This window comes from Castor canadensis, chromosome 4, assembly GCF_047511655.1.
Source record: "Castor canadensis chromosome 4, mCasCan1.hap1v2, whole genome shotgun sequence".
NCBI lineage: Eukaryota > Metazoa > Chordata > Mammalia > Rodentia > Castoridae > Castor > Castor canadensis.
In genome coordinates, this window is record NC_133389.1 from 103,236,285 (window position 1) to 103,358,180 (window position 121,896).

Here is a 121,896-nt window from a genome sequence, read left to right on the forward strand (position 1 = left end):
GTTTCTTTTACTTGCTAAGTCTATAAATACAGATCCCTTCTTTGCAATCAAACACTTCTGTATCAGTTAGCTATCATGCCATCACAAGCCACCCCAATGCTCAAATCAGAGAAAGATTTGTAGGGATTCATGTTGTCACATGTCTACGGGTTAGCTGAAGTGTTCCTTGTTTCAGACTGGACTCGGACTTCTCTGCTTCACTGCTGAAGGGACAGTGCTAACTGAGGTATAGTCTTATCTTGGAGGAGAGAAAGAGCAAGAGAGAAAATGATAGTGTGGAAGCACATGCCAAACCTTTGCTCTCTTCACATTATCTAACATCCCACTGACCAAAGCAAGTTACATCACTAAGCTCAACATCAACAGGATCGGGAAATACATGTTTCCCATGGAGATCTTTGAAAGGGAAGACTAAATATTGTCTGAAGAATAATTTCCCACATTTCTCCAAATAAAGTATGAGAAGAGATCATCATACATTAAGCACATATCCATTTCTTCATCATTTTAGAAAATATTATGGAGCAGGTTCAATGTAGCAAGTGTTCTAGATTCTGAGATAGCAGCAATGAGCAATAGTTTAGTGGCAAAACAAATGTTATTTCCCTATGAATTCTAACAGCAATTCCATTGATAAATACACAATTCCTGCCTAGTCTTGGCAATTTAGTGGGACTGATATCTCACCAAAATCCCTAACACGAGAGAAGCAACTTCTTAAAAATTATAGGCAATCTGACCAGATTAAAGCGACTGGTGCCTAACTCAAATGTACTTTAAAATCAAAGAATTATAAGGTTTCTTTAATTGAGTAAGGGAGGATGTCAAAGCTTATGTTGTTATTCTTTTTCTTTTTTCTAGAAAGCATGTCCAGGGCATGAAGAAACACCTTTGTTAGTTCTCTGATAACAGAGAGAACATAGGGGGGAGAGTAGCACATATTGGCAATAAAATCTAATGCAATTTTCTGTGGATAGTACTGGCCTGCTACTATTCCAATTTAAGATACACTAAAAAACTGCCACCAGATGAACTTTATAACCAGAGTTAGCTTTGAGGGAATTAAAAGAAATCTAATGTCTAACAGATATCCTGTAATAGTTTTCTTTTGCTTGGAATTTTTATTAACAAATAATTGTGCATGCAGCTGTTATACACCGACTGCTCACGGTGCCTATTTTTATACGTCTCCCAAAAATGTGTATATATGAGTGGAGGGACTTCCTAATGGTGAGGAATACCTTCTAATTGTAATGGCTTTTTACTTTCAGGTAAATTGATAAAAGCTATTTTTTACAGCATGGTTAAAATTATTTTTCTTAATGGCCTTGTTCCCAGACAGAATGTGAATCTGCAAGGAACAACACTGAAATTGGCTCACTGCTAAAAGTACTAAAGGATTTATTGTTTCACTCTGTATTGAGAGCTACTATATGTCATGCACTAAGTTAAGCACCAGGGACACTAAAAAGAATAAGATCCAACCTTGCCTTGGATAAGCTCATAGTATAGCAATGGAAAATTCAAGAAACACAAAAAGTGCTACAGGCCACTAATGGCCAAACTGCTGTGGCATCACAGAGAAACAAACATTCAATTTTTTTTCCTGGGGAAATTGGCAAGGACTTTTAGATGAAGTTGTTGTTGATAGAGGAATTTTCTAATCAGAGTCTTAAAAAGGGGGGATTGCAGGGGGAAAGGTGGCATTCACAGTTACAGAGCTTTGAGGATTAACTGGATCACTGGCTGGACAAGGGACAGTACCCAGGATGAGGGGTGAAAGCAGATAGAAAGGGTTGGGAACAGCAGGTTGTGTCAAAGGGATTGGAAAAATAACTCTGGAAGTGGGGGAAAGAGTGAGTTATCAAAGGGAAAGGAAATGATAATACTGAGACCTTATAGGAGTTACAGAGAAAGATGACAGGAGGCCTAAACTAAGACTGTGGAAGTATACAGACACTTGTCAAAGTTGGAATGAAAATTAAGAAATGGGGTGAAGGAAGAGCTAAGGAGGAAGAAGGAATCAAAATACCTGTCATGTATCCAGTGTTAGAGACTTGTTAGATAGAGTTAGCATTAATGATATTGGACAAAATTAGAAGAAACAGACGGCAGGGCAGGAAAGCACTTGGAGAAAGAACAGAGCTGTGATTGCCTGTGCTACTAGGTCCTAATTTGGTGCAAACAGCTACATGAAAGAAGCAGTTTTACCTATAATACTTTATTCTTTGATATATTTTGATTAATGTCACTTATAAATGTATTCATTGTGTCAATACACAAGTTATTAATAGTATAGAACAAGTCATCTACATTTATATTCCCAAAACTTATTATATGAGTAGTATAACATTTTGAGTAAAAGTAATCTCATGTTGTATTTAGTATTCTACCTTTGTGAGCAGTATATTCATTGCAGATGCTTTTTGGGGAAAAAAATCTAATTTTTTTTTCTCTGACCTCATCTAATGATCTCTTTATTTAAGCTGAGAACCGAAATAATTCATATTTCCTATCTGCCATTTTTCATGTGGAAGTGTTTTAATTTGTAGAAGAATAATAAATGTTAAACCTTTTTAAATAGTGTCTTTTGGTTTAATTTGTGGAACTTGACATCTACAGATTCTGTTGGATTAGGATTAAGCTATTATTCACCAGAAACAATAATAGGTACTAATTGTCAAACATGTTTAACATTTTTTAATGGTGTTCTAAGAAACTTGCTTACCACTATAACTTTCATAGTTATCTTAGATAAGTCATTAAAAGGTGGATTTTTTTTTCTTGCTAGGTATGGGAGAGGGAGGCTAAGTGTCTAGTCTTATTTCATACTAAGTCTTTTTCACTTACTTTTCTTAATGCATTCAAAAGTTGTTAAAGTTTCTTATATAAAAATATGATTGATTGTTACAGTGACAGTAATTGCATTTTAGCAAAAGTAACCATTATAGTAATTTTCTTCAGGGAAGAGAAATCTAACTAACTAAAGTAGCTAGTTACTTCCTCATACATTTGCTTTGAAAAATTTTAACATAAAAAACACTTGATGAGGAAGTACAGATTGAAGAACATAAAATGGCATGCAATATTTATAAAACTACTTCCATTAGGAGGCTCACAATTTTATGTAGTTGTTAATCATAAATTAAATGAAACAAAATAGTGGGAAAAACTAAAATTTCTGCACTAGTGGATCAATGAAAGTAGGTCCTCAATTGAAGCCTTTTAAAAATGACTTTCAGATATCTTTTTTACATTTCTAAACTACAGAAAGTAATGATTTTTTAAAACCAAGATTTATTCATATCATGTCCTTTGAAGACTGAATCAAATGAATACATGAAGATATTATGATTGCAAAGAAAAGGGAAAATACAACAATTATACCTGTGCACAGACAGGTTAGTGCTGCATATAGTAACAATTTGTACATGTTAAATCACAAATGAAACAGCATTAGCATTTAATTTTATGTATTCTACTGCACACCTGAATACTAACTAGCAACTAAAAAAAGAAATGTGTCGTACTGCATGTATTGATAAAAATCTCAGTACAGTATTCAAACACCAGTGATTTAACATGAATTGCATACCAGGAAAAATCTAATTCATCTTTTTTACAGCTTCTTTTTTAAAATCCTTTCCTTTCCCCCTTTTATTGAAAGCAATGTACTGGTTTAAAAATGATCAAAAGTAATTGAAATGTTTGCCAAATCTGGAATTTTAAAAATATTTATTGTTAATGATGTATAGACAGTAACTGCCATCAGGAGTTTATAGCAGAAATCTTATACTCAGTATGCAAATCCATGAACAGTAATTCAAGATAACCTAAATGAATGGAGTCAACTCAAATTTTTCATTTTTACTGAGCCACAGAGAGCATTGGCACATTATTTTTGCCCTTCCTTAACCCTTCACAACTTCAAAAGAAATCCCCCCAAAACTTCAAAAGAAAGGTTTATTTTGTAGTCCAAGACAGAAGAAATAGTTAAACTTCAAGATTTTTCCCTTACTGTCTCTATTCATCTCTGTCCAACTCAATTCTTTGCTAGCCTCTGTATTTAAGTTGTCCTTACGTTACCATTTGATTGGGTTTTGGAGTTACTGTTATAGAAGACAATTCTATGTATAAACTCATATTTCTTTGAATTAATACCTTACTGTATTTTTCTACTATCTCTCACATATTACAGATCCTCTCTCATTTGTCTATAGTCTGGAGGAAACTCAGATGCAAATAATCAGTGTTCTTGGCCCATTTGGCTGCATTTATTTCAGTTCTTCGATTCTTTGTTTGTAGACTTTACCCTTAAGCTAGCTTTATTCCAAGTTGCAAAGTTTCAACTAGTAACAACCAAGGCAACTGGGGCCATGTTCTTTCTCATTCACATCTCCCATGAGAGGGCAGATCTTCCTCCAGCCAAAGAATAAAAGTCCTGAGCTTCATTCTGATTGGCCAAATTTGAGTTACTCATCATGATTCATTTGTAGTGGCAAGAAGGAAAGACCATCCAGAGCATGTACCTAATATACATTCAACCATTCTCATGGCTGTTTAAAATATTGAAATACTTCTAAACCAGGTCAAGTAGCTGATGCTCCAAGTTACACCTGTCAAACCCAAACAGTCTTCACTGCATCAACAAACTAGTCTGACTGCCCTTAACTTCTCAAATATTCAGCAACTGAAAAGTCAACATCTGAAAACCAAAAATCCATTCAGACCCTACTTCAGCAATGCAGCAAATATCTCTGTTTGGATGGAATATGTACTGGTTGTTAAACATTCTGTATACCATCCCAGCCTTCTGCTAAGGGTAGGATTAATTATACTATATTAGTTCCCTAGGGCTGCTATAAGAAAGAACTACAAACTGGGTTGCCAGAATGACAGAAATTTATTCTCTCATAATTCCCAAGGCTAGAAGTACAAATCCTGGGTGTTGGCTAACCATGATCCCTCTGAAGGCTTATTGAAGAACCTCTCCTTGACTCTTTTAAGTGTTTGATTACTGCCAAATAATCATATATCCTTTGGCTTTTGCAGCATCTCTCCAAATCTGCCTCTGTCTTCACATGACTGTTTTCCTTCTGTACATGTGTGCCTAAATTTCCCTTTTTGTAATGACACCAGTCATTGAATAAGGGCCCACTCTAATCCAATATATTCTCATCATAACTTGATTATGTCTGCAAAGTTCCTATTTCCAAATGAAGTCACATTCACAGATTTTGGCTAGACATGACATTTTTGGGGGGTGGAGGAGGCACTATTTAACCTAGTACACCTACTCTAGTGAAATGGCTTCTATGCAATGGAAAGGTGGAAAAGTAATGTTAACTGAGTTGTCACAATGTCCATTACAAACATTGAACCTACTGAGCTTTAACTCTTTTTGTTTCCCTAGTTATAGTCAACATCTTTATATTTAATTGGCATTTCAGATTTTATCTGCTGCTTAAGGCCTAAGTCCATGGACTTCAAAAAACAGTTTGGGGGAGGTTTATAGCAGAGTCCTTAAATCCACATGCCAATCCAAGTATTTTCAATTCAATGGACAACAATACCCCACCTATGCAAGTCCTATTATTTTTCAAATGTGTATAGGTGTTATTAATTAAATAACAATTCTTTTAAAAATCTTCCTGTATGTAAAATACCTCATTTTCATTGTGTCTTTTCTTTATCAACAGATAATAAAGTACAGCCACTATTATACTTTAACACTCTGGTCTCTATTAGAAGGGCTCTGAATACTTTGGGATATAAGTCTGGCTGCTGTCGTAAAGGCCAAAAAAACTGGATAAAACATATAGACATTAATTTCTTCTTTATGTAAGAGCTGGAGCATAAACTGTCCAGGGTCTATATTGTAGTCGCCATGTAGTCTTGAGGACCTAGCCATTTCCTTCTTCCATCTTCAAGACAAGGTTTTCCACCCCATGGTTTAAAATAGCTTTTATAGCTTTCACTATAAATTCTGCCTGTATAACATTGGACAGATTCTAAAAATACATGGCCAAACATAGCAGCAAGAATAGCTGGGAAATGTAGTCTTTATCTGGGAAGCCATATGCCCAGCTAATTGTAGAGATTCTATTCAAAAAGAATGAAGAGAAGAATTAATGTAGAGCATAGGCACAATTTTCAAGATAACATTTCACATCTTGAATATTGTAACTTTGTGATTTGTTTCCTTTAGTCTCTACCTCATCTTAGTAACTCTAATTACATAGTTGCCTAAATTTGCTCACTAGATGTCTATAATAAAAAGGCTCTAGACTCAGAAGGAGAATGGTTACTATTAAAGTCAGCAGGAAACTTTAACAGCATTTAGGGGGGAGAAAATACAATTGGAAAAGTAACTATTTTGCAAGAAAGAGACTTTTAGATACTTATCTTTGGTGACAAATTTTCCATTTATAACAAATAGGATTAAAAAGTCAAACTAGAGCCTCAATATTGCTAAGACTTAAAACTATTTGCACAGTGCTAGAATAAAATGAGGCTTTTATATAGTTTGAAAATCTGGTACCCTTATTCAAAGCAGATTCATCTCAAATAGGAAGAGTCCTATCAAGGTCTTTATAAATATTTAACAAAAATTTTAGCAGAACTTTGCATCCAAAATAAAACAATACATATAATAACAATAATGGCAAGGAAAAAAAGGAAGGGGAAAATTATGAAAGTTTTGTAAGTATAAACATTGGAAGATTAGGAATACACTCTAATTTATGATCAAAGTTCTTACTGGTGATTAAGTTCTCACAATTATCTCACTTCTCATGGAATATAATTATAAACTTTAATGGAGACAATAGGCTGAATCTGTCCCCTAAACCCCTTCTCCCTTTTTCCCAACTGCTCTGTGCCCCAGGAGGCTGACTAGTAAGCTTGTTTGTCCTGTTATTTCTTGCAGGATCCTACTAATGAGACTAGACACTAGACAATGGTTTAACCTTGCCTAGACCTTTGCAAACAGTTCCTTCATCAAATTCTCCTCAATTGCCCCTTTTGAGTGATCCATCTATTTCCTGCAGGGATCCTGATTGATATTATATGAAAGAAATGACTCACTCTCCAAAAAACTAGCCCTGCTTTTTCAGTGGCTAATAAGGCATTCTCAATTTTGAAATTCTCTCCTTCTACCAATCCATGTTTGTCTTCCTCTTAAAATTGAATTGATTCTCATCTCTTTCATAAGCCATTTTGAAGCCAGTCACATGGCTCTACTTACTAAAAACACTGACCGTTGCTTCTCAGCCCAGTCCATTACCCCACTTTCCTACTTTTGATGTATTTATAAGCCATTTCTAAATTTACTGCTACTTGCTAGCGGTTTTTTTTTTTTTTTTTTTTTTTTTTAGGGCTTTTAGTGTCTTCAGTACAGAGATGATATTTTTCTCTACTTTCTGTAGAAATTCCCTGAATGTTTCTATAGCTCTAACTTCTTAACCAATAGATATGCAATAGTTATTTCAAGGAAGCAAATATCTCACTTTCTTAGGCTTTGATTGGAAAGTGTGGTAAATATAGATACATTTCCTCAAAATGTATTCCCCGAACTACACTTTCACTGAAAGCAACATATTTGCAAATCAAATATGTTCCTCCTCATTTCCAACTCTTCTGAATGTTACTGGGCTGCAGGGTTTATTCTCTGGCCTATCAATACTTTTCTCCTGGTGGTCCTCATCCACTTTCATGGTTTAGAAGTCTAATGAACATTTCCACTTCTATAGCTAATAGGCATTTTAGTATCACATTTGACATATCCAAATTTCTGATCTCCCTCTTACTACTACTTCAATATGTTAATGTTCCAGTGTTCCTTGTTCAGCAACTCCATTTTCTTAGGCCACAAACTTTGGAGTCATACTCCCCCACACTTTTTTCCCCTCACCTACAAAAATCCTCCAGTCTTATATGCAAAAATATATCCAGATTTCAACCACTTGTTGCCACTTCTGCTACCTATTACTCTGGCCAGGCTACCATTGTTGTTTGTGTGGATCACTGTGATAACCTCCTCACTGGTCTCTGCTTCTGTCCTCGTTCTTCTAAAAGTCTTTTCTCAAGAGATCAGCCAATTTGCCTTCTTCTTAAACCTTAGTCAAATTGTGTCACTCCTCTGATCAAACCCCTCTATTGGCTTCACTTTCACTCAGAGTAACACCCAAAGTCTTTACATTGCCTCCATGTCCCACATGACATGGGCTCTGCTGTTTTTCTGGCTGCATCTCTTACTCTACTCCAGACAAACCAGACTCTGTCTTTCAGGATAACATACTTGTTGTTTCTTTTTCCCCCAGACATCCAAATCACTTATTCTTTCACTTCCTTCAAGTCTCTACTCAAATACAACCTGCTCCTGGCACATCTTGTTCCTTACAGTGGTGATCATCATTTTACAAATTACATATTTCACATGTTTATTTTGTTTACTATTTGTCTTCCTATAAGAAGACAAATTCTTACATAAACTTAATATTTGTTAAGTATTCTCAGTTTTACTCATTACCTATTCTTAGATCTTTAAAACTATAAGGAAGATACACCAGACATATTTAATGAATAAATGAAAAATGTATTAGAAGTTTTTTAAACATATTATTTTGCAAAAATAAATAGACATACAAGTATCTCAAATAAATTGAAAAGAAATTCATGTTGGGCTCTAATAGCAACTTACAAGTGTGATTTCAGGGGATTTTCATAGCAAGGCTGATGTGGTTGGTCTTATTATAAACAACTTACAGATGAGGTGTTATATAACTAGTATAAAAAGTGAAAAAAATCAGTATATGGGGAATACAGGTTCAAACCCTCACATGTCTGATTTCAGAATCCATTTTCTTCCTAATGTGACTGAAACATGTCTCTTTGAACTTAAAAAAAAATCATCATCAACAATAATTTTAAAACATAGTATAAAACCTTTGTTTTAAAAAGTACAGCTAAATGCCTGAGTAGGATTCCAAGTGTATGAAAATTAAGAATCTTAGCTTTAAAAAAAATTGAGAAACCCAGGCAAAAGACCGAGTACAGATTAGAATGGCAGATGTACACAATATCACAAACCAAGAAATTACAGCTACAGAAACTTCTTGAAAACCTCAACTTCTCTTCCCTTATTTGTAGTCATTGTTGAAGAAAAGGAGGCCAAAATAAAGTCCCTTTGTGGCTTCTGACCACAGCAAAAATCATAAAACACATTTCAAAGCATCTTCCCACATTCATAGGGATATTAAATCTTCCCCACTTTCCAAATAGCTGAGACAGAAATGCAACGTTCCATTATGTCCACCCAAAAAGATGATATGTCACAGGTTGTGTGAGGACACTATAATGGCCATCAAGTTGGCAAAATAGCCCTTGTTTAAAGAAAGAACTATGTTATCGACATTGGATGTGTACAACAGAAGGCTAGAGGCATAACCACTCATGTGCCAGTTCACCCCAGCATGGTGGTTATCACTAGGTTAAAACTGGACAAAGACTACAAAAAGATCCTTGAACATTCAGCCAAATGTCCCCTAGCTGGAAAGGAAAAGAAGAAAGATAAGGTAGAAACAATTCATGAGCTACAGCAATAAAGTTGTCATATCTATCTTTCATTAAGTACTGCTAAAATTAAACAACAGAAACAAAATAAAAATATATCCGCAGACCTAAAGATTTCTCCTGTCTTTGTCCTTCTGCTGACCATAACGAAGAAACCCAGGATTCAATCTACTTCTGCTCCTCTTAAGATCTTCTTTTCTTTGAAAGATGCACTTTATTTGAAAACCACTAAGTTTTTTAAATAATTCAAAAAAGTAAAATTAAGAGGGCAAAAGTCATAGAACACCGCAGATACAAGGAAATGTTCTTGGGAAACATTTGCAAGTAAGTACCTGAAACTTTTAAAAACACATTAATAAAAGGAGAGATTACATGAACGACTTTTGAATATTGAAACTTCAAGTATGTTGGCAAATAAGATCTATAAAATAAGATAATACCCTTTCTAACATCTCTTAAGGTCTTATCCCATAAACAGAGATTTTCAAGGAAACTTTATATAAGCAATTCCCATTTGGAGCCAACAGAAGCCTTCCATTGATGAAAGCTTCCAATTGCCAGTACCTCTTCAATAACAAGGAGAGAATACTAAGTCCCTTAAGATTTCAACTCTCCATGCTATTTGATCTGGCTGCATTAGTTTTATTTCAGAAATAATGTCTCAGAGAAAACTAAAATTCATATAAAGCTTTGGTATTTTAAAAGCATTTCATATCTTGACTTTCTTAAGAGAATTTTGTAGAAGAGAGGTATGATACAGAAATTAAAACACACCTGAAATAAAGCAATAAAATTGAATTTATTAGAGCAAAATCAGGATTTTAGTACCAACAGGTACAAATCAACATATTCACAACATTGGTTTCTCTATTTTATATTCATCAAACCAACTGCCCAATATTGTGTTTATATTTTTTTCTAACAACAGTACTCAGAGACTTGGATGTCAACAACAGCACTCCAGAAACCAGTGCTGAAAGGTGCTAATATTGTAGAAAGTGCTTAAAGGAGACAAGTTGTCCCCATCTAATTTAAGGTACATGGAAAAAATTGTACACAGAAAAAATGATGACAGACATTCAGCAACCAGAAATCTATGACTCCAAGAAAAAGACAATTGGACAACTCAACTAAAAGAAAGCAAAATATTACTCAAAAGTCAAACATCTGCTTTTCCATTTGCTAGGAAAAATTATATTTTTTCAAGTACAGTTTGGGTTATGTTAAAAATTACATGCCTATCACCCTAGTGGCTGAGTTCACCTACGTATTTGAGCTAACATACCAAAGAAAACAGGCTTGGCTGAAAAATCAATGAAAGTCAAATAAAAGGCCAATTTAAACAGATGAGATGTCATGCCCTGAAGATCAACAAGGGACATCACTGTTAGGTGAGGAGGGTTAGAAATTTCAGCAAGGAGGATTTGCTGTGCCTATCACAAACACAAAGCAATTCACTTAAGCTATTTAAATATACAATTGGATATTTTTTTACCATACTGTACTAAAGTGCTAAAACTCCATTGAGACTTACATGATTATATCAGAGATATTTTTAAAATTTTTGGTAATAATAGTGGAAGTAACAAGTAGATAACTTTGTATTAGTTATTTTTTAAAGAGAGAATTATATACAAACATAAACTCTGATGGCAAGTATGATGGCTGAGATTAATATAATAATTCAGTATTTCTGTTTTAATACATCCTTTCTATGTTTATCTTTGGATAAGCATCCCCAAAGGCCCATGTATCAAAGGATCAGTTCCTAGCCCATAGTGCCATTGGGAAGTGGTGGAAACTTTAAGAGGTGCAGTCTAGGACATTGTTATTGGAGGAATGCCCTTTAAAGTGCAGGGCATAGTATGACTTGCTTCTCTCTCTCTCTGGAATAATTCTCCTAAAGTGATTCTACAGTTTTGTACAATTGGTATCAGCTGGTCTGGTCTAGGGTACCAAACAATCTATAGTGTAAAAGATAAAATACACAGAAATAAGCTTAATAAAAAATATTAAAATACTACTGGTGGAAACATAAGAAAATGTGAACAAAGAGAATATCTGCATAGTTGGAAAAGTTAACATCAAAAAGATGTCAATTCTTTCTGAGCTAATTGATCATCTTAACATGAGCCCAATGAGAAAAATATAGATAATGGGTTTTATGAAACTAGACAAAATGATTATAAAGGTTATATGGAACCATCATTAACCAAAAATAGCCAGGAAAACTTAGGGGAACAAAAGGGCAATGAGGGGCAATTAACACTATCAGATATTATAATAAATTATAAAAACCTTCATACTTAAAACAGTGTGTTACTGGTTCATCAATAAACAACTAATCAATAGAAAGTCCTGAAATAATTCCAAAAGCATACTGTAGTTCAATATATTATGCATATGGCAGAGAAGTAGAAAGAAGAAAAACAAATAAATGAATAACTGAGGGAGGAGATCTCTTTTTTTCAACTTAAATGGATGCTTTCTTCTATTATGAATTTACATTTTTTGTTCAACTTTTATATATTAATTAATTTTATGCCCCAGCATTTCATTAAATAGATTTTTAGTTGAGTCTATTGAGGTCTCCAGGTACATAATCATAATGCCTGGTGGGAAGAGTCTTAATGGATGTTATGGGGGGCATACTCCAGTAAAACCAAGATAAATTTTAAATGAATCAAAGATTTACATGTAAGTGATGGAGGTTACATAAATATTAGAAAAAAAATGCAGTAATTTCTTTTAAACATTTCAATGGAGAAGGTCTTTATACTTATGGCTCAAAATCCAGTTTCCATAAAGTACAGGAATACATTTAATAATATGTAAAACTATAAACAAAGATAGATGAATGCTGGGCACTGGTGGTACATGTCTGTAATCCTAGCTACTCATGAGGCAGAGATCAGGAGGCTCACAATTTGAAGCCAGCTGGGGAAATAGTTTGTGAGACCCTATCTCAAAAATACCCAATATAAAAAAAGGTGGCCCAAGTGGTGGAGCACCTGCCTAGCAAGCGTGAGGCCCTGAGTTCAAAACCCAGTACTACAAAAAAAAAAGAAAAGATAAATGAGAGACATATTTTAGACAAATAATAATCTCCCTAATGTATAAGAACTACTAAAAATCAATAAAAGACCAACCACACAACAGAAAAATGGAAAAAAATATACATTCAAGTCATAGGAAGACAAATGATTTATAAACATAAGTAGATGATTAAGTACACTTAAAATAAGAACTATACATGTCAAAAGTACACTGATATAGCATTTTTCAGATTTGTAATGGTTTAAGAGTTTAACAACAGATTTTATTGTTTGTAGGAGAACAAGTCCTCTCATACATTAAGGGAGACTTGAGACTGTTAAGACTCTGATGGAAGGAAATTTTGCAACACTTATCAAAAGGGAAACTGCATATACTTGTTGGCTCACACTTGCACTTCTAAGAATTTAAGCATACTTGTCCACATGTGAAAAGATATTTAAAAACTGGATACAATCAAATGCCCATCAATAGGATAATAGTTAAACAGTTCTTGTACATTAACAATACCATACTGTGGTTAATTTAAAAAAAAAAGGAATGAGGAAGGTTGTTGGTACTGATCATCAAGATATTGTCAAGTGTGATGAAAAGCAATGTATAAAATAGTAGATTGTGTGCTACTTTAGGTAAAAAGAAAATAAATCTATGTATTCATATCTCCTGGTGATTATGCAATTTATACCTAACTCAGTTGCCCATGATTCTAATAATATGCTCTGAATTCTTTCATCAGGACATCCATAAAGATATGAAGAAAACTCTCTGTGGTAGTCAGCTTTTTGTCACTAAAACAAATGCCTGAGATAATCAGTTTATAAAAAGACAAGGTTTATTGTGACTCACTGCGGTTCCAGTCCATTGTCAGTTGGCCCCATTTCTTTAGGACCTGTGGTGAGGCAACACATTATGGCTGGAGTTTGAAGCAAAGCAAAATTGTTCACTTCTTGGCTAGGGAACAAAAGAGTAGAGGAAGGGACTGGGGTCCCACTTGTCCCCTTTGAGGACATCCCCTCCCAATGGCCTAAAGATCTCCCACTAGACTCCACCACCTCTATCAATGGTGCCACCCTGGGAACCAGAACTTTACCAAAGGAATCTTTTGAAGATACTTAAGATTCAAACTCTAGCACTATCCTCATTGCAGGTTTGCACTAACTACCATCTTACTCATCTGTTCCTGAAGCGCAGTGGTGGCTTAACTACCCTTTAGCAGCAATACTGCCAAATTGTTCAACTACCCAGAAGTGGGGTGAACCAGACTGTGATGTTTTCATCCTTCGAAAGTGTCTTTGCTCTTCTTGCAGCTGCTGCAGATCCTAATACTTCATCATAAATAGATATCCCCAGACCTTAACCTGCCTAGATTGAAACTGATCCAATCTTCTGGCCAGAGGTTTCACCAAAGAATACAATGTGGAGTAACTATGACAACAGTAGTAAGATGAAAGAAAAGTAAACTGCAATCATCTAGAATTCCCTTCAGCCATTGCTTCAAAGGAAAATTTATAACAAACTTGCGTTGCAACTTGGTTTGCATGGTAAGGATAACATGAATAAGTACTACCCCTGTGGTTAAAAGAACCGTATTCCTTTTATTTGTTTTTCTTTACCTCTCCTTCCTTTTTTCTAGTTATTTTAGTTTGTTTCTGAATTGGATTAAGAATAAAAACCAAATTGATCTTGGGGGGCTATTAAGTCTTGAGAAAGTAATTTTTTTTCATATTCCTTTGGATGATTAATCATTTTTCTCCAAGAATAACCTACTATAAGTCAACAACAGGTTACATTTACTATAATCTTTGAAAATTTAATAATACGGAAGTGTCTTTTACATTAGGTATTGTGTTAATACAATAGAGTAACCAAAAATATTTCTTTAAAAAATAAACATAAGCAGACTAATAATTGTAAAATCTTGGCAGTAGATACCTCTGGTTTTAAATGTTTAAGTTTTTCCATAACAAAAATAAAAATAAATAATAAACACTAATATACATCCTATCTGTTTTGCTGCAGTCTGGTCTTAGCCCCCAAGTGGATCTAAATCAAGAGTTAAAGATAAAACTATAATTGAGGTGTGAAGTGTTATTGTTTTGTTAATGTAATGATAGCAAATTGGTGATATTCCCTGAATGTTAGAAGCTGGGGTCACTCAGGTAGGCTGTTGATGTCTGTGTATGGTTGTAGGAAGGGAATTGGGAGCATGATATGGAGTTAAACAAGGTTGTTATGAGGAGACAAGGTTTTAGTGAAAAACACTACAAACAAAAGGGAAAAACAAACTGAGGAAGGACTAGTCATTAACGACTGAACTCTGAAGACTGCTGTGTATTTTTACATATCCAAGATAAAGAAAAGAAAGCTGATCATGGAATTTCTGTGAGTTCAACTCCTGGACAGGTGGGACACTCTGATAGCCAACAGAACTGAAGTTTCAACCTGAAGTTTATCCAGGCAGAAAAAGGGCCTTGCATCTTCAAAAATGAAGCTTTAAAAAATAGTTAAAGACTTGTCCTTGAGTTAATGGAAGTGGAGTGAGCTAGAAACAAAAGGCAGTGATTTCAAGGGAAGACTATTTCAAGAAAAGAACTGAAATAGCTTAGATGGACTGCTGGCAGACTGTCCTGAGCTAAGCAGCCACATATAAGAGTACTTCATAACATCCAGTATAGTTTGCTCCTGAAATTGCCCAAGACGATTATAGTAGTAGTTGGATTGGCTAGATTATGTGACCTGTATTTTGTTACTGTGATGGAAAGGGTGTGAGAAAAGAGGGTGTCAGGCTACAGAGAGGTATTTGTAAGAGAGGTCCCTCATCCTTTGAATCTTTACGTGATTGAGCAGGTAAGTTTTTTGTTTAAGATGAAGGACAGAGAAAACCCAACTAAAGTTGCTCTCTGGGGTCTAAGAGTGGTGTTTCATCAACCATTCAGAACTTAATTACAAAAGCATAAATAAACTTTCCAAGCCCCTTAGTCACTTTATCAATAGGACTTTCTCACTTGTTTGCTACTCTTCATTTGTCTGAAAAGTAAATTAAGCTTTCTAGTAGCTATCCACAAATATATAACAGCTTTGTGTGTTCTGCTTTATTTATTATTCTCATCTGTGATTTCAGAATTTATGTTGAAAATATACTTATTAAACTAGTCAAAGATGCAATGTTGGCTGACAAGTCTATTACTTAAGGAAATATGACTGAATGCAAAGTCATCATCACAAATCTGATGACTTTAAATGGGGATGGAATGCAGATTAAATCACTTAAAGAAAAGAAATGGCTGGATTTTATGATTTGAACATGAAATGTTCCCCACAGATTTATTGTTGAATACTGGTCCCTATCTAGTGGTTATTTTGGGAGGTTCTGCAAATCTTAGGAATCAATGGGCCTAGCTGGAGGAAGTGGGGCATTAGGGCAAGTCCTTGGGGTCTGTATCTTGTTCTGGGTCTCTTTTTTGCTCTGTGCTTCCCAGCTGGCCAAGAGGTGAGTAGCCTTTGCCACATGCTTTTGCATTATAATGTTCTGCCTCACCCTGTGCCCAGAATAAATGGAGCCAAGGACTATGGACTGGAACCACTGAAAGTGTGAATCAAAATAAATAATGCCTCTTTTTAAATTGCTTACATCAGGTATTTTCTCACAGATATGCAAAGTCTGAGTAATACACCAGGTTGGTTGGTGTATGCCTGTAATCCCAACACTTGGGAGGCTGAAGCAGAAGCATCAAGAGTTCAAGGCTACATGGGGCTACTACATAGGGAGACCTTGTCTCAGAAAAAAAAGAAAAAAGAAATAAATGTTAGAAATTTATATAAACATAAGCATGGAAGCATATGATCTAGTAGTCATGATGTATCAAAAATAATAAAACAGTAATAAAATCTTTATATTGATCATTGACCAAATCTTACTTAAGAGTACAGGTTAAATATCCCTTATATGGAATGCTGAGACCAGAAGTGTTTAAAATTTTGGATTTTTTTAGATTTTGGGATATTTGCCTATACATAATTAGATATCTTAGAGAAGGGATTTAAGTCTAAACATGAAATTCAGTTATACTTTATATACACCATATACACATAGTATGAAGTAATTTTATACAGTATTTTTTAGTGTGCCTGTGTTTTGATTGCAACTTATCACATGATGTCAAGTGTGGAATTTTTTCACCTGTGGTGTCATGTTGAGATCACTAAGGTAAGATAGTTCTAATAGTCCTCAAATACCTAGAAAGATGTGTTTAAGATGGATAACATATATGGTGACACTCAAAAGAGAGTTTCTACATTTTTTCAATCTCTGGAATCCTGAGATTTGTCTATATAATCAATGATTAATATCCTTTAAGAATTATTAGCAGAGAATGTAAAATCTTGGGAATCTATCTAATTTGGATAAGTTGGCAAATAGTAGTACTCTAAAGAAACTGAGACAGCAGTAAATGCTGTAGGAAAGCATAATAAGTATTAGACTGTCTTGACTCTGACATTCATAAGATCTGATCCTCTGGACATGAGTCTCCTCATTTGTAATATAATATTTGAAGTACAGCAGTTGTACAGGTAATAAGATAATGTTAAAGCCATTTAAAAACTATAAAGCATTGTAGATATATAACTTTTTATTATTAACAATAATACTATTAAAAACAAATTATGACAGTATCTCATATTGTAATAGTTCACAGATGTGTGAATCTCTTAACTATCAGCATGCAACTTTTTATTCCTTGAAAACTCTGCAAGGAATCTATTCAAAAATTAAAGAAGAACCTTGAGTTTAATCATTTATCTTCTTTTTTTTCTTTTTTGGCAGGACTGAGGTTTGAATTCAAGGCCTCATACTTGCTAGACAAGCACTCTACCACTTGAGCCATGCCTCCAGCCCTTTTTGCTTTAGTTATTTTTTAGATAGTTTCACACTTTTTGCCCAGGCCAGCCTTGGACTGCTATCCTGCTACCTATGCCTCCGACATAGCTGGGATTACAGGCAGGAATGCACCACCATGCCTGGCTTGTTCTATAAGATGGGATCTTGCTAACTTTTTTGGCTGAGCTGGGCTGGAACTAGATCCTTCCATCTCTGCCTCCCAAGTAGATGGGATTAAGCTATGATTCACCACAACAGGCCCTCATTTTTTGGGTCATTTTTGCTTTTTACAGGTGTATACACTCATATAATAAATTTCACTAAGTGTATTGCTCAAAGAGTTTTAATTAATGATCACCACTCAGGTTAAGATATAGAACATTACCAACATCTTAGAATATTCTCGCATGCTCTATCCAAATTAGAACCACATCCCCAAAGGTAACGACTATTCTGACTTTTATTTTAACTGCTTTAAGAGTTCACCTAAATGAAATCATACAGTATATATTCTTTTGTGTCTGACTTCTTTGGCTCAACATTATTTCTGTAAGATTCATCAGTACTGTTATAGGAAACAGTGGTTTATTATTTTTTATTGCCATAGAAGATTCCATTTTGTGAAAAATACTAAGAAATATTTCTAGAATGGCAGAGAAAGGACCTCTGAAAATCCCCACTTTTATAAAAAGAAAAAAAAGGAACAATACCAGTAAAAATGGTCAAAATTAACTTTTTCAGAAATCTGGAAACAAACCAAAGACTAGTAGCAATATAGAAACATTTATTAAAGAATAAAACTTTAATTTTGCTAAGAACAGTAAACTTTGGGACATTTCTCATAATCCTCTCCCCAGATCCATGGTAGCCTTGGAAATTAGTGGCCTCACATCATGGTGTATAAAGCCACCCTAGCAGACCCTTAAGGGGGCAGAATAAGCTTGGAGCTTCCACATACTCCTATGTGAATTGTTGCTATTTCACCTGTCTGGCAACAACCTGGAAAAACCCCATTCACAAAACATTTTACTTGACTCAGAGTTCACTCAGTAAGGACAGCTCTATCCCCAAGACATTTATTAAAAGCATTCAGTGGCAACTGTTTAACACAGCTATCTAAGGCAGAAATAGCATTTCAAACAAATAGGAAGCTTACTTAAAATCATGAAAGGAAAATCCAGAAAATAAGAAGTGCATATAGGCATAGAAAAGCTCCAAAATGTTCCAGGAAAACTGGGAACTAGAAGGCCATGTGCATGTTGCAGAAAGATCTGGCAAGGCCCTGTTCTCTGAACTCTAGCACAACTTGAGGCACTGTGTAAGCAGGAAGTAAAGGCAAAGGCAGGCTCATAAAATAACAGAGCATTGAAAGCATGCCCCAACACAAACATACATACATCCTATGGGTGAAATCTTGGAGACTTTTGTTTCAAGGAAATCTTCCTGCATTCATTAGCTGGCCCCTAAACTGATCACATACCATATATAATAAGAAATACAAAGTTTACAGAATTAGCCCAAGAAAGTCCCTAAGCAAAAAGAGCAACAACAACAACAACAAACAGAAACAATACTAAACTCCAAAGAGGAGGAGGGGCTCTGATTTCTGAAATTAACACATGTGCTACATAAAAAGTGTAGTTTTCAGCTACAATGAGAAATTTGCAAGACGTGCAAAAGCATGAAATATCGACCACACTTTGGGGGAAAGTCCTTAATGAAAATTGCCCTGAGGAAACTGAAATACTGAGCTTTCTAAGCAAACTCTTAAGTTAGCCTCTACAGAGGCATGTCCAAAAAAAAAAAAAAAAAAATCAGTGCTAAAGAATTAAAAGGAATGTATGAGAAAGATGTCTCCCCAAATAGAGAATATCAGTGAAAATAAGGAAGTTACTTCTTAAAAAAAAGAGCCAAATGTAAAATTTATAATTCACAAGTACAATAATGGAAATGAAAAATTTACCAAAGGGATTCAGGACCAGATTTGAACTGGTAGAAGAACTGACAAACTAGAAGAAAGGTCAACTGAAATTGTCCATTCTGAGAAATGGAATTTTTTAATGAAGTAAAGTAAAGAGAGCCTCAGGAGCATGTGGAATGCCATCAGGAGTATCAATACATGCATAATGAAAATCTCAAAAGCAGAAAAAAGGGAGAATGAGAGAGACAGAGACAGAAGAAATAATGGCCAATGACTTCCCACATTTGAAAAAAAATATTAAACTATAGATCTAGGAAGCTCAACAAATCCAAAGTATGATGAACATAAGGATATTCATCTCTAGACTGTAAAAAGGCAAAGAGTAAAAATGGATTTTTGTTTGTTAACACTTCTATATGACTTAATAGACAAGTGCATAAAACAATAATCATAAAACTCTGTTGATGGCCTCCCATGTATAAAAATATAATTTTTATGATAATAATAGCACAAAAGAGGCAAGGAAAGAGCTATAGTAGAGCAAAGTGTTTGTTCATTACTGAAATTAAGTTAGTATAAATCTGAAGCAGACTGTTTTAAATTATCATGTTAATTGCAATCTCCACAGCAACCATGTTTTAAAAAGTCCTCAAAATAATATAGAAGAAACAAGGGAATTCAATGGAACACTGAAAATATCTAATACAAAAGGAGACAGTGATTGAGGAACAAATAAAAATAAGACACACAGACCATGAATAGCAAAATGGCATATGTAAATCCTACCTTATCAAAATTCCATTAAATGTGAATGGATTAAGCATTTGAATCAAAAGACAGAGGTTGTAAAATGGATTTTAAATAATATGATCCAACTATATGCTGTCTATAAAAGATACACTTGATTCAAAGAAAAAAAGAGGCTTAAAGTAAAAGAACAGTAAAAATCTCTTTGGTTACAGTAACCAAAGAGACCAAGTAACTAAAAGAGACCAAGATTGGCTATACTAATATCAGACAAAATAGAATTTAAGACAGAAACAGCTACTAGAGACAAAAGGGGAGATTTTGTAACAATAAATGGGTAGATCCATCAGGATAGCCTGATTATTATAAACGTATACGCATCTAACAACAAAGTCAAAACTACATGAAGTAAAAGCTTACAGAATTGAAGAAGGAAACAGATTAAAGAATGATTGGAGACATCATTATATTCACTTTCAATAATGGCTTAAACAAAAGAGAGGTGATTGACAAGCAAACAGAAGACTAGAACAGCACAAGCCAACTAGATCTAACAGACTTCTAGCTGTGAAACACTCCACTCAAAATAGCAGAATTCACGTTTGTGAAGTGCACACGGAATAATTCTCCAGGACGTAGTATGTATTAGGTTTGCTTATAGTTTCACATTATAACTCTCATACTACTGCTTTCAACCTTAGAAGAGTCCTTATATTTATAAGGACTTACAAATAGCATATGGTTGAATATTTTCATATCGACTCTGACTTTTATGCCAGTTAATCAGAGCATTAATTTCACAAATTTAATGTAATTATTGCCATATTTGGATTCAAATTTGCCTTCTTGCTATGTCTTCTATTTTACTATGTAATCTAGTTCTGTCTTTCTATTGGATTAATCAAGTGTTCATTATTACATTTGTCCCATCTATTGAATTATCAGTTATATATTTGTTATTACATTTCTGATTACTCCAGAATAACAGATGTTAACACTAACTCTTTGCTTATTACAGACTATCTTGTCAATACATTTATCATTTCTTAAATAACACAAGAACTTCACAATATTTTAAATATTTTAACTTCATCTGCTCCCTGTTATGGACTGAATTGAGTCTCCCTGTCTTCAAGTTCAAGTTCATATATTGAAGTTTGTTTTGTTTTATTTTGTAGTACTGGGGCTTGAAATCAGGGCCCCACAATTGCTTGGCAGGAGCTCCACCACTTATGTCACACTCCCAGCCCTTTCTTCCTTTTTTTTTTTTAATTTTATGACTATTTATTTCATCCAGATGAAATATTTGGATGAAATACAAATACTTATATAAGAAAATTATTACATTGTATGTGGTATACAAGTATATCTTTTTGAAGTACATAAACAAAAACAAAACAAACAATTCTCCTGAAAATTGAAGAAGCGCCATGGAAGAAAACCTAGGAATTTTCTCTTCATTAGCAACCAATGTGGGAGAAGGCCAGAGCTGTAGGGAGGCAAGAGACAGTTCTACCAAAAAAAAGAGTTAAGTCATTTTTTTCAGTTAAGGTCTCGCATTTTTGCCCAGGGCTGGCTTTAGACCATGATTCTCTTACCTACAGCCTCTTGTGTAGCTGAGACCACAGGCACACATCACTACACCCAGATTATTGACTGAGATGGGGTCTCACTAACTTTTTTTTAACCTCAAAAACACAATCCTCCCTAGTACTTGGATTATAGGTGTGAGCAACTGTGCCCAGACACATACTAAGGCTCTAACTCCCAAAGATCCTTTCCACAGTAATTAGGTTTAGATGTGTACAATGGGGAGTTTCCCTGAGCTTTAGATAGGATTAGTGCCCTTATAAGGAGCAGGTCCTCAACCAGGAAATGAATTTTCTGTGACATTCGCCTTAGACTTCTTAACCTCTAGAGCTGTGAGAAATAAATGTTTCTCTAAGCTGTTCAGTCCATGTTATTTTGTTATAGCAGTCTAAACTAAGACATTCCCCTTTTACTTTTTGTAGTATTGTCATGTATTTTAGTCCTACATCTATTTAAAACCCTACAATATGTTATGACTATTGTTATTGTTTAGATTTACTCATATATTTACCCTTCCTTGTGTTCTTAATTTTTTCTTCAGTTCTGCATTTAAACCAGGGGGAAAATATCCCCTTATGCTCTTAGTGTAAGTTGGCTAGTAATATATTCTTGCTGCTTTTGTTTGTCTGGAAATGTATTTAATTAATATTCTTATTGTTTTTGGTGGTACCAGGATTTGAATTTAGGGCCTTGCATTGCTAGGCAGGTGCTCTACCACTTAATCCAAGTCCACAGACCTAATTAATATATATATATTTTTTTTCAGCAGAACGTTTCCACTTTATTGTCTTTAAACTATTCTTTGGTAAACAAGAAGACAGGAAACCCAAAAAGAAAAGGAGCACATGAGTAGAGAAGGCAAGGAGAGGGCAGGAGCCCTCCACAACAGGAACTCTGAGAACGCAGCTACAGCTACACGTTAGCAAGGTGGTGGGTGGAAACTGGAAGTTCGAGGTGGGAGATGTCTGAGGCTGGGGAGGAAGGCAGGAGACAGTGAGAGGGAGGATTCTACTCTGTTGGATGTAGAAGCCTAAATCATACAGCAAATGAGCTCATGCATCACAGCAAAGAGAACTAGGGAAGCTCCACCAATGCCCCCACCCACCTTCCACGCAGTTGGTGACCCACTGTGGGGAAAGCCTGTGCTTTGTCAGGGTTGTGTTGGAGCAGACTCAAAGGAGATCCATCAGCCGCTCACCCTCCATTTTCCTTTCCTGCTTAGTGGTCTGGTGTGTGTGGGTTGCAAGGATCGGGGAGGAGCTGTCATGATCTTTGGGTCTGGGGAGCAGTGTCAGGGCAGCAGGGGTGGGTTTGGGGGGGAAGTGAAGAAGCAGCTCCATGACCCCTTTCACGTGGGAGGCTCACTGCACAGCACACTCTCCAGGTCCTTTGGGTAGAGCTTCCCTGCCTCAGCCAAGGACATGGCACTCTTTCTGTAGTTGGTGAGCTGCTGGATGTTCATTTCCTTCTTGTTCTTTTCATACAGATCCTTCAGAAGGGCATCCAGTTCATTCTCATCAATGTAGCCCCTTCCGTCTTTGTCATAAAATGTGAAGATGGCATTAAACTCCTCCGAGGTCAGCTTCATGCCCTGAAATTTTAGCAGGAAGTTTTCTTGTACAGGCAAAAGTGGCGACATCTCTGAGAAGCCCAATTTGCCGTCTCCCTTCAAGTCAAACATTCGTAGTATAGTTTGGGTATATTCCTGCAGCTTGGGTTCATCATACGGCCGGTTGGCCTTCTTCAGCAGGTCTGACAAGAAGCCCTTGAGCTCATTGGCTTCAATGTAGCCACTTCTGTCTCTGTCATACTTCCTCTAAACCTCCATAATCTCCGCACTGGAGCCCACATGCTGCCTGAAGCACAGCAGGAAGTTCTCTTTAATCGGCAGAATCTGCGCCAGCTCTGCCATCTCAATTTTCCCATCTTGTCATACTTCTACATGAACTCCTTCATCTTCTCCCCAAAATTGTCACTCTTTGACATCTATGGACAGAGAAAGGAGGCTGAGTTTCCTGCAACAGCTCATGGGATCATGCAGCAGTGTTGGGAATTACTTTGTCTAATATTCTTTTTGATGGATATTTTAATGAGTACAATTTCTTGCTTGAAACAGTGATATTCTTTCAGAACTGTAAAGATGTTATTCCATTGTCTTTTGGATTCTATAGTTTCTACTGAAAAGTCAACCTTGTTTTACTTTTGTACTGTTGAAAGTAATGTGCATTTTTTCTGACTGCTCTTAATATTTTTATCATTGAGATGTTTGAATATAATTATCTGGGTATGATTTTTATGACATTTAGATTGCATGCAGTTTGTAGAACTTGAAATCATGAATTGCTTTCATCAGTTTTGTAAAATTAGTTACCAGCAGTTTTTCAAATGTTACTTTTGTTCAATTCATGCTCTCCTTTCCTTCTAGGATTCCAACTGCAGGTATATCTGAACTTTTAAACTCTGATCCACTCTCTCTTTTAGCTGTTTTAAATTCTTATTCTTCTGCATTTTCTATCTGCTTTACTTTATACTGAAATTTGAAGACATTCTACAACCCCCTCTCTTAATTCTTTTCTCTCTTGTGCCTAATTTATAAACCCATCTTTTATTTCATTTGAGTTTTCATAATTTCAGATCCTAGCATTTCCATTTGTGTATTTTTTAGATGCTTGGTAATTATTTAATTGAATGCTAGATATTTTGAAAAACTTTCAAAGATTATGAACAAAGTTATCTTTCTCTAGAGAGGATTTAATCTGCTTCAGCAGTCATATGATGTATGAACTTATATTGCTCCAGTCAGTGCTGGACTTCAGATTTTTTAAGCTCATTAACTTGTGATGGTTTGTCATAAATCTTAATGCTTAGCCTTTACTTTTTAAGAAGTGGCCATCTTAGGCTCTCATCTGAAATCCTGAAGTGTTTATTTGGGCTCTGTCTTCTTAGAGATCCCCAAATTTCCATCTTTTTCTCCCAGGTTCTTGAAGATTACTAAAATCTTGACTCAGCAAGTGAACTACCAATCTATTTCTTTATGCTTATTTTCTGTGCATCTTACTCCTGTATTTAAGGAATTAGACCATTCCTTGAGGGGAAATTGTGCAGAATTTTGGGCTCACTTCTCTTTTTCCAACTTAACTCCCAATTGCTTTGGCAGTTTCAAACTTCTACATCTCTCTCTACCTATCTTAGTGAAATAGTCGTAAGTCCAGAATGCTACTGCTTATCTATCACCCATGCTGTGAATATGCAAGTACCAAAGTGAAAAATATAGCAAAGGTGAACCTCAATTCATTAAATTTCTAATCTAAGATTTTTGTAACTTTAATACTGGGTTCTTTGGTTTCTCTCTAGTGGATTCACTTGTTGCATATATTATTTTAAAGTTGTTCTTAATAAGAGTGCTAATGTAACTATTCTATCAAAGCTACAAGTGGAAATAGAACCATTAACTTTTAATCAGTAATTTTCCTTAATCTCTATTTTCAATATAATCTTCTAATTTGTGATTTTAAAAGTACAGAGATAAAACTGAGTTTAAAAAATGTACCTGGCTGGACTTGAAATAAAAGAGATGAGTCAGGAAAGCAAAATATTAAGAATATTTATACAATTGCTATTTTTCTATGATTAGCCTAGATAACAAAAATTAAGTGGATTCCTGAGTTATCTAGGTGTTTACCTTAATACCACCATTGAAAAACAAAATCAAAACATTCTAATGGGTTTATGTTTAGGAAAATTAGTTTCATTTATGTAACATATTATTTTTCAAATATATAACATGCATTTCTTCTTTAACAAAAAGCCAAGTTTGATGATTTTGTTTGTAAATATTCTCTCTCCCTTCACCAGATCTTCCCCCCTCACCCCCAGTGAAAAAACTAGATCTCTTTCTCGTGTCACCCTGAACTTCTGGATGGGACATGCTCCATTTAGAGCCTTGTTTCCTGCTTGAAGGGACAATTAATATGCTTACTACTTGAGGAGAAGCATGGCTCATTGGACTAAGCTTTGAGTCACTAGTTTGGAGTTACCATCCCACTTTTGCTACTGATTCAATTTGTGCCCCTGGGCAAGCTGCTTAACCTTTGCATTTGTTCACCTGAAAAATGGGATAAAGTGATCACTTATTTATTTGCAAGAGTAGCTAGTAATAACTGCTCTTGAATATAAAGAAATACACACAATATATTTTGACTAGTTAAAATTACTACAATACTCCTACAATTCAGTTCCCTCTAAAGCTTCAGTAGTTCTTTGATTAAAATTCTTCTGATTTAGGTTAAAATGAAGCACAATAAAGTGCACTTAAGTGTTTTTGCTTAATTTGCATGCTTAAACAGGTAAGAAAATCCAGTGCAGTTAAGCTTGAGAAAACAAAAATCAAAAAAAATAGAGAGGAGAAAATAATTTCTCTCCCCCTCACATAACCCTCTTTACAAATAACCATAAAAGTATTATTTATTGTATGGACATATTATTCTTTTTCTATCACTAAAGTATAAAAGTTCACTTTACACACTTCTTTCTTTTTTCTTATTCATGGTTCTTTAAAAAGATTTTTAAATAATAATTATTCCTAAAATAATTTAATCTCAGCATAGCTTAAAAAAATGTTTTTTCCATGTTATAAAAGGAGCAAATATTCAAACAATTCCTTTTGTCTGGCACTTTGCCTTCCTTTGCACAATACATGCTTCTGAAAAAATACAAGAATTGACATTTTTAATCTAAAGAAGAATTTTTAATTTGCTCATACTTAGGAAAGATGCCATTGAAGAATGCCTTAAAAATATTACATAATAAGTAGGCTTCTATTTAATAAATATGAGTTCAATTTGAAATTCAGACAATAAATTAAGTCTTTCCATGTGTCTCTTTATAACTGCTTCTATCACAAAAGCAGAATGTATATGGTACACCTATGAAAAGGTCATAATGAAACTTATACTTTTGTACAATTAACATATGCTCATTTTTAAAAAATGAGCACCTCTGTTGTAGGAAAAAAAAATCAATGGTTTTACTCACCAGCCTAATATTTGTCACCTTTCTGGGTCATTTCAACATCCTTGCAAACGACCCATCCAATTCTCCGCATGCTTTGACTTCCCTATTCTTAGATCTCCTCTCCTCATTACCAGTGACCTTCATTTTCTTTTTTCTATCACTGAAATGGTAAGTTCCCCCCTACATTATTACCAGACACAACTTCTCTCCCAAACTCTTCTTATTTTCTGATTGTAGATCCTAACCATATATCTCTTTTGCTTAAGTGTCTGGCAAGAGGCAATGAGATCTCCTAATGGTGTCAGTCCTCTAAATCATTGCTCCCATCACTTCTACCACAATAACTTTTTCTAGACTTTACTTTCTTCCTATCCAAATTAAATTTCACAAGTCATTGCTCCAATGACTCCCACACAATCCCCATAACTTACTTATTCCCCTCTTTCTCCAATCCAACCATGTAAGAACTCAATCATCTGCCTTCTCTCTGCCTGCCAACATCTATGTGTTATAGGAAATAACAACAAAACTGAGTAGGAGTCAGATAAACACATGATCTCCACCCTCAAATGGACACTCAACCCTGACAGTTTTACTACAATCCCTCTCTCTCTCCAATTTCAGTTTTACACCTTTTCTTCATGTCTCATTTATTTAAAGTGAAATCCTTGTTTTCTGTTCCAGAGCAATTAAGAACTCTCAGCTTTGGTTATCACCATCTTTTAGTGCCAGTTCTACAAAATGGCATGCTTCTGCTTGCTTGTCTTCTTTTCTCCCTCCCTCCCTCCATTCCTTCCTTTCTTCCTTCCTTCCTTCCTTCTCTCCTCTTTCCTAGAGGAGGAGGAGGGGGAGGAGGAGAAAGAAGAGAAGGGAATGGTCACTCTACTCTCAAAGGCCAACAAAGGAGCTAAAAATATACGATGGAGAAATACCAGCCTCTTCAACAAAAACTGCTGGGAAAACTGGTTAGCAGCCTGCAAAAAACTGAAACTAGATCCATGTATATCACCCTATACCAAGATTAACTCAAAATGGATCAAGGATCTTAATATCAGACCACAAGCTCTTAAGTTGATACAGGAAAGAGTAGGAAATACTCTGGAGTTAGTAGGTATAGGTAAGAACTTTCTCAATGAAACCCCAGCAGCACAGCAACTAAGAGATAGCATAGCTAAATGGGACCTCATAAAGCTAAAAAGCTTCTGTACATCAAAAGAAATGGTCTCTAAACTGAAGAGAACACCCACAGAGTGGGAGAAAATATTTGCCAACTATACATCAGACAAAGGACTGATAACCAGAATATATAGGGAACTTAAAAAACTAAATTCTCCCAAAACTAATGAACCAATAAAGAAATGGGCAAGTGAACTAAACAGAACTTTCTCAAAAGAAGAAATTCAAATGGCCAGAAAACACATGAAAAAATGCTCACCATCTCTAGCAATAAAGGAAATGCAAATTAAAACCACGCTAAGATTCCACCTCACCCCTGTTAGAATAGCCATCATCAGCAACACCACCAACAACAGGTGTTGGCGAGGATGCGGGGAAAAAGGAACCCTCTTACACTGTTGGTGGGAATGTAGACTAGTACAACCACTCTGGAAAAAAATTTGGAGGCTACTTAAAAAGCTAGACATCGATCTACCATTTGATCCAGCAATACCACTCTTGGGGATATACCCAAAAGACTGTGACACAGGTTACTCCAGAGGCACCTGCACACCCATGTTTATTGGGGCACTATTCACAATAGCCAAGTTATGGAAACAGCCAAGATGTCCCACCACTGACGAATGGATTAAGAAAATGTGGTATCTATACACAATGGAATTTTATGCAGCCATGAAGAAGAACAAAATGTTATCATTTGCTGGTAAATGGATGGAATTGGAGAACATCATTCTGAGTGAGGTTAGCCTGGCCCAAAAGACCAAAAATCGTATGTTCTCCCTCATATGTGGACATTAGATCAAGGGCAAACACAACAATGGGATTAGACTATGAGCACATGATAAAAGCAAGAGCACACAAGGGAGGGGTGAGGATAGGTAAGACACCTAAAAAATTAGCTAGCATTTGTTGCCCTTAACGCAGAGAATCTAAAGCAGATACCTTAAAAGCAACTGAGGCCAGTAGGAAAAGGGGAACAGGTACTAGAGAAAAGGTTAGATCAAAAAGAATTAACCTAGAAGGTAACACCCACGCACAGGAAATCAATGTGAGTCAATGCCCTGTATAACTATCCTTATCTCAACCAGCAAAAACCCTTGTCCCTTCCTATTATTGCTTATACTCTCTCTACAACAAAATTAGAAATAAGGGCAAAATAGTTTCTGCTGGGTATTGAGGGGGTGGGGGGGAGAAGGAGGGGCAGAGTGGGTGGTAAGGGAGGGGGTGGGGGCAGGGGGGAGAAATGAACCAAGCCTTGTATGCACATATGAATAATAAAAGAAAAAGAAAAAGAAAACTATAGGAACCTGCAAAGAGAAATTAAAGAAACCCTGGAGAAACAGTTCTGTCAAAACTTACCTGCAAGTGCAAAGCAGTCAGGAGTGCTCAGGACCCATAGAGCTCAGCACTGTGATGCAGATGCTTCGCTCTTTTTCCTATCATGCTCCCAACTTCTGCTAAAGACATGCCGCTTTTCAACACATCTGAAATTTTCATTTTATCACTTAAATGAAACACATTAACTTTTACCTTGCTTTGGGGGGCATCATTTTCTTTTTGGGAAGCACATGTTCATAAAATCACATGATGCACTGATGTAAACACTACTGATGACAATGCAGGCCTGACTGAGCACTTCTCCACACCAACTGAGCTGTGTAATGTGTATGTGAGAATTTAACAGTTTTGATTTAAAAATTTTTTTGATTACAAATTTTTTTGGACCATGCTTTGTCAAAACTGTATGTAATAAATTTGCAAGTAAGGTGGGCTCACAGTACACTCAAAATTCCAGATGTTCTTTTTATACAAATTGTGAAGTTGTATAATTAAAAAAAAAAAGTTCATGTTGCAAAGTTCTTCCTTCCTTGCCTTAAGAAGTATTTTGCCCAATTTCCCTCTCTTTCTTCTGCATTTTTAGTATTTCCTCCTATAGCACATACCTATCAGTTTATGAATATAACTTATCATCTCTTAACTGAAAGCAAAATAAAATCCTCTCTCCTCTCTCTGTCCCTTCCACCTCCCCTCCTCCTTCTCTTCCTTTCCTTCTTCTCTCTCTCTCTCTCTCTCTCTCTCTCTCTCTCTCTCTCTCTCTCTCTCAGAAAGTGTCTCCCTCTATGGCTGGCCTCAAACTCAATGATTTCCAGCCTCTACCACTTGAGTGCTGGAATTATTGGCATGTGCCACCATAGCTGGCATTAAAATCCTCTATTGATTCTGCATTCCCCACTAGCCCACTAGCCACTGCCTTATGTGCTAATTTTTATAACCAAATGTCATTAAAGGTTTGTTATTTATGGTACTTTTAAATTTTCATTTACCATTAACTCTTCAAAGATTTCCACTTCTGCTGATACTGTCAAAGACATTGATTCTCTTCACAATGCCATGGCATTATATTTTTCCTTCTCAATTTACTGGGTGTCTGTAGGATTCAACAATGTTCCTATCTTTTTGTAAAACACTCTAATATATGACAAACCTCTTCCTTGGTTTTTATCTCTCCTCTCTGACTACCACTTTTTAAAAAACCTCTTTCCTGGCTTTTAATCTACTTGACTGACATATTTCTTCTCTTTCACTTCACTCTTATTTAGATGCTCTCATCCATGTCATGGCCTTAAATACCATTTGTATGCTGACAACCCCCAAATATATATCTGCAGCATTGCATGTTGTTCCAAACTTTAGTCACATACATCCACTTGCTTACTTTACATCTCCATTGGGATAGCTCACAGGCACTTCACATTTAATATTTTCAAAAGTGAGTATTTTCACTATTCACTTGTCCAATCAATCCCCTATTCCATGTCTCTCCCTTTAAAACTTGCCCATCTCAATAAAGGACACTACCTCCACTTGATTGCTCAAGAAAAAGGTAGGAGACATCCAACCCATCAGCAATGCCTGTTGATTTCACTTCCAGAATATATCTTGAACCTGCCCACCTCTTCCCATTAGTTCATAGTATTATCATATCTTGCCTGGTTTACTGCAATATCCTTCTAACTAGCTTCTGTTTTCTTTGGTAATCACTTGCAAACTCATTCTCCATGTAACAGAATGATTTTTTAAATATAAACCAGACTACCTAACTCTTCTCCTTGAAACCCTCCAATGGCTTGATGCTTCAGCTTGAACCAAATGCATGACCTACAAGCTACTGCATAGTCTGGGGACTCTTCTCTCTTTACTTATAACAATCCCCTTTTTGCTGCAAGAGCCTTCTTTCAATTTCTTAAGCACAGCCTAGGCTATGTAAATACTGCTTCATCTTCACCAGCTTCTTGCTAGACTATCTCTATTTCATATTTCAGGTTTTAGTTTAAATGCCACTTCCTTTAATAAATCCTTCTTAAATCATTCTCTTTAAATAGGTTCCCTCTTTCTATCCCATTCCACCACTCTTATTTTTATCTCACCATTCTGTCTGCTTTTATAAATAATAATCCTCATTTTGCAATTATTTGTTTACTGGCTATTTTTCTGTCTTTGTGATATTGTAAGCTCAACGAGGGCAGAAACAATATTCATTTCATTTGTTACTTGTACAACCAATACCTAGCACAAATCCTGTACCTAATAACTGCTTGTTGAACAAATGATTATCACAGATAAATATAATGTTTTGAAATGACTGGCACTTATACTGTTTGCTTTATAGAAAATTCCAGAATTACAACTCTTATAAACTACAATAAAATTGAGTTACTAAAAACATTAAAAATAACAAAATATAAACCCAATTTCTAAATTGTTTTCATCAATTTGTCCACATTTATTTTGTTGAATATCACTAACAAATAGTCTGAGACCAGCACTGGTTTGAGAACTATGTTGAGTAATAGCGTATGATTACTCTATTATCCTTCCATTTGGAACTGGTAGTAGATCTCAAAGTCTATACTATTCTTTGTTGGGAAGAACTAACCAACCCATCAAAGGGGATTTCACATCCTAGTCCCAGGCCACTTAAAGACAATGGCACTAACCTTAACAGTTACTGTTTGAACCAAGTTTGTACACTTCTTACCTTCGTCCCTCTACACATATCTGGTTGTATGGGGAAGGGTCAATTGTGCCAGAATTCAGAACTAATAAAAGAAGGGGATTCTGCCAGCTGTTCAGCAGTTTTAGAGTAGGCACTTTGGTTATCAAATGGGAGTGCTTGAATCTTAGTATCTGTTCGGGAAAACTAAGCAGCTGTGGCTGTGAATATAAATTGGAGCAAAGGAAAAAAAACCTTCCAAAATTAAATCTGTTATTTTTGTTCCTACACATTTGCTGGAGTTTGAAGGGGTTATAGTGGGGGAGAAAACATCAAATGTTGACTCTAAGATGTTACAGAGAAACCAACTGGTTGTTGAGATTTACAATTCTGGTTGGGTTAGTGTAGCCTTTTATCAAAGTGCTACACATATAGCTAGTTTCTCTTAACTCTTCTCACTTTCTTGCCTTAAAATATTTTGACTTATTGCTTTGCCTCTCATCCACTCTTAACATCCTTACATTTCTCAGTATGTGTCTTGTTTACCCCATTGACACAGTGCAATGTTACAGATGAACAAAAGTAGAAGGGGAGGAATGAAAGCAGTAAAAGCTTAGATGTAGGCAGTTTTCTTCCTACCCTGGGTATGTAAGGAAAGGTCACAAAAGACATATTTGACAATTATCTGCTTTCCTTTGACTTACCAAGTGTATTCCTATGTATTATGCCTTAGAGCATAGGTATATAAGAAACTCACTAGTGTGTATGCCTGTAATCTCAGCACTAGGGAGGCTGAGGGAACAGGGTCACAAGTTCAAGGACAGTCTGAGCTATGTAGTGAGACCCTCTCTTAAAAAAAAAAAGAAGGGGCAGAAGAAATTTATTATTTGTTTACTAAAGGATGTCCACGTTAATGTAAGTTGAATTCATGGCCTCTAGCTTGTGCTATACTCACTTGAGCCATGCCCCCAAATCCTTTTACTTTTTTGTTTTTCAGAGAGGGTCTTGAATTTTTGCCTCAATTCTCCTACTCCTCTGCAGTAGCTGGGATTACAGGTATGTAATCCCACAGCCACCCTAAATTTTTATAATAGCTAGAAAGCTGCAGAAATATTTAAAAATCTTTCATTGATGAGAACTTAGCATTCTACTTAAGCAAAAGGTTTTCAATCATCTTCCTAAAATGAAGAGCTTTGACGAGTTGCTTATGCATGACTGTTGGTATGTCCAAAGGCAAGTAAATGCCTTAGGTGAATTTCTCCAAATATGGCATCCCACACAGTCTCAGACAAAGTTCCATTGTAGCCCTACTTCAAAGTTAAAGAATTAAGTTTTGCCCATATCTTTTTGAGCCATGTAAATTTCTAATAACATAAAATGGATCACCTTTTATTTGGAAGCAGTCTGTCATTAATCTGTCTCCTCATCAGCCAACATACTTGAATCTCTAGATTGAACTTGCTCCTCAAGATTTGTCCAACTGGGAGTAATATGTGGTTCAATTAAGCTTCTTGGTGGGATTCTACCATTCTACCACTGGAATTGCTACAAGTCTAGATTTCAGGTTTCAGGGTTGAATGATGTTAGTCAAAAGCTATTTATCTCAAAATGTCAAATATTCTGGCAGACTGAAATTCCTTCCATGTTTCCTTATTTTTCTCTCCTTCCTTGCTTTCCTTCCCAAACTCAAGTTAAACAGCTTGCACTAAATGGATTTGTGGATAAGAAAAAGTGATTCTAAAACTAGGTTTGGAGAATGTGCTTGTAATTCCAGCTACTTGGATGCTGAGGCAGGAGCATCAAAAGTTTGAGGTCAGTCTGGGCTATGTAGCCAGACCCTGTGTGAAAAAAATCAAAAAGAAAAGTGATTTTAGAACATAGGGAGGAAAAAAGGGCAGTATGATTAGCAGTTGCTACCTTTATCTTCTTTTCAAACTTTGGAACGCCAGTGGGAGTCTTTTAAAGTTACAGTATTTTTGAATATTAAAAAAATGCAGGGGGTGAGGTGAACACAGTATTAGGAACAGAATAGTGAGTTACTGTTATTGGATGTTAATAACTTCTACCATGGGGTTGTTTCAACTCTTTGTTTTAATGTTCTAGCTAAGACTTTGACTTGTTGCTTCTCTTTAATATTACAGAAAAATAATTTTCATGTTCTCTTATATTGGCAAATTTGGATGGCAAGATAAAGACTGTATTTTCAAGTTTCAGTTCTATACTTGTTATTCCAGTTACTCCACTTGCTCTGGTTTCACAATGCAAGATACATTGAAGTGATGCAGAGATAAGGCAACAGCGGGGACTCATCTGGGGTATTAACCGACATCAAATTCCTGAATGAACAGAAAGTGGTTCTCCGTTAAAATACACTCTTCCATTCCAGAACCGTTAGTGGAAACTCTTAATTCAACCAGAGAATAGAAGGTTTATACATATTCTTCTAGCCAGCTGGTAAAATGGGGGAGAAAGACATGAGCACTCAGACATCTTGAAGACCAACTTCGGACTTTATTGCACAATATTAGTCAAATTCTGAGCACAACTTGAGAACTGGAAATCTTGGAGAGAGTTTAAAGGGCCACGATGATTATTAATAACCCTGACAAGTTGTAGAACTGGGCAGTTAATTACAGGATGAATTTAATAGACAGAAACACAGAGTAATTTAGACGAAGAGAAAAAGAAAACACTATAAACACAAGTGAGAAGACAAAGCTTTGTGTAAAACGTGGGAATCAGTAAATCCTAAGTAAAACATGAATTACCCATATCATATAGTTGCCTTATTTTTATTTAAGAAAACCAAAACATTTCTAGAGTACATGTCAGGATATGGCAGTCATCCTCTAGTAATTTATATATTTATGTATTTACTAAGTACTTTTATACTAGATACTTCTGAGTGTTGGGATGAAAGAGGGAAAAAGACAAGACTTTTAGCTCACCAAAGTGTAGTAAATGACACAACTAGTAACTTTTAAAAGTCTTTACTTTGTGTTGTGTAGCCAACTACAAATATAGCAAATACCCCGAGCTTCTTGAGGTACGGATCCTATTTTTACCTTTTGGATCCTATTCCGTCCCTAGCAAAGCATCTCCTGAGCAAGCCACACGGATCAAGGGGTAAAAATAGGCCTTAAAGGCTAAATTTTAAAAGAGTACCCATGTGGCTGGCCATCAACTATGTCGATCGAAATCTGCATGGTTTTTCTTCAAAGCGCAATAAACAAATATATTTGAATCTATTACGTGCGGGACAGTTTTCAAAACAATGCTTTGCGTATGGAAGGTATGGTGGGAAAGGATTCAAACTGCACATCGTGATAATAGGCGTGGACAACCTGACCGGGAGGGGAGGACAGCCCTGCCTCCGTCGGTCTTTTCTCTGACAAAATGCTTCTGTGGAAGCCACTGCGGTGGGAGGCAAACAACAGCTCGCGCGGACCGGGCTCGCCGGGGCAGCTCCGCGGGCGCGTGGAGCAGGTCCCACCCCCAGCTCCTACCCACTCGGCGCTGAGGCTGTGCGCGGACCAGGCGTCCCCCAGAGGAAAGACGGGGTGCCGCAGACGCCCTTCGAGGTCCTGTTTCTCTTGAGTTTCCCCATGACCATTAGTGCGGTCGCTGCAGAAGGGCACAATCTGGATACCCGGCGCACCACGTCTCCGAGCACCTCCATCCGCCCACCCGTAGCCCAGCCCCTGCTCAGGGACTTTAAGGCGCCCGCGCCCCTTTGTCGCGGGATCTCTCGCCCAAGCAGGCCGGACGCCGAGGCATCGCGGTATCCAGCCTCCTTCGCCCCGCCTCCTGGCTCTCCACTCAGCCCCGCCCTCGCTCTCACCCCTCCCCCGCTCCTGCCTAGCTTCCCCGACAATCTCCTCGCGCTCCCGACCCGGCACGCGCGCTGCGCCCGGCCGCTACCGCAGCCGCCACTGCCGCCGCCGCCGCCGAGCGTTCCTCCGCTGCGCCTGGCTTCCAGCTTCGGGCCGGAACCGGAAGTCTGGGGGGCGGGGCCGGCGAAGGCCAGGAGACCGAAAACGCGGCCGAGCCCGGAGCCCGGAGCCGGAGCCAGAGCCTGGACCAGAACTTGGCCGTCTCCTGCACCGCCGTCGCCACCGCCTCCCGCCGCCCCTTCTCCGCGCCGCTGCCGCCTCGGCCGCCACCGCCGCGAGCTCGGCCGCCAGTAGTCCGCGGACTTTGGGTGTCCGGGTTGAAGGTCGGTCCGGACGTCGGACCCAGCTCGATTCCCGGACTGTCCGGGCGACAGCGGACGCCGCCACCGCCGCCTCCTTGTCGCCTCAGCCAGGCGTTTTGTTCCAAGAGACCCGAGAGGCGAGCGGAGCTGACAGTGATTTTGACAGTGATTTAAACCTGCTTTTGTTGTTGTTGGCTTTTCGTTGTTTGGTTTTGTGTGTTGTGCGTGTGTGTGGCGGTTTTTCCCTCCGTGGTACATTTTTTTTTATTGTTGTGCATTTTTTCCTTCTTTTTTTAAACCCGTGAACGTTTTTGTTTTTTTTTCTTTTTGCTCGGGGCTTCCGAATATGTTTTATGACGGTTGATTTTACACCAGGAGGTTTGTCTCCGAGGAAGACCAGGGAACTGGATATCTAGCGAGAACTTCTAACCGCTGCCCCGGCGCCTCGGGAAAATGGGAGCTGCTGCAAAGTTGGCGTTTGCCGTCTTTCTTATCTCTTGTTCTTCAGGTAGGTGCGGGGAGCGCGGCTCGGCGGGGCTGCGGCGGCCGCTGCTGGGGGCCGCGGTGGCTGTCGGAAGGGCGGCGGGCGGGCGGGCTCCAGTGCAGCCCGGGAGGCGTCCCCACACCCCACGCCCTGCGCCCCTCCGCTGCCACCCCCCCAGCTCCGATTGCGATCTGGAGGCCTCCATGAATCTTTCTTGTTTTGAGTTGGGTTGGCGAGCTGAGTTCTGTGTTGTGGAAGTGAGAAAGTCATGGTTTGTGGCCATAACACTCGATGACAGCGCTGGTTGGGTTGCAGTTAAGCCACAAATACCACAAGTGACAATTTATGCAAAGGTTGGGACCCAAAAGAAGGATTCCGAAATGTCATTTAGCTTTCAGCTCCTCCAGAACAAGGGCGGGTTTTGGTCGTCTGATAATTAGTGCCTCACCGGTGTCTATCGCGAAATAGATCTAGTCAGTTGTTGCTTAATTTTGACCGTGAGAAACAATGCATCCATCCTATCGGTAGTTTCATCTAGGTCTCCTTTCACGTTTTCTCCAACTTCATTGTCCGGTAGTGTTAAAAATAGTTGTAGTTGTTGTTGGAGTATTAACTGTAACCCAGTGCAGAAGAGGTATGCCACTGTGTATTTGTAATGTGCTGGCTTTCAACCACCATTTGTGTGCTCTTTTCAGGCATAGATTTTGCTTACCTTCGGAATACCTATTTTAAACGCTTTGTACTGAAGCATTGTTGTCAGTTAAGAACAGCCCATGTCAGATTGTTCTGTTAAATTTGCTATACCCAGGAGATATATTTTAACACAAGGTTGGAATAAGAATCTGGCCATTTTATATTTGAAATTTTGATTTTTTTGTGAGGACGTTCTATGGTTGCAACCAGTGGTTGGAAAAACTATCTAGTCTTGTATTTGAAATTATGTGAACACATACAGCATCTAGCTGAAAGGTGTGCAAACGTACACAACAGGAGAGTTAGTTTAATAGATGAAACAGTTTAAAACTCACAATGGTTGCATTTATCATAAATATTCAATGTTTAGTTACTAGGTTATGATACAGAATTATAGGTGGGATAACGAATTGACAGGTTCCGTAGCCATGTCTTTATCTCTTTTGCCATCGGGAAATTAAAGGGTGGTAGTCTTTTCTTTGTGTACCTATGTGGTGTGTGTGCATGTGTGTGTGCGTGCGTGTGTGTGTGTCCGGCGGCTTCCCCATCCCCCCCTTTTAATAGAATCTTTTGTAATGTATGGAATTTTGCTGAATGGTACATTTCCTTGTGGTTAATAAATGGATAAAGTCTAGTCTTATGTCTGTAGTGGTATTGATCAGTTCCGGGTGGGCTGAATGTGTTGTGAAATGGCGATCATTGCCAGAGATTAACCAAAAGAATCCATGTCTGTTTAAATGGAAGAAGGAACATTCTTAAGGCAGGCTGACAGTTCTTTTCATGCACATTTGGAGAGGAAACTAAACAATGGTGTGTCTGAAATGAATGAAGGCCTTGCTAACATTAAACATCTTGCTTTTGTGAAATGACTTAAGCATGTAGTTTTTAATCTTTCCAGTAGTACTGTTTCTCCTCTGTCCCTGTATGTTCTGGCTGGTGAACTCCTCTTGTTCAAATCCCTTTTTCTGGTCTCCTGCCCTTGAGGAGGAGGGGCATCATGGTCATTGACCAAGGGATTGTGGACATTATTCTCTCCCAAACCTACCTGAATCACATTGACTGGTGAAAGTGTTAATCTTGAGCAGTCTGAAGGTATTACTTCTGGAGAATCAGGCTGTTGCTAGATATTTTACAGCTTCCTCGGCTTGGTTTGGGAGTAAAAAGAATTGAGCATTCATTTCTTGTAGGATTATTTTCACTGGCCCAGCGAAAATAATTGATACAGAGTAATTTTGTTGTTATAGAGCATGTAGATATTCCATTTACATAAAATTGATATTAAGTATTGTAAAAAATGAACATTTCTAGTTGAACTAAAATGTGTGATCCTGTAGAAGATAATTGAAATAATCTTAAAAGCCTTAATCCATACTTGTACATGAAGGTTTTTGGTACTTAAAGTGTCTGATTTTTTTTTTTTTTAAAAGGGCTTTGTTATGATTTGAATGTACTCTGAAAAAGGAGTATTGTGTTCCTCCTAATTCGTTTTTCTATGTAATGTGTAATCTGGCATGTTGGAAGCATATAGAGTGGCTATTCTTTTTATGAAATTTAAGAAATTTATCAAGTTATCAGGGTTTTTTTTGTTTCTGGATATTTCATTAAAAAATCAAATAGAAACAGTAATGAGAAAGTGTTTACACTTGGTGTTCAGGATGGATGTTTACTATTTCTTTTAGTATTTTGTGGACATTGATTTTTTTTCGGTTTCCATCGTATGGTATGTATTACAGAGACTGATTATGCAGACTGTTCCTGTAAGATATGGCCAAGTGTATAATTTCCTCTTCACTCTCATTCTAGGGGATACATTGTTAGTTTTGCCTTCAGCCTGGAATGCCTTCAGATTCCCTTTAATTTTGAATTTTTTCATTCTTCTTATCTCTCTACAGATTCTGTTTCAAAACAGAAATATGTTTTTCAGTTTTTCTTTTTAAAATATCATGAATGAATTGTATCTTTTCTTACAATTTCTTAAAATGTGAGGATGAATTGTAATAGTTGCTACGGCTTAGGTTTAAGCTTCCTGGGGTGATGCAGCTATTGTGTGGTATTTGTGTTGCATTGAACTAAATGAGAATTTCTTGGGATTTTGTGTGAGCTAGAGCAGTGTTGTCAATATGTTGATGAAAGAAGAAACCAGGACATACTAACTATGTTACATTTTTTTTAGTTCACTTAGGGAATACTGTGTGTGTGTGTGTGTGTGTGTGTGTGTGTGTGTGTGTGTGTGTGTGTGTGTGTGTGTGGTGGTTGGAGGGAGAGTTGGCATTGCAGACAATCTTCTGGGACTCCTCTGAACTTTGGCTAACAAGTGATAGATACTAAATGCTTTGTTTTCTAAATGGCAGAATCCTTAAATGCTGTCTGTGATCACATCCAGGTATGTTGAAATGTGTGTACCAGATAAAAAAGCAGAATAATTGCCCTACCCCATTTCATTCTGAATTGTGTATGTGTGTGTTTATGATCTAAGCCAGTAGTTCTCAAGTTGGGGAGATTTTTGCCCCGGGGGATATGAGACTTTTTTGGTTGTCACAACTTTGGGAGGCAAGAGTTGCTATGGTATCTAGTGGGTAGAAGGCAGGGGTGCTGGTAACCATCCTGCAATGCACAGGACAGCCTTCCACACAAAGAATTATCTGGCTCAAAATGTCAGTGTTGAGATTAAGAAACTCTGTTCTAAACTCCTAATTTTTAAAAGCATTAGTGCTTTTAAAAAGTGCTTTAAAAAAGAGTGCTGTGCTCTCCTACATGCCAATACATGATACAGTTCTCCAGGTGACTTTGTATTGTAAGTTTTCATCATTTTTAAAATTAGAATGTGATTAGTGAATATATTATAGCTACATACATTATTTCATCCTATTATACTTTAGTAAAAATATTTTGCTGACTTATGAATATTTTCTAATTATCTGTTTTGATAAAGTGTTCATGAACCTTGCATGTTCATTGTTATGATGAAAGATTGGTCAAGGTATCACATTTAATTATATTTACTTTTGATCTAGTATTCTCTCTGCCAGAATAATCATCTTTAGCTATAGTCCCTTTTATACCTGAAATCACTAGGCTGCATATTTGGTATTTGTGTGCCTGTGTGTGTATGAATGCTTTACACGGTTCTTGGACAGTTTTATGTCATGGAAGAAATTTGCTCACATTTATGTTCCTTGAATGGTTTCAAGGTATAAGGATATTTCTTTTCTCTAGCTAGCTTTAATTTTAAGAAACTTTAAAAGTGATTTCTTAATTATCTAATTTTCTTCAGAATCATTAGCTGGGTTTTTGGTTATTGGTAGACTCACTTAGAATTCACTAAGTAATATGATTTCTTGCAGGCCCTTGCCCTTTTTAAGGTTAAATCTTGGTGATAATTAATAAATGTGTGCCTTGTTTTGAACTCTGGATTTAAGAATGTTAACCCATCTAGGTTGAGAATTACAGTGAAACTCTTAAAATAAAAGTTGCACTATACCATTCAGAGGAAAATTTTGAAGTCACTCCCACAAAAAGTATGTAAATTACCCTCATACTGTCTCCTAACACACCTCCTCATAACCTCCTCCTGATACTACTGATATTTTCACCTTTTGGGTCCAGGAGACTCACTGTTTATAAGAATGAAACAGAACTAAACTAAATGAAATTTCAATAATCTTAAAATTGTTTCTTTAGATTCTTAGACTTCATTTTGTTGCATTTTTACTTTTACAACTACTCTTATTCCTCATCTTTGATGTCTTAAAAATCAGTGCTTGAATTTGTCTCTTCATACTTTCTTATGTTGTCACTTGTTATTGTGTCTCCTTACATTGTAGCTAAGTAAGATTGACAAAGGTTGATATTGGGGTTATTGGTACAACTTCACTCTTCACATTGTGAAAATTCATTATTTCTTCCATTATATAATTTACTTTTCACTTTTTCCCCTTCTTTGTCTACTTCCATATACTATAGGCTGCTTCCTTGTGGAACTCAGTTGTTGCTAAGCATCAGGGTACCTTGAGAGGGCTCACTTGTGGTTTAAATGAAAACAGATTGGATTTAGAATGTTTGAGAATTAACCAGGTAGTCTTTTCCACTGTTGTTTCATTTGCTGGTTTCTGGATCACCAAACACACACTTGGGAATAGTGTTGCTCACTATTCCCATTTTTCATTTTCAGGTTTTCCTTAACTCTTTTCTGCTTTCAAAAAGTCTGTATCTTATTATTGCTGTTTATCATATCTTAAGCCAAAATTTGACCAGGCCTAAGAGTGTATTGGTACTGATGGGCCCACATTAGGCTTCCTCTGTGGCAGATTTAATTCTGTTAGGTTATAACGGTCATGTCTAGATAGAACATTGATTTCAAATTGACTATTGAACATAAAAGTTCCAGGAATAGTCTATAGAGGAAGAAGGCAAGGAAACTATTATAGATGGCAATTGACTTTCCATCATTTTCCAACAGATTTCTGTTAGTCACTTGCATGTACAACACATCTGGTGGTCAGGCTTTGCTTAAAAGAGGAACTTACTGTCTGTGAGGTTGAATTTTATGAACTGTTAGAATGGTAGACTTAGGAGAACACTTGGAAGGTTCTTATGGATAGTAAACAAGAATGTGGTCATGGTAGACTTGAGTTCTAGTGCCAGCACTGCCACTGTCCAGTACATTTGTCATTTTCTCTTACGTAGATTATTGTAGTACCTTTCTAGCTAAGAACTAGCTAGTTTCCTGTCACCAGTTTCTCTTCTTTCCAATTCATCTACATAGATGCCAGAGTGACCTCATTGAAAAATAAGTCTGAATATATCAACCTTGCTTTAAAATCTTTCACTGGCTGTGAGTCACCTTTAGCATAGAATCTGAAGTCTTAGAGTTGTGTACAGGGTCCCTCATAATTTGGTTCTTGCCTAATTTCTCTAACCTCTTCGTGTATATAGGCTCCAGAGTTAGACTTTGGTTTTCTTGGTTTAAATCTTGGCTTTACAACTTAGCCTTGATTAAACTCACTTCATCTTATGTGCCTCAGTTTTCTGTTCTGCAAAATGGAGATGTTAATAGTACCCACTTTAGAAATTGGTTTGAAGATTAAGTAACACATAAATGTTAGGTATTTTGCTGCTGTTCCTCTTCAGCATGAGTTCTATATTCCATTCATACAAATTCAAATTGAAATTTCCTGAATGTGTTACTCTTTATCATTTATCAGTATGATGCCTTTGTACATGTTGCTTCCTCTTTAACTGGCTAATTCCTCTTGTTTTTAAGACTAAGAAGTATCACCTCTTTAGAAATACTTGCCACCCAACTCACATTAAGTAAGCTGTTGCCTGTTCATCTAACACTTTGCAAGTGACCTTGATTTCAGTAATTGTTGCAGATATACTTGCCTATTTCCACCTTAAATTAATACAGGTGTTTCCTGTTTCCAGTCTTCCAAGACAACTTCCCATTATCCACAGACCCATTGCTAGAACCTAGCACACAGTAGGTGCTTTGCAAATGTTTATCAAATGAATGAAATGTTATTATTTCACATCCCTGGGCCAGAGATTTCCTTTTATGTTAATAAGTGATGAACTTGGATTAGATTAGCTCTGAAATTTTTTCTGACTCTAAAAGTTTTGTGTTTCTATAGTTTTAGGATTAGATTTCAATAGTGATAGTTTATTAAGAAAAATTATTTTGCTAGTGGTTGTTTTCATATCCTTTAAGTTCTGTTTACTTTTAAAGAATGCTTTGTTTCTGATTGTTACCTTAAATTTTTTTAATACAATTTGAATTGTAGCTATATAGAAAGTATCTTAGATATCTTCAGGTCTAGCGACTTCTTTTTCTTACTATAATCCAAGATAAGAATTATACATTTTGTCATAATTTGGTGCCATGTAGTAATTTGTGAATTTGTGTGCAGTGGACAGGCTGTGTATATCAGAACAAAGTTTCACGAACTATATACTTTTATTGTGTATAGGACACGTTTCTTTTATATTTTATTTCATTTAAAAAATGTTGATTTTGACCCATTAGGTGATTTGGGGACAAGCTAATAGATTGTAAACTCCTAAAACACACTGGTCTAATTTAATAATCCCTTGTTTTCTCTACCCTATACTCTCTAAGTGGAAAAGGAAATGGGTGCAATGAAAAATAGATGCACTGAAAAAAAACGTGCTGAAAAACATGGTCATTAGTTAATTTACAATAGAGAACGTATGCCTAGATATGGAACATAGGGAAAACTTTTACCAAGGATGAACTTGGACCTTCCTAGGTAGAATTATTCTCTCTTTTGGGCTAGTTGAATAAATTAAGCAAACAAGAAGGTACTCAAAAAAATTAGATTATAATTTTGGGGAGTTCTGATTTTTTTCATTTAGGAAAGTCTTACTGGAGAACATAGATCCTAACAACAGGACAAAATAGTCTTAGTGTGAGGTTAAGAAGAATATTCATCTTAATATAAACGAAGAAGCACAAAATACTGTCAGGGATGCAGATGGCATTTGAAGTAAACTTGGTCATGGTTGGAAGGAAGCAAGTTGGGATAGAGGGGTTTGGACTTAATCTGAGGAAAAGATTTGTGTGATGCAGAGATGTTTATAATTGCTTGAAGAAGTAGGGTAGTCTCACTTGAGAAGGTAAATCCAGATGGAAGTAATGAAAAAGGAGAAGAGGTAGGAGTGGATGGTACAGATGCTGATGTGTGTCCCAAATATGTATATGTGGAATATAGGGCAGAAAAGCAACTTGAAGAATAAGGCAGATGGTAGAACTACTAAATAAAATTGGTAAAGAAATCACAAGCCAGAAAAAACCAGAAAGCACTTGCATAGCTAAATAAGTTTATAGATAGATATGGCTGTAGATGATAAGCATGAATGAAAATGCACACGTAGATTTGGAAAAATAAAAGAGTACATTAAAAAACCATAAGACTAAGAGTGCATGTAATATTCTTTTACAGGGGCAGACACTGTGACGGATATGTCTCCATTGTGATGTCTAGTTAAATAATTCTGAGCATTAATAGCCCAATATGTTGTTTGTATTTAATAGTCAAATTCCAGTACTTACAGTAATTACTCATTTTTGGTCATCTAGATTATATTCTTCCAAATTTATGTGAGGCATTTTCCTTCTGTAAATCATACTGTCCTATAGAAATAGATTTAGATACTTTTCTGAGCTTAGTATATGCCATTCATGCTTGAAACCTGAACCTTTCATTGGCCATTATTGTCAACTAGATAGAAAGGAGTTTTTTCTGTGGTTGTCTATAATCATATTGGGAATCACTTTATTTCTTAATGTTGCTGAAGCAAGTAAACACACAGCAAGAAGATAGTTTTATCAGATTAGAAGAACTGCACATTTGGGGAGGAATTACCTTATAAACGATTTTACAAAGTAATCAAGTCTTTACATATTAGAATATAAATAAGTCTATTTATTTATATGGCTTGGAGATAGAATTTTTCATAGTTATGATCACTGACTTTAAATTTATATTTGGTAAAAATGAGACCATTATTAAGAAAAATCTTTTGTTCACATCTTTATGAGTCTGTGGTAAATCAAGCTTATTCCAAGATACTATTTCAAAAAGAAGGGGCATGGGTAAGCTATGAGATATTAGCACTTTCTAAAACTCTAAGATTACCTTTTTAGGTTTATAAATCAAGATGTATTAAATGAAATAATATACCGCATAACTTAGTAGCTGGTTCAGAGTAGCTCTCACATACATATGTTAGTCATGAACCTGTCTTTAAGTCTAGTTAAAAAGGATGTATAGTATGTAAGTCATTTATAATATAGATTCAGTTCTTGGGAGATACTAGTTTTCAGTCATATTATTAGCTAATACAAAATAATATTCTAACTAAATGATACAGCTTAAAAAAATATCAGCACACAGTGTTAGGAGCCAGGAAATAGAACATTCATATATCCTGATTGTTTACAAAGAGTTCTTTAAGGTCTCATTGTTCTGGCATGCATTAAAAAGAAATATTGGAATAAATTTTCATGTCTGTTTGATGTAGTTTAAAATATTTTGCTTGGACAGCTTCACTTAAATTTTAGGTGTTTCAAGATTTCATTGATAGAAGTAAAGTTTTGAAGATTCTCAAGTAGGTGCCAGCTACTTAAGGTTTGAAAACACAAAGGGTTGATTTTTTAAGTCAGTAATTTGAATGTGGTGTAATATTCTGGACTAAAACTGCTATTCAAATTCCTCCTTTCCTACCACCTCTTTGACCACTACTAAGACCTCACTTTACTCACCCCTAAATTAAAAAGAATAAAATAAACATTAATTTAACAAATAAATAATGGACTACATGCTAGCCACTGCATTAAGTGCTTAGGATGTAGCAAAGAACAAGACCTACATGATGATGTCCTTATGATTATGCCTTTTTGGAGCTTACTGGCCTAAATAAGTGATCAAATGAATCAAATAATTGCACATTGTTACTAGTGCCTCCACAGAAACTAACAGGGTCCTGAGAGGGTAACTATTTACCTCACATTATGCATCATAATCTCTCGTTATTTACCTTATTTATCTACCTACTTATTATTTGTCCTTTCCACTGCTATAGTGCAAGCTAGATTTGATGAACTGAAGGGTTGGGGGGGTAATGTTTAACTTGTTCATCACAGTACCCCAGCACACAGCATAGTTTCTGCTACAATCAATATTTAACTGGTTGCTTGAAGAAATGAATGTAAGGACAGGACCCTAGAGACAAGTACAAGATCATATAGGACTTTGATCTAACAGGAGAAGGAGTTAGAATAATATACAAAGGGCAGTGGGTAGCAAAGTTTTAAGGAGGAGCTAGATCTGGTTTATGTGTTAAGATTACTTTGTCAAGTCTCTGAAAAATATATTGGAAATGTGTAGGATTAAAGAGGTGAGACCAGTTAGCAGCCTATTGCATCAGTGCATGCTAGGGAGACTGTCCAAGATCCCTTCTAGTTTTGAACAATCTCTGTATTCTAAAGCTTGCCTATACTTAACAGTCTTCTAGGACATTTTTTAAAAAGTCACCCTATTTTTCGTACTTACTATTACCTAAAACACACACACACACACACACACACACACTCTGTCACTTCTTATGCATATTAGTGCTTTGAATATATTATCTACAAACAGAAAAGAGATGATAAACCCAGGCTAGAGTTTATTTAGTGACAAATTCCTATCTTTACATTTTTTGTATCTGTTAATTTATATTCCTGTTTACTTAAGCATTCCTATTTTGTCTGTGAAACTTTGGCTTTGCTCCTTTTCAAATGGCTGTTTTTTTTTTTTATAATATCACCACTTTATTGTTTCAAACACTAACATACTATATTGTTGATATGGTTGAGTATTCACAAGTGAAAACTCAGAATATTTTGTGTCTTAATTCTAAGGAAGTTATCTTCTCACGTTATCAAGGTCTTATGGAAAAGACTGAAAGGGTAAATAGTTAATACTTAGAGCTATTAGTTTTACTCAGGGTACATCATCTAACGGTAGGTAGTCAGCTTGAGTATTTTTGTCTGGAAAGGAGTGGGGAGAGAGGCCGTTATTGGCACAGGAAAATCAGCTTTTTATTATGGCATAATTTTAGCAATAGCATCTTTGACTAGGAAAAACTGCATTATTACCCAAAGGTGCAACCAGGGGAGGCATTAAATTTTAGAGAATTTTAAAAATATAGTGTTGACTACCTCTTTTCCTTTGTTACCATTTGATTTCTTTTATTTTGGTAAGGCTAACTATCTTTGGTAAGCCACCTTCTATAAAGAAGTGCAGTTTCATTCTGTAAATATTAAAGGACATTCTATTTTTTTATTACCTTAAGTAGTTGTAGGAAATTAACTGATTGTAAGGCTTTGTGTTTCCTGGTAGTAGAGTTTCATACTATAGAATTGTAGAATTTGCTCATTATTTTTATTTAGACTAAGACTTGAAATGAACTTGTGAAGTTTACTTTAAATGATATGGGAAGAAATGAAAAATCAAAAAGTAAAAGAAAATGATGATAAGTAATGAGTGAGAGCAGTTTCTAGATAGTAACTTATACAAAATGGGCATGGAAACAGAAAAGGAGTTTGGTTAGCAGATATTCAGAAGTAGAATAAAATACCTTTCTAAATGACTAGAAAAAAAATTGAATAGACACTGACTATCTCATATTCTACACAAATATAACAAATCTTACCGGTAACCTTCTCTTCCTTAATTCTTTAAAGATACATAAACCTTGTTTAGGTGTTGAATTGGGAAATTATTTACCAATTACATTTTTTTGTTGTTAAAATAGAAATTGCTTATGAGCCCAGAGGGCTAGAAATAATAGAGGCAATTAAATTAGGAGGTTCTGAATACTGAGAGGGCCTAACAAATAGTCAAGCACTGTTTTTTCCAGAACTACCTCCTCTATCAGAATGATTCGTCAGAAGAATAAACTCCTTAAGCGAATCATCACTTCTGAAGGATGGAGTAAAAGTACAGGTTATGGTCAGAGGGATGTAGGTAGCTTTGTTTCTCTTTTGAGTTGTTGAAGCATAGTTTTGATCTTTTATCTGCAGGTCTTATCTTTTATAGCCCAAGAATATCCCCATATCACAAATTGGAGTTTCTAGTTAGTCGAACAACATATATATAGCAGGTGTGACTTAAGCAGCATTTTTATAATTAATAGCTAGGCTTGCATCTGTGATATGAAAGTAAATCAACGTACCAAACCCCAGAAGAGTAGATGACTGTAGCCTGTTACAGATTGTAGAATTTTTACCATTGGAATATGTGGTAGTTAATAGAAATAAAAACTAGTATTGTTTGTATGAATGAAGCTTTTTTTTTGGCAAGAATGGTTTTCAAAAACAAACATCCACAAGAACTTACTGTATCTTCAGATGCAGTGAGAGTAATTAATTATGCAGTTCTTGGACTGGTATATTATAAAGAACATTATTCAGAGAGAAAACTTGTGTGTCAGGGGGCCTGTCTCTACACTGGTGTGATATGCTATGTGAATTTGGGGAAATTCCATAGTCTAGTGTGGAGTTTAGAGTGCCCCTCACAAGATTACAATTAGGCATCAAGGCTACATATAAGCCCAAGCACACTCATGTATATATGTATATGAAACTTTTAAAACTTTGAGATGTTATGCCAGATATTTATAGATAATACAATGATGTTTTTCAAGAAGTGAGAGCAGTGGGAAAGTTTCAAATAAACTATGACAACACAGTTAATTCAAAATTTGTGATTTTTAATGAGTAGACATTTATTCTTAATATACCAGTGAATAAAGATGTTAATTCCATAAGCAATTTAATATAAAATATTGAAAGGATGTTTATTTCTTACAGTGACCTTAAAAGTGCTACATGATAAGGCCACTGTCAAATCTCATCTTTTGCCCTATTGGCCCTCTGATAGTTCTACATACCAATTGCTTTTTATTCCTCTTACCTTTTTTTCCACTTGCCTTCCATTAATGTTTATGAGCGGGACTATATCTTGACTTACTCACTGTAGCTTTCCCAGTGTCTGGTACATAACAGATTCTTAACAAATACTTGTAAGTGAATGCTTTTAAATGATTAAGACAGGAATCTGCAAATGTTTTTTGTAAATGGCTAGATAGTAAATATTTAGGCAGTCTCTTTTGTAGTTACTTAGCTCTGCCAGTTTTAACACAGAAGCAGTCCTAGACAATATGTGAATGAATCAGTGTACTTTATTAGTGTACATTAAAATTTGAATTTTATATAATTTTTTGTGTCTCACCACGTATTATTTTGATTTTTTTAACCATTTGAAATGTAAATATTGTTCAGAGTCTGGATTAAAAATTGGCCGCATACTGGATTTGACCTGTGGGCTTTAGATTGCTAATCTCTTGGACATTATATAAGTGGCACTATTCCTTCAATTTAGAAATACATTATTTTAAAAACTTTCTTTGGAACCTAGGAAACATTTTCTTATAAAATCATTATTATATGTGTTATTTAAGATCCCAGGCCAATCCATAAGCCTGTTTTATCTCCTGTGTTGTATTCCAGCAATACTGTAAAACTTCACCATCAGAAATGATACTATCTCTGGGAGAAAATGAATTTAGTATTCTTTCTTAGACCAGAAGAAACACAGACTATCTCCCCATTGTTATCAGAATTTCCTTTTTCCAAAACCCCTCTTGGGTTTTGCATGCTAGGAAGTACCCTGCTTCTAGGTGAGGGTATGGTAAGACTACAAAGAACTTTATGTATGTGATTAGGGAGGAGGGAATGTGAGGAAAAGCCAGGGAGAGAAGAGTACATAGTAGTTGGAATCATGAAATCAATGTGGTGCATCAACATTAACAAAAAAGAAAGTATAGGAAATATCAAAATGAATCACATGTAATAAAGGATAGTATTGTTTTGTAAAGCTTCAGTTTTGTGTGTAATTATATGTGTGCATGTACTGGGTGACAATGCAAAATGTATTCTTACTGTAGTTTGTGATGAGAAAGATCTTGAGATTTCTTTTTTTTCCTTATTCTAAGTGAGAGCCAAATGAAATATAAGGAAATCTCTTGCTTGCTACAGTATGTTTCTGGTACTGAGCTTCTTTATGAGGTAGTTGCCTATTTTACAGATGAGAAAACAAGATCAGACAGCTAGTAAGCATTAACGAGATTCAAATGGAGGCTTGCCTTATTTAAAATATATACTTCATCTATTATACTACGGATGAAAAAAAGAAGCTACATATGACTTTGTGTTTTAGAGGACAAAATTGATGATAGCCTACCAGATTTCTTGAAACAAAGCATTGGCTTCAGTGATAGGCAGGTCCACTAGAAAATGAAGAAAATGGTTAGGGACTCTATATGAACTGCACAGTGTAAGAGAGGAGAGATTTCACCTTTATTATTTTTTTCTTCTTCTTCCCTCTGTACTACTTACTGTCTCTTCTCCTTTACACTACACCACCAAAATAGCAGGGAATTGAGGAAAAAGGTTTAGTGAGGAAGAGCAATATAATCATGTCTTTAGCTGAAAGGGGAATGAGTAAGGAAATCCAAGTAGCAGGGCCACCTGGCCACCCAGATGGGTAGGCTGTTCCCAGGTGGCAATTTACAAGTGGGTGTAGGTAAAACAGGGCCTGCTATTAAATTGTGTTACAAGTAGAAGTCTTGGCTTTGGAGATTGGTAGCTTTGATATGCTAATTGAATAGTTCTTTTTAAAGTTATGTTAAGGGAAAGCCTCTCCTGATCAACACTTGGTTAGTCCAAAGTCAGTTTAAGTACTTAAAAATCATAATACACGTCTTTTAAGACATTTCTGTTTCTATTCAGATTGAGTGAGCAAATATGTTGAAATCTTAATTCATACTGATTCCAGTCTCTAATTTGATTTGTCTTGGGAAGAAAAAGATCCATATTTTTCACTAGAAAAGTGACAAAACCACAGCAGACAGATACCTGGTTAATTGAATGAAAAAAGATGACAGACCCTTAGTATGTATTTATTTTTCCTATGTTAGGTTGGGATTCTTGCTTTTCCAGTGGGAATTGCTAAATCATATGGAATGAGTTTCAGTGACTAGCTCTTCCAGACTTACTATCTTTTAGCTCCATTGCTTGCTCCTTGTTTATGTATTGCTTACCTTTCTGTTTTTATTATTACTTGTTAATTTGTTTGTCTATTAGCTGACCTTAGTGTAAAGTTAGTGTTCAGAACATTGGAGCCAGATTGCTTGGTGTTCAACTGGAAAATGAAGATCACAAGGGCATGGACTTTATACAGTTGTTATTAAGTTTTTAGGCTGTTATAAAGTGCTTTGAATGATTTCTCCAATGTTGCATTCTGAATAACTCAGTAAATATTAATTGCAGATGCTGCTTGTTGTTATTGCCTAGCAGTGTCTACCTTTAAACTGTTTATTAAATATAAACAAAATACAGTGAATTTAAGACGGAGGACATTTCACTGTATTTAGGCAGAAACTATACCTATGCAATTGGCATATTGTTTTGGTCAGGATGCAAATAATGCTTTTAAAAAATTATTTTTTTAAATTAAAATTAAATTACTGGACTAGTAGAATGGCTTAAATGGTAGAGTGCCTGCCTAGCAAGTGTGAGGCCCCGAGTTCAAACTCCATTGCTGCCAAAAAGCAAAAAAAAAAAGCCCCAGAAAAACAAAAAACAATCAATAGTACTCATCTAATTGTGGTTTAATTCTAGAACACTTGTTGATTATTAGGGAGAATACTAACATTTTCAGTTACATAGTTTAGTGCTGTTATTTATATAATGATTTGGGGGCTCTTTTCAGAAAATTATAGAACGGAGTAGTGTCATTCAGTAGTATGAGAGCAGCTCAAAACCTTTTCAAACAAGATAAAGATATAGGAGTGGATGTGTTTAGGCGAATAACTTAAATTTCCAAAAGTGTATCTTGTTTTACTTTCTCAGTATCTGAATCTCATCATTTCTGGAAAATAACTTCCATGTATTTATGCTTTCTAAGTGATTTCATGAATGCTTTTATTTGATTCTATTTGAACTTATTTTTTTAAAAAATTAGGAATTTTTTTTTTAGGAGGACCTTTCTGTGAAAGATTGTGGGGAAGAGTTCTAATAGAGATCACCTTGCTCAGAGGGAAGCTGGAACTCATCGTTTCCTTTTCACAAATTCTAGTTGTTTCTGGGTACTTCTTTCTCTTTATACCCACTTTAGTGTATAAGTCCTCTGCTATCTTTGCTAAGATCTTATTGCTAGTCACTACCATGCTCGGGTCGCCTTTGAACTTATTTTAGATAGGGTCTGCATTAAATTTGCCTGAGGTTACTAATCAGTGGAGTTAGAACTAAAACCCTGACTTTTGAGTTCAGAGTCCTTTGTAAAGAATTCTTACCAGCTTTGAGAGAATCCTCTTCTGCCACCTCTCACCTTCAGTGGGAGAAATGTATGCAGTAATTTTTATACAGTGGTTGCTTTGTAAATAATGTTTGTACCACACTTTGAGAAAAATTTCCTCAAGGAAATTTGTAGGTAAATCATGCCCTTGATTGGTACAGAAGTGCTTTTCTCAATCACTTTTACTTTTTGATTAAGAATGTTTAAAATTGTTTTCCTAATGGGCCATAATTAGGTTATTCTTATTATACATGTACCAGAATTTTATATTATTTTTACATATTACATTTTTTTTGGTCTAAACTGGAACTGGCAAGTTATGTCACAGCCCTTTAACGATAAATAACAATGATATTATTAATGCTTATATTATGCCCTGGGCTAAATGCTTTTAACTTTTAGTGATAAGAGGTGTGACTCACCCTACAAGGTAAATATCCCCATTTTACAGATGAAAAAACAGATTTAGTGGCTTGCCTAAGGCTACTTAAGTAAGTGGGAGAGCTGGGGTATCTAACTTAGGTCTGTAGGACTTAAATCTGTTCTTATTATTGAATTAAATGTTCTAAAACATATAAGTTATCAATTCTTGGGCATTATGAATTTCTTTGAACCTGTTCTACCAAGGTTCCTTCCTCTTCCACTACAGCTGCTGTTGCTGGCACTCCTTGAAACCTATGATATAATCAGAAATGCTAAGTTATCAAATGGAGGTGTTGATGGTCTGCTATGGTTCCTGTGACTGATATAGCAGAGCTTTCTCCACCTCTGAAATGATAGTAGTTGTGCACAGCTGTGTAAAGACTGAGAAACAGAAGTTGCTCCTTTTGATTACATAATGAGCCAGAATCAGAACTAGGTCAGAATTCATTTGCTCTGATCATCACTTGAGTAATTAGTGGATCAAATGTTCAAAGTAATCGCATCTACTTAAAATGATATACCTTGATTCAGAGAAGTTGGCCTAGTTGAAATTTGCTCATGTAAAGGAAAACAAACCCATGTTTTTTCCAGCTTATTTGGAAAATAATTTAATGATTGCCCATTAGGTGCTTGTTACCTATACTGGTTGCATGAGGAAAAACATGTTAGATAAATATGAATGGTTCCGGCATTAGGATTTGTTGTTCCTTTCCCTCATACATATTAGTATAGATTGATAAAAAGATACAATATATGCTTTATTTCTCCAGATCTAAGAAGCTCAATTTTCTGATACTGTAACTTTTAAAGTATTGATTAGCTTCCATAAACTGAAATAAGATGAAGACAATAAGAAGAAAAGGAAATCCTTGATTTTTGTGGTTTTTAGAGTAGGACATCTGAATGAATGATGGCAAATAAGTAGTGGAAACTAGTAATAAATCCATGGGGACTTGATTTGAATTTAGGTGACTGAATTTGTAGAAAAACTAGTATTGTCATATCCATAAGCCATTTAGCTCTAATTCATATCAACCAATAATTAAGGGGTACCTACTTAGTGTTTCCCAGTTTGCCAGGTTCTGTAGAGTTTAACAAAAGGAATAGTCTAAGAAACTAGTCACTTTGGATTGCTAAACCCAGCACTGTAAAGATAATATATATTCTGAAGTTAAAAATGCAGTATAAAAACATTTGACATGTTGATTACTAAAATTAGTGGTGTCTGTGTCTGGCATCGGTTGACTTTGGTCAACCTGGAAGCTTTGGTTCTCTTTTAAAACTTTACTAGGTGAAAGATGCATTTTGGATTTTCCTTGGTTTGGTCTTTTTTGAGTTCTTCTTTGCCTTGTCTCTTCCTGATTTTATTGCTGCACCACAAGGAAAGGGATTGTGGTCTTCATGCGTTATCACTGCACTCCTGGTGTTCAGTGCTCAATAAATATTTGTTAAGTAAATTAATGTGAAGGAGTATCCCTTTTTCCTCTTACTGTCCAATTTCTTGAAACGGTTACACATTTATACCTAACTCTACATCTGTACCTTTTGTTCTTTGTACAGCCTACTTTTAGCTCTAAGTGAAATAATTCCCTGTAAGATGACTGATATTCTGATTGCCAATCTAAGCAATTCCTATCTTGTTTGTGAATTGACTTTTCTGTAAGTTTGATAGTATCTTCCTGTTGCTTTTTGAAATTCTTTTGTCCTTAACTCTCCCCATTCTTGTGACTATAGTGCCTCCTCACATTTATTGATTCTTCCCATCCCTTTTGTGTTGCTGTTGTTTCCAGAATTTAATCTTTTTTTTTTTTTTTTTTTTTGGTACTAGGGCTTGAACTCAGGCCCCACACCTTGAGACACTCCACTCCTATTTTTGTGATGGGTTTTTTTGAGATAGGGTCTCACAAACTATTTGGCCAGGTTGACTTTGAACCACGATCCTCCTTATCTTTGCCTCCTGAGTAGCTAGGATTACAGGCGTGAGCCACCGGCTCCCAGCCAGAATTTAATCTTTATGTAATTTTTATCTTATATTCTCCTCCCTGCTTAAGTATTCCCATCTCTCATCTTTAATTTTAACTAAATGTAGATGTCCAGAATTACATCTTTGGTTTTTGATCTGCCTCTTGAGCTCTAGACTTATTTATTAGTCATCTAGTAAGCATTAAGTATATGTCAGGTCTGGGACTTAATGAATAAGACACAGTCTTTACCCTGGAGGATTCACAGTCTCATTTGGAGGAGAATGATTAGTAAACTAGCAATTATGCTGCATTCATATCTATATTAGAGTGCAGAAAAGGTGGCCTAGTTCTGTTTGGAAAGGATCAGGTCAGGCTTTCCCACAATGGTACTTGAAGTATTCATGAAGGATGAGTAGGAATTCACCAAGTGAATAAAGTAGGAGGAATATTTTTTGTTGCCTCTTGATTGTGCTCCTTAGTAATGAGACAGCTCAGTATAGATAAGTTTTCCAAGGTTCCAGGACAAACAACCTCAAGAAAGGCATGAGAATAGTAGACCAATGTCATGCCTGCAAAATAGAGTCAGACATTAAATCCAGAGGAAGAGAAGTGACTGTGAGAGCAGGAGAGTTAACAACATTTTCATTACTATTTATTCAAAGCATGTATAGAGAATGATCTAGACTATGACTCTGAAAGTGGTGTGTGCTGGATTTGCCCCTTTCTGTGATACCTGTTATGTAGTGCAGTAATGGTCATGAAAGAATAAAGTATTGCTTTGCAGACTTTAACATGCACATGAATCACTTGGAGATGTGGTTAAAATGCAGATTTCAATTTGGTAGGTCTTGAGTGGGATCCCACATTCTGCATTTCTAACAAACTCTCAGTGATTCTGTGCTGTCTGTTCATGGACTATACTTTGAGTAGAAAGAGATTAAAGTAGCCAAGAATGGCCAGACTGATGCCAAGGAAATGATTTACATGGGTACGTGAATAATTGTTAAATGGTTGAGGAACTGGAATTAGTTCAGAAAACCTAGATCAAAAGGTGTATTTGGTGAATGAAGCAATAATGGAGTTGGTAGGATGAGTCTGTCTGCCCAGGTTGGGTAGGAATCAGCTCATGAAGGGTTTGATTTACTAATGGAGGTTAACTTCATGCTAAAGGATATGGAGAATGCTGTCATCAGGTTAGTACTTTAGAATAAAGGGCACATTATGTTTATGTGAAACTGAGTTTAAAGTATTTGTGGCCATCCTCATAGGGATAGCAAATAAATAGTAGATGTAGATCTAAGCTGGAGAGACATTTGTGTGTCCAGCAATAAATGTACAGGCCCGAAATCAACTAGGGAGAATGAAGAATGAAAAAGAACCAAAGACAAAACTCAGGGTATACCAACATTAACAGGGTGGGGAGGAGGACAAGGAAGAATTTGTGGAAAGGACCAAGGTGGGTCTAGAAATATAGAAGGAAAACAAGTACAGTTTCATTGTAAGCAGTCTAGATGGGATATTCAGCAGTGTCAAATTAAGTAAATTAGTGAAAAATAACCACTAAATCTGTCAGTTTATTTGTAATTTTGGGTTATTTATAACTTTGTAGATTATTTGTAACTTTAGCAAGAGATGTTTCGGTAAAATGATGAAGACAAAAAACGTTGTTGGAGAAGATAAAGAGTGCCATGTAGATAAGGAAGAGGATTTAGCTGTCACAGGTCTATTGCTTTTCAAGAAATACTGGCTGAGAAGGGATGTAAAGAGACCGGGAAGAAAGCTTGGGAAGAAATGTTTCTCAGAAGAGAATTTAGAGAAAGAGAATAATTAAAATTGGAGCCAGAAAATTGGTTGCCATCTGCAATGCTTTCTTTTTCCTGTCCTTCCATCCAAGCAATAACTAAATACTGTCAATTTGACCTTCTGACTGTTTCTTGAGTCTATTCCTGCTTCTCCATTCCCACTTTTAACATCTCTTGTGTGAAGTCTTAAATAGACCTTTCCTGTTCTACTCCACAAACAAAACAAAGCAAACAAAAAAAGAAACCTTGGGGGAGGGGGAGAGAAAAACCTGTTTTACATGCTCTTTAGTAGAAACCATGGAGATTATGGAAACTAAGGAATCTATCATGAATGTGCAAATCATACTCCAACATTCAACTTCTTTTTCTTGAGTCTTCCAATTCAGCCATTCCCTCAGCCTTTTTAAACTATTTGTCTTAATTTTAATTTTCTTTTAAGTTCATCTTTGAGTGTCTTGCATTAACATTCACCCAGGGTTGTCTGGGGCCACTATCCTTCTAAGTCCATCTAAGGAGTAGCTGGAATTACAGACACAGCCACCATTCCTGGCTTGTTTCTGAGATAGGGTTTTGCTAACTTTTGCCTGGGTTGACTGCCTGTCTCCACTTCCCCAGTACCTGTGATTACATGTGTGTGCTACCATGTCCTGATACTCAGCTTCTTAAAATTCTTCATTTACTTCTTGTTACCTACAAATGATGTTTTTTCATATGACTTATAGTACCCCCAGGGGCTGTTCTTTTCCACCTTCATTTCCTTGCACTCATGCCTCTCACTTTGATCCTTTAACACTGCAGAAATCTTATAATCTCTTTCCTTCTGTCACAAATGTATTTTTTTAACTTCATACTCCATCATTTTGTATTTCTTGAGGGACCTGTGGGACCTGCTCCATTTCATGTCTTCCTTAGCAGGTTGTTAGTTGTGCCTGTTTTTCCATAGTTTCCTTATCACTTACTGTTACACTTTCTTGACTGACACTTTTTCTAGTTTTCTGTCTTCACATTAGATCTGTAGGAGGAGTTATTACTAGTTGGTCTCTGTAACCTTAGTGCCTAGCTTAGTGCCATTGGAACTGGTGCTCAGTTCATGCTCATTAAGATATGAAAAAAATTAATACATGGAAGTCATGGCATTTGACTGAATCTGAGGGAAGTCATAGGATTTCACCAGTGGCCTTTTTTTTGCATTATTTTTCCTTTAATATTAGAAAATATTCTAATACTCACTTTTGTGGTCTTTAGAGGACTTTCTAAAGTTGTTCTCTTTTGGCTTGATGACTTGCTGCTCAGAATTGCTTGTGGAAATCTGTAAATCTGCAAGTTTTGCTATACATGTGTTTTTTCTAGGTTATTTATATCCTTACCTTTTGCTTTTCTTAAGCCCGTATCTAATTTATGACTGTAATACCCTCTAATTGTATGTGAATGTGTTTAAATCTGATTTTTTGAAGTTGTGGGAGAAAATCCAGGGATGGAATGTGTTTGGAACTGTTAGACAAGATTAGGTGAAAGAGGGGAGTATAAAATTGACAGCCATTCAAAAGAGATATGTCTCTTCTGATGCTGCTGTAGAGAAATCAGAAAGCTGTGGCCTATGCTTATGCTCTAGTTGAAGAGAGAATTCTATATATAAATCAACAGTAAATGTTACAATATAGTTTATATTTAAATGTTAAGTTTCATGAAAAGCCAGCTGAACACTAGCTGAGTAACTAAGAAATCCAGGACAATGATAAATCAGGAGGTAAAGTAGCTTGGAAAGCTTCATGAAGAATATGGGACTTCAGTGAATCTTGAAAGGTGAATTAAAATTTAGATAGATGGGAAAATGGTTGTAGGTGAGAATGAGGGGTGGGATGTATAAAGATGGGGGTATGAACTAAGGTAGAGACAATGACGATATATTTGTATATACAGATTAGAACTGGTGTGGGAGATAAGGTCAAGAGGATAAATTATTGCCACATTATTTATATAGGGCCTGGAATGTCAGAGTAAATATTGGTGAAGTGTTTAGGGGTATATGTAAGGATGTGTAGGGGCTTTTGGGGGAATGGGAGATAAGTGGGGGTCGTGGAGTGTGTGAGAGGAGGTTGCATAGAGAAGGGTATGAGAGGTTGTGTGTGTATTCTGTCTAAAGTAACACATTTTCAGTAGAGTGAAAATAGTCTGAAGTACAAGAAGACCTCCAAAATTGAGAAATGACTGTTAGTCATTATGGTACTCTCATGTAACATAGCATCAAATTAAGTGTTGGTTTATTCCTTCCTCCTTATTTTTTAATTTAATAAAAATGTTACTTTTAATCTCAAACAAATCACATATCTACTCTGTTTAAAATTAGTCTCTTTGAGTAAAGTATACCTCTGACAGAATGGTGAATTTAACATGCTGTTTCTGCTTTTTTTGTTAGGGTATTATGTCAGGAGAGCAGATGTTACCTTTTGTTTAATTCTTTGGCCTCTAGTACCTTGTGGGTTGCCCACAATAAAGTTGGCACTAAATACTGGAGATTTGTGCTTTAGCCCTTACATCTTCAGGTCGGATAACTTAAAAGTCACTACACAGTGACACTATGAACAAAATAGATAATTTCATAAGTTTCAATTGTAAAAACTGCTAACCCTGACTCTCATTCTCCTATTTAGTCCACGGACTATAACATGAAGACCCCATTTTCCTTCATCTCTCCTTAATGAGTTTCCTTTTTCATTACTTCTCAGGACAGACTGTTTTCTGCATATGCGCCATTCTTTTTCCTTCTTTATTTCTTTTTATACTTTCTAAATATAGCTAGAATCTTTTTCATACAGTGCTTGTATGAAGGCTTTTCTAATTAATCCTTTTTATCCTTTTTAGTCTTCTTCACAATCCTCATTATTTTGCCAGTTAAGCACACAAATTATTGTAAATAATCTCTAAATTTTTGATATGCTTGATATTCAGAATAGATCACAGATTTCCCAAGGGATGTAAAGACTCTTCTATTTCTTTTTGGCTTGTTTCCTAAATGTTCTGAATACTCTGAGCATTTGAATATGGTTGCTGTCTAAAGCTCAGTCTCCTCTTCTGTGCCCAGAACTCACTTGTAAAGAGGTGTCTTTCTTGCTATGTTGAAAGTTCTCTGATTTGAATAGTTGCTGATTTTTATAACATTAAACAGTTGTTACAAAGACTTCTCCATCCATTAATCCCTCCCTCCCTCTTCTCTTGTCCTCCTTTTACTCCCCCCTCCCTCTCCTCTTCACTTTCTTTCCCTCCCTTCTCTTCCTTTTCCTTCCCTTCCCCCCTTTCCTTTCATCAGTGTTGAGTAAATGCCATTGAGTTAATACATCAGCACTGATTAAATTGTTAAATAAGCTTTAGACTTACCTCCAGCTAATCATTTTCTTTGCATTTTAATGCTTAAATTCTTAGGACTTCAAAGAATTTCAATAAAGAATTAATTTGGTGTGCATTTTTAAGTCAGAGTTTTATTCAAATAGGGTATCTAGCCTAGGTGCCTGTATATTTATGGGTATATGATATATCTAATTATAAATACATTTTAATGGCAGATACATCAATATTTTGTGCTCTTTGCTGTGGGTAAATCCTAGCAAGCAAAAGTGTAGAATAGCTGCTTTATATCCTTTACTGACTTTTTGGTTTCAATGATCTTGAGAAGATATATAGTGAAAAACTCATATTCTGAGGCCTAAGTACCCTCCTGTCTTAGCTGTGTTGTAAAATTTCAATTTACCAACAAACTTGCCTCTTGCTTTTTGTGATCACGTAGAGAGCTGTTTGAAATTACCATCTTCTTATTTTTCTTCAAAGTGTTATCTTATTAATTTTTCTGCTCATTCTCTTCTCTTCCTGTGACATGATTTTTTTTGGTATTTGTCATGAGTAGGAGCAAACCAATTTGTTGATTGGCTATTGTATTAGGAGCTCTTATCTGTGAATATTGCTTGCTGCCTAAGTTAATTTTACCTAATTTGGGGACAAACTGAATCACATACTTGAATTAGCATTGAAATCTGCTCCTCTGAATTAGCATTGAAAACATGGAGCCCATGGTTTGGTATGTATATATTGCACTGTGGTAAAATTCCAATGATTGATAGCTAATTTTCAAAATGTGCCCCACTTACTAGTTTTTTATCTATCAAAAAGAAGTCATAAGTCTGGCATGGTAGAACATGCCTGTAATTCTAGCAGCCAGAACTTGGAAGGCTGAGACTGTAAGGATCTCAAGTTCAAAGACAGCCTGGATTTGTGAGATACTGTCTCCAAAAAAAAAGACATACATTATTTTTCCACATTGAACATATGTGTAAGGCCCAATTAAAAGTAAAACCTTACTTAATGTAAAAATCTTCTAACCTCTTAATGAAAAGTTGATTCCATGTATTATTCAATAAGTGTAGCTGATTTAAACCCTCAGTAGATTACATTTTATTGTACTTTATATTCTCAGAGTATTTCTCAACAGACACTTGCTGCTGCTTTTTCAGTCTAACAGCAACAACATACTGTCATGCTTTTTTATCTCATGTTTTGATATGTCACTGTTATGTCTACAAATTCAGAAATATTATAATTAATGCATTTCTTGGCTTATATAGTTAAATTATATGGGTTTGATCTCTTACATTGGCAGACGTGCTAACCAATGACCATGATAGGAATCTGTCACCACTATTGTGCCCAGGTTATCTGATTGAGCAAGGTTTATGGATGATGTTGTTAAATGCATCCTTTCTGATAATTATAATGATTTCCCCCTTAAGAGCATATCTTCTAACTCCCAGCATCTTAAATGCATTTGGTTTTGCATGTAAATATTTTAGTAATAGAGGTTCTGTTTGTCTTTCTGTTGTTCCTAGGATTTTTCTTTTGTTAGAGATAATCATTACCTTACCTTCTTGGAGGCACTTTCTAAGTACATAGGAGAGAAAGCAGTAAGAAAAATTTCAGCACATAATTTCCAAGTACAAGATGGGACTATTTGTAGTATAGCTAGAGCGGTTTATGGACCTTTGAGTAGCACATTTGACACTTAACTTAAACTTCCCTCTTTGGAGATGTTAGGGTAGCTTCATTTCCAGATGTGTTCCTGCAAATGCATGCAGATATTATTTGTGCTGAAACAGTTTTTTGAGTATTTTTTTTATCAGATGAATTAATTGACATAGTTTTGAGGAGGAGATGGAACAGATAGAGTGGATATATTCTAAGAAGGCCTTATATGGTATGTGTTATAATGAAGGCATTGGGCCAATGAAATGTAGAATGATGGAGTGTTTAGAGTAGTGCTGCACAGGAAATATGAAAGTTGTGACTGTGAGGCTCAAAATGAAATTTTAGAATTTTTAGTAGCCACTTTAAAAAGTGTTAAAACCTGAGATGACTTTTAATTTTTCCTTCCTTCCTTCCTTCCTTCCTTCCTTCCTTCCTTCCTTCTTTCCTTCCTTCCTTCCTTCCTTCCTTCCTCTCTCCCTCCCTCCCTCCCTTCCTCATTCCTTCCCTCCTTCCTTCCTTCCTTCTTTTCTTTTTTATTTTGGTGACACTGGGTTTAAATTCAAAGCACTTGCTAGGCAGGTGCTCTGTCACTTGAACCATACCTCTAGCCTGTTTTTGCTTTAGTTACTTTTTGAATAGGGTCTTGCATTTTTACCTGAGGCTGCCCTAGGGATCTTCCTACCTACTGTGCTTCCCCACATAGCTGGGATCATAGATATGCACCACCATGCCTGGTTTGTTAGTTGAGATGGGGTCTCACTTAGTTTTTGAATGGTCTTGAGCTGCAGTCTTCCTGATGTCTGCCATCCCTGAGTAGGTGAGATTACAAGTGTGCAACATCACACCCAATTTCGTAATATATTTTATTCAACACGATATATGCAAAACGTCATTTCAACCTGTGATTGGTATAAAAATTATTGATGAGAATTTTGTACTAAGTGTTTGAAATCTAGTGTATATTTTACACTTAAGGCACATTTCAATTCAGACTAGCCACATTTCAAAGGATTAGTAACCACATATGGCTAGTGGCCACTGTATTGGATAGCTCAAGTATAGAGCATGTAGTGAAACTGTGATGATGTGAGAAAATTGGTGAAGGCATAAGAGGAACAAACATGATTCATGTTATATATAATTTGGGGAGAGAATCAGAAACTGGTGTGAAATAGAGAGCTTCGTGAGATGGAGAAATTATCTAGCGAGCAGCAGAGATTAAAAAGAATTCATGAAAATAGGAAACAGCACAACTTGACAATTGCCAGCATTCTATAGGAAGACCAAAGTAATTAGTTACCATTTTCAGAGAAACATCTTTCACAACCAAGGGCTTTTTAGCATAGGCTATGTCATTATATGTGGATGAGAGAAGTAGTTATTTATAATGACACCCAAGAGAAACCATTGACATCAGGGGATAAAATTGATTGCAGAGCCATAATGTGGGTGGTAGGGAGGCAGGGAGGATGATTTACTCTAATATACTAGAGAAGGAGAGTCTGATGTAAATGATTGATTTTTATGAATAAAAACTGCACAAAGTTCTTGATGACCTAAGAGCAAATGAAACATCATACAGAATACTATATCAAAATTTATTGCTTAAGATGATGAATAAGAGGGCCAAGTGGCCATAGTATGTAACCCTGGTTAAAAGCTCAGCTTGTAACTTTAGTCTTGGCCTGGCCACTTAATTTTGTATCCTGGACAAGTTACAACCATCAGAGCCTCAATTTCTTTATCCATAAAATGGGCAGAAATAATATTTACTTCATATGATTATATAGATTAAATGAAATTATAGTGTATTGACCTTGATGAGTATGGCACATTTCCTGATACTCTTCTTTGTTCTTATTAGTTCTGGATATTCTGAGGGAGAAAATGAATGGCTATCACGCTTTTTTGGAATACATGTTCACATCTTGTAAGTTGTTACCCCAAGAGGTTTCAGAGATAATCTTGGTGAACCCTCTTGGTTAGTAGTTGATGAAAATTTCTTTGCACCTAGTCCCTGTTAGGTGAAGAAAGAACTTTCTAAATCTCATTTTGTGAATGGTGTTGATAGTGTAAATGAGAAGTTTGGAACCGAGTCCTAGCTCCTCCATATAATGACCTAATCACCTCAGTTCACTGAGACTCAGTGTGATTATTTTTCAAACTGTGAGTTAAGGATCTCTCAGCAATAGAATCGCTTTGAGTCCTGGCAAAAATGCAGATTCTTAAGCTCTACCTTAGACTTTCTGAATCAGTCTCTCATAATAGAGCCAAGGAAGTTTTATTTCACACTAAAGTATAATTGTTGTATATCATGTCCATTTGAAAAATCATCAGAAAGGATGACGCTAAGATCTGGTTTGATTCAAGTATGAAGCTACTCATAGAATTATTAGTCTAGAGTAGGAGTTAGAGAGGAATCATGTCTTGTCCTGTTTACCCTGTAAGATTGTTGTGACAATCATACAAGGTATTTCTAAATTTGTAAAAATGGGATTAATTGAAAAGATACTTAAAATTTAGACTCCTGTAGATTTTTGTAACATTTAAATGACACTGACTTTTTCTGTAAGGATTTATGTACTAGATGAGTCTTGATGGATCACCGTTCTTGTGGAGTAGCTTGTGATGCCAGATTTCCTATTACAAAATTAAGAAATTCTTTTTATTTCCTCTAGCCCCACTTAATTTTTGCTTTTATTAGTTGCATAGGAACTAAGCAGGATTAGACATTCAGATTAGATGAATATTGTTGTTTCTCCATATCCATGTTTTCACCTTTGGACTCAACCAACCATGATTGAATGTTTGTTAAATTTTGTCTGTATTAAACATGTATAGACATTTTTGGCCTTGTCACCATTTCCTAAATAGTCTAGTATAACAACTACTTATGTAGCATTTGCATTGTATTTGGTGTAAGAAATCTAGAGATGATTTAAAGTACACAGGAATATGTGTATGGGTTATATACAAATACTATACCATTTTACATAAGGGACTTGAACATCCTTAGGAGGGTCCTGAAAGCAGTTCTCCAGAGATACTGAGGATGAGGATGACTACATAATTTCAAGGAAAGACAAATACTGCTCTAATTTTTGAATTCAGAGGTTTAGAGTGTGTCAGAATCTTGATCCCAACCCCCATAATCTCTCTTACTCTTAATTGTTTAGATTTCTGTTTAAAGATTATCTACAATCTACTTTTTTTTGGTGGCATGAGGTTTTGAACTCGCAAGCAGGTGCTTTTAGTGCTTGAGCCTGTCCGCTGCCAGCCTCTACAGTCTACTTTTTATGACCTTTTTCTGTCAATAAACTCCATCTGCCCCTAACAAATAAAAACACCAATTCAAAACAAAAAGCTACCAATAAGTATATTTTCTGAGGATAAAATATATCACATTTTCTACATTTCTGGTATGTCTGTCTGTCTGTCTGTCTGTCTCTGTGAGACTGGGGTTTGAACTCAAGGCTTAGTGCCATTTTCTCCATTGCTGAAGAGGGCAAACTATTATTGAACATCCTGCATTGGTTATAGTGTTTCATACTTAAAAAATTTTATTCCAACACACAAATTAATAGAATCCCTTTTAAAATTTCTCTCTTGATGTGAAAAATCAGCTTATTAAAATGCAAGGGGAGAGGAGGAAAGGAGAGGGTGCTGGGCTGTTTGTGAAGAGGATGGAAGGATGTTTTATACACATACACACACGCAAGAAGGTAGCATAATGAAACTCATCAAATACTGTTTGAAAAATGGGGGGTTGTGGAGAGGGAGGGTTAAGGAGCTATAATAGAGGGGGTGAATTTGTTCAAAGTACACTGTATACATCTATGGAATCATCAAAATAAAACCCCCTTGTACTATTATTATGCTAATTAAAAAAGGAAAGAAAACCCCAACAAGGATTACAAAAACAAAAACAAAATCACAGTCCCAGATGAATAACACACTTCTAGAAAATTTGATTTAATGGGTCTGGATTGAATCCAGAAATAAGCATTTTAGTGATTTTTGTGGCAGTTGTGCATAGCTCACACTTTGAGAAACATTGCTTTATGTTTTTTGTTGCCTCCAGAGACAAATGGCACTGGCTATAACAGAAATTAGGAATTGTATGCTCCCAACTTGACAGTAACATTTAAATGTTGGACATTGCAACTTCCTGTGTGTTTGAGGGAACTCAAGATGATATTGCACAGATTTTAGTTTATTTTTTTGGCTAGGTACTGGAGTTTGAACTCAGGGTCTTGGCTTGCTAGGCAAGTGCTCTACCATTTAAGCCATGCCCCCAGCTTAGCACAGATTTTAAGAGAAGGGACAAACCTACCACCTGCACGTCACAGCTGACAGAGAATATTTTTATACAAAGGAAAAATCATAAGACACAGCTGACTCTCGAAGGAGTCTTTTCTTCTCAGCCTCCCCTTTAGATTAGTTTCAGGGATCTAGGAATGTATCACCCATTAGTGAAAACTGTTAAGATTTCTCTAGAGAAGCAGAAATAGAATAGAAGGCAGTATTGGATACTTCTTTAAAAAAACTATTGTGCTTTATTGTATGCTTAGTACTGTGCTTCTGCAAGCATCTTCTACAGCACCTGGTGTTAACCTCTTGGAAGTATTAAATGATGGTTGGTCTTACCTTAATTCCCATAGATAAGCCTTGAAAACTGTGCTTTCTTCTGTTTTTCATTTAAACAGTCTACTCATTCATCATTATTTCTAGTCTTCTCTTAGTTGATCCCATTTTTGTCTTTTTTACTATATAGTGTAATTTCAAAATGAATAAAATAACTTATAAAGGAAAACTAAAACCTAAGTACCAAAGGAAAAAAACAATTTAAACTTTGATTTAATAAACTTATTTATTTATACCAGTGCTTTTGCCTTTTCTCTTAGATATTTACCCCCAAATCTCTGCTCAGGTCTTAGGTATATATTATATGTTGCTTAGTTCCTTATTTATACTTAAAAATGTTAATATTGAAGGCTAGCTCTTAGACTGAGTGGCACCTAGGGACAGAAGTCTCATCAGCCCATCATTGTCCTTCTCTTCATCAGACTTAAAAAGCTTTTAATACATATATGCAAGTTCCTGTTGGGTTCAAACTTTTATTGCAGTTGTTCCTTCTTCTTAATTTGTCTTTTAAAAAGCAAAACTATTCTTTAGTGGAAATTGGGGCAGGTGGGTGTAAGTGATAAGCAGGAAGAGGGTGTGTGAATTCCACTAGGAATTGGTTTTCAGATTTAGTAGAAAGCCAGGGATTAGAATTGTTGACCCCTGAGTCACCCACCAGCCAGCTGCTTAACTGAGAATGACTCTGATGGATGCAGTTGTTCTCCATGTCCTTCAACTTCTTTTGTGTCCATCCTTTTTTTTCCGTTTGCTGCTGTCTCTTCTCCATTTCGTCAGTACGAATACATCGAGTATGAAAATGGAGTATTACAAAAGTTGCTGTCTCTGATTTCTTTTATTTTTTTCTATACTCATCTTGATCCCAGGCTGTCATTGCTGAGGGTAGACCTGAACCAAAAAATTGTCCTCACTTAGTTGCTGGCATTATAAAAGTAGTTTTTGACTTGAAAGAAAGCATCTTATCATTGACCTTCTTTCAATCTGTAGTATCTCTCAGTGGCCCACTAAGAATTTTTTGCCACATGTTTAACTGTTTCACAAATAGAAAATTGAGAACAGCCCCAATAATTATTACAGTTCTGTGAATTTTGTTTTTTAAGAGAATGGTAGATAGGAACATTTCTGTGTGTGAGGGTATAGAAGAAATGGTGGGAAGGCAGTTAAAATGGGCTAGTGAAAGTTGTAAGATTCTTTTCAAGACATTTAGTTAAAACATAAGCAGGGTGTTTGCTTAAGCAGCATGTGTACTGAAGTTGAATAGTACAGAAGAGATTAGCTGGTCCCATGATACCTGTGGCATGCAGATTTATGAGAAATATAAGCAAAGATGTATCAGTTTAACTCTCTTCCACCATGGAATTTAAAAGTGAGTAGTTTCACTGTTCGTCAGTTCTACTTTTCCATGTTGTCTTGTCATATTCATGATATAAAAAAGTTCCTTTTACTATTAGCTTTTATTTTATAGGTAGCTATTAGAAACTAGTTTATTTACCTAGATAGTAAAACTGATCAGTTATTAATTGTAATTGAAGTAAACATGACATTTCAAATGAAAGTTACATTGATAAAGTTGACAAAATTTGTAGACTATATGAGTAATACGTTTTGCAGATGATCATATGAAAGTTTTTTGAAAGAGGCTAGTCTAGCAGCTAATCTGTGTTCTGCTATAACTCTGATCCTTGATTAAACAGTGTTACATTTATCATGATGATTTTTTTATTATTTGAAGATGATACTTCTTTCCTGATTACACAGAAAAATATAAAAGAATAAAGGCAATTGTTATCTATCGTATGTACACTTTTTAAAATTATTATTCATATGTGCATACAAGGCTTGGGTCATTTCTCCCCCCTGCCCCCACCCCCTCCCTTACCACCCACTCCGCCCCCTCCCTCTCCCCTCTACCCCCTCAATACCCAGGAGAAACTATTTTGCCCTTATTTCTAATTTTGTTATAGAGAGAGTATAAGCAATAATAGGAAGGAACAAGGGTTTTTGCTTGTTGAGATAAGGATAGCTATACAGGGAGTTGACTCACATTAATTTCCTGTGCGTGTGTGTTACCTTCTAGGTTTATTCTTTTTGATCTCACCTTTTCTCTAGTTCCTGGTCCCCTTTTCCTGTTGGCCTCAGTTGCTTTTAAGGTATCTGCTTTAGTTTCTCTGCGTTAAGGGCAACAAATGCCAACTAATTTTTTAGGTGTCTTACCTATCCTCACCCCTCCCTTGTGTGCTAAAGCTTTTATTAGTATGTACACTTTATTTCATTAAGGTATAGAGAAAAAAATCTATTGAGATACTATTAAAATAATTCTTTTGTAGTAATTAACATTGTTTTTTAGTTAAAGTAATTAAATTAAAATTGTCTTTTAGTTAAGTTTTGGGCAGTATTAATACAGAAAGGCATTAAAGTGTTGGGCAGAAATTTTTTTTGCTTTTGGTTTAGAAGGCAGCAAATGAAGCTGTATTGGGGGAAATGCTTTTAAATTATAAATATGAAAGATTTAAAATAAACATACCTTGTAATATTAAATAAAAAGAGTATGTTCATCTGATTTTATTCTTGCTACTTCTTGTTTATCATATCTAGATAAGTTAGTATTTAAAATAATTTTGGTAATTGTTGAAAGGGGTTAAGTGACTTTTACATGTGAGTTTCATTTTTATTAAACAAGAGGCCAGAAACTGAACTAGATTCAGATATTCACTTGATTTAGAATGTTTATCTGAAATTTTTGGTTGACTTTCTCTGAGATTTGGGGAAAGTGTGCATGTGAATTAGGGATATTTAGAGGAAGATTATTAGATTTAAAAGTTTTCCCTTGTCTCTTATGAATTAAGTAGCAAATTAAGTAGCTTTCTTTTTTTGAAGGGAGAGTTAGTAATTGTAAAAATACCCTAGAAGTAACCTAATTGATTACTTTTTTGAGAGTTTATAGGTAGTAGTTTCATGGGAGTGGAGAAGATGGTAAAGATGGGTTTTTAAAAACTTACTAATGCAATCAGATTGTCTTCTCAGTGGTTTTAGAACTATTTGCAAATTAGAGATGATATTTTGCATTTTTTTTCATTTTGTAAAGTCTAACTTTCCTTCAACTTTGTCTTCGTACATTTTGTGCTGCTCTAATAATACCTGAGATTGGGTAATTTATAAAGGAGAATAAAATTTATCCTTTCATAGTTATGGAGGCTGGGAAGCCCACAATCTGAGTCCCATCTGGTGTGGTCCTCCTTACTGTATCCTCACAGGACACAAGGGTAAGATAAAGAACCCCACTCTTGAAAGCCCTTTCTTTTAACAGCATTATTCTATGGCCTAAACACCACCCATTAAGACCCACCTCCCAATACCTTATATTGGCAATTAAATTCCAAAGAAGTTTTGGAAAGGACATTCAGACCAAAACAAACCTTTTCAAGCATTATCTCAGTATTTTACTCTACCACTTTATTTTATCTATTTAAAGAGTATTAAGGGATGGAGACAGAGCTATAGAATGTATCATGGCCTGAGAGAATTTGATGCAAAAAGAAAGAAGTTCATTTGTCTGGTGTGTAAAATTGAGGCTGAAGAGGAGCCAAATTGTGAAAGGTTTTAGGATTTGTTAAAGATTTTGCTAGGCATGGTTGCACTTGTCTGTAATCCCAACTCTGCAGAGGCAATATCTTGAGTTGAAGAATATCTTGGGCTACATAATGATACCCTGTCTTAATTTTTTCTTTTCAAGGACAAAGGCAGTGGGAAACCATTGAATGTCTCAGAGTTGATAGAGTGACTTAATTTTGTCTGACTTTTAGATGGAAAACTGGTTGAATGGGATAAAATGGAGGTGGCAGATTAGTTAAGTAGGATATGTATTGCTTGTAGTTCAGGGTGACTTGCAGTAATAACCTTACTGGCAAAGTTCATCCTTAAAAAAAAAAAACCAAAAACTAGCTTACGTTTTCTAATTCTGTTGCCTGTGATTTGAATCGCTGACCTACTTTTGTTCTATTTTTTTCTTTCGGGCTTTAATTATAAATTTTTATTTGACAGGTTAGGTAACATTTTATTGTTTTATTGACTAAGAATACTAGCATGAATGGGTGGTTTCTTTATGGCTAGTGTGAATGTCTTTATAGAGGGTGTACTTACTTTCTATCATATCCTTATTACCTGTCAATAAGTAGTTGATGTGGCTCTTACTCTGTATTATCAAGCACTGATGACAAGTGAGCATTTTTTGTATGCTAACACAGGATATATCCTTCAAATTTTTTTTTTTTTCCTTTTTCTCCCAGTAGTAGGGGTGAACTCAGGGCCTTGTGCTTGCTAGGCAAGGGACTCTACCACTTTAGCCATGCTTTCACCCAGTTCTTCAATTTTTGTATTCCTTTACTTTTGATTTTCCTAAGTAGTGTTCAGAGACAGCAATCCACTTTTTCTAGGGGCAATAACATGAATTTTTTCTTTAAATGAAGCACATTTATAGGGAAACATACCTGGAAATTCTTTTTGATCTGGTTATTTATCATTCTTGCCTTCTTAGTTAGCCTTCAGGAACAATTAGAGTAGGCTTCAATGGAACTTCACAAGTGTTTAAAGACTTGTGAGTTTCTCTCTTACTTTTTAGGTCTTGTTAGGAAAATTAAGCATTCTATTTCTCTCCCTTTCTTCCGGAATGAGGTTAGAGGCTTCTCAAACTTTGAGATTATCAGAATTTCTGCTTGGTACCTAGGTGTCAAAAGTACCTGGCACATAGTATGACAGCTATACATATTTTATGCAAAAGATTCTCTAACTGTATGAAAGACATTGTGTCCTCCAAGATTTCATATGGCATGTCACCAAAATAGACTTGAAAGTTTCTTGCCAGATGTAGAAGGCCTAGAAGGGTATAATCTTCTCATTCTGAAGGGGGAGGCTCCTATATTTTTCTCTTTTTTGTTTAATGTAAATCTCTCCCTCATAATGTTGTAAGAAGTCTACGTTGGCTAAAGTTAAAGAAAGCAGATCTTTTCTTGCATCCATTGCCCTTCCTCACATTTTTAAATTTATTTTTAATTTTTTATTAGTGTATATTAAATGTACAAAGGGATGCCATTTACATACATGTATATAATGTACTTTGATCAATCTCACCCCCCATTACTCTTTCTTATCTCCCTTCCCCATTTTTGTGATATGTTTCATTCTACTTTCATACATGCATATAAAGTACTTTGATCCTAATCCCCTTCCCCCATCATCCTCTCCTCCTCCTGCCTCCACTCGTTCCCTATTTTACTCCCTATTTTTACTCTCATGTCATTCTTTTTTTTTTTCCTTTGTTTGTTTTAGATTCCACATATGAGAGAGGACATGAGATGCTTATCTTTCTCAGTCTGGCTTATTTCACTTAACATGATGATTTTCAGTTCCATTCATTTTGCTACAAATGATAAAATTTTATTCTTTATGAATAATACCCCATCATGTATATAAGCCACATTTTCTTTATCCATTCATCAGTTGATAGGCACGTAGGTTGATTCCATAGTTTGGCTATTTCGAATAGTGCTTCTATAAATGTATATAAGTATCTCTCTGTTGTATGCTAACTTATGTTCTTTCTGATATATACCCAGGAGTAGTATAGCAAGTAGTTCTGTTTTAGCTTTTTGAAGAATTTCTGTACTGACTTTCATAGTGGCTGTACTAATTTACACCCCTCACCATCCTCGCCAGCATTTTTTTTCTTGATTATTTAATTACTAATTATTAAAAAGGCATGGGGAGGTTGAGCTCTCGAAATTTGTCAGATTTTCTTGGCTCATCCTAGCAAATCAGCCTTAAATGTGAGCCCAGGTGCTATTTGTTTGAATGGTAAATCTGGAGTTTTGTGATTTGTTCTTTTTATGGTTCCTGGTACTCTATAGATGCATTTTGGATTTTTTGGGGGTGGTACTGAAGTTTGAACTCAGGGCCTTACATGTGCAAGGCAAGCACTCTACCACTTATATATCCTTTTTTTTTGTAGTCAGGAAAGTGAAGTTCTTTGATTGCTGATGATAAACTCAAAGCTGTGTTGTGACTATTATCCTAATAATACCAACTTGAAGAATATTTCTGCCCAACCAAATGTCAAGGCATTCCTTATGGGTTGAGAATAATTACCTTTAAAGATGAAAGTCATCAGTACTGATGCTTCAAATTATATTTTCTCTGCCCTTATATCTGTGTATCTGTGATTTTTGGTCTTCTCAGAGAAAACATTATAATGGATGTCTTGTTATTTAGTAGTTCAATAATTGAATGCAAGTCAATTAGCACCTCATTTTTTGTTGGTTAGTTTTTTATTAGTATATATTAATTGTATAAAATAGTGGGTTTCATTATGCTATTTTCATATGTGTACATAAGGTACTTTGATTATAATTACTCCCTCTACCCCCAGTTAGCATCTCTTATTGAACAATCCTCACGTGAAGTGTCTTCTGTATTTGGAGAAAAGTTTAAGAAATGAGAGCCTTTAAAACTTGTTAATACAGAAATGTAACTTTTTGTATTGAACTAGATCTACACAAGTGAATTAACTAAGTATATTGTAAAGAATATTTTAAAAGGGTGGTTGCTTGCCTCTTTTACAAAAGGAAATTCTACCATGACAAATGTGCAGTTCTCTTTGGGGCTCTAAAACTTTGTGCTTAATCTTGAAATTGATGTAGTTTTTCAAATCTTGGTCTGTGTCACAGTAGACACAGATTTATTGGGAACTATTTGCATGGGAGGAGATAGTTATTTATGTATTAACATTGACAGGTGCTTGCTTTTGTTATTGTCAGGAATTAGCATTAGGAATCCCCAAATAACCAGAAAGCGATGTTGACTGCTGAGTAGTTTTACTCCTTAGTACACATGCACATGCACACATTATTCCAGTGTCACAATATACCATGTTTTTGTTTTTAGTTCTGTATTTGTTGTGTTTTTTAATTTAGTGATAAAAACATGTTACTTGAGCTGGATGGATGGAGACTTGTAATAGTTTGTCAAACTGATGCAAAGTGTCCGGTATAACAGGCAAAGCAAAAACTATTCTGGGAAGAATGCCAGAAAATGTGTTTTTTTCTTTAGAGGTAATTGTTTCGTGGTAGGAAGGTGCTTAGTTTGAAAGTTATTTCTAAATCAACATAGCCTTAAACTGTTGGATAACAGTGCACAAACTTTATTTGAAAATTTATTCTTTTTCTTCACATATTGTTTACCTGAAGTCTTTGGGGGAGATTTTAGACTTTAGGGCAAGTTTTGGATGGTGTTTTTTTTTTTTTTTTTATAGTGTTTAAAGACAACTCAGATTAGTCAACTAGGAAAGGTGACTGCCTCTAGGATGTGTATTAATAGAGAAAAGAGAAGATAACAAAAAGACTTATGATATATTTATATGATGGTACAAAAACAAATTACTAAAATGAGTTTTCAAGTGAGTAAGAAATTGTATAACACAAAAGTAATAAGAGTTTTAGATTTTGTTTTCTTTTTTGACAGTAGGAATTTTGTTCCTTATAAATTATATTACAAACCTGTAGGTGTTTTCTAAAATATGTCTACTTAAATGATCCCATAACCCTTGCATTTTAATGGTAATAATAAATTATCAGCTAACATTATTTATTTAAATAAAACTGAATGGCTACTTAAAGCTACTCTAATAAATACTAATTTTTTCAATTACTGATTTTAAACTGACAGATACTGTTTTGAGGAAAATGTTTAGGGTGAGTTTTCATGTATTTATTTTTTAAAGTTTCTCACTTTTGACACTGTTGATTCATCAAGGGTGATATGTCACATTACCTTCATAGCAAGCAGAAGCAATCAATGTTTACTCTTTTTTTTGTGTCAGGTTGATGATTTGCTATAAAGAGGGGCCACATCTTCCAAGGAAATACAGCACTAAAAAACTTAATGATGGTAGTTTTAAAAAAATTTAGTTAAATTCTATTTAATTGGGCTGGAGTGGCAGAACACCTGCTTTTGTAAGTGTGAAGCCTGAGTTCAAACACCAGTCCTACCAAAAACAAACCAAAACAAGCAAGTTTGTTTAATTGAGACTTAAAATTGGTTTTAGTGGAACTGCTGTGTGTGTGTTCCTTCATCTGTCTTTCAGAACTCTGTTCTGATTTTGAAAATTTACCTTTCATCTCTTATTTTTCTAAGTTGATGCCCAGTGTGGCTTTTGTACATTTTAAAAGCAGTTTATGCTTGATCCGAATATTGACCTCTGGCAGCAGTAATCACAATTCCTTCTCTTTTCCTCAAAGGTAGACATCTAATATCAGAAATCTGTTTTGTAAAGTCTTGGTAAAACTTGTATCTACCTGTTCCTGTTTTGATATAAACCATCTTTTGGATCAGTGCCAGCAAACTGTATAGAACCATTTTAATCTTAAGACCTGAGTATTTATGGATACGGCATGTGTTTTGTGGCAGTAGACAAAGACAGTTCTCTGTTGTGCCTTATCTTTAAAGATACTTGACTTATGCCAGACAGTATATATCTTTTATGACAGACTAAAATGTCAGGAAGAGAGTTAGCAACAGAGAAACAAGGTAAATGTATAGGATGCAAACTTTGTTTTGTTAGAAGTTGTAAGCATTTAGAAATAGTCAAACACCTAACCCAATTAAACGAAGTCATTTTTATCTCTTACTTTGTTTTGCTCAGGGAGATCAAATAAGAGACTGGAAAACAAAAACTACCTCTCTGTATTCTAATTTGCCAACCCTTCTGATACCTGTGGCCATGTAGTCAGCATGAATATTAGAGACCACTGACTTTTCTTGGTTGGTTAGTATGGCTTCATGAGTTTGTTTTCTCATTCTAACATAGTTTGCTCATTGTTTTAGCTTTACTATTATTATTTTATTAGCATATAACAGTTGTACAATGTGATATTTACATAATGTGCTTACAATATATCCTAGTTGGATTTGCCTCCTCCCTTGTTTTCTCTCTTCCTCCCTCCTTTCTTCTTAGAACAATTTCAACAGGTTTCATTCTTCTATTTTCATATATGTATGCAAAATGCATCTACCATATTCACCCTCATTCCCCCTTTACTTATGCTCCCCCCCCACTGGTATCCACTCCTGCCCTTCTTTTTTTTTTTTTTTTTTTTTTTTAGTGTATATTGATAGTCCAAGGGAGTTTCACCTGGTGCTTCAGACCAGTATATATCGTGCTTTAACCAAATTAACCCCTCCACTGTTACTTACTCATTCTTTATCACCATGCTCCCCTAGTATTCAACAACTTACAGTACAGTGTATTATGTTATATTCATGTATAGATGGGTTGTTTTAATATTTTTCATTCTCTAACATTTTCTTCACTTTTCCCACCTTCTGTAGTCCCCTCAGACAGACTCACTAATACAGTTGTTTTTCTCTCATTATATAGGTGTGTGTGCATATGGTCATTTATGTATCCATATGTACATTTAACTTATAGGTGTAGCTTCCACATATGAGGGAAAACATGCGACCTTTGACTTTTTGAGTCTGGCTTATTTCACTTAGCATTTATTTACCTGCAAACAACATAATTTCATTTTTCTTTATGACTGAATAATCCATTCATCAGTTGTGGGCATCTGGGCTGCTTCCAAAGCTTAGCTATTGTAAATAGTACTGCAATAAACATGAGTGTACAAATGGCTCTGTTGTATCCTAGAACACATTCTTTCAGATATATGCTTAGGAGTGATATTGCTGGATCATATGGTAGTTCTATTTTTAGTGTTTTGAGGGCTCTCCATATTGCTTTCCATAGTGGTTGCACTAATTTACATTCCCACCAGTAGTGTAGAAGTGTTCCTTTTTCCCCATATCCTCACCAGCATTTGTTGTTTTTGTTATTAATGATAGCCATTTTGACTGGGGTGAGGTGGATTCTCAGTGTAGTTTTGATGTGCGTTTCCTTTATGGTCAAGGATGTTGCTCATTAATTTTTGATCAATCTTTAAAATACCACTTTCAAGCTTTTGATGTCTTCCAAACCCATCTTGCCCTTTAGTATGCCCAATATGGAAGAATGTGGAATGCTCCAGCTCCAGTCCAGTAAGGGCAGTCTTATCAGACACTCTTGCTTATTCACAGCACTGTTAATTTGGTCTTCATCTTTCCTACCTATATTTACCTTAGCTCTGCCTCACTTTAATAGTCCTGCTTTAGTCCCATTTCCTCCACAAAGTCTTTTTCTGATTCTTCTAGACCTTGTGAATTGATTTGATTTAATGCATATTTACTGAGGTTTTAATGCTGTGCCATGTGCTGATGATACAGAGATGATGACTGGGCTTGTTTTAGAAGCTCATAGTCTAAGGGAGGTTCTGGGTTATAATCTCCAAATTTCTACTACATTTATACCTTCTGTCTTGGTGTTTTAATGTATAGCATAAGCATATGATCAATGTAAAGCAAAACTTTCTCAGAAAAATTATTCCTCAAAAAATAGCCATCTTATATTTTAGTCTTTATAAAATTTTGCATATTTTGAAGCTGTCTCAATTATTTTTAATAAAAGTACAGGTTGAGTTTCCCTTATCTGAAATTCTTATTAGCATGCAGGATTGTTTTGGGTCTTGGGTGTTTTCTTTTAGTTTTGGAGTATTTTCATATTCATAATGAAATGTTTAGGAAGAGACCCCAGTCTAAACACAAAACTTATTTGTGTTTTCATGTATACTCTTTATTTGTAGCCTGATTGTAGTTTTCTATAATATTTTTAACACACCTGCATGGTGGTTTTTATTTGTTTTTTTCAGGCAGGGTGTTGCTATGTAGTTCTGGCTGACCTTGAATTTATAATCCTCCTGCCTCAGCCTCCTGACTGCTGGAATTGTAGGTGTGTGCCACCACATTTGGCCCTGCACCATTGTTTTATTGACCTGTCATATGAAATGTCAGGTATAGGATTTTCTTCTTGTGATGTTATATTTGTATTGAAGAGGTTTTGGAGTTTGGAGTATTTCAGATTTCAGAGTTTTAGATTAGGCATGGTCAACCTGTACTTACTTTAAGAAGATCAGAATGTATACCTGTAGAACAATTGGCAAAACAAATGTTAGTCTTTTGTGAATGGAATTTTTCAACTTCCAAAAACATTTCTAGTAACAGTATTTTATATATGTGTGTATGTGTGTGACTTTTAAAATTTATGTTTGTCTCTTTCTTTTTTCTTTCTTTTTTTTTTTTTGCAGTACTAGGACCTCACACTTGCTTGGCAGGCACTCTACCACTTGAGCCACCCAGCCCTTTTTGTTTTAGTTATTTTTCAGGTAGGATCTCACTGTTTTTGTCCAGATTGTCCTGTAATCTGAGATCCTCCTATTTATGCTTCTCATATACTGAGATAACAGCAGGCATACTGTACCATACCCAGCATGTTTATTGAGCTGGGATCTGACTGTCTTTTTGCTTGGGGTGACCTTAAACTGAGATCCTCTTGTTTATTTCCACCTCCTGAATAGCAGGGATTACAGGAATGAGCTGTTGCCCAGTTCTAAAGTACACTGTTTCTCAAAATAATTTAAATGGAAATATAGATTATTTTCTATAGGATACTTTTAAATGATTCAAAAAGATAGTTATAATACTTGCTGAAGAGATAGAAAGTTTGAATATAATTACTTTACAAAATTTGTGATTTTAAAAAACAGCTAAATTAACAAATTAATTATACATTAGACAGTATTACGTAAATATAAAGGTTTGCATATTTGAAGTTGGTCAAATTTAAAAAATCTCATTGGGGAAAAGTAGGGATACATCATATGAAGGTTGCCTATTGTTCATTCAGTTATAGTAGTTTGCAAGTTTCTGGATAGTTGGGCAACTACCTAACATAGTGAAGGGCTGAAGTAATAAACATATATATTTATTTACTCTATAGGTTTTCTTTATGCATTGAAGGAAAGAACTATACAAGAATTTCCCCGTGACTTACCTAAATCATTCATTTGTGTAGCATTTTTGATAATGCTTCATTTTTTAATTTGTACTAAAAGATGTTTAGGATTAAAAACATCATTCACTTTGATGCGCATAGCTGATTCTCTGAACTTGTGTGGTCTGTCCTTAGAGTGGCAAGAGCAGTGACATGTGAAAAGGAAATAATGATTGCCTTTCAAATTATTGTATTTGAAACTTTGTTAGCCTGTCCTTGAGCAGTAAGTTGTGGTTGGGGAGGTACAAGTTTAGGGAAGGTATTGAGTTGTAGACTTGTTTATTCTGTGTTCTCAGTGACTTTTTGATAGTTTCAGGCAGCATTATAATATTTTTCCAGAAGCAAGCCTCAGATTTATAAATTGCCAAAACAATTTTTTCTTTTTTTTGTCTCTATTTAATGTTGATTGCATACAAAAGAAAATTGTGATAGGACAAGACTGGTCACAGGGCTATGAAAGACATCATTATCTTAATCAGAAAAAAATATAGTGCAATTCATAATCATAAAAATACTTTAATTCCATTCAGTTGTTTGACTTTTGGTGGATTTTTGTTCATGCGTTATGTTGTATTTTTGTATTTTATTATTCAGTGTGTACTGTTTGTGTTTGGAAGTCAAGTAAGGTGAATAGTCTTAAGCCCCAAGTATTCTTTTTCTTATTTTTAAACATTTGTATTACATATATTTGATTCCAAAGTAGAGACATACAAACTCTCTAATGCCAATGGTCAGCCATTTCTTCATTTTGAGAATGACACATTCTAAATGACTTTAGCTACACTTCACAAAATGATAAAAACTTAAAGGAGACTGTTGAAAATACAATTAAAGAATATAACAGATGGAAGAGTTGAAAAAGTAAAGAAATTTCATATTAAGCTACATCTAACTATTCTGTGATTTACTACATCTATTTGCTTATTAATTCACCAAATATTAATTCATTTTCCTGTATGGTGCTAGATGGGAGGAATCAGTCAAGAGTAAACATACCATTTGCTAGCAAAAAAACTGTCTGGTGAGGACATGCCAGTCTTATCACCACCTTATATCTATTCTCAGTTGTATAGCCTCCTCAGTCATTAAGTTGATTGTCCATTATTTTGTTTAAAAAAATAATTTACTTTTCATTGACAAAAATTCCATACATTTAACATGTGCAACATATTTTGAAATAAGTGTTCATTGTGGAATGGCTAAATCATTTTAATGTACATATATGCATTACTACAAGGCTGAGTTTTTGTGCTGAGAAGACTTAAAATCTAACCCTTAATGACTTGTAAAAGGACGTGATAGAGCACTTGTCTTGCATGTTCCAAGTCCTTGGTTTGATTCCCAGCACTGCAGAAAGAAAAACAAAAGCTCCAATAAATATAAAATGAAACATTTTACATCGGATCAAGGAGTGAGCACTTTGGGAGGAGGAGGAATACTGATCATAAGACTTTTAAGATTTTCTATGTATACTTAGAGGAAACTTGAAAATTTGAAATTGTCACATATATGAGATTTAGCCTAGGAGGTTTTCTGAAAGAGCTGGGCTTTTACGAAGTACTAGAATAACAATAGTGTTTGCTGGTTCAATTGCTCCAGCATCATTTATTGAAAACCTGTCTTTCCTCCTTTGAATTGCCTTTCTTATTTGTAAAAATTTAATTGGGCATATTCATGTGGATATATTTCTTGTTCCCTATCTGCTCCACAGATGTATATATATATTCCTCCTTCACTACCACTGTGTCTTGAGATATTGTAGCTGCATTGTAAATGTTGACATTTGGAAAATGGGGAAGTACTTTCTCCTACTTTCTCCTTCTTTTCAAAGTTTTTAGAATAAGCTTGTTTTTGTCTTCAATTTGCTGAGATTTTGATGTGAATTTCACTAAAATTATTCATCAACTTAGAACTGACATCTTTGTTATTCTGAGCTTTTCAATACATGAACATTATATATCTACAAGTGGTATGTTTTAAAATATATTCTGTCAGCATTTTATAATTTGAATCGTGTAGGTCATATACATCTTTTTAAGGTTATATTTACAAATACTGTATTTTCTTTGGAGCAGTTGTGATTGGTATTATATTTAAAATTTTGAGTTCTGTTTTGTTCATTGTCAGTATATAGAAATGCAGTTGATTTTTATTTGTTATCTTATATCCTGTGACCTTACTGAAGTCAATTGTTAGTTCTGTTAGTGCTTTTTTTTTTTCTTAGCTTCCTTGGGATTTTCTAGGCAGATAATGTCATCTGCAAATACAGCTTTAGTTCTTCTTTTGTAGCCACTATGCCTTTAATTGCATTTTCTTGTCTTGTTGCAATAGCTATAGCTATAATGCTCAGTACTATATTAAATAAGAGTGGTGAGGGTGGACATCATTCCCTTGTTTCTGATCTGAGTGAAAACAATCTTTCACCATTAAGTGTTATGTCAATGGTGGGGTTTTTTTAGATTTTTTTTCATGATGTTGAGGAAGTTCCCCTTTATTCCTATTGTACTGATAGCTTTTCTTAAATGAGTATCAAATTTCTTCTGATGCTTTTTTGCATCAGTTGATACAACCATATATTTTTTCAATTCTAGCTTCTTGATTTGGTAGACTGCCTTGATTGATTTTTAGAATAATGGCCGGCCTTGCATACCTGAACTAAACCTGGTGTGGTATGGGAGTTTTCTTTTTTTAAAATACATTGGTGGATTGTGTCTTCTAAAATCTTACATCTAAACTGAGTGAAAACTGTTGGCTTTTTTTTTTTAATTTTCCCTTTTCCCTCCTCCCTCTTCTTGAAATGACCTTGACAGGTTTCAGTTTTTCATATTCATACACGTGTAGAAAATTCATCAACCATATTTACCCTTTTCATTGGATGTGGGGCAAAAGGAACCCTTATACATTGTTGGTGGGAATGTTAATTAGTATAATCACTATGGAAGACAGTATGGAGATTCCTTAAAAATCTAAAAATAGAATTACCATACTATCCAGCAATACCATTCCTGGGCATATATCTGAAGGAATGTAAGTCAGGATACAGTAGAGACATTTGCATACCATGTTTATTGCAGCATTATTCACAATAGACAAACTATGGGAACTGCCCAGATGCTCTACAACTGATGAAGGGATTAAAAATTGTGATATATATGTATACATGGTATGGGACTGATGGAAAGTGAATAACATTGAAATAAATAGCATTTGTGTAGGAATGAGACACAGTGAAGCACACTGAAAACTGTTGAACAATACAGGATAGGGAGAAAAGGGTAAAGGAGAGTAAAGAGGGAGTTAGACTGATTAAAGCACAATATATTTGAAGGTAAAATACCAAGGCAAAAGCTATGAGCACTTTTTTTCTTTCAAATCTATACTGGCCCCAGAAGTAATCCCTTTACTTTTGAAACAGTTAACCCTAGGCAGTTGCTTTAGGAAAAAATATTTAAAGTCATAGGAAAAGCAGAGCAGTTAGTACTAGTTATTAGTGTATAACCAAGACTTTGAATTAAGGTAGTGAGGGATTTGTTTGTTCAAGGTCATAGTTTGTAAGCCAGTTTCAAGGTTCAGACCATAGTCTGTTAAGTCAGTGGTTCTTAACTAGGGAGGAATGTTAGGTCACCTGTGGGGTCTTTGCAAAAAAAAAAAAAGTATGCACATATGGAAAATACATATATACATGCATAAATGTACACATATACATATCCCCTATTTTCAGGACATAGAAAATGGCACTCGAATATGTGAATATGTAAAAAGTTAGAGGGTATTCTGGATACACATCCTTGATTTAAAACCATTGTACTAGCCTTACATGCAAGCCTATTTTTTTTTTTTGTAGAAAGTGGCAATATCAACTATTTGGAGTTATTTTGATAGAATAAACCTATGGATAGAGACTTAAAGATTCAGAAAGCTTTAAAGTTGGAAATATCTACTTAATATATGTAAATATATAAATTAATTTGTAAATATATATAAATTATTTTGTCATGTTCTTTTTAAAACTACAGTTTTAAAATCACAATGTGAGCTTAAGAGTATAAAAATATTATTATTTTTAAGTATCATGTTACTTAGTTTTTAAGGATGTGGTGGGATATAGACTGATTACAGAATCAGCTTGGGGGTAGGGTGGGGTGATTGGTCATAGTTTCCCCCATAAACAATATTCTCTATATGAAAAATAACAATCAAAGTCTATATGTAGGACATCATCCTGAAATTTTATTTACCTTTACAAAATAAGTGGACATAAAATGGCCGTTAATTTTTTAGCTAGACTAGCAGGGGCAAATATAAGACACTGATAAAATTGCTCTCTGTTGCTTCTGTATTATAAAATCTTCTTCAGAAAAATTCTTTGAATCCTTCTCAGAACAGTGCTCCGGGCATCCAGTATTCATTGACTGGAATTGAAGTCAAAGGTACAATCTGTTTGGTATTTCTAGTGCAGGCAACATTAATTTTTTTTTTTGTCAGTTTTGTTTAGTTTAAAGGGGTTTCCTATGCTTCAGTGGACTCTTCTTTTGGAAATTGAAAATGATTACATAGTAATCATTTTTAACATGAATTAAATAGATTATAATTCGCAAGACTCCCCCCCCCCCCCCCCGAAAAAAAAACAAAGCAAACAAAAGGCAGGTTAGCCAGATATTGGAATTGGTAATGACATTGTTTTAAGATAGGGATATCTGGCCTTACAATCTGGGGCCACATTTAGCCCAGAGCTAAGAATGATTTTTACATTTTCAAATAGTTGGGGAAAAAACTAAAAAGTACTTTGTAAGATGTAAAAATTACATGAAATTCAATTTTTAGTGTCCATAAATAAAGTTTTATTGGAACATAACCATGTTCATTCATTTACTGTGTATGAATGCTTTTGTGCTTCTTGAGCAGAGTTGAGTGGTTGCGACAGACCATATGGCCTGCAAAGCCTAAAATACTTACTGTCTGGACCTTTACAGAAAAAGTTTGCAGTCCCTGTTTTAAGATAACAGTGTGGGCAGTAAATGCTTTTGGGTTTTTTTTTTTTTTTTTTTTTTTTTTTGGTAAAGAAGGAAACTTAATTCGTTCATATTTTGAAGAAGTTTCTGAAAAGAAATAATTTAGAAAATGGTTTCTATTTGTGTACAGATAAGTAGTAATAGCAGTCCTTTTATAGAATACAATTGACATATTTATCAGCGTAGTTTGCAGTATGTCACTTCATGCTATTATTTCTTTCCTAGTTGAAGGTAAGTCCATGGCACCATTACTGGCTACGGATATGATCAGCTTATAATTACATCTTTGTGACAGTACATTATAGAACAGATGTTCTCAAACTTTTGGGTCTTTGGACTTAATTTGGCTCTTAAAAATTAAGAACCTTATGACAAAGTACTTGATATAAACAGCCTAAAAGAGGAAGTGTTTATTTAGGCTCAGGGTTTCAGTGGTTTCAATCTCTAGTTGGCTAGTTCCATTGCTGTGGGCTTGAGGCAAGGTTAAACATCATGGTAGAGAGCAAGTGGTGGAGCCAAGCCACCTACCACCTTGTGGTGGACAAGAGGCAGAGAGAGAGAGAGAGAGAGAAAACGGGCCAGAGACCTTTCCAGGATCTAGTGACCTACCTCCTTCAATAAGGCCTACCTCCTAATCATGCATGTTATATGAATCCATCTGACCATTACTCCATTGATTAGATCAGAACCCTCAGGATCCAGTCACTTAGTATAACCACCAGTTGGGAACCAACTGTGTCTTTTGAAACGACACTTTATATCCAAACCACAACAACCCCAGAGCTTATAGATGTTAATATTTATCATATTAGAAGTGAAAACAAAAAACTTAAATATTAGTTTGTTTAAAAATAGCAATAATCCATTCTATGTTAGTAAAATAAGAGATCTTTATGAAAAACATTTTTCTAAAGCAAAAAAAAATGAATTTTTTGCATATTTCTTTCAGAATTGTGGATTCTTACTCATCTATTTTTCTGCTCAGTTTATTGTGATATGTTTTTTGATTCAAGTGTATGAAGGAGATCTGGCTGTATACAGATATACTTAGAAGGAGTAATATCTTAATAATTTATTTAGATTATTTGTAGGTATTTTTCTTTGATATCATACCACATCTCAACAAATGGTAGTTTCTTTTCTATTCTTTTTAAAAGACAGGTTTATTGAAGTTTAATTTATGTAGAATAAAATGTGCTTTTTAGATGTATTGTTCTTAGAGTTTTAATCAGTAAGTATGATCCTATATACTATCATGTATAGTGCTATTATAGTCAAGATAGGGAACATTTTCATCACCCCCCAAAATATCCTCATGTCCTTTTGTAATCAACTCTTATCTTCTGGCACCTGTTACTTGATTACTGTCCGTACAATTTAGCCTTTTCCAGACTATCCTATAAGTGGAACCATACATTAATAGTCTTTGGACCTTTTTTTTTTCACTTAGCATATGTTTGAGATTCATCCATGTTGTTTGTTGTTGCAGCTATCACTAGTTCATTCCTGTTTTTTCTTTTTTTTAAGCAAAAAAGTAGTTTATTCAGCATAGCCACACTGGGAAAAAATAGGGGGACCAGTGGCCTAAGTCCTATTGGGATACTGACAAGAGGTTCAGGATTATATAGGAGAAGGAAATAAGTGTATGGATATTTGCTTATGTATTTATCCAGTGATAGACCCCCTTGTTTCTACCTCAGTTTTTGGAGGTTATAAATCCACTCTAAACAACCATATATACATTATTGCATGGACATGTGTTTTCAAATTTTAGGTGAATACCTATACATGTGATTACTGGGGGTAGTGTGGTATGTGTATATTTAACAATAAGAAACTGTAAAACTTTTCCAGAAGTGGCTGGATAGTTTTGCATTTCTACTCTCAATATGTGAAAGTCCCAGCTGCCCATATATTTAGCAATACTTGATATTACCCATTGTTTTTGTTCTGTTTGGTTTTAGTCATTCTAATTGGTATTTCATTGTGGTTTTAGTTTGCATTTTCCTAATGATTGATGGTGTTGAATAGCCTTTCATGTAGAATTTTTCCACTTACATCTCTTTTTTTGGCAAAATTGAATCTTTTGCCCATTAAAAAATTGGACAAAATATTTTCTTATTACTGAGTTGTGAGAGGTCTTTGTGTATTCTGAATATCATGCCCCCGCCCCACACACTTTTTGGCCATACTCGGGGCCTCATGCTTGCTAGGCAGGCATGCTCTCTTCCACTTGAGGTACTCCGCCAGCCCTTTTTTGAGTTGGATATTTTTCAAGATGGGTCTCACAAAGTTATTTGCCTGGGCTGGGTTCAAACTACGATCCTCCTGATCTCTGCCTCCTGAGTAGCTAGGATTACAGGCGTGAGCCACCAATGCCTGATCCTCCAGACCCTTTTTTTGAGAGGTCTCCCTGTGTCACTGAAGTGATCCTGCCTCAGCCTCCAGAGTAGCCAGGATTAAAGATGTGCACTAGTATGCCTGGTTTGGTCCTTTTTAGTAATATGTTTTCTGTGTATCTTCTCTCAGTCTGTGATTTTTTTTCTTTCTTCCCTTTCTTCCCTTTCTTATTAGAAAAGAGAAGTTTCATTGTAATGAGGTTGAATTAATCACTTCTTTTGTAGTCCATGTATTTTTTACTTAAAGAAATCTTTTATAATTCAAGGTGAAAAAGGTTTTTCTTTTCACCTATTTCCTGTTGGAAGATTAAGAGTTTTAGGCCTATGATACATTTCGAGTTCATTTTTCTGTATGTTCTGAAATAGAAGTTGATGTTCCTTTTTGGGGGGGCATATGAATGTTCAGTTTTTCCAGCATCAGTTGTTCAAAATACTTTTTTTCTCCCTGTTGAATTGCCTTGGCAACTTTGCTGAACATCAGTTGACCATATATGTGTAGGTCTATTTCTGGATTTTCTGTTCTGTCCCATTGTTGCATGTGTCTGTCTTTTCACTAAAACGTACTGTCTTTGTTGCTGAAGTTTTATAGTAAGCATTAAAATCAGGAAGTATGATTCTCCTTTGTACTTCTTTTTCAAAATTATTTTGGGTGTTGTAGCTCCCTTGATACAATTTCTTAAAAGTTTGTTGCATTGTGGAATCTAATACCATTAATGAACTTTTTGTCCTTTGTAACATTAAAATCTATTGATCTGTCTTGCACATTGAATGGATTTTTTTTAACCCATGAATGCTTTTGTAACATCACACATAATTTATTTAGAAGATACTGGTTTACTGAATTATACAGCTCTTCAAAATATTGGCTCATTTTATTATTCAGCATTAAAGGTCACATTTTAAAATCTCTGATCTCATCAGAAAATTCTGTAAGTATGGGAAAGTTGTTAGGCTAATGGTGGTAGATGCAGGTTTTCCAAAATCCTTAATTTTTAAAAATAGAACAAATTTGTACAAAGGGGTTTCATTATGATAGGTCCATACATGCATATAATGTGCTTTGACCAAATTCACCCCCTCTATTACTCTTTCTTATTCCTTTTAAAAACTAATTCTAATGTGTTTCATTATTCTATTTTTGTATATGCATAGAAAGTTACATGGATCATACTCACCCCCAAGATCATCCTCTCCTTTCACACTCTTCTCCCCTCCAAAATTCTTATTTTGTCTGAAACTTCAAATTTTATTATTGGCAATACATGCCATCAGTATCTTTTCTTTCAGTAACAGGTTCACTTTTAAAAACATGTCTGCCAAATTCCCAAATGTGGATAACCATGGTTTGTTTAGTCTATAATTCAATCATAGAATGGCTTTTTCTTGAGGCAACTGCTGTACTTCACAATGAAGCAGAATTGTGTTTGCTTAGTTTGTGTTTTGTCACAGAGAATTGAAGTCTACTGAAGTGTTGAGATTTGGTAAAATTAACAATTTCTGCTGTAAGAGTTAGTAGTTGTTTTATTATCTTATAGGTGCTATCCTTGGTAGATCAGAAACTCAGGAGTGTCTTTTCTTTAATGCGAATTGGGAAAGAGACAGAACCAATCAAACTGGTGTTGAACCCTGTTATGGTGACAAAGATAAACGGCGACACTGTTTTGCCACATGGAAGAATATTTCTGGTTCCATTGAAATAGTGAAACAAGGTTGTTGGCTGGATGATATCAACTGTTATGACAGGTAAGAGCAGATTTCATTTTTTGTGATAGTATTGAATAATTTTCTTCCTCCCCTTCTCCCTTTAGAAAAGGGGAAAGATCAATACATGGATTTTCACGTAAATGTTTCTTGCTTTTTTTGAAGACGCAATTATGAAGACCATTATAACATGCTCTGATGACAAGATAATGTATTTTAAAGTAATAAACAAGGCATGTTTATGTTTTATCCTTGATATAGTTTCAACAATCTACCAAGTAGTGAGAACTCTTGGATAAAAATCACTTCTTTTCCCATTTTGTTAGGTTTATAAACTTTTATGTCAATTTCAAAATTGCTTTAAAAAACTGTATCTGTTGAAAAAAATCTATTCTCAAGGAGAATAAAGCTTAATTGTAGTTTTTAATTTCCTTTCACCTTCATTCTTTATATATCTGAAAGAAATTTATCTTGTTACATTCCCCCTCCCCCTTTTTTTTCCTTACGAAGTAGGCCTTTGTTCTTTACCCCAAGAGACATTTTAACTTGACATTCACAATTACATCAGAACTAAAAATCCTCATAGAAAGCTACACTTTATTTAAAAGATCTTGTTTAAATTGTTCTGCACTGGAAATAAAACACAGTGGTTATGTTATTGACTGCCTGTGATCTTTCTCTAAGAATTTCTGTAAGTGTTGGACTGATAACTTACTTGCTTGGTTCATAGGATTTCCATAGGGGTTAAGGCTGAAGCTTGGCAGAGGTCTGCAGAGTCCTATATAACCAGACATTTTGGAGCCAAAAAGTGTTTCTGTATTTACTGAATACTAGATCTACTTTTAGGAGCCTCAGTTAATTACTGGAATCTGTGATTGATTAGCTGTATGTCACTTAGCAACATGCATCTTAGAAAACTGAATTAACTCTTCTTTTCACGAGATATTAAAGCATAGCCATATAGGTATATATATAGTATTTAGGATACACTTTGTAAGTCTGTGAGATTTCCAAGGGTGATTTTTCTATACTTACATGTTTTGCCTCCACTTCTGATTATTAGCTTCATTTTTAACAGAATTGATCATCAAGTGATAGGTGCTGTTAAAGAAGGTAACTAGGAGAAATTGGGGTTAAAAAAAATAAGATTTGGAGATCACTTTTGCTCAAAACTATCTTGAAATCAGGGATCCCTGTTCTTTTTATGTAGTGCTTCTTACCTAAAACCAGCATTTCAGTAATGTGAGACACAGGCAGTGCTTGAAATGGGCTATTCAGTAGAGGTCTGGGAGTGCACTGTTCATCATAAATGCTTGCTATTAGAGTGGTAATTACTATACCAAGTTTGTTTCTGGGGATTAAGTGCTGTAGAAAGGTATCTGAATTTTGTTTTTACTAAATTTGAAAAACAAATAGTAAGGATAGTAAGAGAAAGGAAAAGGAAGATTCAGAAAATGTCAAAGTATGGAAGAAAAGATAATGATAAAAGAAAAATGGAGTTAGATGGTGAAAACCAATTTTCTTGAATTAGGTGAAATTCTTAACCATATTAATTTCCTGTAATTTGAGGCATGATTCTACATACTAATTTTTAAATTGATACATTTCTTTATGAATTCCTAAAACTTAACTTTCACTTGTCTTTTTATCTTCTGCTAAAAAGATATTAGTATAGATTCATCTTAAAATTTGATTTTGTTGAAACTTTCTTTTCTGTGGAATTTTTGAACTTTTCACTTAAGAGTTAAACTTAACCATAGCATTATTAAACAATCATCATAGAGGTTCAGTTTATTTGTAAGGCAGCTACCAGTATTATTTAAAATTTTGATCTTTAAAAAAGAAATAGGGAGGACTGTTTCTTAGTGGTTGACTTACTAGATACTGTGTTTGTTGTCTCATATTTGTCCTCTCCTTGTATTTTAATCTCAACCTCCTTCATTGTATTTAGGAAATTTAAATCCTACTACTATACAAAAATGACACTATTAATAACAAAGGCTAGTTTGAGTCTTTGATGTTGTAATGTTTCATTCATGAGATATGAGGTTGCATCATTTGCATTGTGTGTGTATATTCATATAGTTTTATATATAATTTTCAGTTTATTTGCTTGTTTGTTTTTGTGGTACTGGAGATTGACTACAGGGCCTCCAGGATGCTAGGCAAACACTAGCATTTGAGCCACACTTCCTAGTCTTTAGTTTTCAATTTTTAATGTTCATGAAATGGGAAAGCTATATTTTCTTTGAGCAAATGCATTTCTACACCAAATTGCCTAATTGGCTTTATGTTCCTCTTAAAGCTTTTCTAATAATTAGAAAAACAAAAAAAAGAGGTGGTTGCCTTAGATTGCTCATTACAAACCACATAAAAGCAATAACTTCAAGGAGTCAACAAGATTATTAAAAACTTAGCTGTTCATTTATTTTTTTCTGATGAAATTTAGTAACAGTCTAGGAACATTTTTGGCTTTTAAAAATTATTACATACTAATAAAAATCTTGAAGTTGAATGTGAATGACTCAGTGTTTTATCTCAGAGAAGAAGTACTTCTATTATAGGGTCAGTACGATAATATTTATTTTAATTGTTTCTGCTTTATTTATTTATAGGACTGATTGTGTAGAAAAAAAAGACAGCCCTGAAGTATATTTTTGTTGCTGTGAGGGCAATATGTGTAATGAAAAGTTTTCTTATTTTCCGGAGATGGAAGTCACACAGCGTAAGTTCACAGGGAAAATTACATGCTTGTTCCATGTAGATTGAAAACAAAGTATATTTGTGTTGCTGGAGTAATTTACTCCTACTTCCTCATATTTTATTTTCCAAAAGTTTGGCTATGATAAATGTTTATTATAGAATTTTGTTGACCAAATCTGAGTTGTTTTTACCCTTTCCTTTTTCACAGCCACTTCAAATCCAGTTACACCTAAGCCACCCTATTACAACATCCTGCTCTATTCCCTGGTGCCACTTATGTTAATTGCAGGGATTGTCATTTGTGCATTTTGGGTGTATAGACATCACAAGATGGCCTACCCTCCTGTACTTGTTCCAACTCAAGTAAGTTATTGTTCCAAGTTTTGTGCTGTTTTGTATTTTATGTTTGAAGAGAGATTACTGTGATCGAACTCACTAGATTGGTAACAAGTTATTTTCTTTTCAGGTTAATTTTAGAGGTTTTATTTATTATTTTTTTTAAATCATAGAAACTATTTGGTATGCCCTAAAACTTTCTTGGTTGAGGGTGAGTGGAATGATGGGTGTTCACATTCCTATTTTTCTCCAGAGAGTTTTACTTTCCTTCTAATACTTCTAAGCATAGGAGGCACTCTGCTTTGTTTCTGAAGATGGAAGTAGTGATGAACAGAAGTGGTATTTCAAAACCCTTTCTTTTCCATACTCTTCTCCATTCTTTTTTCAAGACCTCTTCTCCATTCTTTTTTCAAGACTACTTGCCAAAATATTCTTTTAACCATTAGGATGAACCCAAGAGGGTAACGAAGTTAGTATGGAAAAGAGAGGTTTCATGAAGTTTCAGGAACATGTATCCATCAGAATGTTTTAGGGAAATGAGCAGAACGACGTTATTTTTTTAACATGTGTTGTTGGTAGTTCAAGTGGCTTTTTTTCTGTTTGTTTGTTTATAGCATGTAAGTTATATATTGAAGACCAAAAATGTTTTTAAATACCCTCTACTCTCACTTATTCACTCTTAAATATTTCTAAAAACAGAAGTGTGGTGGGTAATCAGATTAAATTTACTAAATTTTCCTCATTCTCATGTAGACAGTTGGCACTGGTCCATTGCTTTAAAGGGCTTTTCATGGAAGTAGTTAATATTCTATAAGTCCAGGATAGCTAATAACTTTTGGTTGCTCTTACTTGAGATATCTCTAAATTCTAGTTTTTATTGTTTCTTTTAATTCTTAAGATCAGACCTTGGCCTTCTAGATCTCTTGGCTTAACTTTATTTTTCTAATACCAGTAGGATTAATGCTTAAAACTTGATAGAAGAAAATGGTAAAGTCCTATAATTTAGTGACCAAAACAATTCTTTCCCTCTAAGCTTTATTTACATAACACAGTTCTTTCTTAGTACTTATAGCAATCTCTTAGCATTAGATCATTGATCTCTATAATCTTTAGAAGGTACGTATATGGAGAAATAAATCCAGTGGTAAAATACCTTGTTCCTTAAATTAGATAAACACAGTATTTTTTACAGCTTAAATATTTTAACTTTTAAATATTAGAAGCTACATTTGGGTTTATTAAAGATTATTTGTAAAAAGTATTTAAAGGAAAAGATCTTAGTATCTAATGTATGTGACTTACAAAGGGCTACAGGATACGCTTTGCTTTTTGTCAATAGTAAATTAAAAAAATTAGTGTCAAAATTGAGAAGAGAGTATTCAGTGTTACAGTAGTTTCTTGAATTTATCCTGGATTTGTTATATAATAGAAACAAACTGGAAGTCACATTTCAATACATTTGTTAAGATTTTAATGAAAGGAATTTTGTTTTCTTAAATAATGAAAGGAATTTGTTTTCTTAAATTTGTATTAGCATATATTCATGATGTGGGGGGTTCATACTGACAATTCTGATTAGATTTATATTGTACATTGGTTTCACTGCCCCCATTATCTCTCCCCCTCAGCTGCCTCCCCACCCCACTTAAAGCAACTGCAAGAGGTTTTCTAGTTCTGTTTCATATAGGTATATGAAGTCCATCATCTACCATATACTGTCACCTTAATCTTCTTAGTTCACCCTCCTCCCTTCCACTAATACCCTCCCTGCACACACTGGCCTATTTTACAGTCCTGGTTTTTGTAATTAATATTTGAGTTGATGTTCAGAGAGTTGTCTCAGTGTATGCCCTCTGTGGGTGTGCTTGTACACATTTATTTAGTACTTGTGTTGCTGTCATGAATTATATGAACTACCTAAAAATAAATAATAAATTTTAAATAAATTTGGCAGATGAGTAATTGCCATATGCAAGCATTGTTATGAAAAAATACTAGACAGGTCTGACTTTATGATTTTCTTCTGTCATAAACTATGTGGAAAAAAGGGGCATTGCCATTATTGTGGAATTTCACTTTTGTTTTTTTTCAGTCTCTGAAACAGTATGGTTTCATGCTTTAAGTTTTATTTTTGGTGAGAGTTTTATGAAAACTTTTTTGCAGACTACTTAGTAGCTATCTTATTATAGAAGGCTTTGTTTTATCTTTTACTTAAAAATGATTAATGATGATTACATGAAGCATTTACTGAACTTTAAATGCTTGTTCTAGGGGCCTGTTAGGTTATGTGTAAATATGTAAGTTACATAAGAATATGTAAAAAGCATATAATTATATAGAATTTTTCTCAGTGACTTCCACATTATGATACTAGTATATATAGATTATCTTTGGGATTACAAATTCCCACACCATACCCCTAACTTGAAAGTATGGAATGGGACCTGTGATATTATGTTTCTTGTAAACTTTCCATGTGGTTCTGGTGACTAGACAGGTATGGAAAGTAGTGGTTTAATTTTACCTTATAGGACAGTATATGTAGTATAATCCCAATTTTATATGTGAATTGTGACATAGCAAAGTTCACAAGTGTCAGAATTGGTATCTGAACTATTAGCCCTCTGACACTGAAGCTTTGCTTCTGTTGTTTATTCTGCTCTGCCCCTCTGTTTTCAGAAAGCAGATGCTTCTGGTATTCCAGATAATTCAGTTAACCTCTTTGCCATCTCAAAAGCATTGTATAGGCTAATTTAATTTTCTACTTTTGAATATTGACTAATTTGTGTAACTACTAAAATGAGCAGTAACATAATCTCACATTCACATCTCACAAAGGACAAAAGTAAAGTAAATGTGTCTTGGTTATATAGAAAGTCATATTTGTGTGTTTTCCTTTAAAAAATTGTATGAACATGTGACTAGATTGTAAACAGAAATTCTTGGGGTCTGATTTGAAGCCAGTGTCTACTGGTTAAGACTTTTTTGAAGGGTAAGAGTAGTGGACAGAAGAAGCATACTATATACATTTGAAATCTTGAGGTGACTTCTATATTTTATCCCATATTCATGTTCTCACATTCCAAGTTTAATTTCAAGACCAGTTAGGAAAAGATCTTGAATTCTTGGCATGGATTTCTGAAGCATTGTTTCACATTCTTTAAATGCTTTAGGACAATGACATAATATTTGCTGCTCCTTTTGTTAGGGAAACTTCTTAAATCCTTAGCTAAAGGCTAGTTTGTGAATAAACTGATCTGTTGTAAAAACATTGGCCTCATCATAGTTAATAAGCTGGTTCTGGAAATTAAATGGTAGGGTTCTTTATTTTTAAGACATCAGTTATTTAGAATGTTTTCTGGTTTCATTAGTATTTTTATCTTGATGAAGTGGTATAGGGACAGAAGTACTTTGAAATCTGGCTGTTTTAATTATGGCACTTTTTAGCCCACAAAAATGTTGATTCTACAATAAATTTAGTACAGTTAAAGGTATTAAATCAGTTTTCTGTTTTTAAAAAATTGAAGCCATTTGTGTTTCTTTATAAATCATAACTGTTGTTTCTACCATTGTTTTATAGTATTATTTCCTTCCCAGTTATTCTGAATGAAAGCATTAGAGACAAGTACTTCTGTTCTCAGCCTCGTCATTTACCAAATCCTGTTCATTCACCTTTTTATCTGTACTGATCCTTTTGTAGTTCAGAACATTACTACATCTGAGGCTAAGATGATTTCCATTTTGCAGTTGGCCTTCTTACTTTCATTTCTCTCCTTTCATCTGTACTGCTGCTAGAATAACATTTTACGTATTTGATATGCTGCTTCTGTGCTTAAAAATATTTGAGAACTCCCATGGTACACAGCAAGTAATACAAAGTGTGGAGTGTAACATACGGTCTCCCATACCCTGTCTGCCTTCTGGTTCTTTCTTTGCACTATACCCTGAACAATTCATCATATACATCTAGATTTGTATTATTTATGTACCATCCTTTAAAGAATGGAGAAAATAGTGCTCAATTTATTTTCTGGCTTCTGTGATTCAAATGAAAGACCCCAGTTGAGAGGGCTTAAATTCTCCCACTATGTTATAAGCCCCCTGAAGAAAAATAGGTATTGTAATCGCTGCTGTATTTTACATAGTGTTTGTGTGTAATATCCATCCTGTAAGTGCTGAAATGCTGAGTTGAGTTTGATCAATGTAGCATTATATTGAGATGACAACAGTATTTCCAGGAATTCCTTTAGTAAACATTCAAATGCTTTAGGGCTTTGCTTTAAACTAAATCTTAAGGCTATATTTTTTTGGGGAGTGATATAAAAATCATTTGAATATTCCAGGCTTTTGTAAGATAATTAAATTGCTGAATTATTTTTGTGATCACAAACTGAAGAAGCATTGCATTACCCAGGCCATTTTTCTTTTGCCTTTGCTGAAACTGTCTTTCCACATATAGGAAGATGCTCATATAATAGGCAGTGAGTAAACTGAATACAAACTGGTTTTTCTAGTAACAGTGAATCATGAGTATGAGTGAATTGATGGGCTCTATTATTAAGAAGTCTTATTGTGGTTAGAGTCAATGTGGTTTCAGTAAAACTTTTCATAACCATATTTGAGCTTAAGTTTCCTGCTTGGAAGATCTATATTTGTGCTGATAAAAAGGAGCTACAAATGACTTACCTTTAAAAAGGTCTGAAGTTAACTTCTTATTCATTTTTAAAGGCTGTATAAATAACACTTTAGTATTGCAACATTAATATTAATGTTAATATTTTTTTCAAATGGCATCAACTGCTTTAGTTCTTCCATCATGACATTTTGTCTCTGTGTGGTTTGGTAAAGGACTAAGGACTTCCAGATGTTTTGGATCCCTGAGTTGGGCATGCAAAATAATCCTGTTGACTTTAATATTAAGGAAACAATAGGTTGTCATTTCATGCTATGTCATGTTACTACCTACTGAGAAACCATGTCATCTGTGAAAATACTTTGTAGGATTTTCCTCTTGAACAGGAGTCTATATATTTGAAATTAATAACACTCTGAAAAAGTAGGATAACATTATCCAAGTCAGTTTAGGGAAGTGTGTTCCTTTCTTAATTGGGGATGATGCATGGGAAGTTTATTACATTTTATTGATGGCATTTAATATGCTAATAATAAATTATACTTACAAAGTACATGTAATACCCATAGAAGCACAACTTGAAAAAGGGCTGACTGCCAAATGGTTGAGATTTATTAACATAATTTTTTTTTTTTGCTTTCTTCCTCTCTTTTTAAACCCTTTTCTAATTAAAACATAGTTTTAAATGTTTGTTGTATCAAGACAGTATTTAGTGTTGTGTCAAAAACATGAGAAAAATCATTTGCTTCTCTTTTTCATTTCTCTTACCACTTTCCTGAAATAATCAATTTAACAGGTTTTTATATATCCTTGGTCACCTTCCTCTGATCTCATTTATATATACTTTTTTCTCTGGTATAAACTATTAAGTATTACTTTCTCTTTCATAGATTATAAAATTTTATTCTATAATTGGCTTCTTTTTAATTAACAGTGTATAGAGGATAGCTTTTTACTTTGATATGTTTAGTCTGTCTCATTCCTATACATGGTGTTTTTGTAAGTGAAACTTAGTAGAGTGATATTGTAAGTTCTTGTTAGGAAATACTAAAATTTAATTTTTTTTGTAAAACCAAAATACATTTAAGGTGAGAATATAATATTTTATCTGCTTAAGAGTTTGTACTAGGTTTCTGAAAGGAAAATCTATATTTCACAAATACTTTCAACCATATTATTTTAGCATGTTTACAATATGATGTAGTGCTGTTGTCTTAGACTTGAATCTCTCTCTCTCTCTCTCTCTCTCTCTCTCTCTCTCTCTCTCTCTCTCTCTCTCTGTCTCTCTCCCTCTCTTTGGTGTACTTGTGTACATATGCATAAGAAATACTACAGAGCTGCTATAGATACTCTTTTGTCTGTGTTCCACTATGATATGTGATTGGTTTTGCATTGATAACCTAAATTACAACTTCCTTTAAAATCTGCTTCTAAGCTAATTGTGGGAAGACAAGTTATAAATTATCCATAGACATGCAGCTGGACAAAAAAAATACTCTCTCATCAGGCATATATAATTTATTCCACTTACAGATGCACAGACAGGGCCACTTGGAGATTGCCTAAAATTCCATCTTTAACGTGAAAAGGCAGAAGGGAAAAAGTGTAAAAATTTAAGAACAAATTAAAGCTGCACATTAAAATTAATTGAAGCACCTTATTTCTAAAAGTGATTTCCATTTAAATTTTAAAATCTTGAGTTCAGTTTTCCTTTGGCCTTTGCCAGGCCTCATCTGCCAATGCGTAAAATAGAATTGATGAATATAGACCAGAGTGCATAATCTATCATTTTCTTACCTGGCAAGAGATGATAGAAGAAAGGTAAGTTTGCTTTTTCTCTGTTGTCTTCATTTCCTGTACATCATCCTAGACCTGCTCCTTCATTTCTAGCTACTTTAATCACTGTCTTTTTCTATTAATTTGAAATTATAGACATGACAAAGTACATTTGTTAATAGAACAAACAGGTATTTTGGAAGAATTATGGATTGTTTTTCTGTTTTTGTTTAACCTCTCAACTAATGCTTGAATGCCTTACTTAAGCCAGGCACCATGCTGGATAGAGTAAGAGTGACAACACAGACAGCCTTTGCTCCTTGCTTCTTGCTTGCCCTTCTGAGCCCACAGTTCATATGTAGGTAAACTGATAACATGTTGATTGGTTGGCTGGTTGTTTGACATTGTGGCTCAGAATTGAAGGGTAAAGAGTATGAGGGAGTTGCTTTAGTAATTTTAGGTAAAGAATGGAGGGAAGAGAAAAATGTGTAATTTCTAGTTCTTACAGAAATTGGGAGAAGAACTATATGTTGGGTGTTTGGCTAATGTTAAGTGCTCAATAAGTGTAAGCTGTTACTGCAACAGAGTAGCACCTTCAAAATTGAACTCAAAAGGAATAATTTTTATTGAAACCGTTGATACAATACTTTGAAACTAGTGTAATAAAATATTTTATTTTGAATACTGCATAAACACCATATAAAGTACTTTACACATGTTAACTCATTTAATTTCAATAGCCCATTAAATAGACTTTGTTTTGTGAAGTCCATTGTATAGATAAGAAATTTGAGTAAGTCCTCTACAGAGTGACAAAATCTGGGCATTTAATTACTAGGATTATTGTCCATTGATTGAATGGCTTCTTAGTTCAACAAATAATTAGGTGGAGTCCAAAAAAAAAATTAAGTAGGATAAAGGGGCCAGAGAATATATTTCATATTGAAATAGATTTTAGTATTATAGTCTGGTAGAAAAGCAAACCATTTTGCCACATCACGACTTACTTATGTATAGCATACTCATTTTCCCCTATAGAATAGAAATGCTAAAATAAATAAAAATAAAATTTCTTCTGTAGCTAGTCAAAAACTTGATGCTTTTGAATAGCAACGAAAAGGAGAATGGGCATGCCCACATCTCTCTCAGATTTTCAACACCAATAATCAGTACCCTTAGGCACTGATTGCCTCTTAGGGAACCTTTCCAGAATCTTCATTTTATCCAAGTTGGTCTTTCTTTGATTTTAAGAGAAGTGAGGAAAAATTGTAGGAATTAGGATATATCACAAAGGAATCTTAAAGATCTAATTAGATAGAATCAGGGTTGTGCATTTGACAGTATCTGTATTATTGATCTCTTAAAGTATGCCTTGTTTTCTTCTAACACAGAAATGTTTGTCCTGATAAACATTACATTATTTCTTAGAGTTTTGTTTCTATTCTGCTTGGTAATAATGTTTTAAAAAATGAACGAATATAAAATTTCTTAGAACATTAGATAATTAGATGACTAAGAGGAGACAGATTCTGAATTTGTCAGTTTTCACATACTTTGAATAAGGGTATTTTTAATCCTTGGTAATCCTAAGAGGTTGTTATTTGAGGGTATCAGAAAAAGAGGAAAATTTATTTCTATTTAGATGTGGTTAAGAGATACAGATGTATCTTGGAATGTCTTAAATAGTAAAGAAAAGGAAGTTTATAGTGCATATTATATAAATATTTGTGTATAGTATATAAACAAAAATCCATACTTTTAGAAATATTTCTTTGTATTTCAGATCTGCATATCTTACTGTCCACTAAATAGCTCCACTAAAACATCTGCAAACACTTAACCACTTAAGGGAAATGATTGTGTCTCCCAAACATGGTTTCCAGTACATGGGACAACCATCCACTTGGTGTGTAAGTCAGAAATCTAGGGTGTGTCCCAATACAGTTTTTCACCTCACCAGTCTCCCTCTAGTTACTCATTTCTTCAGGATACCCTCCTCAGGAAAATTTTCTTTTATTTCACCTGTTGGTCTAAGTCAGGTTTTATTTTTTTTATTTTTTTAAACAGATGTTTAAGGAACTGAATTTATTTTCATTCTTTTAGTTTACAATTAATGCATTAATTAGTTCAAATCATTGATTAGTGTTTCTATTGTGAGCTTCATGAGAGCCTGGATAGTAATTGCCTGACACAAACAAGACATTCAGTAAACATTTTTTGAATGAATGAATGGGAAGTATTCTTTTGATATTTGGTAATAATTTCTTTCCCACTTAAGGGATACACACCAATTCTCTTTCTAATCCAAAAATCCAATTACTTGACATTAATGTGCTGATTTGATTCTGTGACTCACAGTACCTAATACTCAAAACTGCATTTTTCATTTTGTGAATCCAAATTATTTTATTTCGTTACTTTTTACCTGTTTGTATATTTTAGTGAATTCAGTTTTTTTTTGGGGGCGGTATTTTGTTTGGACCCTTCTTATATTGTCACACATTTATTCATTGAAGACTATTGCTGATGTCTCCTGTTTACTTTGAGTCATTCTGCTTATTCTAATGTTCATTTATTGAGAAGTATATTCAGCAAAGGTACACTTTTTTGGTAAATCTGTTTGTATATTTCAGCAAATTATTTTTTTGTTTGTTTCTGTTTTCACCCTTCTTGCTTTGTTACATTAAGGCTTGTTCTTGTCTTTAGTCATTTTGCTTGTGTCTTTGTGTTGTTTATTCTAATGTTCATTAATTAGGAAGTGTATTGAGCAGAGATACACTTCTATTGAGATTAAAGGTAGCACCTACTTCCTTTGGGTTAGTATAGTGACATCTTTATCTCTGAAAGCACCTGTATTTAAACAAGATCCTAGTGATCCTTGAAGTTTGGGAAACCATAGTTTTATCTAGTTGGCATGCGTTTCCTTCAAGAGGTGAATTTTATTCTGGAATACTGGCATTTCAATAGTTGGATTAACTCAGACTCTTAAATGTATTATAAATAGACTAGAGTCATTATCGCAGGAAAAAAATCAAGAAGGAAGAAAAGCTACAAAAAACTAGTTAAACAATCAGAAAATTGAGTTGTCTTTTTTTTTTTTTTTTAGTGCTGTTCTCTGTAGAAGTATTGGAGAAAGAGTGGAAACTAGGGAATGTAATCATCTATTTGGTGGAATTCTCACGCTTCCTTAACACCAGTGATGTATTTCTCCTAATTTCAAATTCAGGCTCTTACCTATTTGGGGGTGATTGGGAAAATGAAAACCTTGTTCTTTATTAGTATGTGACTATCCTTAGACAGTAAGAAACAGGTATGGATACTCATTCTCAGGGCACCAGTGCTTATCCAGTTACTGTATAATTACTAAACTTAACGTTAGTCTTAGTACTAAAGTCATGCTTTGAACTACGACCAGTCTTAATTTGAAATGTGAATTAAATTATCTAAAGCATGTTTTACCAATTATAATTTATTATAATTCATTCCCCTTGATGTGGCTGGGCAAGTAGGTTAACAGAATGCCTGGCCTGTCACTGTGTTCTATTTAATTCTGATGATCTTGCTCATCTGTCTTTTTTTCTTCGGAATTTATTATTTATAATGCACAGAATGCTATCGCCATCAGAAAAATCTTTCCATTTCACCACTTTGATTCTGTTGTCTTAGATGAAAGGGGAGTGAGGCACTTCACTCGCTAAATATAGGAAATTCTAGAGGATCTTAAGACAACTATCAGAAAGAATGGTTTGAAAGACTATTTCTCTTTTTATGTCTACAGAGCTGGTAGCTGGTGTCTTTTAAAGGCAATACTGCCCTCTAGTGTCCAGAAAACAATTTCCACTCATATCTTCCTCAGTGAAATTTCTCAGAGTTTAGATCCTTTTCAACTTATTTAAAACTTAGTTTAGTTTACTTGCTGTCTTGAAGCTGATTGGATCAGTTAGCTTTGGTTGTACTAGAGTCAAAACTTTGTTTACCATCCCTCATCTGATAGGTAATATCGAAGGTTTTTAATTTTTTTTTTGCTTTGTTTTTTGATATGGTTTCCTCTGTTTATAAGGAAGGTATTCCCAGTCCTTAATTTAAAATTACATTAAATCACTGCCAACTTTTAAAAAGCTAAATCATTATTCTCTTTCCTTCACTTTTGTAACTGATGTGTTCGTTTCTCATTTCATTCTGAATATGAATCGTAATTTCTTTTGCCTGTGTTTTTTCTTCACAAGCACGCCTTTCATATAATGATAGAGGTAAGATGCATTGCATTGATGTTTGTTTTATGGTTGTGGAATTTTTTTGTGGATGCATACTTAACATTTTGTTTTTAGATTTTTGTTGTTACTGTTGCTTTACTGTGCATCCTTTATAGTTTATATACATTTATGTTATAAAGGTTTTCCCACCTCTTAGTATTAAAATATGATTGATTTGACATAGTAATAGCTTTTGGTTTTAAAGGATTGTTACCAATATTTATCCTTATCTAAGGTAGAATGTAGAAATAATTATGTTAGCTAATTAGAAGGTAACACCTAATGACTCCATTAGTCTTAAAATCCTTGTATTGGCAATTTCTACAGTATGTCATATGTTTAAAAATCAACATGTGCTCATTTTAATAAGACCTGACTTTCTGGTCTAGCCCATTATCTTTTAATGTGAAATCTATATTTCAAAATAGTTTCCTCTTTGGGATCTCTAGCAAATGAACTAGCTGAAGAAGTATAGTTTTGGGTGATCTTTTGCTGAGTAGAGGTTTAAAGGCTATATAATTAGATTATAATTCACCCTTCAAATAAATAAGAAATAAATAAGAACAATTACAGATAACTTCACAGCTTTCCATCTCTAACAATTTATTCCAATGTTGGTTGTAGCAATGACATTGGATAGGGATATTTGTGGGGGACTGTTTCCAATAATTATAATTTCAACATATTTTCTCCACATGGTATCTTCTGATGCCATAAAATGGAATATAATCAGAGCCATTTCTAATGCCTTTTTAGTTCTACAAAATGGCATGGATATTGCAAGAAAACTGGAGACTTAGGGAAAGTTTTCAGAAAATGTGAAGTCCTTAGAGTTGCTTCTCAAAGTAGTTTTTCTATGTAGTAGGTCAAAGCCATGTTTTGTGGGTGGCATTAGAATGTTGCAGACATTTATGAAGATTACATTTGCATTTGTATCCCTAGAGTTTTATTCATTTTAAAGGTATAAAACTTTACTGTAGAATCAAATGCTGAGTTTTCATGGCCAAAATACTATAATGATGCTAATAAAATAAAATTCATTTCTAATATTCTTAGATTATAGGTTAAGTAAAACCTAGATATTAGAAATAATAATTTCCCATTAAAAAGCAAAAGAATACATTGATTAGTGCTATAGATTTTATATAGTTACAATCTTTGCTATGAAGTTACTCATTTTTGAACCTAATTGTGTATTAAAGAATATTATTTACATTTAAAAACATAGTTCTAAAAGTTCTATTACAAGAATGTGCCTTTGTAGGTCTTTTCCTTATTCTTTGAAAATTGGCCAGTTTTTTTTTTATTTTAAACTAGTAAGTAATTTTTGAATACAGTGTGTTTTCTGGCTGTTATTATATACTATTGAATATAATTATAATATTAGGAGGATGAGCTAATATTTCTTTTTGAAATAATAGTAGTTTAAGAAATTTGCTAAACAGAGCCTTATAAATTTATGGGAACTTTGAAATTCATGCATTTGGAAAATATTTAACCATTTTTTCCTAAACAGACATTGAAAATTATTGTGTTTTTCCTAAATTTAAAGTTAGTATTATACTGAAGTCATATTTTGAACTGCTGATACATTACTAATTTCAGATTTGGATTAAATTATCTAAATTTTGTTTCACAGATTGAATCTTAATCTATGTGGTGACACGCTTTTGAACAGAGAATTGATAACATATGTTATCTACAGAAACAGTCAATTTATATAAAAATTATTAAAAATATTAGTGTTTTAACTTAGAGCTGTATTACTCTCTACCTGGTTATTTACTTTCTTCAACTTTTTGGCTCTTATCTGTACACTTTAGTTTTTGGCATCCCTGCTTTGAAAACTCTACCTTTCTAGCCTTCTCTGTTCAATTTTCCTTTATGCATATACACAACAATTCTTGGAGCTTGAGACCTGGATGATTTTCTTTGCCTTTGGAAGAGTAGTGTTTAACCTCCCTCTCCTCCCCGCCCCTCCACCCCTTACATTCATGTAAGTGGCTTACTCTTGTTAGTAGAATCTCTTACTACATGTGGGTATGATGTAGGTATGATTGAAGAATGATTTAGGAAGAGTGTATTTTTCATAGGAACTCTTCAGAGATTCTTATGTCCCTTCCTCTGAGAATGTAGCCTTCCCATAGAATTTAGTGCTGACCACCTTGATGTGTCTCTCTGCTAAATAGAAACACTCTGGCTTTACTAACCTTTCATGTTTTGAATGTGGAAAGGAAAGAAACTTTGACAGACATTTAAAAATAAATACGAGTTTGCAATGAGTCACAGAAAGTCTTCTATTTTATAACAGGAATTCTCAAGCCATTTTATAAAGATTATATACTTTAGAAGAAGTTGCATGTCTTTCCTGTTTAATACCTTGAAGTATTTCCATTTTTGAGGATTTTTCTGATGTTTTTAATGGTACCAGTGGGCTGAATGATGCCTAAAGAGAGCCCTAACAGTCTTTGAGATAGTAGGAGAGGAGATAAAAAGAGTGAGATGCATGATCTAGGGTGACATACCATTTACAAGTGTCTGAGGTGCCACTTAGTGCCCTGATATCTGTTCTTCTCCCCACAGAAAGTTTAGTTCCTCACAATATGTGTTAGGTAGCCCTTAAAATATTTCTGATGCTTTTCTCTGGGCTTTCCAGAAGGATTCTTAATCTTGCTTTACTTGCAGAGTGTGAAGTGAGAAAATGCTTTCAATGAAGGGTTGCCATCCTATTTGTGTAGGGAGAATTCCCTTGCTGTTTTTCTATTTAAATGCTGTATTTCCTCTCTTTTTAAAATTAATCATAGCAGTTCACTGCTAGTTCATTTACCATACCTTGTTATCTGTTGTGATGATCACTTTTCTGTATTTTAACTTGTACTTTCTTTGCCAGTCAGCCTCAGAACATAAATAATTCTTGTGTCTGGTCAAGTTTGGGAAGTAATTAGACAAAGGAATGATCTGTTAACATGTTGAAAAATCCCCCAGTACCGCCAAAAAATTAAAAAAAAAAAAGGTTGAAAATAAGAATAAATAAAAGTTTGGCTACAGAAAATAACATTTCTATTATATGCTTTTGTACTTTATATACCTGTCTACAATGTGTTTAAAAATTGCCCTTGGTATTTCTGAGATTAATAAAGAAAAATTAAACAGCCATTGGAGACGGTGTTGGATTTTTGAGATTTGCTTTGAGTCATAGCCATAATTTGCTCTTTTCTGGCGTATTTTAAATACTTATCCTCTAAGAATGTATAGACTGGATAAAGTCAATGAAATACCATTAGTGTTCTGACGTTCACAGAAGATCTTGGGAAAATTATTGAGACTGGATCAGAAGCTGTTAAGAGCTTTTCAACTGCTGAACATAAATAGCTGTAGTACAGAATGTTTTTCTAAAAACTCTTTAAAAATCAAATTGCCTGTCCTGTGATCACTGCAGATCAGATAACTTAGTAATGCTTGAGAAACTCATTTCTGGCAAGACTGATGCTAATGTCATGTATATGTGTTTACCATTTCTGTCAGTTGATTCTTTAGTATACTTACTTTTTTCTTCATTTTTAGAATTGGTATATTTTATATTCTGCTTATTTACAATATTATTATTGTTTATCTGTAGGATCCAGGACCACCCCCACCTTCTCCATTACTAGGTTTGAAGCCTCTGCAGTTATTAGAAGTGAAAGCAAGGGGAAGATTTGGTTGTGTCTGGAAAGCCCAGTTGCTCAATGAATATGTGGCTGTAAAAATATTTCCAATACAGGTATGTTTAATTGTCTAATCTTCTTATATATTTAAAAAGCTATAAGTGACTAGAGCATCATAAATAAAAACAGTCTGAAAATATAAGAGAGGTTCTTTGTGATACTGGGAAAAGCAGTAAGCTCTTTTATATCTGCCTTCACATCTGAGAATTAGAATTATTAGTACAAAGCTCATGGCTTTGTTTTTTTGAGTGGTAGAATTACAGTAAATGAACATGTAGGTGATCTTTTGCCAATAACAATTCTACAGAAATGCTAAGTAATGATGCATATTCCAATTAAAAAAATAACCTCTGAGCAGTTATTTTAATATCCTTTCAGCATTATCAGGAAAACAAAAAACAAGAGCAAAATAGTGAGCTGTGTTTTAGAATTTCTGTTTGGAGATACATTGCCAGACTTTGATTTATTTTCATTCTAGTTTGAGTGTTTATGTAATTATTTCAGTTTTTGTTTGATGAATTTTCAGAGGTGGCGAATCGAGACTCCAAAATTGGCTTACTTTTGACTTCTTTTTCTTTTAAAGGCAGCTGACCTTCTCATAAAACCCTGTTCTAATGTATTTCTGTTGTATATTTTTTTCCATTCATGGTATAGATTGATGATATTTTCATCTCCTTTTTTTCTTGTACCCCTGTGGTTAATGACATTCTTGGTCATGAGGGCTTGGTTGGATTTGGTGATACAAGCTGTACCACTACACCCAGACATTGACTCTCCCTTATTCCAAAGTTATCATTTAAGCCATTTCTTTGTTTTAATATATCTTGATTTTTAGTCTTCTAACTTTTAAAAACTCGACCTGTAGAGTTAGTGAAGAAATTTATTACTTTTATTTTTTTGGTAGTATTGTTGGATCCTATAAACTAGTACTCTTTCAGAAAGATTGTATTCTGTTGTGCCAAAGATTTATAAATAAGATTATGGAAAAGTTATTTCAATGTGTTAAGAATCTTAAAACTTAAGAGAAAATTTGGATATTAAGAGTAAGTTAACAACAGTCACAAACATTTTACTGAGTGCTTATGAAGGTGCTTTGTGTATTACATGTAATACAATAACCCTAGGAAATAGTTCCTGTTTTACTTAACTAGGAAACTGAATGATTATATAACTAGCCAAAGGTTATATAGTAGACATGGATCATTTGCAGGCACAAATGAGTATGTGATGGTTTTAAAGAATGTTAGGTATTATATTAATTTTGAAAAAAAATATTTTCTGTTTAGACCATCATTCTACCTGAATTTCATCTTTTAAGGAGATACTGTGAATAGTAACACAAATAATTTCACCCCATGATGAAAATTACAATGTAATACCTGCAATAACTTGTAGGCAAAATGTGTTACCTTTGTAAGATATATGAAGTGCAGGACTTTTTGTGAATTCCTGTGTCCATAAACCAGAAAAACAGAAAAGTATGTTTTGAAGACATGGGGTGGGACAGGCATTTAGTATAGAACGGTTAACCAGTTAGAGCTTTCTCTTATTAAAAACAGGACCAAACAAAAACTCTTTTATACTGAGCTTTATTTTTGATTGTCTTGTTTTGCTTTAGGAACTTATTTGAGTACTCTCTTAGACATGGTTTATTTCCCTATATTCTTTGTGCTCTTACTATTTTTTCTTTTTAATCTAGGACAAACAGTCATGGCAAAATGAATATGAAGTCTATAGTTTGCCAGGAATGAAGCATGAGAACATATTACAGTTCATTGGTGCAGAAAAACGAGGCACCAGTGTCGATGTGGACCTTTGGCTAATCACAGCATTTCATGAAAAGGTAAAATTTATTAACACTTAAATTTAGTAAAATCAGATTTGGTTTACCTATCTAAGGTTGAGTATAAACCCCTCCAGTGTACTTTTCAAGAGATAGTATGTTATTATAGTTGACCAGTATTTAAAAATACAAATCAACCTTTAAATAAAAATGTTTCAATAATTCATTTTACTAAAAGAACAAAGATAGCAACTTTTTTACCTAACCCTCTAATCATATTCCAGTCTTTTGCCCCTGTTTCCTGTGCTGTAATTACCTCTCATGAATACTTACTATAGTAATTTTCATTAATTATTTATATCTATTTTGATTTCATGAATCATTATTACAGCTTGAATTTTAAACTCTTTAATAAATCTAACTTAGTGACAAACCCAGAGCCAAGAAATTTATATGCCCTTTGATTTTTCACTAACTTGTAATCATCTCCAAAACACACTTGTTATTTTCCCTCATTTTTTTTTTTAGCTTTATAAGTTGTTAAAAAGTACCATTAATGAAGTAGAAAATTGTGTTTTTTGGTAATAAGTTTCATCATGTCAAATGTAAGTGGTTTTTGCACTTCTTCCCTTAATTTCTTGGCCATATGATGGTGGTAATCTCTAGAGGAAGATTCTTTATATTAGTGGTTGTTTATATGTTGTAATTTTGTGTTATTCTCAGTATATTTTTACTTTTGAAATAGATCTCTAGATTCTCAACTAGTTTTTTGTTACTTAAGTTTTCCTTATAAATTGGGGGAAAATGACTATTTTTGTAATAAACCTTTAAAGATCAGTGGTATTCCTTCCTGATTAAATGTTTATTAATCTGAATTGGGAGGAAATTTGAGCCTCCCCAGAGATTGCTTTTTGGATATTATTATGCACTGAAAGAAAGATATGTTGCCTTCTATAACCTCTTATAGTAAACAGAAAAGTCTCCATATACATAGGGCTTTCAAGAGCTTAAGGTTTGTTTGCTTTGTTTTCTCTTTTTCTAGGGTTCATTGTCAGATTTTCTTAAGGCTAATGTGGTCTCTTGGAATGAACTGTGTCATATTGCAGAAACCATGGCTAGAGGATTGGCATATTTACATGAGGATATACCTGGCTTAAAAGATGGCCACAAACCTGCAATCTCTCACAGGTAGTGCAATAGATAATTCAGTATCTGCTTATTATTTAAACTTTTAGCCCACTGGATAAAATTCATTTTTCCCCTAGCTGTCCATCCATTCATACTCTAGGAGAGAGATAATTTTCACTTGTTTCTAATTAACTTTGAGATTGGCCAGGAAGTATTTTGGATCATGTATATAATAACATCATTAGTAAAGTTTAATTATTTCCTTATGTTTTAATTTGTCTCATTTCTGAAAGCCTGTTTGAGAAACAATATTTTCTCTATCTAAAAGAAAAACTAAAATTGTTTTTACCTCAAAACATGATTTAAAGATGGTTGTTTTAAAAGTAGGCATTAACTGATTAACAGATATCTGCTTGAGTGCTACCAGCAGGTGGTGTCTTAGGTTGCTGGGAGGCATTCCTTAAATCCACCTTTAGTAGGTAGATTCTGATTTTGCAAACCATATGTGACTTCTGTGTCAGAAATTGCTCCCTTTTCTTTCACCTTCCTACATGCAGTCTGTCTTCCATATAGAGAACTAATCCTTTGGAGCCTCCCACAGTTATTAAGAATAGGGGCCATGAAAATTTTTTGACTGAAAGTAATTGGTTTTTGGACCATTTGTACCTTTCTGTCCCTATCTATTCCAGTCTTAGTCTATGTGACTGTACATCTAAGTGTAACCACTGATTGTGATATAGATGTATGTAGCTAGACTGTAGTAATCTTAATCTCTAGGATGAACCAGTTGAGGCAAGTGTATAGAGAAGGATACTTTATTGCCTTCAGATTGTTGTATTTTTCACAACACAAGGATATACTTATGGTAAAAAGTTTCTATCTATTATATATTCCTAGAGATTCTTTTCTACAACCAGGTAGAAGAATATAAAAACCACTATGTAAGGCACTTTCTAACATGTAGGTCTGTATCAGTAGGCAAAAGGCTCCAATTCATCTATTTCTTTTTGATTTGAAAATTCTCATTTTGTTTTTAAATTCCATTTTCTGTGGGAATTGGTAACTGTAAACTCTGAAATAGTCTTATCTTAAAAAAGAGCAATTTTGATGGTATGTGAGAGTGACATAGATAACATTTTTGGAATGGCAGTTCTTTGTAAAATGCTTTATGGAGAAGATTCCTTCCTATTGTCTATATTATGAATAGGAGTTTGTTGTTGTACTCTTGTATCTCAGGCTAAATGGACTCAGCTTAAACTTCTCCCTTTCCCTTTCTTTGCATTGCATAGTTTTAAATAACCTCTTATAACACATTCTCCCTGTTTCCCACTTTCAATAAAAAAGTTTTAAAAGATAACTTGTTTAAACTTAATTTGAAAACTTTATCTTTGTATTTGAAGGGACATCAAAAGTAAAAATGTGTTGTTGAAAAACAATTTGACAGCTTGCATTGCTGACTTTGGGTTGGCACTAAAGTTTGAGGCTGGCAAGTCTGCAGGTGATACCCATGGACAGGTAAGTAAGGATGGTTACTATAAAATACAAGAAAAAAATCAGCTTGCCTCATATTTTCTTAGACTATCACATCAGAATTGGATTGGTCTAAAATTGTGATGGTGATTAAACCAGCATCTAATCAAGAGTTTTATGTTACATTTCTGAGGAAGATGACATTTTCATATTGTGGTAGAGGACTCAGATGGTTTAGGTAAGGACTTCATTAAACCATTCTTGGATGCTATAGGATTATTTAAAAAAAAACTGATCATAGAAGAATCCATCTTGTAATAGACTTCATTCCTAGGGAGTTCTTAGTATTAACTCAGTAGTTTTGTTAATTCACTATCAGTCAATCACATAATCAGTCACTATTATGATACAGTGTACTAATAGATTTCTTTACCATTTTTCTACATAGCAATTAGTTTCTTGTTTTGGCTCTTTATTACCTCATTAAGTGTTTAATCAACTTGATGTTTGAATTTTCTCTAGAGTTCAGAACCCTTGAAAAGGCCTGAGTGAGGTATCTGACTCTAGTTAAGGTCTGCACAAGTAGATCTTAGCAGTGGAAACCTTTAGGAAGGCCAAGGGAGTAAGATTATCCATAGAGTTTATTCTTAGAAACTGAGGCTAGGGGAAAAATAATCTAGCAATCAGGAAAACCAATGTGATCTGAAAGATGACATTTCCTTCAGTGCCAGATGGTTCATTGACTTTGGCACTGTTATTTCTTCCCTCTTTCAAGTCATGTAAATTATTTGGTCAGCTAATTCTGGGCTTTCTTTTCCCAGTATCTCCTCTTGATACATAGGAATACAGCTGTAAACAATCATGGCACAATATATTTCAGCAACATTGACTAATAATTTAAGAATTTAGTTTAGGAAAATGGACAGTAGTCACAGAGTTCTAGAAAAGTTGACACCAAGTTTATTTGGGAATGGAGGCAGTTTTGTGGAGAATACTAAAATGGATATTGTATAGAAAGCCTAGAGACAAGCTTCTGCATTTGTTGTATGATTGACTATCATAGGAAAAATTTTGGAAACAATTTTATCCATTGGTAACTCATAAGTCTCTCTTTTTTTATTTTGAGAAAAAATTGGGACTCACTCATGCTGTTTTAAATATTCCCCTCCAATTGGGTTACATGATTAGGCAAGAATAAGTTATTGTGTACAGTAGTAAAAACTTTTATCTACAATCATGACTAATTTATGAAAAAGAACATTTTAGACTGAAAGTAGATGAGCCATAATCTCAAAATAAAAGATACTTTGGGTGTCATAAATTTATCTTTAAGAGAAAAGTACAACTAGTTCAAAGTTATTCAGTAGCTAAAAAAAAAAGCTACTTTTTCCCTTCAGCACAATCTCTCCTTACTAATTGAATTAAAAAGTTGAATTTGAGTTTTAGTGGTCTGTCATTACTTTTTAAAAACATCTGCTTCATTTGTGTATAATTGCCCAACTTCTAGTGACTTACAGAGTACAGATCACAGTCATCTAAGGATGGAGGTTTTTGAAAAGACCAATATAGATGCTCCATAGATCTACTAAAACTCAAATATATTTTGGTCTTCCCAGATATCTCACAGTTTTTTTAAGCATTCATATAAGAATATTGTCAAGCACCAGCCAAAGCTAGCTATATTAGCTTAGCATAGTTACAGTTCTAAGAAATACCAAATTGTCTGGGGCAAATACAAAAAAAGGAATCCAAGACAGAAGAATTCATGAATAAATAAATTCATAGACTTTATACAAATAGGATTTAAAAACAATCTATCCTTGGCTAATTCTTTTACAACACATTATGATATTTATTATTAGTGAAGCCTTCAAAAAAGGTTTTTGGTTTTTTTTTTTTGGAGGGGGGTTGATACTGGGGGCTGAGGTCAGGGCCTCATGCTTGTTAAGCAGGCACTCTCCCACTTGAGCCACACCCCCAGCCCTTTTTGCTTTTGGTTACTAGATAGTGTCTCACTTGCCTGGACCACGAGCCTAGACTGTGTAATCCTCTGTTTATGCTTCCTGCATAACCAGGAGGACAGCTCATGATACCACTCCTGGTTTTTATTGGTTGAGATGGGATCTCATGAGCCTTTTTCTGGAGCTGGTTTTGAAGTTCTAGTATTGCCTGGCCTTAGAGGTTTCTTTTTTAAAGATATAATTCAAACAGTATGCAAAAGTAAATTGAAAAGTAGCTTTTTTTTATTGCATCCTCCCAGCAAGCTGGGGGGGAAGCTTCTACCAGCATAATAATATCTGTTGATATAAATATTTTAAGTCTGTGCAAGAATGATTTATATATATACACATACACACACACATACATACGCACACATACACACAACCACACTCACACACCCTATAGTCTGATTAAATAAACCATATATGGTTTTGATTCTTTTTTACAAAATCATAAAATATTAGTTCATAAAGTTAATTAAGTGAGTACTCTTTGCTTTTAAAATCTTTTTCAGGTTGGTACCCGGAGGTATATGGCTCCAGAGGTATTAGAGGGTGCTATAAACTTCCAAAGGGATGCATTTTTGAGGATAGATATGTACGCCATGGGATTAGTCCTGTGGGAACTGGCTTCTCGCTGTACTGCTGCAGATGGTAAGGGAAAAGTATTTTTTAAAAAGTACATATACTACATTTATGAAAAGGTATGATTACATTTAAAGGTAACAAAGTATAATTTCTTTTTAATGGACTCCAAAAGATTGAAGAGAGAATTAAGGATATGGGAACAGGGAGGGTGGCGAAGGAGAGGAAAGGAACTGGTATGTATTGATCCTTTCCTGTTGCCTAGATGGTTTGCTAGATACCTCACATTCCTTTAGCTTATTTCATAAGATAGCTTTGGAGGTAGTTGTTTGTTCTACAGTTGAGTAAATTAAAACATAGAGAAATTAAGTAGTTTGACCAAGCTGATAAAAGGTGAAACCTAGATTTGTAACTCTAATGCTGGTGTAGGGAGGGGGCTATTCCCTTGGTTAGATTGGTTCTGCACCTTAGATTCTCAAGTCAACTCTGTTGATGAGACATGTATGTAGAGTAGGAGGGACTTTGACTGCCTTAAGAGACACCCAGGCTGAGTCTGTTCAGTACTTGACTTACTAGCATATACTTAAATACCCAGATTAAATGTACATTCTGTCCCCAAACACACAGAACTGTGAGCATGCTTTTGGATGTACTGTAGGTTAATTCTGTCTCCGTAAAGCTTTGAAGGTCTGACCTGCTGTGGAAAGTATTGTGAACATTTGTCAAAGTATCTACCACAGCACTTTGGTTTTTAAAGGGTTCATTTTTTATTATTGAGGTTCCTGCTTAAGTCATATTAAATATTTGTAATTTATTGACAGTATAAAACTGCATAGTATATTCCCAGGGTGACAAAGCTGGTGTTCTGAGTACTGTATCTTTAGTGCTCCATTTGTCTTCAAATATTGTGGTACTTTTTTAGATAAGGTAGATCCTGATTACTAAATTCCCAAGCATATGTAATGATTTGTTTTTTAATTCCAATTTATACTTGTCTAAAAACTTCCTCCAGTTATGTAAGACCATAGAAGAAATTATGTTGAATATTTAAAAGGTATAGCGAACTTAATCTATGCTGCTAAGAATCACTTATACTGTGAAAGGCTCTTAGTGCAGGACAAACTACCTCTGAAATAAACAATTTGATTTAGGGTACTAGGCTTTTAAAGCGAACTTAGAAACAGACAGCCATTCATTTTTCCAGAATTGAAAACTAGGAAATGTTGAAACAATTTGGGAATAATTTTAGCTTTGAAGTCTAAAAGATGAGTAAGCTGTTCAGTGTATTTTGACTTAAAAGTAAAGAAAGGTGTATTACATTTATTATGTGCATTTATGGAAGCAGAAGTAGGTCAGATGGCATGTTATAAGAAATATAGTTCATAATACAGATTCTCAATAGCAGAGAATCTGACTTTACAGTTAAAGAAAATATATTCTGGAGTAAATATGTAACTCTAGCGTAGTAGTATAACTCTAGCCCAATGTCTGAAACATAGGTATTCAGTAACACCTTCTTTTTTTTTTTTTTTTTTAAGATAATAAAGATTGATATTTATCACAATAGAATTACACCTTGAGGGGCGAGGTGAGCAGTTCAGGGAAAGACTGAGTGCCTGAAAGCTCTGGGGGTTTGGGGTTTTATCCAGTAGAATGGGGTTACCAGGTGGTAAAAAATCAGGGCTCTCCCCAGCAGGTTTGGCCACTGAAGAGACACTGCCTGGACATGGGAAGGCATAAGAAGGCATACACCTGCTCAATGAATATAATACCTGAGGAATGGAAGGGAATATTGTTGGTTTTAGAAGAGAGATTGCTTTGTGGGAAAAGGGATTTCTTTCTTCTCTTTCTTTTTTTGGTACTAGGGTTTGAACTCAGGGCCTTGCACTTGCTAGGCAGGTGCTCTACCACTTGAGCTGCACCCCTAGCCTTTTTTTGGTTTAGTTATTTTTTGAGGTAGAGTCTTATGTTTTTGCCCAGGCCAGTTTGGTCCATGATCCTCCCACTTAATGTTTCCTGTGTAGCTAAGATGACAGGTGCATGTCACCAAGTCCAGCTCTTTTTGATGAGATGAGGTCTTGTGAACTTTTTGCCCTGGCTGGCTGAAATCACTATCTCCTGAATTCTGCTTCACGAGTAGCTGGGAGTATAGTCATGAGCTGCCATAACCATTTATCAGGGGAATTTGTATGGGAAAGAAAAGAATAGATGCTGACTTTTCTTAAATGTTTTGTGTGTGTTATGCAGAAATCAGGGCCTAAGGGAGAGTGTGGACAACATTACTAAAGTAGGTGCTTTTGAATTTGTCATTGTCTAGTTCCTCAGTGATCCTAGACTTTACTGTGCATACTGAACATTTGAGAATCTTGTTCAAATTCAGATTCTTAATCAGTAGTCTGGGTCAAGGCCTTAAGAGTCTGCATATTTTACAAGCTACCAGTTAATGTCAATGCTGCTGATTTGTGGACCACACAAAGGTTGAAAAGATACCTTAGAATGGCAATACTTTGAGTCATGGCAGACTGTCCAGCTACCAAGGATTTACATGGAGTTGAGTTGGGACTCTGGATTCATTGTCTATCCAGGTATATTGGTACATTTCAGGACCTTGCACAGGCTTATGTCTATGTACACATACCTCTCTGGTCAGTGAAATTGCTCAGTAATGACCTGTTTCTGTCAGGGGAAGATGAAGCAGGGATTAAAATCACAGACTTCAGAATCAGAGATAGATGCAAACACATATAATGACTGTGTGCCCTTGTGCAAAATTTCTCACCTTCTTATTTGCAAAGTATTGGTTATGTTCACCTTCACTCTGAAGTTAAAATGACAGTAAATAATATATGTAAGGCTTCTGGTCAGGATAAGTGCTTATCGAATACTAGTTGTTAACTCCTAAATGCATTTTCCTATTTGAGTAGGCATAAGAAGAAAGGAATTATTTTATGTTGTTGAATAACTTTTGTTCCCACCCATGAATGGCTGGGAACCCTGGCTGGTGTATATTTGTAGTTAAAAAACCAAATCAAACCAAAAAAAGTGTTCTGGCACTTCTTATAAAGGAGGGTAGAGAACAGGTGTGACTGAGGTGTAGTAATTCCTCATGTGGGGCATGTAGGGGGTTTGAGCATGCCATACAATGAAGATAGTTCTAACAGGTTGAACCCAAAGTCTCCAGAGAAGGAAACACCACTGTCTCTGAATTGCGAGAAGTGAGTCCCTTAAGGTAGGTTGTTGTATCTTTGATTTGCAAATATTTTTCTCTATCTCTTGCATATAGACATTCCTGATACAGTATTCCTAAACAGCTGGGTGTCGGGGCACAAACCTATAATTCTGAAACTTAGGAGGCTTAGACTGGAGGATGACAAAGAGGGGCCAGCCTGGGCTATATATAGCAAGACCCTGTCCAAAATTAGCTTCTAAACAACACTTAATAGAGTTACATAAATCAGACTTTTTGATTTGTCATAAATTAAGAGTTTGGCCATACTGTGGAACAAGTACAGTTTATTCTTGTCCTGTTGTTAACATCATATAGCATTGGAAAAGGTGTATATCTTAGACAGCTTGTACCAGTCAGGAATATTTTAATTAAAATGACTACTTTTTTCCTTTTTTGTATATTTCAGGACCTGTAGATGAGTATATGTTGCCATTTGAGGAGGAAATTGGCCAGCATCCATCTCTTGAAGACATGCAGGAAGTTGTTGTTCATAAAAAAAAGAGGCCTGTTTTAAGAGATTATTGGCAGAAACATGCTGTACGTTACACAATTACTTTTCATTTAAAATTCAAATAAAACATCTTTCAGAGGAGTCACTTATTTTCTGTTTATTTCTGTCCTGGGAAGATTTTGGGGGAGAATTTTGTATGATCTTCACACAGGATATTTTGTACTAGAGTTCTAGAGGTGGCAGAATTAGGGCTTTGTATACCTATACCCACCAGGGAAATTTTGAAGTCATGGAGCCATACAAGGCTCTCACTTCAATGGTCTGGTGCAAATGAGTGTCTTGTATTTGGAAAGCTTCCTAGAGAAATGAGCCTGGCTCTGGAACCCATAGATAACTAGATAGCCTTGCTGCTGGAAGGTAACTGCCGTGATGGAAGGCAACCAACCTTCCAACATGATACCATTTTAAAACTTGTTTTCTCCTCACCATGGGAGTCTAAGTCTTCTGAATTTGGGCTTAGAAGACTCTGAAGTTCTAAAAGTTAGAGACTAAGCAGAGGATGGAACAGTACAGTATTGCTTTGTCTAAATATAACTAGAAACATGGATTAAAGCAGGTAAAGAATCTTCAAGGATGGATTTCTAATCTTGTATTTAATTGCAAGATAGATATGCTGATACTAACGAAAAAAGTGATAAAAATTGCTGTATCACTCACATTAGCTTTGGTTTTGAGTCCAGCTCAAAAGTTAATATTGAAATGAGTTGGTTTATGAGAAATATGGACAGGTAGTTTTGGAACTTAAACTCCTGTTGTGAGTTTCCAGTGCTTGAAAAAATTACTAGTGCTTTTCTTCATGATGTTGAAACTCAATAAAAGTATTGACAAATAATGTTAAGCTTTGATAACCTTGAAATTTCTTTGACCCACACATAGCAATTTTTTCAATGATATTTTCGTTTCCTAATAGAAAACAAAAATTGTTGTGGTGTTTGACTGTTTTTTTCTCCTCTTAGGGAATGGCAATGCTCTGTGAAACGATAGAAGAATGTTGGGATCATGATGCAGAAGCCAGGTTATCAGCTGGATGTGTAGGTGAAAGAATTACCCAGATGCAAAGACTAACAAATATCATTACCACAGAGGACATTGTAACAGTGGTCACGATGGTGACAAATGTTGACTTTCCTCCCAAAGAATCTAGTCTATGATGGTTGCACCATCTGTACACACTGAAAAGTGGGACTCTGAACTGGAGCTGCTAAGCTAACAAAATTGCATACAGTTTATTTTCTGTGTGAAACGAGTAGGATGTCTCCCGGAAATGTAAGAAAGCAGCCCCTTGTTGAAAAACGTGGCTTTGGGAGACTTACTGGATTGCCAGCAGCACAGATGTGAAGGACATGAGACTAAGAGAAAAGTTCAAACTCTATAAAGAAACTTTTGAAAAAATGTACATGAAGAATGTGCCCTCTCCAAATCAAGGATCTTTTGGACCTGGCTAATCAATCAAGTGTTTGAAAACTGACATCAGATTTCTTAATGTCTGTCAGAAGACACTAATTCCTTAAATGAACTACTGCTATTTTTTTTAAAATCAAAAACTTTTCATTTCAGATTTTAAAAAGGGTAACTTGTTTTTATTGCATTTGCTGTTGTTGTTTCTATAAAAGACTATTGTAATGCCAATATGACACAGCTTGTGAATGTTTAGTGTGCTGCTGTTCTGTGTACATAAACAGTCATCAAAGTGGGGACAGTAAAGAGGCTTCCAAGCATTACTTTAACCTCCCTCTCAACAAGGTATACCTCAGTTCCACGGTTGCTAAATTATAGAAATTGAAAACACTAACAAAATTTGAATAATAAATTGATCCATGTTTTATAACAAGCTATTACAAATTCACTGTGTTATTTAAGAAAAAAAGGTAAGCTATGCTTAGTGCCAATAATAAGTGGCCATTCATAAAGCAGTGTTTTAGCTTTTCTTGTGCTGGCTTGTAACTTAGGGAAAAAGTGCTGTTTTTTTGAAATGAAAAAATGGTGTAATTCCCTCCCCCCTTCTCCCCATATGTTAAAGCTTCATCTTATATTCAGGTCCCAAAATATTGCATACTTACCTAAGTATTTATTACTTTTTTTTTTTTTTAAGGTGTGCTGTGTTTGGGGAGTATTTGAAAATTTAAAGCATGATTTAAATTTTTTTAAGTGAGCTGTGACACTGGAAGGCTCTTCATTTTAACTTTTAAAATAGACTTCCCCCCATTTACATATGTAAAACTGTAGTGTATTTCTTTTCATCAAACAGTGTGTGGGACATTCTTTATCACTGTTTTAGGATCACCTCAGGAAGTGTCAATACCCAAAATTCTTCACTTTCTGCTTTGAGACTTGGAACTTTACCACTATACTTCTGATTGGTGCCATCTTGTCAGAGTAATATTTGATGTCTGTGATGTGTAAAGAATTACCTTAAAATACAGATATTAACCTTTAGGCACAGATTTCAGATATTACTGCTTCAAAACAAATCAGGGATAACAAGTTGAACTTAAAATATGCAATGACATTTAGAGTTAACCAATGTTAACGTAGGTAACACAGCCTACTCTCCTCTCCAAAATTACTTTCACAATTAACCTTTGACATTCATTTAGGATAGTTCATGCCTTATCCATGCTAAGAAAATGGAATTGATGGTAGGTAAGTGCCAAAGTGCTTTTTAAAACAACCTTACCTTGGAGTATAATTGAATTCCTCAAGTATATTACAGGCCAAAGTAAAACATTAATTTCCTGAGTTTCTACATTACTAACCAACAAATAGCCAGTATTATGCTATTACTTTTTGTCAGGTCATTTTAAAGTCCATACATTAATTTTATAAATGAACTTTTTACATGTCGTTATCAGGAGCTCACTGTGAATGTGTTAACTTCAAATGGTTATTTACACAGTACACTACATTTTACATATAATATGTACTTAATCTCTGGGAAGAATAAATTATATTATTTATAAACAATAGATAGGTCAACAGGCTCTAAGCAGGGAGGGAAAGAAAGAATACCATTCTCATCTGTGTGCCACACACCATACTTGTTTGTGTTCTTCATGTAATATGTGTCCAAGGTCTCATTGTATTCTTAAGATTTCTAATTTTAATGTTTACCATTTTTAGTTTAAAAAGTACTTGGCCTCTCAAATTCTTTATGGGTTTGTTTCCACTTGGAAACTAATCAAGAGAACAATAGATAACATGCATACAAAAATTGTTGATCTCCTAAAGGTAAATTTCTATCTGTTGCAAACAATTTTCTTTTTAAGTTAAAGAAATTTAAACAAAAATAAGGGATACTATGATGAATGTGTGGCTTAGGAGAACACTACATACAAATTTTAAGACCAGTATTTACAATATAAGATGTTTCATGTTAGGAAAAATTTTTAGAATTCTTGGGTATTATACTTAATTCTAGCTAACCAATTTTATCATTTTGAGAACTACATTAATAGAAAAACTTTTTGTAAGCAGTAAAATAAGAGTGTTCCAGTGACTACCTGTCCTTATACCTAGTCTTGTTAAAACTTTCTTTTGCAGGGCATTTTAGTATTTAGTTTACAGTCAGTGCAGAGTGGGCAAGTTAACAAAAACTTTGAGCTAGGGTACTGGATAAAAGAAAGATCAAGGAATGAGAAAAATGGTGATTTATTTGGGGGCAAACCGAGACCCCAATGACTTCTTCTCCTCATGTGTATGGTGCTCCTCATGATTTGTCCTATACTTCACCTTTCTGGTAACGCATCAGAACTGCTGCTCTAACTTACAGTCTTTATCTTGCCCCATGTCCCATGTAAGAAATGCTTTATGATCAACTGCCATAGGATTGATGGTTAACCAGTGTTTGGCTTTATTCAAGTCCATGCCCTGCACAGATCTTGTATGTACTTAGATGCTAGGAAGTTTTTAGCATGTGATGTGTGATTCTTGTTCCAATGTTTATTACAGGTACCTTGTGAAATCCAGAACAGAGACTGTGCCTAACAATTACTGGTCCCATGACCATGCACTAACTTTCATGGTGACGTTTTGAAAATATAATCAGGAAAAACATCCAACACCTTTGGAATTTAAAAATGGAATCAAACGTCACAAAATTAAAAAAATTTCTGCCTCCTTTCCTCAGCCCTGAATAACAGCCACGTTTAAGGAAAATGCAGGTGGTTGAGAAAACCCCCTGGCCAGATGGTAGTTTAGTGGAATAAACTGATTACTGTTTTTTAAAAAAATGCTTCATCACAGATATTTTCCAGTTTCTCTTTTTTACTTTTTTGAAAAATTACTTTTTAGGAACATTTGGTATAATGTGCATAAAATTATTTACAATTTATGGGCAAAATGATACAAGTAGCATCTTGATTGAACATCATTTACCTCAGATATTCAACCAGCAGTACGTTTTTTATGCAGTCTCAACCCATATCCTATTTGTTACCTCTCAAAATATAGGTAAGCAATTATTTTAGCTTTACTCTGTATTTCTTGTCAGTGTTTTCGGCACAGGTTGTTGTACTACTGTCAAATTGTACTTGCTATTTTTTTCTGCAAGTATTTAACAGAAAGCTAAAAAAAAAAATCCCCCCCAAACCCCACCTTGAATAAGTGATTGTTAAATATTGTACAAATAAAATGTATGCTATCCCCATTCCATCCCCAGCTTAAATAAAAAATGAATATGATATGATTTGCATATGCAGTTTTTCTTTAGCTGTATGTTCTTAAAGAGGGGAGTAGTAGCTTTGTAACGTATAATGAGGCTTCCACCTTGAGATATGCAAGAGTGGGGGCAGTGGTGAAAGCAGGGACATTTGTCAATTGTGGCACTGACTTCCTTTGTCATCTAAGCAGATTATATATGTGGAATCCAGAGGTTTGTTAGCATTGTCATATGCATGCTAACGGATTCTGTTTTTTCAAAATAAAGACAAAGGAAAGGACAGCACTTAGGTTAACATGCTTTGAAAGAACCTGCCATGCTTTCTAAATCAAATGAAAATGCAAATCATACTGGAATGAGTAGGAGATCTCTGCAGAAGGAGAGAATCATTTTCCATAGCGTGTTCTGCAAAGCATTGGTTCTTTAGGAAGCTAATAATAGATACTATGTTTTCAACATACAAAGCATTGTCATACGTAAGTTTGGCCAACAGATTTTTCTCCAAGCCATGCACATACGTGTGAATCCGAGAGGTCTTTTTAACAGGATTCTGTGTTTGGTAGGCCAGGGAGGGGATGTGAGTAAAAACTGAATTGAAGTTGTTACTTGTCATTTGATTTTCAGTCTGATGACCTGGAGCTTGTGAGTGTTTGGCTACATTTCCTCTAGTGAGTGAAGAAAATTAAGCCATGCTTAAGTTTACATTATTCTTTCATTTTTTTTTTAAGTAGGGCTTTTCAGATTTAGTTTTTATTTTACTAACACAGTTTAATCAATTTGTGAACTGAAGTATATTCAAAAATTTTGCAAGTACATTTCAGCTTCTTTTATGAACCATGAATATGAAATATGTATGAATAGGAAGGGGTATCACACCTCACTTCTACAAAAATGCCTTTGTGGTACAAGCATACACTTCACTTGTATTACTTTTGCTAACTTACTTTTTTTCTAACTTATTTTGTATTTACCACAGTCACTGAAAATGAAAACTCACCTGGACTCTGGGATTTTTAATCTGTATACCTGGTTCTTGATGGTCTTCTGTAGTTCTTATGTAGCCAGGGAAACACACAAGGGCGCTCAGCTTTTAAGTAGCATTTCAACCTAATAAAAATTTGCAACACTCAAATCATTTCATTAGGGTCTTATCTTGTAAGGCAGATGGTACTTTCCTAACACATAGAAAAGAATTTTTTAAAAAGAAAAACTACAGCTTAGTGTGTAAAATTCTCCTTCTAAAAGAAAGTACTCTGGCAAAATAGCAACTACAAATGTATGGACTATGACATAGAACCAGTATACAAGCCTTTGCCTTAATGAGACATTGCTGAAAAATAAAGCACAGTGATCTGAAGACTTAAAAGGCTGAAAACTTTTTGTGGGGAAGGAAAAACTACAGAATAGGTTATATCTAAAGAAGTGTTCCTTTTATGCACAAAAATCTTATATTCTACTTCATAGCAAAGATTTCTTAAAAGCCAAATTATTTGTTACAGCAAACTTTGGTAAGGAACCCATTGTTGATCTTTAGTTCTTAGTAGCATGGACTTTGTTATCAAACCTGAGTTGAATTCCAGGGGTCTGTCAGCCATTCCCAACCTGTCATTTTGTACACTGCCATTATTGTGTGTTTTCTAATCTATAAATAATAGTACTAAGCCTCATAGGACTTCTGACAGTTAAATGGCTTTTATATACACACACATTTTTTTTTTTTTCCTTTTTCTTTTGGGCAGTGCTGGGAACCAAGGGCCACTGAGCAACATCCCCAGCCCATTAAATGGATTATAAATTGCACAAGGATAGGGGACTCTCGTGTTTTGTATACCCTGTGACATAATATGCAAATACTCTTGAACAAACGAAGTTACTAGTACTTAATGAATCTTACTAAATTTCATTTTAAATATAACCTGTGTTATTGATCCCTGATTTTTATCTTTTTTTTTT

General features: G+C 34.8%; 1 protein-coding gene and 2 pseudogenes across 2 annotated transcripts; 2 read left to right on the top strand and 1 right to left on the bottom strand.

The window, feature by feature from the left end:
• Positions 1-23,112: 23,112 nt before the first annotated feature.
• Positions 23,113-23,750, bottom strand: LOC109689207 (calretinin pseudogene; annotated as a pseudogene).
• Positions 23,751-35,240: 11,490 nt separating this feature from the next.
• Positions 35,241-36,571, top strand: LOC141422695 (uncharacterized; annotated as a pseudogene).
• Positions 36,443-119,965, top strand: Acvr2a (activin A receptor type 2A). Of its 2 annotated transcripts, XM_074070711.1 has the most exons (12): positions 36,443-36,650; positions 87,007-87,214; positions 89,788-89,897; positions 90,084-90,238; positions 100,847-100,870; positions 104,493-104,636; positions 106,280-106,423; positions 107,406-107,551; positions 108,892-109,006; positions 111,477-111,615; positions 115,182-115,312; positions 116,243-119,965. In XM_074070711.1, exons 1-12 carry the CDS (start codon positions 36,596-36,598, stop codon positions 116,435-116,437), a joined length of 1,566 nt encoding a protein of 521 aa, XP_073926812.1. In that variant the 5' UTR covers positions 36,443-36,595; the 3' UTR covers positions 116,438-119,965. The 2 variants fall into 2 exon arrangements, with proteins under 2 accessions (XP_073926812.1, XP_020023546.1); XM_020167957.2 differs by lacking the exon at positions 100,847-100,870.
• Positions 119,966-121,896: the final 1,931 nt, after the last annotated feature.

What these genes read in the sequence shown, in the direction of transcription:
- Acvr2a (XM_074070711.1), top strand. Translation starts at nt 36,596, where the DNA reads ATGGGAGCTGCTGCAAAGTTGGCGTTTGCCGTCTTTCTTATCTCTTGT. An exon ending in GGAGATGGAAGTCACACAGC is followed by an intron (nt 89,898 to 90,083) that starts GTAAGTTCACAG and finishes CCTTTTTCACAG; the next exon opens with CCACTTCAAATCCAGTTACA. An exon ending in CAGGTGATACCCATGGACAG is followed by an intron (nt 109,007 to 111,476) that starts GTAAGTAAGGAT and finishes AATCTTTTTCAG; the next exon opens with GTTGGTACCCGGAGGTATAT.